This window comes from Salvelinus fontinalis, chromosome 38 (assembly GCF_029448725.1).
Source record: "Salvelinus fontinalis isolate EN_2023a chromosome 38, ASM2944872v1, whole genome shotgun sequence".
NCBI lineage: Eukaryota > Metazoa > Chordata > Actinopteri > Salmoniformes > Salmonidae > Salvelinus > Salvelinus fontinalis.
Window position 1 is genome coordinate 22,424,189 of NC_074702.1, and position 144,179 is coordinate 22,568,367.

The window sequence follows — 144,179 nt, forward strand, 5'->3', positions numbered from 1 at the left end:
GTTGTGGATCGTTTCTCTAAGTCCTGTTGTCTCCTCCCTCTGCCCGGTCTCCCTACGGCCTTACAGACTGCGGAGGCCTTGTTTACACACGTCTTCCGGCACTACGGGGTGCCTGAGGATATAGTGTCTGATCGGGGTCCCCAGTTCACGTCTAGGGTCTGGAAGGCGTTCATGGAACATCTGGGGGTCTCGATCAGCCTTACTTCAGGGTTTCACCCCGAGTGTAAGGGGCAGGTAGAGAGAGTGAACCAGGATGTGGGCAGGTTTCTGCAGTCCTATTGCCAGGACTGACCCGGGGGAGTGGGTGGCGTTCGTGCCCTGGGCCGAGTTGGCACAGAACTCGCTTCACCACTCCTCCACTAACCTCTCTCCCTTCCAGTGCGTACTGGGGTACCAGCCGGTTCTGGCGCCTTGGCATCAGAGTCAGACCGAGGTTCCTGCGGTGGACGACTGGTTCAGGCGCGCGGAGGAGACAAGGGAAGCTGTCCGTATTTACTTTCAGCAGGGAGTGCCGCGCCAAAAGGAGAACGCAGATCGCCACCGCAGTAAGGCCCCGGTGTTCGCACCGGGGGATCGGGTCTGGCTCTCGACCCGAAGCCTGCCCCTCCGCCTGCCATGCCGGAAGCTGGGTCTGCGGTTTGTGGGGTCATTTAAAGTCCTGAGGAGAGTGAACAAGGTTTGTTATAGGTTACACTTTCCACCCGATTACCGTATTAACCCCTCGTTCCATGTGTCTCTCCTCAGGCCGGTGGTGGCTGGCCCGCTCCAGGAGTCTGAGGTGTGGGAGGTTCCTCCGCCCCCTTTAGACATCGGGGGGGCCCCGGCGTACTCCGTTCGCTCCATACTGGATACGAGGCGTCGGGTGAGGGGTCTTCAGTATCTCGTGGAGTGGGAGGGGTATGGTCCGGAGTAGAGGTGCTGGGTTCCGGTCGAGGACATGTTGGACCCTTTAATGCTGCAGGAGTTCCACCGTCTTCGTCCGGATTGCCCTGCGCCTCGCCCTCCATGTCGTCCCCGAGGCCGGTGTCGACGTGCTGCTGGAGCCACGTGTCAAGGGGGGTACTGTCACGACTTCCGCCGAAGTTGGTCCCTCTCCTTGTTCGGGCGGCGTTCGGTGGTCGAAGTCACCGACCTTCTAGCCTCCGCTGATCCACTTTTCATTTTCCATTGGTTTTGTCTTGTCTTCCATCACACCTGGTTCCAATTCCATCAATTTCCAGTTGTGTATTTAACGCTCTGTTCCCCCCCCATGTCCTTGTCCGTAATTGTTTCTTGTAGTGCTTGTGCACGGTATGCTGGTATACCGGGTTTTGTTTGACCCATTTATTGTATTGTTCTGTTGACGGGGGTTTATGGATATTAACTTCTCTAGGATATGTGGGACGCTATCTTCCCACTTGGCCAAAAGCCAGTAAAAATGCAGAGTGCCAAATTCAAATATATTACTATAAAAATCTACTTTTCATGAAATCACACATGAAAGACACCAAATTAAAGCTACACATGTTGTGAATCCAGCCAACATGTCCGATTTCAAAAAGGATTTACGGCGAAAGCACACCAAACGATTATGTTCGGTCAGTACATAGCCACAGAAAAGCACAGCCATTTTTCCAGCCAAAGAGAGGAGTAACAAAAAGCAGAAATAGAGATAAAATTAATCACTAACCTTTGATGATTCTCATCAGATGACACTCATACGACTTCATGTTACACAATACATGTATGTTTTGTTCGGTAAAGTTCATATTTGTATCCAAAAATCAGAGTTTAGGCGGGACGCTACTGTCTCATTTGGCAAAAAGCCAGAGAAAATGCAGAGCGCCAAATTCAAATGAATTACTATGAAAATTACTATAAAAATCTAACTTTCATTAAATCACACATGAAAGTGACCAAATTAAAGCTACACTGGTTGTGAATCCAGCCAACATGTCAGAATTCAAATAGGCTTCTCGGCGAAAGCATACGATGCTATTATCTGAGGATAGCACCATTGTAAACAAAGAGAGATAAGCATATTTCAACCCTGCAGGCGCGACACAAAACACATAAATAAAAATATAATTAATGAGCTTCTGTTGTTGGCACTCCAATATGTCCCATAAACATCACAAATGGTCATTTTGTTCGATTAATTCCGTCGATATATATCCAAAATGTCAATTTATTTGGCACGTTTGATCCAGAAAAACACCGGTTCCAACTCGTGAAATATGACTACAAAATATCTCAAAAGTTACCTGTAAACTTTGCCAAAACATTTCAAACTACTTTTGTAATACAACTTTAGGTATTTTTTAACGTAAACAATCGATAAAATTGAAGACGGGATGATCTGTGTTCAATACAGGATTAAAACAAACTGTAGCATGCTTTCTGTTCATGCGCTTCTAAAAACAGGACACTTCCAGTGACTCTCGTTCAAAATGGCCGTACTTCTTCAATACACAAAGGAATAACCTCAACCAATTTCTCTAGACTGTTGACATCCAGTGGAAGCGGTAGAAACTGCAAGCAAGTCAATTAGAAATCTGGTTTCCCAATGAAACCTCATTGAAAAGAGAGTGACCTCAAAAAATAAAATTCTGAATGGTTTGTTCTCGGGGTTTCGCCTGCTAAATAAGTTATGTTATACTCACAGACATGATTCAAACAGTTTTAGAAACTTCAGAGTGTTTTCTATCCAAATCTACTAACGATATGCATATCTTATCTCCTGGCGATGAGTAACTGGCAGTTGAATTTGGGTATGCTTTTCATCCAAACGTGAAAATGCTGCCTCCTATCCTAGAGAAGTTAAACGACACCGTTGTAAATCAGTTTTCGCTCTCCTGCGCCTGACTTCTCTGCCGGCAGTAAGCACCTCTGTAACGGTCCTGACCTGTTTTATGTTGTTTTTTGTATGTGTTTAGGTCAGGGCATGTGTTTTGGGTGGGCAGTCTATGTTATCTGTTTCTATGTTGGTTTTGGTTGCCTGGTATGGCTCTTAATTAGAGGCAGGTGTTTTGCGTTCTCCTCTAATTAAGAGTCATATTTAGGTAGGGTGTTCTCACTGTTTGTTTGTGGGTGATTGTCTCCTGTGTCGTCGAATGTATGTACCATACGGGACTGTTTGGCTGTTCGTTTATTTTGATGTCGTCTGTTTCCTGTCCGTGAGTTTACGTTTAGTTATGTAAGTTTATGTTCAGGTTTCGTCAACGTCGTTTTCTTGTTTTGTATATTTGAAAGTGTTTTGTTTCGTGTTGCCATCGTCGTTGTAAATAAAAAGATGGCTTATTTCCCAAATGCTGCATTTTGGTCTGATGATCCTTCTCTCCTCTCCTCGTCCGAGGATGAGGAGAGAGACAGCCCTTACAACCTCACTACATTTCCTAATATTTTGGCATCTCAAGAACATGCTTCTTGGTCTTATCCACCAAATCTAGTTACCATTTTTGATAAGACATTATCATTATTTCAACATAAAACACTAGATAATAAAATAAAGATGTTTAGTTCTCTCTGTTTCAAAAGTAGAAGTGTGATGTTCAAGGTCAAGCCATGTGGAGGCTCGAGTATGAGAGTAATTCATGTGCAAGGGAGCTAGCCTGGCACTCGTCAATGACCATTTGTAATCTGTCTGATCTCTGGCATAGACTGGGACATCTGGAGCATTTGCCCTTGGCCCTCCGGAGCTCACTGGCCAGCAGAATGAGACTTAAGCTCCTTTAACCTTTCTAGCGCAGGCGTTCCGCTAGGGGAACCCCTCGACAACATTCCGCTGAAAACGCAGCGCGGGAAATTCAAAAATATATTTTTTTAATATGTAACTTTCACACATGAACAAGTCCAATACAGCAAATGAAAGATAAACATCTTGTTAATCTACCCATTGTGTACGATTTCAAAAAGGCTTTACAGCGAAAGCACAACATATGATTATGTTAGTTCAGAGCCAAGTCTAGAAAACACACAGCCATTTTCCAGCCAAAGATAGGAGTCACAAAAAGCAGAAATATAGATAAAATGAATCACTAACGTTTGATGATCTTCATCAGATGACACTCATAGGACATCATGTTACACAATACATGTATATTTTGTTCGATAATGTGCATATTTATATCCCAAAATCTCAGTTTACATTGGTGCGTTACGTGCAGTAATGTTTTGATTCCAAAACATCCGGTGATCTTGCAGATAGCCACAGAAATCGCAGAAATACTCAAAATAAACATCGATAAAAGATACAAGTGTTATTCACATATTAAAGATAGACTTCTCCTTAATGCAACCGCTGTGTCAGATTTCAAAAAAACTTTACGGAAAAAGCATAATCTGAGTACGGCGCTCAGAGCTCAATCCAGCCAAATCCAGCCAAAGAAATTTCCGCCATGTTGGAGTCAACAGAAGTTAGAAATAACATGATAAATATTCACTTACCTTTGATGATCTTCATCAGAATGCACTCCCAGGAATCCCAGTTCGACAATAAATGACTGATTTGTTCCATAAAGTTCCATAAAGTCCATAATTTATGTCCAAATAGCCACTAGTTGTTAGCGTGTTCAGCCCAGTAATCCATCTTCATGAGCACTAGGTCCAGACAAAAACTCGAAAAGTTCCGTTACAGGTCGTAGACACATATCAAACGATGTATGGGATCAATCTTTAGGATGTTTTTAACATAAATCAACAATAATGTTCCAACCGGAGAATTCCATCGTCTGTAGCAAAGCACTGGAACGAGAGCTGACTCTGTCGGGAGCGCTCGTCACGAGCCTGAGACACTCTGCCAGACCACTGACTCATTCAGCTCCCATTCCCCCCTCCTTTATAGCAGAAGCCCGAAATAAGTTTCTAAAGACGGTTGACATCTAGTGGAAGCCTTAGGAAGTGCAACTTAACCCCATAGACACTGTGTATTCGGTAGGCCAAGCTTTGAAAAACTACAAACCTCAGATTTCCCACTTCCTGGTTGGATTTTTCTCAGGTTTTCGCCTGCCATATGAGTTCTGTTTTACTCACAGACATCATTCAAACAGTTTTAGAAACTTCAGAGTGTTTTTCATCCAATGCTACTAATAATATGCATATATTAGCATCTGGGACAGAGTAGCAGGTAGTTTACTCTGGGCACGCATTTCATGCAAAAATGAAAATGCTGCCCCCTATCCCAAACAGGGATAATGACTCTTTCAGGCACTGTTTGATTGTGCCAGCCACTCTAGATAATGAGACCTGGACTGTCTCCATTGATCAACCAGCAGTTCCCCTCTCAGACCGAGAACATGTCATGGTGATGTGGGGATGATTATGTGTTGGCGTGTGTGTGTGTGTGTACGTGCATGTGCATGTTGGTGTGTTTGTGGAGTGGGGGGCGTTGGTGTTTTACTAGGTCTTTTCTGATTTACCATGTTTATGTGACAGCGTCAATACTTGAATTAACTGGAATTCCAATGGAGTGTTCATTTTCAACGAAGACCTGCCCAGTTTATATCGAAATCGCTAAGCAAACAAATTAGATATGAGAAATATAGTATTCTTTCTAACAAAGATATCTACATATATACACATATACAGTACCAGTCACACCTACTCAGTTTAAACATACCTACTCATTCAAGGGTTTCTCTTTCTTTTTACTATTTTCTACATTGTAGAATAATAGTGAATACATCAAAACTATGAACTAACACACATGGAATCATGTAGTAACCAAAAAGGTGTTAAACAAATCAAAATATATTTTATATTTGAGATTCTTCAAAGTAGCCACCCTTTGTCTTGATGACAGCTTTGCACACTCGTGGCAGCCTCTCCAACATTATCCAGGTAGAATCAGGAATTCCTCAGGGCAGCTGTCTAGGCCACTTACTTTTTTCAACCTTTACTAACGACATGCTACTGGCTTTGAGTAAAGCCAGTGTGTCTATGTATGCAGATTACTCAACACTATACACGTCAGCTACTACAGCGACTGAAATGACTGCATTACTTAACAAAGAGCTGCAGTTAGTTTCAGAAAGGGAGGCAAGGAATAAGTTAGTCCTAAATATTTCTAAAACTAAAAGCATTGTATTTGGGACAAATCATTCACTAAACCCTAAACCTCAACTAAATCTTGCAATGAATAATGTGGAAATTAAGCAATTTGAGGTGACTAAACTTTGTGGAGTAACCATGTCATGGTCATGTCATGGTAAACTGTCATGGTCAAAACATATTGATACAATCAATAATAGCTAAGATGGGGAGAAGTCTGTCCATAATAAAGTGCTGCTCTGCCTTAACAACACTTTCAACAAGGCTGGTCCTACAGGCCATAGTTTTGTCGCACCTGGACTACTGTTCAGTTGTGTGGTCAGGTGCCACAAAGAGGGACTTGGGAAAATTGCAATCGGCTCAGAACAGGGCAGCAAGGCTGGCCCTTAGATGTACACAGACAGCTAACATTAATAACTTGGATGTCAATCTCTCCTGGCTCAAAGTGGAGGAGAGATTGACTTCATCACTACTTGCATATGTGAGAGGTATTGACATGTTGAATGCACCGAGTTGTCTGTTTGAACTGCTGGCACACAGCTCGGACACCCATGCATAGTCCACAAAACACGCCACCAGAGGTCTCTTCACAGTCCACAAGTCCAGAACAGACTATGGGAGGCGCACAGTACCACATAGAGCCATGATACATGGAATTCTATTCCACATCAAGTAATTGATGCAAGCAATAGAATCAGATTTTCAAAACAGATAAAAATACACCTTATGGAACAGCGGGGACTGTGAAGAGACACTAACACAGGCACATACACATGCATACACACACACAATAACATATGCACTATACACACACGTACAGATGGATTTTGGGTTGTAGATATGTGGTAATAGAGTAGTGGCCCGAGGGCACACACTTAATGTGTTGTGAAATCTGTTGTGAATGTATTGTAATGTTTAAATATTTTATATAACAGCCTTAATTTTGCTGGACCCCAGGAAGAGTACCTGCTGTCAAGGCAGCAGGTAATGGGGATCCATAATAAATACAAATACAAACACAACTGAGGAAGGAATTTTTCATAATTTGAACTTGACTATTCACACAAATGCGAGGTGTCTTCAAAAGGGGGCAGGAAATGTCTGGAACAGGGATGTTGTTTCAATGTGGAAATTCGTAGGCAAGTTGTCTGCATCTGAGGCTACTAAGCCCATGAAACTGGTCTGCAAGATTCTTGATTTGTTCAGCAAGCTCAGACTCATGTCAGACAAAACCTTGTGTGCCTCTGCTACTCTATCATAGCCTCTCTTTCGCACAGGTACATGTTCATTTTCTTTTTTGCCTATGTACCTCTTAAGTGTAATTTGGTCCATTTGTTCATCCCTTGCTGCTGCTCGAATGGACTTCTTCCTTTCTCTCACTTCCTTGGCTGCTCTCTCAAGAACTTCAAAGGGCTAGACCCTTGCTTGTTTTACGTTTGTATACATGGGACATGATTTTCTGCTCTGTAACAATACAAATGCATCATAATGCATCACAATACTATGTGTATTATGCATAAAACCAAATGGTGCAATTTACCCCAAAGCGACCATTTTGACTATAGTAGCCCACACAGCTGAGTATGAGCTTTCATGCCATGTTTAGGACCTCATATTGTAGCTTATAGAGACCCCAACTGATGTATAAAAATGTCTTAAAATAATCTACTTCGGTTTAGATACAAGCATCATGAAACCTATAACACAATACATCAATATGACTTTGTAAAAATATTTTTTTTGTTTTTTTTCCATGTGGTTTCTTCCTTCACAGATTCCATGAAAAGATGATCTATTCCCAAATATTTGCTTACATGATTCATTTTGTGTATGGTATCCTAGCAACAAGGTGTGGCTCAGCTAACCCTTTGGCATGACTTACCCCACTCTCACATACAGTTCCTTAAATGGTATGGTCATTGTGTTACTAGAGAGCTTTCTGTTCTGTCCAAAATCCTGGTACCGTTACATTAAACAGATTTTATTTTCTATTTACTTGAATTTACGTGCAATATTCAGTGAGACCTGACAGAGCTGTTGGAGAGGAGGCCACATCTGTTTCCTGTTTCTGGGCATACTATTGAGCCCACCACAAAACTGGAAGCAGATCACCTCCCAGGATCCTCTGCTCTGATCACATGACCAATCCCGTGACTGAGTCATGGGATGTGATCTCCAGCTTGACTAAACTGGTCTGGTACTATAATAATAAGTAATCTGACATCATTGTGTTATTCTGTAAGAGCAACAAAGTAATCATAAACAACTATATATACAGCAAGTTTATTTATACTCACCAAGATCCATAAGACCCCTCCTATACCACGTTTTGTAACAGAATTTACAGCAATTCCACAGTAGAAGCTTTGGAATTTACAACCAATCCATATATTTTGTTAGGAGAATTATACATCTTTTTTGTTTATTCCCTGTCCAGTATCAGTATGTGGAGTAATATTCATTCAGATTTTTTCCAATCTACTGAAAAATGTGTTTGCGTGGGTTTGAATTCAGATGTGAAATGTGTGCACTTGTCACTGACCAATTCAGACAAATGCATTTAAACTGGAGCGTTTCAAAATATGTTTGAGAACAGATTCAAGTATAGTCTATATTTCCTTCAATTCCAGTACATTGCTTTTAAATTGACTGTTTATTATATTCTGTATCGTCTCTTAATGTAATAAATCCATGATAAACCAGGAGGGTAGGCAGGATTGTTTGATTTGAATGTCCCGCAACTCTGGAACATCCAGATGTGTTGAAAATAACCACTTGTCCCATTATAGCTGGGCATTCTTTCACCGTTTGAAAGGGTTAGAGAATCAGACTAGATAATGAATAACTGCAGTTTTGTAGATTGTTAATTCAGGTAGAGCATGGGGTTGTAGGTTCCCACATGGGTTACATGTACCAATAGGTCTACTGTATGTGTTGACTTGAAGTCGCTCTAGATAATGGCATCTGGTGAATGGCTGAGCCTGTCTTGAGTAAGTCAATCAGTGTTCAGAGAATTAGCAACACATTTTATTACAACAATGATTTGAGGCTCTGGATAGGAAATCTATCATTGCTTAGAATGCATCCAACCACATTCTGATCTTTGTGCTGGTAGACCTTAGTATGTACTGAAATACCATCAGTGGCATTGGCACAAAATCCACGTGACAGTTGTTAGTTTTGGGGTAACTAGTTCAACCGTAAGGCTTGGGATGTAATGTCACTTAGGGGCTTCCTCCTTTGGCTTTGCACATGGGGAGGAATGGCGCTGGAATGTATAATTTTGTGTGTTCTTTTGCGCTGATCTGAACTTTTTTTTTTACATGATGTTTGTGATATCATTTCCTATGACCGGAAAGAGCTTCTTGGACATCAGAACAGCGATAACTAACCTTGATTTGGAGGTGGATTTCGGACACGCGAAAAAGAAAGAGACGGTGATAAAGAGGCCGACGTGCAGGCACCCTGATGAAACTACGGCGGAAAGTTAATAAACCTCTTCTACCCTTTGTTCTATTGGCGAATGTACAATCACTGGAGAACAAACTGGACGAGCACCGTTCGAGACTATCCTATCAATGGGACCTGAAGAACTGTAATATTCTATGCTTCTCAGAGTTGTGGCTGAAGAAGGACCTGAATAATATACATCTAGCTGTTTTCTTATGCATCGGCAGGACAAAATTTCAGTGTCAGGTAAGCTCAAGGTGTGTCTCTTTGTTAACAACAACTGGTCCGCAATCTCTAATATTAAGAAAGTCTCAAAGTTTGGCTCACCTGAGTTAGAATACTTCATGATAAGCTGTAGGCCATACTATTTACCAAAATAGTTTTTATCTATATTTTTCGTGGCTATGCTGGCACTAAGAGCACACTCAACGAGCTGTATAGGGCCATAAGCAAACAAGAAAATCAAACAAGAAAATCAAACAGGCAAAGCATCAATACAGGACTCGAATCCTACTACACCGGCTCTGACGCTCAACGGATGTGGCAGGGTTTGCAAACTATCATGGATTACAAAGGGAAAACCAGCCACGAGATGCCCAGTGAGGCGTACCTATCAGACAAGCTAAATGCATTCGAGGCAAGCAACACTGAACCATGCGTGAGAGCTCCAGCTGTTCTGGACGACTGTGTGATCACACTTTCCGTAGCCGATGTGAGTAAGACCTTTAAACAAGTTAACATTCACAAGGCCACAGGAACAGATGGATTACCAGGACACGTACTCAGAGCATGCGCTGACCAGCTGGCAAGTGTCTTCACTGACATTTTTAACCTTTCCCTGATCCACTCTGTAATACCTACAGTAGAAGTCTGAAGTTACATACAGTTAGGTTGGAGTCATTAAAACTTGTTTTTCAACCACTCCACAAATTTCTTGTTAACATTCTATAGTTTTGGCAAGTCGGTTAGGACATCTACTTTGTGCATGACACAAGTAATTTTTCCAACAATTGTTTACAGACAGATTATTTCACTTATAATTCACTGTATTACAATTCCAGTGGGTCAGAAATTTACATACACTAAGTTGACTGTGCCTTTAAACAGCTTCTTTTTTTTTTTAAACAGATTTTTCCAACAATTGTTTACAGACAGATTATTTCTGTCACGGCCGTCGTATTGAGGAGACCAAGGCGCAGCGTGGTATGCATACATTCTTCTTTTAATGAAGAAAGAACACAGAACAAACTAACAAAGTAACAAAACAAACGTGAAGCTATACAAAAACGAGTACTGACAGGCAACTACACATAGCCAAGAACCCACGAAACCAAAATGGAAAATGGCAACCTAAATAGGATCCCCAATCAGAGACAACGAATAAACAGCTGTCTCTGGTTGGGAACCAATTCAGGTCACCATAGACCTACAATTACCTAGACTTAAAAAAAACTAGATCTACAAAAACCCTAGACAAGACAAAAACAAGCATACTCACCCTACTCACACCCTGACCTGACCAAAATATGAAAGAAAACATAGATAACATAGACAGTACCCCCTCCCCCAAAGGTGCGGACTCCAGACCGCAAACCTGAACTTATAGGGGAGGGTCCGGGTGGCCATCTCCCCTTGGTGGCGGCTCTGGTTCTGGACGCCGCCCCCCATCTTTACACTGGTCCCTCCACCTTTGTAGAGCTGAACCGTGGCTCATCGCCGGAGGCTCTGGACTATGGATCATCGCCGGAGACCCCGGGCCGGGGACCGTCGCCGGAGACCCCGGACTGGGGATCGTCACAGGAGGCTCCAGACTGGGGATTGTCGCCGGAGGCTCCGGACTGGGGATCGTCGTTGGAGGTTCCGGACTGTGGCCCGTCGTTGGAGGTTCCGGATTGTGGCCCGTCGTTGGAGGTTCCGTACTGTGAAACGTCGGTGGAAGCTCTGGACTGGGTACTGTTACTGGAAGCTCTGGACTGGGTACTGTCGCCAGAAGCTCTGGACTGGGTACTGTCGCCAGAAGCTCTGGACTGGGTACTGTCGCCAGAAGCTCTGGACTGGGTACTGTCGCCAGAAGCTCTGGACTGGGTACTGTCGCCAGAAGCTCTGGACTGGGTACTGTCGCCAGAAGCTCTGGACTGGGTACTCTCGCCGGAAGCTCTGGACTGGGTACTGTCGCCGGAAGCTCTGGACTGGGTACTGTCGCCGGAAGCTCTGGACTGGGTACTGTCGCTGGAAGCTCTGGACTGGGTACTGTCGCCGGAAGCTCTGGACTGTAGAAGCGCACTGGAAGCCTGATGCATGTTGCCGGAAATGGTGGTACCGGGCTGAGGACACGCACCTCAAGGACCGTCGCCGGAGACCCCGGACTGGGGATCGTCACAGGAGGCTCCAGACTGGGGATTGTCGCCGGAGGCTCCGGACTGGGGATCGTCGTTGGAGGTTCCGGACTGTGGCCCGTCGTTGGAGGTTCCGGACTGTGGCCCGTCGTTGGAGGTTCCGTACTGTGAAACGTCGGTGGAAGCTCTGGACTGGGTACTGTTACTGGAAGCTCTGGACTGGGTACTGTCGCCAGAAGCTCTGGACTGGGTACTGTCGCCAGAAGCTCTGGACTGGGTACTGTCGCCAGAAGCTCTGGACTGGGTACTGTCGCCAGAAGCTTTGGACTGGGTACTGTCGCCAGAAGCTCTGGACTGGGTACTGTCGCCAGAAGCTCTGGACTGGGTACTCTCGCCGGAAGCTCTGGACTGGGTACTGTCGCCGGAAGCTCTGGACTGGGTACTGTCGCCGGAAGCTCTGGACTGGGTACTGTCGCTGGAAGCTCTGGACTGGGTACTGTCGCCGGAAGCTCTGGACTGTAGAAGCGCACTGGAAGCCTGATGCATGTTGCCGGAAATGGTGGTACCGGGCTGAGGACACGCACCTCAAGGCGAGTGCGGGGAGGAGGAACAGGACGTACTGGACTCTGGAGGCGCACTGGAGGCCTGGTGCGTGGTGCTGGAACTGGTGGTACCGGGCTGAGGACACGCACCTCAGGGCGAGTGCGCGGAGGATACACAGGACGTACTGGACTCTGGAGGCGCACTGGAGATCTGCAGTGTAGAGCTAACACAATGCGTCCTGGCTGGATGCTCACTTGAGCCCGGCAAGTGCGAGGCGCTAATACAGGACGCACTGGGCTATGCAGACGAACCTTAGACACAGTACGCAGAGCCGGCGCAGGATATCCTGGTCCAAGAAGGTATACTGGAGACCAGGAGCACTGAGCCGGCACCATCCGTCCTGGCTTGAGGCCCATTCTAGCCCGGCAACTGCGAGGAGCTGGAATAGAGCGCACCGGGCTAAGAATGCGAACTGGAGACACTGTGCGCATCTCTGCATAACACGGTGCCTGACCAGTCACACGCTCCCCACAGTAAGCACGAGGAGTTGGCTCAGGTCTCCAACCTGACTCAGCCAATCTCCTCGTGTGCCCCCTCCCAAAATTATAGGGGCTGCTTCTCGGGCTTCCGTGCTAGCCGTGTCCCCTCATATCTTCGCTGTTCCTCCTGAGCTGTTGCTACCTGCTTCCATGGAAGAGTCCTGTCCCCTTGGTACTTCTCCTCGTAGTATCGCCGTTCCGCCTTTGCTGCCTCTATCTCCTCCTTAGAAAGGCAATACTCCCCCAGCTGCGTCCAGGGTCCTGCTCTATCCAGTATTTCTTCCCAGGTCCTTTTCTCCACAAAGCGCTGTTCCTCCTTTTCACGCTGCTTGGTCTTTTTGTGGTGGGTTCTTCTGTCACGGCCGTCGTATTGAGGAAACCAAGGCGCAGCGTGGTATGCATACATTCTTCTTTTAATGAAGAAAGAACACACAACAAACTAACAAAAAGAACGTGAAGTAATACAAAAACGAGTGCTGACAGGCAACTACACATAGACAAGAACCCACGAAACCAAAAGAGAAATGGCAACCTAAATAGGATCCCCAATCAGAGACAACGATTAAACAGCTGCCTCTGATTGGGAGCCAATTCAGGTCACCATAGACCTACACTTTCAAAAAAAAACTAGATCTACAAAAACCCTAGACAAGACAAAAACAAGTATACCCACCCTCGTCACACCCTGACCTGACCAAAATATTAAAGAAAACATAGATAACTAAGGTCAGGGCGTGACAATTTAACTTATAATTCACTGTATCACAATTCCAGTGGGTCAGAAGTTTACATACACTAAGTTGACTGTGCCTTTAAACAGTTTGGAAAATTCCAGAAAATGATGTCATGGCTTTAGAAGCTTCTGATAGGCTAATTGACATCATTTGAGTCAATTGGAGGTGTATCTGTGGATGTATTTCAAGGCCTACCTTCAAACTCAGGGCCTCTTTGCTTGACATCATGGGAAAATCAAAAGAAATCAGCCAAGACCTCAGAAAAAAAATTGTAGACCTCCACAAGTCTGGTTCATCCTTGGGAGCAATTTCCAAATGCCTGAAGGTACCATGTTGATCTGTACTAACAATAGTACACGAGCATAAACACCATGGGACCACGCAGCCGTCATACCGCTCAGGAGGAGATGTGTTCTGTCTCCTGGAGATGAATGTACTTTGGTGCGAAAAGTGAAAATCAATCCCAGAACAACAGCAAAGGACCTTGTGAAGATGCTGGAGGAAACAGGTACAAAAGTATCTATATCCACAGTAAAACGAGTCCTATATCGACATAACCTGAAAGGTCGTTTTGCAAGGATGAAGCCACTGCTCCAAAACTGCCATAAAAAAACCATACTACGGTTTGCAACTGCACATGGGGACAAAGATCATACTTTTTGGAGAAATTTCCTCTGGTCTGATGAAACAAAAATAGAACTGTTTGGCCACAATGACCATTGTTATGTTTGGAGGAAAAAGGGGGAGGCTTGCAAGCTGAAGAACACCATCCCAACCGTGAAGCACGGGGGTGGCAGCATCATGTTGTGGGGGTGCTTTGCTGCAGGAGGAACTGGTGCACTTCCCAATATAGATGGCATCATGAGGGAGGAACTTTATGTGAATATATTGAAGCAACATCTCAAGACATCCGTCAGGAAGTTAAAGCTTGGTCGTAAATGGATCTTCTAAATGGACAATGACCCCAAGCATACTTCCAAAGTTGTGGCAAAATGGCTTAAGGACAACAAAGTCAAGGTATTGGAGTCACCATCACAAAGCCCTGACCTCAATCCTATAGAAAATTTGTGGGCAGAACTGAAAAACTGTGTGCGAGCAAGGAGGCCTACAAACCTGACTCAGTTACACCAGCTCTGTCAGGAGGAATGGGCCAAAATTCACCCAACTTATTGTGGGAAGCTTGTGGAAGGCTACCCGAAACATTTGACCCAAGTTAAACAATTTAAAGTCAATGCTACCAAATACTAATTGAGTGTATGTACACTTCTGACCTACTGGGAATGTGGTGAAAGAATCAAATCTGAAATTAATCATTCTCTCTACTATTATTCTGACATTTCACATTCTTAAAATGAAGTGGTGATCCTAACTGACCTAAGACAGGGAATTTTTACGAGGACCAATTGTCAGGAATTGTGAAAAACTGAGTTTAAATCTATTTGGCTAAGGTGTATGTAAACTTCCGACTTCAAATGTACATGTTTCAAGCAGACCACTACTGTCCCTGTGCCCAAGAACACCAAGGTAACCTCTCTAAATGACTATCCCCCCGTAGCACTCACATCTGTACCCATGAAATGCTTTAAAAGGCTGGTCATGGATGACATCAACACCATCATCCAAGACCCACTCCAATTCGCATACCACCCCAACAGATCCACAGATGATGCAATCTCTATTGCAATCTCTATCCATACTGTCCTTTCCCACACGGACTAAATGAACACCTATGCAAGATTGCTGTTCATTGACTACAGCTCAGCATTCAACACCATAGTACTCTCCAAGCTCATCACTAAGCTAAAGACCCTGGGACTGAACACCTCTCTCTGCAACTGGATCCTAGACTTCCTGATGGGACGCCCCCAGGTGGGGAGGGTAGGCAACAACACCCCCCTCAGTGCGGCGTGCTTAGTCCCCTCCTGTACTCTCTGTTCACCCATGACTGTATGGCCACGCATGACTCCAATACCATCATTAAGGTTGCCGATGACATGATGGTAGTAATCAAATAAAATTTTATTGGTCACATACACATGGTTAGCAGATGTTAATGCGAGTGTAGCGAAATGCTTGTAGGCCCGATCACTGATGACGTCGAGACAGTCTATAGGGAGGAGGTCAGAGACCTGGCAGTGTGGTGCCAGGACAACAACCTCTACCTCAACGTCAGCAAGACATAGTGGATACTTGTGGACTAGAGGAAACGGAGGGCTGAGCACGCCCCCAATCACATCGACTGGGCTGGGTGGAGCGGGTCGAGAACTTCATGTTCCTCGGTGTCCACATCACTAAGGATCTATCATGGTCCAAACACACCAACACAGTTGGGAAGAGGGCATGACAACGCTTCTTCCCCCTCAGGAGGCTGAAAAGATTTGTCATGGGATCTTAGATCCTCAAAAAGTTATACAGCTACACCATTGAGAGCATCTTGACTGGCTGCATGGTATGGCAACTGCTTGGCTTCCAACCGCAAGGCGCTACAGAGGGTAGTGTGTACGGCCCAACACATTACTGGGGCCGAGCTCCCTGCCATCCAGGACCTCTATACCAGGCAATGTCAGATGAAGGCCCTAAAAATTGTCAAAGACTCCAGCCACCCAAGTCATAGACTGTTCTCTTTGCTACCACACAGCAAGCAGTACCGTTGCACCAAGTCTGGAGCCAACAGGACCCTGAACAGCTTCTACCCACAAGCCATAAGGCTGCCAAATAGTTAGTTAAATAGTTAACCAAATAGCTCCCCGGACTTTGTTCATTGACCCCTTTTTGTACTCATTATATACGCTGCTGCTACTGTTTACTATCTGTCACTTTATTCCTAGTTATATGTACATATTTACCGCAATTACTTGGTACTGGTACCCCTTGCATATAGCAAAGTTATTGTTACTCATTGTGTATACAGTTTATTATTACTTTAATTATTACGTGTTTTACTATTCTATTATTTCTCAATTTTCTTTCTCTTTGCATTGTTGAGAAGGGCCCGTCAGTAAACATTTCACTGTTAGTCCACACCTGTTGTTTACAAAGCATGTGACAAATAACACTTGATTTGATTTGACATGTGCTGACGTGGAAATTATCACGGGATACCATCATATCTGGCAATGAAACAAAGCCATTCATGATTCCTAATAACTAATGATATTAATAGGGATCATTGTGCAGGCATCTGTTATTTTTGTTGACGTGCACATGTTCCCTTTACTGTTTATGGGATTAAAGTTCATGTAGAGCAGAAATGGCTAACCTCCACATCACACAGACAGAATGAAAAGCCAATTACAATGCCACAGACTGCAAGCTCATTCACTATTGTATTTAAAAATTGGTAGATATCATCTGCACCATGCTGCTCCATCTCCAAGTTTGCTCTTTAGGGATTAGTAGTCCGAGACAAAATTTAGTTAAAGTGGTGCGTGCCTCATGCTTCGGTCTCCAAAGCATATTTTTAGACCAGGGTCAAACACTCACCGTGCAGAAGAGAAAATGAAATGAGCTAGGAGACTGTAGCTAAGTGATGTTCACTTTATAGCGGTGCCAATATTTGAAAGAATACTTGAGCACTCTGCATTATGGGCCTGTTCATTAGTAGAGCCAAGCAGAGCCACAAGAGACAGCAGCTGAGGCCTCGCTGTGGGATTAAAAGCTGATAGGTCTATTTGGAGTTCCATACTTTGATCCACAGAATAGTATTAGGATGACCTTTGACATCATATGAAATTCCATACACCACAGTTACTATTGTGTGTGTGTGTGTGTGTGTGTGTGTGTGTGTGTGTATGTGAGTGTTTGTTTACTTGGTTGGTTGGTTGGTTGGTTGGTTGGTTGGTTGGTTGGTTGGTTTGGTCTGTTATAGACTTTAAACTGAAATCTCAAATTTAAATGGTGGTCAAACTATTATAACAGACGAAAGCCATTTTCACAAATTCCCAGTATCCCAGAATCTATTATCTAAATCAACCAAGCAACATAACCAACACATGATTCTGTTTTGCAAAAACATTTAACGAATTCATCACAACAATGTTTTACTAATTACATGTTTGTCTGAGATTAGCATTTACATGTAATTAATTTATTGAGTCTTGCTTTGGAGAAGGGAGTGTGCTTTGTTTTTGTTTTCCTCTTGTTTTCATTATATAAAAACATTTAAGGATGGATCAGAGCCACCCAAAACAAATAATCCCAATGTAATCTTCTTGGTTACAAAACGAAGTGCTGGCCGCTAACCAAGCAGAGCCTGTTAGCAGGCCTTTGACCAGCTGGCTGTGACAGCCGCTACAAAAAGAAAAACCCTCAAGAAAGAGCTCATCCTTAATTTAAGGCTCCTTCCTACGCAGAGAAAAACATAAAGATTATTCATATTATACAGATTATGATCCTTTATGGTATCATTCTGATGAAACACAACATTATCTTTCTGTTATTCTGTACATGTTTTGTTTTTGGCTAGAAATATATATCTACATTAATCAACAATGTTGATATAAAGATTTTGACAATGATGCAAATCATTCCTCGTCATGTTTTCTCAGATTTCGTTCAGGTCTGATATATGTGAAATGGAGTATGTGACACTAATGTAGTCCACTAGATTGTTTTGTTGTACTACTTTAATTCAGATTAAAGTAAGTGAACTCCATTCGGTGGTAAAGGTGAACCTGGTTAATTATAGAGAACCGGCTCCATCTCCCTTTGTTCATTTTAGACATTCTCCCCCCAGTGGCCAAACGTAATTAAAGTCCTTTGGGCTTTGCCAAGAGTGCCACTGTCCTCCCAAATCACTAATGGATGGCGCACCAGTTTCAGATACAGAGAAATAAAAGGCTCCTCGCGATCATTACAGCAAATGTACCATACTGGTCATTAAAATGAATTAAGTGACTATCAGCTACATTATGTCGGCAAAGCAACCAATGCCAACTAATGCAGCTCAGTGAACACCACTGTAGCAGAATGTCATTTGGAGAGCGTGGGACTCCTGTGCAATCAATACATAATGTATCTCTAATGATTATTATTTTTTACATCAATCCAGGCAGGCAGGTCACCCGTGATACAAGTCAGTATTCTGCTGTCCAACCATGTCCGAGGATGTCAGGAGATGACCTGGAAACCGGCCACTAGGGGCAACAGTGAGCAATGTCACCTTCAAGCATCTGCCTCTAATTCCAAAAGTTGCATGTTTGAATCTAGTGATAGAAAGTAGTTTTCTATATTTTTGTTTTAAGCCTATCCCAAACCTTAACCCTTACCTTAACCATTCAGAGTTAATGTCTAACCTTAAACATTACCTTAAAAATGTAGAGTTGATGCATAAACTTAACCTTAAACACTTTGACATTTTCCCTTGTGAGGCAGTTTCTCCAAATTAACATGGCCATGTGTTGAGTGTTGTTAAACGCAATAACCTTCTGCACCTGCCTCAGTTTCAGACACACTTTTCCTCTCGCTCCTCATCAAGAACATACTTGCTGGCAGGTGCTCCATGTTATGCTCCATAGAGAGGAACCGCAAGGCTGCCCTGCTCCAATCAGAGAACACCAGGTAAACTGATGAGGATTAATTAAAATGGAACTGAGGTTGAGCACAAATCTACCATTTACTAGTGGGAGCCAAGGCCCAACATCAAGACCATCTGGCTTCTTTCTGAGAAACAGTCACAGTGTTAGATTAAAACAAAACCCAGAGTAGTTTGCCCGAATTCCATTGATGGGGCGTTGGATTGACTTGTAAAGCTCACAGGCCATTGTCAGGTTGGCCACACTTAAATATGGTGGCAAAATCCCTGTGTTAGACAGAATTCTTCTTGAACATAAATCTCTTGTATAACCTACAATGGGAATGCTCAATTTCAGTTTAGAATCAAACATACCAATATGTTTTTGTACCAATTAAAATATAAAATAATGTTTTGTGAGGATTATTGTGGCATATCCACGAATGATTGCATGCATGTGTATGCACTCTTTGAGGCATGGGTTCTCCAACTGAACCCTGAAGGGGATGAATTTAGTCTGTGATTGCCCTATAGTTTTTTATTTATATATATTTATTTATTTTCTATACAGCTGGTGTCTTGCCTAAGTCAAAATATTTGCCTGACCAGAGTGCATATTTGCCCATCATTCCCAAATATTGGCCTACCCGGCGCGATAGTAATGTACTGTCCTGGATCATTTCCAGAACTCAATCAGTCTAGTGGATAAAATCACAAATCCTGTCAGAATGCTGAGAGCTCGGGGATTTCGCCACCATATTCGCCCATCTATGGTAGCCTACTATGAACTCGTTCTTACACACTTGGTCGTTGCACTATGTCCCTTATGGACAAGTGTTTCATTCATGTAGTTCACTGGTTCGTTGATGTACACCAATAGGCTACTTTCCTCCAGTTCGCTTGAGGTAATTATGATATTTTTCTGTGGGATACGATTGCGACTCGAGCAAGAGCATCACTACCACACAGAAGAGCAGGGGCAAGAAGGCGGGCTTTCGATAGCGTCAGAAGATAATAAAGTAGTCGACCTAAATTATTTTCCGTAGCGTAATTATCCTACTACTCCCAGAGGGTGGTGCAGTAGTCAGAATAAATTAATGAAGGAGGACAATTTAAATTGTGTAAGGTCTCAAGGCATATGTTTTAAAGTCTTGTAAAACATGATAAATCAACCAGCAACCGAACGAAAAGCTTAGGCGAGAAGGAACCCGAACGTTTGGAGTTGTGCGTAAAATATGGAAATGTTTTACTATCAACGTTTCATTGAAGTCATTAGCTGGTGAGTTTTCGTTCATTGTATACAATTTTCAGTGTACATTTTAAATTGTGTAACCCAAACCCTAATTGATTTTGCAATTGTGTTTTCATATCAGACAGTTCATAGGCTACTGATTTACCAATCTGCATTGTAGGCTACTTGTCAATAATATGAACTAAGCACCTGTGGGCAGCAATATTTTGTACATATTGTGAATTACATCATACTTGTTTGTTTCTGGAAACTCAAGCAGGACAGTCGTCCAGGAGCGGACTTGTGTTGTCGCCCTTTGGCGTCGATTGATTTATGGGTCAGCCTAATTCAGACCCCATGTAATAGTTTTTATGGTCAACTTGGGCTTCTGGACAGAGACCAGCTCAAACGAGTTCTTGACATGGCTTTCGACTTTAATCCCACAGTAAGTGCCAAAATGGTGACTGTGATTTCCATTATATTCCTTTGACTCAAAATTTGAACAGGTCCACAACCTAATATGGAAGGAACAAAAACACAAACGTAATATTAATAAATATACAAAAATACAGTACCTGGGTTGGCTAGGCTATATTGTCAAAGAAGCAAAGGCTAGACTACTTGATTTATCTTCCAATGTAAGTATGCAGAATGCTACATTTTTCCGGTCGTGACAATTTTTATTTTATTTTTTTAAATCAAGCCTGATTGAGCCTGGTAAATGTTCTTATCATCTTGAATACGTTGGATGAGCCAATCATATAAATATCCATTAAAACGTATAATTAGATAACTAGACGTTTATGATAGATTTTCAACTTCATAATTGATTTTCATCTGCAGCCTGATAAACTAAAATTAACATTTCAATTATAATTCATCAAGGGAGAGAGGAAGATACAATAATGTTATCCAGCTTGTAGATTTTTTTTGTACGTTTTTTCCCCAGCCAGAGAGAAGGCGCAAATCACAGAAGAAGGAGAATATCACAACAATGAAGTGCGACTGGCAAAGCAGAGTGCCAAAGAGCACCTTTTGGTGACTGGCCAAATAGGCACTTTAATCAGGAGGTGCTTTATGCACAGGAAGTATTTCACTATCCTTGTTAGGGGAATGATTTACCCTGACTTTTAATTATCAACCTGACCTGATCTGGGTCAAGCAAGAAAGTATTTTTCATCCGTGCCTTCTTTGTTTTGCTTGGTCGTCATTACCGGAGTTTAAATGGACTTGTTTTTAATTTAAAAGTTATCTGAGGCAGGGCTGCTTATACAGTCCCAACAATCCAGGAATGAGAATATATTTTGACGGGTTGCTCAGCTGCAGCTTTTAGCTTCATCTGCAGTCCTTAATAGCAGGCTTAGTTAAAAGCATTGGGGCAAGGTCACGCGGTAACGGAGTCACAATCCCACTATAAAAACGTCCATATCTTTTTAATATGTGTCATGGAGCCATATGGGAGTCATTAAATGCATACAATTAAGATGTATTATTTCGTTTCTGGGCAAGTGTGACTCCACACTAATCAATTTTTTTGCATTAAAGATATATTTGAACAATTACTTGTTAATATTGCACTAACTAGTACGGCACTAAATATATATATATATATATATATATAACTAAATTTAATGAATGGGAAACATAGAAATAACACACATAGAACAGATCTACCGCTTCTTAGACTTGCTTTCATTGTGAATGATAGATCTATAACCTGCACTTCTATGTGAATTTGTGTCTTTTACTTTCGGTTTTGTATACCAGCTTCAAACAGCTGAAAATACAATATTTTTGGTTACTGAAAAGGTATCTCACAGAGGTTTAGATGGTACAGTAATTCTCTATACATTGCTTGCTTTCTCACATAAACTAAAATAAGGCAAACTATTAGAATTTTAGCAACCAGGAAATGGCAGAACGATTTCTGCATATTGCACCTTTAAAGATCTGGCCCCAATTCTAAAAAAATATATGCACATTTTTATAGTGGGAGTGTGACCCCTCTACCGCATGGCCTTGCCCTTTGAACCTGGAAGAATGCGCCACAGATCCTTGCACACTTTCATCCATTCTGCTCCAATTTGACTCTTACAGTCCAGGTGATTAACATCAAGGCAATTCCACTGTAAAATAATGGTGGTGAGACGATATTTCACTTTAATAGTATGCCAAACAAAAAACATTGATTTCAAGGTTAAACAAACCATACTACTCGATGCACAAGGACTACTTTTATCAATTTCCACAAAACATTTTACAAAAATACATTTACTCGAAGAACAGTGCAGATGTAAAGTTTGATAACGGAATGACAGTGAAATCTCCATCAGTGTTTTGTGTTACCACGTTGTCCAAAAACGACTCTGAATTAAGATTCAAAGATGTTTGCAGAAATATTGGGGTGTCAACTATGATATACTATATCTACAAAAGTATGTAGATACCCCGCAAAATTTGTGGATTCGGCTATTTCAGCCATACCCGTTGCTGACAGGTGTAAATAATAGAGCACACAGCCATACAATCTCCATATACAAACATTGGCAGTAGAATGGCCTTACTGAAGAGCTCAGTGACTTTCAACACGGCACCGTCATAGGATGTCACCTTCGAAACAAGTCAGTTTGTTAAATTCCTGACCTGCTAGAGCTACTCCGGTCTACTGTAAGTGCATGTTTTGGGAAGTGGAAACGTCTAAGAGCAACAACGGCTCAGCCGCAAAGTGGTAGGCCACACAAGCTCTAGGAATGGGACCGCCGAGTGCTGAAGTGCGTAGCGTGTAAAAATCGCCTGTCCTCGGTTGCAAAACCCACAACCGATTTCATAACTGCCTCTGGAAGCAAAGTTAGCACAATAACTGTTTGTCAGGAGCTTCATGAAATGTGTTTCTATGGGCGAGCAGCCACACACAAGCCTAAGATCACCATGCGCAATGCCAAGCATTGCCTGGAGTGGTGTAAAGCTCGCCGCCATTGGAATCTGGAGCAGTGGAAACGCGTTCTCTGGAGTGATGAATCACGCTTCACCATCTGTCAGTCCGACGGACGAATCTGGGTTTGGCGGATGCCAGGAGAACTCTACCTGTACCAATGCATAGTTCTAACTGGTGGAGTTGAAATAATGGTCTGGGGCTGTTTTTCATGTTTCGGGCTAGGCTCCTTAGTTCTAGTGAAGCTAAATCTTAACGCTACAGCATACAATGACATTCTAGATGATTCTGTGCTTCCAACTTTGTAGCAACAGTTTGGGGAAGGCCCTTTCCTGTTTCAGCATCACAATGCCACCGTGCACAAAGCGTGGTCCGTACAGAAATGGTTTGTCGAGATCGGTGTGGAAGAACTTGACTGGCCTGCACAGAGCCCTGACATCAACCCCGTCGAACACCATTGGGATGAATTGGAACACCGACTGCGAGCCAGGCCTAATCGGCCAACATCAGTGCCCAAACTCATTAATGCTCTTGTGGCTGAATGGAAGCAAGTCCCTGAAGCAGTGTACCAACATCTAGTGGAAAGCCTTCCCAGAAGAGTGGAGGCTGTTATAGCAGCAAAGGGGGGACCAACTCCATATTAATGCCCATGATTTTGGAATGAGATGTTTGACGAGCAGGTGTCCACATACTTTTGGTGATGTAGTGTATGACACCTTGAGTTTGAAAAATAATAATATATATTTTGGATGTTGAAGTACAGTGACGTGGGATTAACATATGGTAACAGAATGATGATAAGAGAATGACAACATGGGTCCTTGATCTGTACTGTAGACAGGTTAGCTGACATCACAAAAACAATGCAAACGCTTTACTGGGGCAGAAGGCAGTGTGTTGTTGTGATTCTGGATGGCCAGATAGCTAGCAGCAATGATAAGAAGCTGCCATGTGGGAAGTCGTTTCAGCTAGTTTTATGTTGTTCTTGATACCATGTCTTGTTTAGAGGTGTTTTGACTAATTTCCTGTCAATGCTAATATGGCAAAAATGTGCTAGCTAGCTAATCAACAACTGTAACGATGTATTTCAAGGACAAGTTCTCATTCTGCAAATGTATTTGTTTTCAATTAACATTGGAGATGAAATATATACTAAACAAAAATATAAACACAACATGCAACAATTTCAAACAATTTAAGGATATCAGTCAATTGAAATAAATATATTAGGCCCTAATCTAACATGACTGGGAATACAGATATGCATCTGTTGGTCACAGATACCTTAAAAAAAGATAGGGGTGTGGATCAGAAAACCAGTCAGTATTTAGTGTGACCACCATTTGCCTCATGCAGAGCGACATCTCCTTCACATAGAGTTGATCAGGCTGTTGATTGTGGCCTGTTGTTCCACTCCTCTTCAATGGCTGTGCGAAGTTGCTGGATATTGGCGCGAACTGGAACACGCTGTTGTACATGTCAATCCAGAGCATCCCACACATGCTCAATGGGTGACATGTCTGCAGAGTATGCAGGCCATGGAAGAACTGGGACATTTTCAGATTCCAGGAATTGTGTAGAGATCCTTGCGACAGGGGACGGTGCATTATCATGCTGAAACATGAGGTGATGGCTGCGGATGAATGATATGACTATTGGCCTCAGGGTTGAAATTGCCATTGATAAAATGCAATCGTTTTTGTTGTCCATAGGTTATGCCTGCCCATATCATAACCCCACTGCCACCATTGGGCACTCTGCTCACAACGTTGACATCAGAAAACTGCTCGCCCACACGACGCCATACACGCTGTCTGCGGTTGTGAGGCTGGTTGGACGTACTGCCAAATTCTCAAAAATGATGTTGGAGGCGGCTTTTGGTAGAGAAATGAACATTAAATTCCCTGGCAACAGCTCTGATGAACATTCCTGCAGTCAGCAAGCCATTTGCATGGTCTCTCAAAACCTGAGACATCTGTGACATTGTGTTGTGTGACAAAACTGCACATTTTAGAGTGACCTTTTATTGACAATGCTGTTTAATTAGCTTCTTGATTTGCCACACCTGTCAGGTGGATGGATTATCTTGGCAAAGGAGAAACTCTCACTAACAGGGATGTAAACAAATTTGTGCACAGCATTTCAGAGAAATAAGCTTTTTGTACGTATGAAACATTTCTGGGATCTTTTATTTCAAATGAAATTTGACTTGTCACATGCGCCCTGAATATAACAGGTGTAGACCTTACAGTGAAATGCTTACTTACAGGCCAACAATGCCATTCAATATATAAACTTAATAAAATATTTACTAAATAAAAAATCTAATCAATCAAAAAGTAACAAGAAATGTACATAACAATAACGAGGCTATATACAGGGAGTACAAAGTCAATGTGCGTGGGATACAGTTTAGTCCAGGTAATTTGTAAAGTGACTGCATAGATAATAAACAGTGAGTAGCAACAGTGTATAAACAATGTCAACTCATGAAACATGGGACCAACACTTTACACGTTGCGTTGATATTTTTCAGTGTAGTTTACATGCTGTCAACAATCTAAGCCAACCCCCGTCTGTTTTGCCCCATAGTTGTGCACGCACCAGTTTTGATGCTAAACAACCAACCATTCTATACAGAATTGCATAATTATGGATGATGTATACAGATTAGGTACACAAAGGTAGAACATTTTTGTTATTCTACACACTGGATATTATTTGAATGAGCTCCGCCGCCAAACATGCTGTTCAATTACTACAGCTCAGCATTCAACACCATAGTGCCCACGAAGCTCATCACTAAGCTAAGGACCCTGGGACTAAACACCTCCCTCAGCAACTGGATCCTAGACTTCCTGACAGGCCACCCCCAGGTGGTAAGGGTAGGCAACAACACGTCTGCCACGCTGATCCTCAACACTGGGGCCCCCCAGGGGTGTGTACTTAGACCCCTCCTGTACTGCCTGTTCACCTACAACTGTGTGGCCAAACACGACTCCAACACCATCATTACATTTGCTGACAACACAACAGTAGTATTCCTGATCAGCGACAACAATGAGACAGCCTATAGGGAGGAGGTCAGAGAACTGGCAGAGTGGTGCCAGGACAACAACCTCTCCCTCAATGTGAGAAAGACAAAAGAGCTGATCGTGGACTACAGGAAAAGGCGGGCCGAACAGGCCCCCATCAACATCGGTGGGGCCGTAGTGGAGCAGTTTGAGAGTTTCAAGTTCCTTGGTGTCCACATCACCAACGAACTATCATGGTTCAAAACACACCAAGACAGTTGTGAAGAGGGCACAACAACACATCTTCCCACTCAGGAGACTGAAAAGATTTGGCATGGGCCCCCACATCCTCAAAAGGTTCTACAGCTGCACCATTGAGAGCATCCTGACCGGTTGCATCACCTCCTGTTATGGCAACTGCTCAGCATCTGACCGTAAAGCACTACAGAGGGTAGTGCATACGGCCCAGTACATCACTGGGGCCAAGCCTCCTGCCATCCAGGACCTATATAATAGGCGGTGTCAGAGGAAAGCCCAAACAATTGTCAGAAACTCCAGTCATCCAAGTCATAAACTATTTTCTCTGCTACGGCAAGCGGTACCGGAGCGCAAAGTCTAGGAACAAAAAGCTCCTTAACAGCTTCTACCCCCAAGCCACAAAACAGCGGAACAATTAATCAAATGGCCACTGGACTATTTACATTGACACCCCCCACCTCCATTTGTTTTGTAGACAGCTGCTACTTGCTGTTTATTATCTATGCATAGTCACTTCACCCCTACCTACATGTACAAATTACCTCGACTAACCTGTACCCCCGCACATTGACTCAGTACCGGTACCCCCTGTAATGTGGCCTTGTTATTGTATTGTTACTTTTTATAATTTTTTTAACTTACGTTTATTTGGTTATTATTTTCTTAACTCTTCTTGAACTGCGCTGTTTGTTAAGAGCTTGTAAGTAAGCATTTCACGGTAAGGTCTACACTTGTTGTATTCGGCGCATGTGACAAATAAAGTTTGATTTGATTCCAAATTTGTGTGTGTGTGTGTGATTTCAGTGCTATCGATAAACAACTCTTGCATTCTCGCCAGTCAATGCATCCATATGACCCATCAAATATTTGGCTTTCCCTGACCTTCCCAGCTAGCACATTTGGTTCCTTGGAAGTTGTGGGAACTACTGTTTTTGGTTTCACATTGGTTGTTGGAATAAAGCCATGCGTTTCCTGGCTGGTAAAACATTTTTTAATTTTTTATGTTCTGCTAACAGAAGTTAACATTTCGGCTGGTCTAAGAACATTTATTTTACAGTAGGTTACAGGTAGGTTCTGAGAATGTTTTACTCTGGTACCTTGAAAGCTTTCCTGGGAGGTTTTACTGAAGCTCTGTGAACGAAGATTATAGTTAATTTGGAGGTTCTTGAATAACTTCTTTAAAACTTTCACTGAATTTTTCAATAAGACTTTTAATAAACTACTATCTTATTTGGGGTTACGTTTTTGAACTCCAAGCACAGATAGAACACATTGAACCTATAATCTTCTCTTATTTTCCATGGAATTAGTTCACTGCGCCACCAGGATGGAGGTAGCAGGACATGTTTTTTTATGCACAAAAAAAATGTTAATTTTAGTCTATTCAAACAGACCCCATTTCAAAGGAAACAAGCACTCCTTAAGATGCACTCATTAAGATCTGGCCAATAAGGTGGCACAGCCAATACACCTGAACACACTTAACAAGATAGAGGATAGAGATCATTTTGTTGATGCTGAGAATGGAATGTATACGTTTTAAAATAACATTCTCTAACGTTACTAATGTTTTCTTGGGGTTTTTATGGAAAGAACAATTTGAGAACATTCACAATGGACAACCACACTCTCATCAAACTCTAAGAAACATATGGTTCTCAGAACATTATGTGCTAGCTAGGTTTGTACCCACAATGCATCACTATTGACCAGACCAAATCTGTACCAATCATAGACGTCTATGTTTCAAGTTTGGACATCAAAGTACTGCACAGTGCAGCACGTATTAGAATAAAGTACAGTATAGGTCAGTACAGTAAATTTCAGTACGATACAATAGAGTAAATTATACTGTACTCTAGTGTGCTCTACTGTACTAAACTCTACTGTACATTACTGTATTGCACTGACCTCTACTTTTCTGTACTGTACTATACTGTGCTGTACTGTGCTGTCCAAAGTTGTGAAACAGACATCTATGATTGGTTCAGATTTGGGCTGACCAAATTTCAACTACTTTTCAACATCCATGGACGTCCGGTGTCGGTCAGTGCTCAGTGGGTGAGAGGGTTGGTTACACTAAATGGAAAGAGGGGGGGCTCATGGGTAGGTGTCAGTAAGAGGTGGGTTATCCAGATTGTTTTCAAACTTTTGCTTTGACCACCACTTGACAGAAAGAAAACAGTTATGAGCTGAACATAACAGTATACCAGTGGAAGGGAGGACAGTAGCAGGTGACCAAACTGTGGTTTGTGACTACTATGAATTCCCATTGTAGCCATTCAGTTGCAGTCAGTCTGTTACAGATTTTTTGGTTATTCTTTTAACGAATTGGTAACAGAATAATGCGTTTTAATCACTTAACAATTTGGTTCATAATTTATTATCAGTAAAAACATAAAACTACTTGGTTGGTCTACCTTTACTTGTTACTTATGTGAACTTTCATAATCCTCCCTCATGAGGGAGAGAAATGAGGACATATCTAAAGATATGTGGGTTTTTGGATGACTGAATGATACTAGGCAATATTTCTTAAACGTACGTTTTTTGAAATGTATTTCTAATACCTTTTAAGACTTTTTCTGCGAGATGTTTTCTAAGACCCCTTTTCCATCTGTTTGACCAGAAATCAAAGCCTTAGTTTATTCCTAATTTCTAGCATGGAAAATAGTGGACAATTCCCCCCCCCCCCAGAAATATTGACTCTTGTAGGTTTCATTTCACACCAAATTTGATGTGCTCCTATGAACTTCACATGTGAATGCTCATAGGGCTTTTAACATGGAACTGCCCATCACTAGTATTGGAGAGTTGGTTTAAAAACCTGTTTATGGAGGATAATGCATTCTGTTCACACCAACTCTTTCCTGGGTTGACAATTTCAAAGGATTGTTTCTTTCATTCTCTTTTTTATGCCATCTCAGTAGCCTCAAACAAGACCCATTTGGAAGGATTGTGCATAAACATTATGCATACATAATTAAAGTCACAATATGAAGATTTAAATGGCAATACCCTTGGGCTCATGTCAAACCAACAAATTACTTATTTTCGCCACTGCAGTGGTTATGAGAGACTCTGCTAAAGGACTAGGACCAATGTTTATGCATGTTTTCATTCTACCTTTAATTTGATTAAGTTTCCGTAGTGTTTCTGCATATCAGAGGACTTATTAAACGAATCAATGATGTAAACACAACATCACAGCACTATAATAAAACCTCATTGTTAATTTTCCAACCAATCTATTTGAGCAAAATGAAGCATGGTTGAAACAACCTGCATACTTACTCTGAGGTCACAAGGAAATGGACTCTGTGTCTCTGTGCCTTTATTTGATGATGTATTCTTTCAGACTCAACCGCGGTTATCACATTTATTGGATGAGATAACAGCCCCAGTATGTGCTGTACCCAGAGAGGACAGTATGTGCATTTCATTAGCGTTCCACATGATTGGACCCACGCTATAGCTTTAGCACCACCATAGCAGTTTACCTTTATTGGAATCAAGTTAGGATTGTGGATGGCTCTGATCAGATTAGCAAGCAGCCCGTAAGTGTGCCAAAGGGGAAAAGCTCCACCTGTCCAGTGGTGTGTGGAGGATTATGTAGTGTAGTTTCTGTGAAAAACGCAACCCGTAACAAACTGTTGTGGCTCTCTTTCAAGAGGTTGATCTCTTTGTCCTCTCAAAGCTGTTTTGGAATAGTGAAAGCAGAGAGGGTATGCTGAAAATGGAAGGACTTTCTAATGAAAGTGTAGCCTAAAGGAGACCTTGTAACAGGCCCAATGTAATCCAAGAATGGTACAATTGGCCGCTGTTATATATTCTTGGTATATTCCCCATAGGCGGAACGTTTCCTGACCGCTGAAGTCCACCTTCAGAAGAATCAAGCACCTTTTTTTAAAGCGTGCTTGCTGGAATCCTTGTTTACCATCCATCTCCTCCTGTCAGACATTGTTCTTTCTCTCATTGTACCTCGATGGATTCAATCCGTCAATGCTATTAACTAAAACGACCTCATTTGGCATGTCACATCTGTGCTACACTGAAACCAATTATCTTTTCTCATTTATTTGTGCTATTATTAATTTTGCAGACAGTGCACTTTGTGCGAGCAATGACTTAACTGACTGCCTTGATAAAGAATTATAATATAGTGCACCCTGCAACACGACAGAACACTGTCTCTGGAACCAGATTGATTTGAGTGGGCTGTCATAGTGACCCACTTCTGCCTCTGCCTGTGAGAAAGAGTGAGAGTGTAAATACAAACATATTCAGAGCACACACATGCGTACACACACACACATAATGCATAACGCCTAACCCTAAGCATCCCGACGCAGACACACATTCCACCATACAAAGACCAGAAACTCTCCAAAACCCACAGACATTGAAGTTGCAAATACACACAAAAAGCATTTGTATAAAACACATTAAATACAGATGAAACAAATGCAATTGCAAATGTGGGCACAGTGTCACACAGTTAATATAATCATATTTGTCACAGTTGCAAGCTTACAGCCAGACAAACATACTCTTCTTCATGGCTTCCCTACATGCTTAGTGTAATGCAATTACACAATCTATCTAACGTAGGTCTACACACACACACACACACACTGCAATATTATTGAGGTATACGTTGTCTTTACAAAATGTTTTAAAGTGATTGAATCAGAAATGGCTTGCTTGACTTGTTGTTTACGAGCCCTTTCTCCTTTCCCTGGCAGACCCAATGGCACAAAAAGAATCTGGCATTCTGAAGAGCACTGCTATTCTCTCCCCCTCAGCCTAGCAGCTGTTCTGCTCACAAACCTTTTAATACACGCTTGTAGAACTCTGGTATATATCACAGAGGCTGGTACACAGGGGCAGGTGCCAGGAGCAATAAACAATGTCTTTCTAGCACATAAAAACATACAGATATACACACTGAGACACCTTCAACAGAGTGGATGCACACACCCAGGCCCCCTGGTCCGTGTGGTTGTTTAATTTCAGCCATCTTAATTGGTCTAAGAATAGCACTTATACAAGTGTCAAAGTGCATTCACTGTGCATTCTATTTCTAACCCCATGGCGATTTAGAGAGTGACCAATGTGGGGAGGGGAGGAAAAGCCAGGGTGTCTGTTTTGAGGACTGACTTCAATACAATGAATGAACACAAGACTGTTCTCGTGGCCCAGCTAGACATCATGCACCGGTTCAATTGGGTCTTCTTGCCTATAATCTCTTAAGTGTCCCTGCCAATACTGATCGGGAAAGATATGTCTTGAGGTAGGAAAGACCAAAGTCTTTGGGAAATACTAGTCAGGTTGCAGAGCAGATACCACTTCAAAACAATGAATCACATAAAAAACAGATCAAACTTAGTTTGGGGTTGTTGTTTTGCTCTGTTTCTACTGTGGGTCATGTCAAAATGAGGAGGAGGCTCATGAGCCACAGTTTTGGTTACCTAAAGTAATTCCATGGAGTCAGTAATGGGGATTCTGTAGCTAGACACGCACTGCAAGGTCACTGTTTTGACACTCAGAATGTTCTGACATCTGTCCACAGTTTGATGTAACACGATGACAGCTGAGCGGACTTGATGAGTTTTGTGTGATGGTGGGGGAGAGCTGAGTGACAAAGTCCAAATGTTTGAAAGAATTAAGCAAAAGTGGGATCCAACCCAAACACCAAACATGGTTTCTGGATCTGCCACGGGATTGTCTGAGTGGATGTTACATCAGGTTGGCTTTGATATTGTTTGCATTTGGCGTTGTGGTTGTCTGTTAGATAAGAGCTGGCCGCTGCACAGGTTTGGACGGGTGGGTTTTGGTGTTATGCAAAAGTTGTACATATCGGCCAATCAGGCATTTTGCAATCAACTGTCCAGCTGAAAACAATAACAAACCCAATACCCTTACCACCCAGGGCAGACTTCATTCAGCAGCTTCCTCAACAACAACTATTTCAATTGGAACAATACTTGAAATAGAATACTATTTTTACCCGTTAGAATGTACTTAGCATAAATACAAAGGAATATGATACCGTGTGACTGTGGAATCCAAAGTGGGTGAAGTCTAGATTCCTGACCCTGTCTAATTTGAAAGACAGGGTCAGGTCACTTTGTGACCCCTAGGTCAGGACCATTGGCTGCAATCTAGCTTCATGGTGTATGCATCGACATAAAGTACCAGTCAAAAGTTCGGACACACCTACTCATTCAAGAGTTTTTCTTTATTTTTTACTATTTTCTACATTGTAGAATAATAGTGAAGACATCAAAACTATGAAATAACACACATGGAATCATGTAGTAACCAAAAACGTGTCACGCCCTGACCTTAGAGATCCTTTTTATGTCTCTATTTTGGTTGGTCTGGGCATGAGTTGGGGTGGGCATTCTATGTTTTGTGTTCTATGTTTTCTATTTCTGTGTGTTTGGCCGGGTGTGGTTCTCAATCAGAGGCAGCTGTCTATCGTTGTCTCTGATTGAGAACCATACTTAGGTAGCCTTTTTCCACCTGTGTTTTGTGGGTAGTTATTTTCTGTTTAGCTGTTTTGTTTGTCTGACAGAACTGTTTGATTTCGGTCTCCTGTTTGTTGTTTTTGTTCGATTGTTTTTTTTTGATTAAATCATGAACACTTTAAACGCTGGACCTTGGTCCACTCTTCCTTCAGCCCACGAGAAGCGTTACAAAAAGTGTTAAACAAATCAATATTTCTTTTAAATATTTGAGATTCTTGATGACATCTTTGCACACTCTTGGCATTCTCTCAACCAGCTTCACCTGGAATGCTTTTCCAACAGACTTGAAGGAATTCCCACATATGCTGAGCACTTGTTGGCTGCTTTTCCTTCACTCTGCGGTTTTTGCGACAGCACTTGAAGAAACTTTAAAAGTTCTCGAAATTTTCTGGATTGACTGACCTTTATGTCTTAAAGTAATGATGAACTGTCATTTCTCTTTACTTATTTGAGCTGTTCTTGCCATAATATGGACTTGGCCTTTTACCAAATAGGACTATCTTCTGTATAGCACCCCTACCTTGTCACAACACAACTGATTGGCTCAAATGCATTAAAAAGGAAAACAATTCCACAAATTAACTTTTTTAACAAGGCACACCTGTTAAATGAAATGTATTCCAGGTGATTACCTCATGAAGCTGGTTAAAATAATGCCAAGAATGTGCAAAGCTGTTATCAAGGCAAAGAGTGGCTACTTTGAAGAATTTCAAATAGAAAATATATTTACATTTTTAGGTTACTGCATGATTCCATATGTGTTATTTCATAGTTTTGAATTCTTCACTATTATTCTACAATGTAGAAAATAGTAAAAATAAAGAAAAACTTGAATGAGTAAGTGTCCAAACTTTTGATTGGTACTGTATAGCAGGAGGAATTCTATAACACTGTGGCTGGAGGCTCAACCTCTGACAGCCCTGCCTCATTCGGACCACCAAGCTTCCCGCCGTGATGTCATGCACCTGCCAGTCTCTGTCTCTCACAAGTCCACACTGAGGGATCAACACGGTTAATTTATGTTAGCTTGCACTATGGTGTTAGAATGGATCAAGCAGTTCCAAGCGTCTGAGCGCAAGTGGATGGGTTATGAGTCAGCCCTTCTAGTCGCTATAAGACCGTTTTCGGGAATAGCAGGGATGAGACAAGCCACTCTGGGACTGATTTCAACTTGGCCGGTCAGTGAGAAGGCTGTGTCGAGAAAGGACAGTGAGAAAGTGTCTCTATGATGTTGGACTGTGAGAGACTGCAGCTCCCGCAGGTTTGACTGAGCTCAGCACTCTATATGAATAATATTGATGTATTTGTCATATCATATGCATATTCATTTGATATATTGGATTGTAGATGTTCAGTATATTTAGAGTAGTATATGATATATTTTAGAAAGGGCATGAACAAAGAAATATGTTAACGGTAAATAATTGCAAGCTATATTGTACCCATATTTACTTGTATTTTGGTTTTAAGCAGTAGTTAAATCACAGCAATGGATCGGTTCATAGTCCTCCTTCATATGTCTTGATGTGCCTGACAACATTTTGTCAGCTAGTGAATGTTTTCTTCAGTGATACGAGTTGGATCTTGGGGCCAATTTTTCAAATGCAATGCCACAATTAGTAAACTGATTGGATTAATTTACAAGATATCAGCAATGACATGATTATGTCATCACATTGTGCCAGTTGGGGGAAATATATGTAGGCTATCACTTTTTACTTTTGTTTATTTAGGTTTTAACTTTTGATCAGTGGTGGAAAAAGTAAAGATACCTTAATAGAAAATGACTCAAGTAAAAGTAAAAGGCACACAGTAAATTTCTACTTGAGTAAAAGTCTAAAAGTATTTGGTTTAAAATATACTTAAGTATCAAAAGTAAAAGTATAAATTCCTTATATTAAGCAAACCAAATGGCACAATTTTCTTGTTTTTTTTATTTACGGATAGGCAGGGGCACACTTCAATATTCATACATAATTTACAAACAAAGCATGTGTCTTTAATGAGTCTGCCAGATCAAAGGCAGGGATGACCAGGGATGTCACTAAAAAACTAATGTTTTTGGCATTTTTTTTTTGGTATAAGTGTTAATGCTTTAGTCAGTGCTTTAGTCGTCATCAGGATTAAAACTTAAAAGCATTCCCAAAATCTGATTTGCACCATAGTTGAATTACAAATGTTGCTGAAATGTATGTCATATTATATTTTATATATTTGTACTTAAAAGGATAGTTTGAGATTTTGGCAATTAAGCCTTTTTTTCTACTTACCCAGAGTCAAATCAAATTGTATCCATGAGTTCAACTGACTCTGGGTAAGTAGAAGAAAGGACTTAATTGTCAAAATGTTGAACTATCCCTTTTAATACAGTGTAGTTGAAAATGTTCCCTAATTTCTTGTCCTCCTTAATTAATTGAAAAGGAGCCTGCACAGTACGACAAAACCTTTTTGTTTCTTGGGGTATGATGTGCCTCCATGGGAATGTTTGACTATTCCCTACTCGACCTTCTCAACTTGGTCCTGTATAGCCTACGTGCGCACATCTGACTTCACATGTCACGTGTCACTGGCCCTGACCACAGATAGCCTGCCTAATCCAGATGTCTGGCCAGGGGGCACAGATCCCATCTGAACTGGCCTTCATCACGGTTTTTAGAATCAGTAAGCATAGGTCTGGATGCACTAATGAGGATTTTTTTTGCAGATCAAGATGGGGCACGGTCAAGGGCGTATGTTTCATTACCGTACCACTACCCTTTAGCCTGCAACTTAGACTGAGGATATGAGGTGCAGAGTAAAAGTGGTAAATAATGTATTATTTGGTAAATCAATTATTAGAGATGTTGTCTGTATTAAACAGAGATGTAGGTCGACAGTAATTAGGACATCTGCTCTAAATAGTACCTTAATTATGCTCTGACGTTGATAATGTGGATTTTTTAAATACATTTTTTATTGTCTTGATTCCACACTCAAATTCACCACTTTTTTAGGTTTATCTCAAAATGTTGGAAACTCATGCTTTGTCCATAAATATAGCATTTGCAATCCATGATTTACAAATGCTACAAAGCTTTTGTTTTTTGGGGGGGGAGATTCATTCCTGTCTCTTGTCTCTCTAGGCCATTTGCAAGGACCTGTTTTTTACAGAACATCATCTCTTATAGAAGACTTAACTCAAGTCTGATCCCAACTTGACCACCGCTGGTTATGAAAACCTGCATCCTCACAGTAAATCGGTAAGTTCCTTAACAAATACTCAAATATATTCAGACCTTTGTTTTCATCTGTTATGGCATTGTGAGTTAGCATGACTGCTCTTTAGCTATCAGTTCATAACCTTTTTGTTCCCATTTTTAGGCAGGAGGCAAGATGTTTGTGGAGTCTGTTGTCCGATGGGGGGCATGGAGCATCTTGCTCCAGTGTGGATTATTGGGCGTGTCAGCAGGGGACTTCCCCTGGCCTTGCCCTGCCAGGTGTGTGTGTCGGCTTGAAACTTTAGAAGTGAACTGCTCTGACAAACAGCTGACTTCTGTGTCTGAGGGCTTCGCTAGTGGCACCCAGCGCATTAACTTATCTCGTAACAAGCTGAAGACGCTGGGTCGTCGCCAGTTCTTTGGCATGACCCAGCTAGAGGATCTGGACATTAGTGACAATGTCATTGCCATGATTGAAGTGGAGGCTTTCCAGGGCCTGCAGAACCTCAAGACCCTGTGCATTAGGAGCAATCACCTCAAGATCATCTCTGTGGGTGTCTTCTCCGGACTGCCCAGCCTGCGCTTCCTGGACCTGAGTGAGAACGAGATCCTAGTCTTTCTGGACTTTACTTTCCGTGAGTTGGTGAGCCTGCACCAGCTGGAGGCTGGGGAGAATGACCTGGTGTTCATCTCCCAGCGGGCCTTTACCGGGCTGCAGAACCTGCAGAAGCTCAATCTGGACCGCAGCAACCTGACCTCCATCCCCACGGAGGCACTGTCCCAGCTCCAGAGCCTGACTCGGCTGCGCATGATCCGCCTCACCATCTCGGCGCTGCCCAACAATGCCTTCCGCCGCCTGCATCGGCTGCGTAGCCTCGTCATCTCCCACTGGCCCTTGCTGGACACCCTGGCCAGCAACAGCCTGATTGGCCTCAACCTCACATCGCTGGTCATCAGCAGCTGCAATCTCAGTGCTGTCCCATACCAGGCGCTGCGCCACCTGGTCTACCTGGGCTACCTGGACCTGTCCTACAACCCCATCACAGCCATCCAGGGTAACCTACTGGGGGACCTGTTGCGGCTGCAGGAACTGCACCTGGCTGGGGGCAACCTGCTCCGCATCGAGCCAGGGGCCTTCAGGGGGCTGGCATACTTCCGTCTGCTCAACGTGACATCCAACCAGCTCAGCACACTGGAGGACAGTGCCTTCCACTCGGTGGGGAATCTGCAGGTTCTGCGGCTGGATGGGAACCCCCTGGCCTGCGACTGCCGACTACTCTGGCTGGTCAGCCGGCGACAGCGCCTGAACTTTGACGGTCGCCAACCCACCTGCTCCACCCCGGACATGGTGCGAGAGCGGGAATTCCGGGACTTCTCGGAGAAAGAGCTCCCGAGACTGTTCACCTGCCGGCAGGCCCGCATTGTAGACCGCAGGTCCCAGGAGGTCAGGGTGGAGGAGGGCACTACGGTGCTCTTCTCCTGCAAGGCAGACGGTGACCCAATGCCCTCCTTTACCTGGTTGTCGGCCCAGCGGATTCCGCTCTCCACTACGGGGCGCATCAGGGTATTGTCCAATGGTACTCTAGAGGTACGCTATGCCCAGGTTCAGGACAGCGGAACATACCAGTGCACGGCGGGCAACGCAGCTGGCAACGACAGCCTGTACGTCAGCCTCTATGTGAAGGGTTTCCCACGTAACCGCACCATGCCCTTTTTCACCGACGACGGCTGGATAGAGTCCTCACACGCCCCTACTGCCAACTCCTCTGCCCAGGTGGCCAACCAGTACCCGTTTGATGCCAAGACACTGATCATCGCCACCACCATGGGCTTCCTGTCCTTCCTCAGCTCAGTGGCTATCTGCTTCGTCTTCATGTTCTTCTGGAGCCAGAGCAAGGGGCAAATCAAACACACAGCAACCATCGACTATGTACCCCGTACCTCAATGGGGGTAGGAGGAGGAGGGGGGGGTGGAGGGGATGCTGGCAAGTTCACCATGAAGCTTATCTAAGGTTATGTGGGAGAGAACTTGGGACACATTGACTGTGTCACCCCATGAGGGTGAAGGCTCTACAAGGACACAGGGCCACGGTCTGCCTTCAGAAAGCTAGATCCTCACTGCACCCTTAACATACGGAAATTATACATATCTGATGACATATCATCCTAAATATCTTGGAGAAGAAAATAATGAACAGTGGTTGTCTAGAAGCCGGTTTATTTAAACTCTGTTGTCAATTTTTTTAAATGGTGTAATTTTCTTTATTCAAGTATTTATTCAACATTACAATTACAGTCCTACAAATCGAATTTGCCGTTGCAACATGATGATATGAAATATTATACATGTTCATGTGTATAAGGAATGCTCTTAAAGTGTCAAGGTTCATTTCACTCATATCAGGTGTGCTTGGTGGATCTGATATACAGATATATAGTAAGTGTGGATATCATGTGTCAACTTGCCAATACAGGTCAAGCAAGAATTGCCCTCTGACCTGAGGATAACTATTTATGCTGATCCACAGAGGATCCATTCAGAGATTGCATACTCACCATTTGCTTTAGGCTCTATGAAACTATAATAATATGCAAACACATGATTGTAGTTATATAGTAATAATAGATGTATAGAATATTGTACTAGGCTATATTCAAATACGGTAGATAAATCAGTTTCACTGTACAGTAACATTTCATGGCTCACTTTTTGACTAGCCTCTATTTTACGAAAATTCATGTTGTTTTGGGGACAGGAGTATTATTTAGTTATCGGAATATGACAGTGTCCAGCGGGTGATGAAATTCTAATCTGTACATGAGAATGTATCCAATTCCATGTCATATTATAAACAATCTTTTAAGCTTTAAATCCTATTTCCATTTTATTTTTTATAACAAGGTAAGATAGTTCGCACACATCAAATACAAAGAATTCAAGATAATTTTTTGCAAGTCATTTCCTTTTTATATCAGTGGAATTTCATACTGTATAATTTGGTAAGATATTGTAATCAGCAACAATGCTTCAATGATAATATAACTGTATAACATTCATGTAACCTTATCTGTTTATTTTTCCTGAATGTTTATCGATCACAGGGTATTGAAAATATGTGCCTGAGTAATCTTACTCGCCATTAAAGAAACAATGATGAACTGTAATGGCGAACAGTACCTTGTGAAATTCAATGTCAAATGTAGGTCGTGGACATTTCCATGCTATAGGTTACTTTATGGCTGTATCTAGTCCTGTGGATTAGTGTCACTCAAATATGCCACTCTTCTTTCATGTACACTTGTTGTGTAGGTACACACAAACCAAAATTCCAAAACAATGTAAATGATGTACACATCTATAGTTAAGTCTGTTGTTTTGCTATCTTATTTGTAAAATATAATCTTTTTGCATTTTGAAATTATTAAAAACCTCTTTAACCTGCCTCATTGCCTTGGATTGATTCAGCAATATCCCATAGCGTATTATGAAATGACAAAAAAACTACTCAGTCTGCCACAACATACAAATCTCAGTGGATCTGAGTTGGGCTCTATTTTAAATGACTATACAGTACATTGTTAAAGAATTGCTATGAGAGAGACATCCTTCACTGCATAAGACACAGTACGTTGATAATCTCAATGTATTGACTCAGTTGTCAGACCCATTTCAATCGATTAGAGCAGAGAAAAACTGATTTGTTTCATTGCCTCAGCGCAAACGCAGATGGTTATTTGATAGAGCTATGCTTGTTTGTTACACTTCCTTGTTAGTCTTAACTTTCTTATGAGAAAGGAGGAAATAGTAAATTAGAGTTTTGCTGTATATTGTCTCATTAGTTCAGTTGAAGGTGACAGCATGAAGGTCAACCTCAGGAGATCCCACGATCCACTGACAATTTCCCGTCCAGACGGATATGAAGCCCACCAGCTCTAAGTGGATTCTGTGGAGAGCAAATCACTTTCTCTCTCTTGCCCTTGCCCAGAATAATCCAGAAAAAATGATAATCACGTGCATGAGCAGAGATTTAAACCCTTTTGGATTACCTCTGCATGTCTCAATCTGTTATATAGGTCTGTCTGGTGGCTGCTAACCCGAGGCCTGGCCTGTCATATTATCTGTTTTAATGCAACTATTTCCTCTCATGGAATGGAATCCAAAGGTTTTACTGTAGCGTCATAAGCCAATGCTCCCTATGGGAAGCAAATCCAAGGGCATTATTTACTTACTTGTGCTGTCAGGTGCAATGTTCACTGATATTAAAGACTGCGAGGACAGAAAATCATATTGTTTTGTAGGTATAAATCTATTTAGGTTTACAACAGCCTGCCAAAGAAATATATACACTCGAGTAGGTCTCATGGTTTACAGTACAGGTCTACAGTATTATTGCACCTCTACACAGATATGTCCACAAGAGAAAGAACTTGTTAGGTGTGTCAGTTTTAACATGGTTAACACATTTAATGAACCCACAGTGCGGTTTTTCTTTACCTTTAATTGATTGAATTGGGGCCCTTGTGTGTGAATTCCAGGTGCTAAAATAACCATGATGCTTTGTGTTCCCCTTATCTGGCCTGATGCTGGCCACTGGGTGGTGCTAAATCCCCACGGTTAAAGATTCTCAAGTCTCATCCATTACACATACCAAACATATTTTAATTTGTATTAATGATACAAAGATGCTGGGTCAACGTTTCTAGGGAAATCATTTTGTGGAACTCCTACTGATTGGATTTTATAAGAAGGGAAATAAAATGTAGTTATAGGTGACAATGACTAACTCATCTAGGCGGATGGGTAGAAAGAAGTATGGCATATGCTGCAGATACAGTAGCCTATATCTAAACAATAGATGCCAAATTATCTCTGTATTATGTAACTATCGTATTTTACTAAAAGTGTCTAAATATCTATTACTCCGAGGTGCTGTGAGCGCTCTTCGTTAGTGTCTCAGATGGTAGCCACCGTGGCAGAAACTGACACTACCATTAAGATGAAACCATCCATTAAGCCATTTTGCCTGCCATGGGCATTGATGAGTCTTCTGACATTCAAGTCAATTAACCCTCCTTGGATGCACACACAGCAGAACTGCTTTACTGATTCATCGCCTTCTGGGCGTACAAGTGACTATTGACAGGTATTTATTGGGCAATATTACAATAACTCATCTCTACCATTATTGGCTTCTTGATGTGGAACTAAAATATGTTAACACTACTGCCCGATTAAAACAAAATGGCTGTGTTTAGCAATAAAAAAAACATATTCAGGCTGAAACATGTTTTCCAGTTGCTCACGTTAGGTCTAAGAACATAAGAAAACACAGCCTGCACATTACAGGGGTATATTGTACATGTACGTGATTTAATAGGATTAGTCCTTCAACACACTGCAGCGAGCATAAAGAGCAACAGGTATCAAATTACGCGTTTATGGTGGATTTACTCTGAAAGTGACCATGGTGCGCTTCCATACATCACGAAAGCCTACATTTCTTTTTCGCGCCCCATTCCTCACACCCACCGTTCTTTTTGTTTTTGAGGTGGAGCCTCATACCCCGATTCTTCAGTGGACTGTCGGCAAGACAGACCTGCACGGGTTGCATGATTGAGGCCAATAGTCAGTCGCATAGATCAATACATTATACCGATACGAAAGCCGATTGATTGTCTATTGTGGAAATAATAAAGTGAGAACTCTTTCGATTATTAAATCCTTGGAAATCGGGCACATTGAGGACGTGGAATGATGAATTATATAATATTGGCGACCGTTTTTTCCATGGTTTTCGCCGAAAAGTCACCTCGGCTGAAATTCATTGTAAAAGGTATGTGCTAATTTAGCTATTTGCGTTTAGGGTGGTTAGATACGCCCTGTCTGTGTATTAGGCTATATGCGAGGACCTTGTTTTTTCCTCCATGGAAATAGTTAGATTAACAATGAACACTAGACTGTAATCTACTTGAAAATAAAAGTAGTGGATCACTCCTCATCGCGCGTTTATACATGCATGACGTCATGTATGATTCAAGGTAGACAATCATGTAAAATGTTCCTCAAAACAAGCTATACCAACAAAATAGAAATGTAGCCTTATAATGATACTAGGCTATATTAAATTGACAGAATGTTTGGCATTGTGCCAATGAGAACGGATCTCAGAGAAACGCAAATAACGTGATGAGAGAGAAAACACTTTGGACTTTGTATAATTGTATAATTTAAATAGCCGCTTTGTCAAATTATTTATGTGTCCCAGTTCTCAACTAAATGAAATGAAATAAGCTATTTGTATTAGATTACATGGAAGAAAGTAAACACTGTGTATTAGATTAAATGGAAGAAATTAAGCACTGTGTATTAGATTATAATAAGCTTCATGTGGGCTAATTTAGGGCCATTGGCCTATTCCATTGTAATGAAATGTAAGGGACAGAAGTGTTGTTTGGAACAGGTTTATGGCAGCGGGAACGGTAGAATTATTCAGAACCAATTGTGTTTTACAAGAAACTAGCTTAATTAAGATAGTCTATTATTACTATTTACGTGTTGATTATTCGGGTAGCCTGTTTTATACAATAGTGACTCACTCCTACGAAGACATCTAATCTTGAATTCAGAGCGCACCTCAGCATGCCAATGCAGAGGCTGTATGTTAAAGGCCCAGTGCAGTCAAACGTGTTTTTCCTGTGTTTTACATATATTTCCACAATATGATGTTGGAATAATACTGTGAAATTGTAAAAAGGTTGATAATACTTCTTTAGTGTAAGACCTGTTTAAAAAGGCCGCCTGAAATTTCTGCCCGTTTTGGTGGGATGGAATTTTAGCCTGCCTGGCTAATTCGGCTGCATTGGACCTTTAAGTGTTTTGAAGGTTTTGTACGTTTTTGCGTTTCGGTCACTGATAACTCATGTGTGAGGTTCAACTTAGGGCTGTGGGTAGACGTTTGTCGGTTGTCATGGAAACGCAGTCCTGGTGTTGTTTACCAGTCAGACAGCTGTTATTTGTGATCAATGTCCGGATATTTCTTCTGCTCTGCACCTTATTCCCTCTTCAAGACAGAATATAAGGCTAAATGATACGTGCTAATTGAAAAGAGTGCTCAGGAGCTCTGGGTGTAATATCATTACGTTTACTCAAAGACACAATGTCAGTGAACGTATTACAAAACCACTACATTACAGTTAAAACCCAGCATTATGGTGAATACTTTGGTCGCGCTGCAGAACTGCAATGCAGGTGCACGAGCTGACGCGTTGATGGTACTGCAGTAGCTAAGGCTTGTTGAGGATAGAACAGTAGCATTAGCTCCAGGACCTCATTAACACACGCGAACACAAGCGCGCGTAAACACGCACACATACACACACTCATCCACACAACCCAATTCATATTTATGGAAATTCCGCGCAGAAAAATAACAATTATATTTTCAAACTCACGCCCTCACACCTTGCACAGTGGTCTAATAAATTCACAATCAATAGAAACAGGACTATCAAGTTAAGATGCACCGACGCTATAGTCATTACAGGTGTAAAGGACTGTATTCCTCTTGGCAGATCAGCAGCCAAATACAGACAACAACATGGCCTATTTGTTTGACATATCAATCAAACGTATGTTATACAATAGGCCTACCAACCCTATAAAGGGATGTCATATTAACTACATTCAGTCCTAGTGTACCCGTTAGAGACAGAGACATGTCAAAACAGAAAGATAAAATCGATGAAGGCATTACGGTCTTCTCACCGTGAAGGTTCAAATGACTGGTGAGACCGAAGCCTAGTTCAGCACCTTTGACAGCACCATTTGCCGCTCTTTTGTCGGCCAATTGAGGAACTGGTGGTCTACTTTCCTGAAGCGTTGAGAACGACAGTCTGCCACTGAATTGGTAGACACACTAGTGTCGGATTTGCATGTGCCTGTAGGAATAGGAGTCCCGAGGGTAAATTGTGCATAACCATGGCAACCAATTCAATTTCAGTACAGACTCTTTCTCTCTCTCTGAACTGTACAGCTTTAGCCTCATATCATGTAAAACTAAAATGACTTGGGTCAAAAGGTAGACTGGTGGCTTTTTTGTTGTTGACCATTACATGACCACACCACAGAGCTCAATTAATACATTCTTGTTAAATCAAATGAATGCACTGAAAATAATGGCCAATTACATGTTTAATTGACTCAACTTGAAACCCCCAAGACACTGATATACTGGTATATCATATAAGGACATTGTAGCAACACCTTCTCCTAATCAACTTTGATATGGCCCACAGAGCCGGCCAGGTATCACTTCTCCAAACCGGAGAACTACATGTCAGTGTACCACCAGGAAGGCACCAACGTCCTGTACGTGGGGGGCCAGACAGTGATCTACGTGCTGACGTTCACTGACAGGGGGGTCCGCGACCTGCAGGTGAGTTGCTGGTAACCAACGAGATGAACAGAGATACTCGGTGGTGGTGACACAGTAACCCAGTAAAGGCACAGGAGACTGGCTTAAAGAGGAGGCAGCTGCTGTCGACCTAGTTCAACAGCCTCCATTTATAGAGCAGATCTCATCTCTGTCCAATCGGAAGGAAGTGATTATATAGCGTGGACTTATGAGGTCAACATACAATAAAGATAATACACTGAGCTAATAATGTCAACGTCAACATTTGTCTTTGTGACTATTCTGATTGTCTGTGCCCTATAGTTACGCTTAGTTGATCAATATTAGAGACAGTAAAGTAATCCTCCCTTTGTTAGTTTATGGCACAGGACCTGACTTTTGTCATTTTCAATCAGCACTGAATTTGATTGCAGTTTGCATATTTGAAAAGGCCTAATATTTGCATACGAGTTATGGATAAATTGTATGACATACTGGAATGTATCTTATATTATTACAGATCCCTGTGGTAACCGATGAAAACGCAAAGGCAGCTTGCATCGCCAAATCAGACCCACCAAAGGTAGGTGGTCACCATCAACATCATCCTCATCATCATCCTCATCATCAATCGTTGTCATCATTATCATCATCATTACAATGAGGTAAGTTTGTTGCTACTGTACAAATATGAATCAAACAGACACATAACATCAACGTGATATCATCCCCAGTAGAAACTGTCCCAACGGTTAAAGGTTGGGACAGGGGAACGGTACAATGCTGTATTTGGTATTCAGGCACAAACTGCATCTGGAAGTTTCTCTTGAGTTAACAGTCCAGCTACTGTACTTTATGAATAAGTGATGCAATGCATATGAAGTTATGCAGACAATGCATTCCCTCAGTACTGCAGAGGTAATTCTTGCGCTATCTGCCAAATTAGGGAAAATGGATCAGTTCCAAAAGTCTCTCTCTCTCTCTCTCTCTCTCTCTCTGTCTCTCTCTGTCTCTCTGTCTCTCTCTCTCTCTCTCTCTCTCTCTCTCTCTTTCTCTCATCCCCCTCTCTGCTACAGTTGGAGTGCGACAATTTCATCACAGTCATCCAGAAAGTCAATGACACTTTTGTAGTATGCGGGACAAATGCAGGAACCCCCAAATGCTGGCTGCTGGTAAGATGACATGATGATGAATAGAATAGCTATTGTCTTCAACATGTGTTTAGTGTTCTCACAACGGTCACACTTTCATCTTTCTTAACTCCTGTATCACTTTTATAAAAGTTGGTAATAGTGTTCAATAAAAAACTTCAACTTATAGCTCTATTTCTACTGTATACAAGGTGGCAAGAGCATTCAGGATATGGCTTGTGAGGTTGTGATGTCATTTCCTCTCCATAGGTAAATGACACTGTGCTGACTGACGCCCCCACCAATGGACAGATGGCACCAGCCTCTGACATCTCCCCTCCCTACCCCTCCCAGAGGTCCGTCAGTCTGTCTGCAGGTACGATGAGAGGACAGACAGACACTCCAATCAAACATCCATAGAAACTCTCCTATTGGCACAATACCAAACCTATACCTCACCCCTATTTGTACATCCTTGTTAACTCCTCCCTGTGGATCTGAAAGTATAGGATAAGTATCAGCATTTTGGTGGAGAGCTCCATCCAGCCATTATGTTCATAAGTATACAGACCAATCAGATCCTCAACATTGGCTTTGGTATGGGATAGGAGATCTGTTTAAAATGGTGCCATAGTACTACAGATGGTTCACGACATGTAGCGAAGCTGTAACTCACAGTATTATCAAAATCATGGAAAGGTTACTTTATATAGCAGGTTCTGTGATATCGCAGACCAGGCTGGACTGGAGTGATGAACCAATGAGCCATTTGCTAGAGTGGTGCAGCATTCTGATAATGTTCAGTTCTCATTGAACCATTAATGTCATGATTCCAAATTACCTCCCTTATTGCTATGGAGACAGTGCCCTAAGTGGGGTAATTGTAATACGGTTATGGGAGGATGTTGGTTGATGCAGTCAGCTGTCTTCTGTTGATTTATTTTTTATCTCTCCCTCTACCTTCTGTTTATCTCTCTCTCCCTCTCTCCTCTTTATCTCTCTCTCTATCTTTACCCCCCTCTCTCACTCTCAGATGGGAATCTATACTCTGCTCTGTCAGCAGTGGGGCGTCACCCTGGCTCTATCCGCCGGACCTACGGCACTCAGAAGCTTCTGAAGACTGAGACCAAGTGGCTGCAGAGTGAGTGGGATGAGAGCAACATGGGACTATATTGGTGTAGGAGAGCTGCATGAGGCACTGGAGTGGATGAGCATGGACATAGCAACTCTATATTATCTTCTATCTTGTAACTGTAACATGCTACATGCAGAAATCTAATCACTATGAATTCTTCAATTTTAAAGATCATAAGTTAAATTCACTCTTGTGATAAAACATTGAATGACTAACTCCCTGTATGATGAACTGGAAGTCTTTATTAGCCTATAAAACTTCCAAGCAAACACTTTTATCAAAAGATATATTTTTAAATACACCTTTATCTCTGTACACACTAGATGGCCCTGCTAGAATGAAATGCATTGGGAGTTTGAAAAGGACCCAAATAGTTACAACCAGTGACTGAGTTGGCTTGGTGCTCACTGGCCTCAAATGTTTTATTGCCTGATTGAGTATTAGCGCTTATAGAATAGTGCCTGTTAAATAGTGATCAGTACCAGCAGCTAAATATAAAGAGTAACGGCACCAGAAATGAGTACCGGCACCTATTTCAGTCCACTTCAAGCACTGGTGGAAGTCCTTTCTCTCTCCTGCTGCAGGCCCCCAGTTTGGTGGAGCAGCAGTAATGCCAGCCTCTCAGAAACACAAGGAGGAGATCTACTTCTTCTTCAGTGAGATCAACAAGACGGCCATGGTGGACGAGGAGCCCTACAGGTCGCGCATCGGCCGAATCTGCATGGTAACCATAACAACATCACCTTATATCAGCTGTATTACAACGTTATTGCATATTAAAGCTGAGCTCCGCGAAAGGAGAAACAGTACCACTGGTCACCCCAGGCACATTAGTTATTGTTATTGTTTAGTTTTTTTAAACAGAAGAGATGAGCATCCAGCCTCGTGGTGAAAAGAAAACGTAGTACATACTCTGATGTTCTATCGCATGTGCAATGATGTCAGAGGGGGAAAAACTGGGTTTGTTGTTTGAAGTAACATCTTTTCTGTTGTAATATTGCGAACGAACCTGGCAGTGTCACCGCTACGGATTCCAGCTTCAATGTTATGGTGTACAGTTGTATACTGTGTGTCCGTCTCCAGGTGGACGAGGGGGGCATAAAGAACCTGCTGGCGGACTCGTGGACTACCTTCCTGAAGGCCAGGGTGATGTGTGGTGCGGGTAGCACCCCCCAGCAGTACAACAACATCAGACAGGCGTTTGTGCTGTCTGAAGTGGCCCAGGAGAAGAGGACCGGGGTCATGTACGGCCTGTTTGCCAACGCCTGGTGAGTAGACACCTTACACCTTCAACACCCTCCAACCCATATGGCTGCTTAAGACTGTGTCATGCTTAGAATGCAGGAGAGGAATGAGCTGCACAAACAACATAATCAGAGGAAAGGAGGAATTATGCACAGCACATCCAAATGGGGTACAGGAGCTGGATAGGCATGTACAGCAATGAAAACTTGAGAGCAGCAACAAGTTTCAGTGAGGAAAATACATGATTGTATTTGAAAGGGAAAGGGAAAGGGGGATGCCTAGTCAGTTGTACAACTGAATGCATTCAACTGAATTGTATCTTCTGCATTTAACCCAACCCCTCTGAATCAGAAGTGGGCTATGCTCTGTGGAGTGCTTTTACTAGCATATTTGAGCAGCCTTAAATCTTTTAAGTCCTTTTAGGGAGTCATAGTAATATGATTCTACTCAGCTATCAGTCTGTGATTGAGTTGCTAAGGACATTCCGATTCACATTAAGTTTGAATAAAGTAGGAAGAATGAAGGAAGGCTTTTAAGTGTTGTATTGTTTGGTTGACCAGGGACACAACAGTGATATGTGCTTACTCCATCGAGGACATTGACCAGGCCTTCGCCACATCCAAACTGAAGGGTTACAGCAGTCCTCTAATTGGACATCGCCCTGGCACAGTAAGACACCCACTGAATCAGTTAAATTAACTTTCTTTTAATTAATGTTTTTTAGTGCCAATCAAAGTCATTTTGCAAAGGCCAATTGCATAAGCTCATGCATGTGAGTCCGTCAATTTTGGGGAAGTGGAAGACTTGTGTTTCTATTTTGGAACAGTTGCAGATGACAGACACTGGTTGTGAAATTATTGTGCAAGGCAAAGCCACAGCCTAAGTCTGTCTCCCTTCCTGATTACATCACTTTCATTACATCACTTCTTGTCCCAGTGTGCCTTCAAGAACTCCACGGCAGCCCACAACCCTAAGACCCTGGGGGTGATCAGGGACCACCCGGAGATCGAGGACGTGATTCGTCCGGTCGGGGGTGCTCCGCTGAACCTGCCCACCGACGATCACTTCACACACACTGTCGCTGCCATGGTGCTGGCAGTCAACGACGAGCACTATACTGTGCTGTACCTGGGAACAGGTGTGTGTGTGTTTTTTGCTGTCAAGCTGTATCTCATGTACATATGTTTGGTGTAACCTATTTAAAAGTTATCTTTTAGAAGACGTAGTCTCCTTGACAAAGTAAATATAAAAGTTGTTTGCTCAACGCAGACATGAGTTGGGGCTTATTATAAGAGTGCATTTTTTGGCATGAATCCCAGATAAATTGACTGAATTTTAAAAAACAAAGTAGCTACAGCCTAATCGACTGATAAAGAAGTCAGTCGCTACACAGGGAAAGTAGTGATAGAGCTGTGAACAGAGCCATGGGTCTCTGAGGTGGCCTAATAAGAAATTAGAGCAGTTAAGTCTTCTGTGGGAAGTAATAGCCTCTCAATGTGGGAAGGAGATAAGAGAGGACAAGCTGTAGGACAGGCCTGCTCCTCTCCGTAAGTCAGCCACTGATGAATTGACCAGTAGAGGAAAAAGGCAGCATGTGCTATTATAAACCTGGGGCCATATTCAATCAAAAATAGTCACTGGGTTTCCGGGATACATAAAAAATAATAGGGCTCGACAATGGTGTCTCTCTCTCTGATAATGTTCTCTCTCTCTTTCTGGTGATAGAACAGGGGAAAGTGCTCAAGGTTCTGCACACTATCGAGGATGCCTTTATCATCTCCCAGTACTCCCTCTTCCACAATGAGGGTCCTGTTCTAAGCATGGCCATCGACTCTAGGAAGGTACTGTGAGACCATCAGCGAACACTCCTTAGCAGCTAGCACTAATATCCGTAGATGAATTTGTTTACAATGTAGCTGCAGTCCAATCCTTTTAAACAATGCACTTCTAGTGATAGCCACTGAATGTCTCTTCCTGTCTCTCATGTATTGCTCCCTGCCTTCTCCCCCAGGGCCACCTTTATGTGGGCACGGCAATGGAGGTCCAGCGCATACCGTTGGCTGACTGCGGTCGCTATGGAGACAGTTGCCGGGAGTGCATTCTGTCTCGGGATCCCTATTGTGGTTGGGACGCAGCCAGGAGGAGGTGCACACCCATCCCAGCTGGATACAACATCAGCACTGGGTATGAGATGTGATGATGTCACTCCTGGAATACAGTTCAGATACCTATGGAAAACATGCAGTGTACCAAAAAATGACAGTCAATACCAGCCATAACTTATCATTTCTCACAGAGTGTCGAGGTTCCAACTACTATTCTAGGTTTTATGATAATTGTTTCATTTACATAAAATGGTTGATCGTTCAAAATGGTACATGCTAATTTGATGTTCCTTCAATCATTTGTTTCATACTGTAGGGCACTCACTCAGAGTCTGGACCATTCCAATGCCTCTATCTGTGGTGAAGCTGCTGGTGAGTGCCACTCCACCTCCTCTCTGACTCTCTGTATCTTTATTAACTGAAATATGGAACTTTTTTCCAGAGCTTAACTCGGAAGATGATATCATATAATTGAGTGGAGGCTCAAACCCATTGGGCGGTTTAATATCAAAGTTTGCCCTCACTTCAAACCCAATAGCTTCAGCCATATTAACCTCTAATAATCCAAACAAATTCTCCCCGCTGATGGGATATGTACTGTCTTTGTTATTAAGCTCTTTTTTCCGTTACTTCTCTTGGTCGCAGTCTCGGTGCAGCTGTCATTCATATCCGTTCACTGTTTCCCTTTCTTCCATTCCTGGAACATTGAGATATAAACCTAGGGAGTAGAGGATGAAAGGTGATGCAATATCATATATAAAGATATTATATTTCAATCTGTTATTTTAGCTGATATTTTCCAGAGAAAGTAAGTATCAGGCCACAGAATAAAATAGAACACTATTTAATGCATCTCTGTGTCAGTTTGTACACGTTAGTCTGGTTTTAGGTTTACTGGGCTTTGAGTCACAATTGTCCTACTAACTGAGAGCAAAGTTATCATTTACAATAACCTGTATATTTTTTCACAAATAAACTCAGCAAAAAAAGAAACGTCATCTCACTGTCAACTGCGTTTATTTTCAGCAAACTTAAGATGTGTAAATATTTGTATGAACATAAAAAGATTCAACAACGGAGACATAAACTGAACAAGTTCCACAGACATGTTGTAACGCTTGTCTGATGAAGAAGGAAAAGCGCAGCGTGGTACGTGTTCATAATATTTTAATAAATTAGAACACTTGAACAAAAATAACAAAGAGACAAACGAACAGTTCTGAAAGGTAACTAAACTAAACAGAAAACAACTACCCACAAACACAGGTGGGAAAAAGCCTACCTAAGTATGATTCTCAATCAGAGACAACGATAGACAGCTGCCTCTGATTGAGAACCACACCCGGCCAAACACAAAGAAATAGAAAACATAAAGAAACTAGAATGCCCACCCTAGTCACACCCTGGCCTAACCAAAATAGAGAATAAAAGCCTCTCTATGGCCAGGATGTGACACATGTGACTAACAGAAATGGAATAATGTGTCCCTGAACAAAGGGGGGTCAAAATCAAAAGTAACAGTCAGTATCTGGTGTGGCCACCAGCTGCATTAAGTACTGCAGTGCATCTCCTCATGGACGGCACCAGATTTGCCAGTTCTTGCTGTGAGATGTTACCCCACTCTTCCACCAAGGCACCTGAAAGTTCCCTGACATTTCTGGGGGGAATGGGAATGGCCCTAGCCCTCACCTTCCGATCCAACAGGTCCCAGACGTGCTCAATGGGATTGAGATCCGGGCTCTTCGCTGGCCATGGCAGGACACTGACATTCCTGTCTTGCAGGAAATCACGCACAGAACGAGCAGTACAGAACAGCAGTATGGCTGGTGACATTGTCATGCTGGAGGGTCATGTCAGGATGAGCCTGCAGGAAGGGTACTACATGAGGGAGGAGGATGTCTTCCCTGTAACGCACAGCGTTGAGGTTGCCTGCAATGACAACAAGCTCAGTCCAATGATGCTATGACACACCGCCCCAGGTCATACCAACCCTCCACCTCCAAATCGATCCCGCTCCAGAGTACAGGCCTCGGTGTAACGCTCATTCCTGTGACGATAAATGCGAATCCGACCATCACCCCTGGTGAGTCAAAACCGCGACTTGTCAGTGAAGAGCACTTTTTGCCAGTCATGTCTGGTCCAGTGACGGTGGGTTTGTGCCCATAGGCGACGTTGTTGCCGGTGATGTCAGGTGAGGACCTGCCTTACAACAGGCCAACAAACCTCAATCCAGCCTCTCTCAGCCTATTGCGAACAGTCTGAGCACTGATGGAGGGATTGTGCATTTCTGGTGTAACTCAGGCAGTTGTTGTTGCCATCCTGTACCTGTCCCAAAGGTGTGATGTTCGGATGTACCAATCCTGTGCAGGTGTTGTTACACGTGGTCTGCCACTGTGAGGACGATCAGCTGTCCGACCTGTCTCCCTCTAGCGCTGTCTTAGGCGTGTCACAATACGGACATTATAATTTATTGCCCTGGCCACATCTGCAGTCCTCATGCCTCCTTGCAGCATGCCTAAGGCATGTTCACGCAGATGAGCAGGGACCCTGGGCATCTTTCTTTTGGTGTTTTTCAGAGTCAGTAGAAAGGCCTCTTTAGTGTCCTAAGTTTTCATAACTGTGGCCTTAATTGCCTACCGTCTGTAAGCTGTTCCACAGGTGCATGTTCATTAATTATTTATGGTTAATTGAACCATCATGGGAAACAGTGTTTAAACCCTTTACAATGAAGATCTGTGAAGTTATTTGGATTTTTACGAATTATCTTTGAAAGACAGGGTCCTGAAAAAGGGACGTTTCTTTTTTTGCTGAGTTTATGAGTGTGGCCTCTCACCCACACATTTCTCACATAATGAAGTAGTCCTACCAATCCTGTCCTGCCATTCCCATTTTGAACTCACCTATGATTGTTACCGTAGATATGTAAACAATCCATAGGTATGAAACCATAGGCTACTCTCTAGTCTAGGCAGCCCATAAGTATTTCATTTGGGTGAGATCAATGTTAACCAGGCTGTGCCCTCTGAACCCCCACAGCACTGAAGACCCATAGGACAAACCCCAAACAGGTGGTGATTGACTCGGACGGCCCCGTTAACCTCCCCTGCCCCGTGCACTCCTTTCACGCCACCTACCGCTGGGAGAAGGACAACTGTATCCAGCACTACCCCTGCTTCATCATTGGAGACTCCTGTGTGCTGGAACCCACCCCTGGCCTGCCCCTTAAGCAGGGGGTGTTCCGCTGCATGGCCACAGAGAACGGCTACAAGGTGGAGGTGGTCTCCTACAGGCTGGTGATCAACAGTGGGCCTCTGCCTGCCTCCCTTTCCTCCACCCTGGGGCCCTCTCTCCTTCTTGCTGCAGCCACCCTCTGGCTCCTGTAACCATTGCAAATGCTAAAGCTAACCCCTTAGCCTCTAAGGCCCTCTCTCTGACAGACAGGAGAGGAGGGGCCACCATACCCAGGTTAGGTTCGCAGAGCATTGATATTAATGGTCGGGTAATGCGATCAGTGTTGCCCACAAAGACAGTTTTCAGAAAAAGTGTTTTTTTATTTAATTTACGTTGTTCAGAAAATGCCTGAAAATAAACCAAGCCATTTATTTTTAAATAATATATGGGCCTACCATATTAACTAATACTGTACTGTTTAAACAAAAAAATACCTAAAACAAACTTAAAATACATAACATTTAAACTTAATTAATACATTAACATCAATATGGGTTTTATGGAAAGACAAACTATATTATCATGTCTTATTGTGAATTTTAAATACAGATTCAAACCACAAGATATGCTTTGCGAACCTTGCCTGTCCACCCAAGAGATGACATCTCATGAGTTGTGTTAAATACAATACCAAGCCAATTTCTCTTTATGGTTTCTCAACTTATTTTGAAACTTGATTGTGCTACTTTGTGAATATTTGAAGCTTGAATACTGCTCTAACATCTAAACATCATGTTGAATGTCATAAGTATAGGCTAGTATTTAGAAAATGTCTGATATTGAGTAAAAAAAAGCCTTAACAATTCTGGGACATACCCCCTAAGCACAATTTGCTGTGAAAGCAAAACTGCTCAATTGTGTTGACTTGAATCTGTGAATGAGGTGGCCAAGCCTTACTTTGATGCTGGAAGGAAGTGTCATCATTTTGACAAGAAGTCATCTTTTTGACAGGAAGTAGGTAGAAGAGCATGAGCTCATCCTCGAACATCACTGTGTCTCGGCAAGTCCTCTGCAGTAAAGGCAGTTTTTGCATCATTTTATTGGATAGTATCAGACATTCATATTATGCTACTTCATTTTCAACAAACATAAGTACGGTAAACATCATTCAGTGGCAGGTGAGGACAAATTAGAATTGAGTAGATGACATGTAGAGCTAGTTGCATTTTGTAGTTTGCTAAATATGAGAAAAAGCTTGTGATTATATGAGTACCGTGTGTTAAGTATTTTATTGCTCCGCATATGCTGATTTCCACCATTGCTGCCTATGAAAGTTATTCTTGACGGTTCAAGGTTTTATACTGTACGGGATCCAGAGAGGACATATGAATAAAATAAAATAAATCCTTGTTATGTCGAGATAACAATTTATTTATCTCATGATCACGACATAACAAACGTTTTGGTCGAGATCACGAGATTTACTCTATAAATAGGAGTAGACGCATTGATGATAGATTGACAGGATGGCTGAGGTGGTAGAGCCCACAGTGGATCAGCGCATATGTTTTGATTGATTGCTACACTAAGGGATGGTACATTTCATGCTAACATATCAGTCATTGTCGGTTTATAAATTAGAATGTTAGCCAGCTAAATGTCCCTTACCTTGAACAAAGAGCTCTTGGGGCATCTAAGCCTTCATGGGGCATTTGAGCCTTGAACGATGCCTGACAGGCTGACCTGTCTCTGAGGCTGTATGCCACCCTCAAGACCACAGGCAATCACATGCAAGCAACAATGCAGCTAACTTGGCTAGTCTTGTGAGTGCGCAAGCTAGCTAGCTAGTTAGCTAGGTAGTCTTACTAGCTAGCTAGCTAGCTTGTTATATATGCTGGATGTTAGCATGCATAAAAGATATGTGTATAATTGTAAGGGGCACTTCATGTTTTATGGATAATTTTACAATTTACAGAGTGGGTGAGCACAATTCCTGACAGGCTAATAAGAGGACATTTTATCCTCAGACCTTGATCAGATTCAATAGCAGTCTCAGAGGCTGATAAGTCAGGATGCTGACTAGTAGGCTGTCGTCAAGGAGCCTTACATATGAAACAGCCTATAAGGCAGCACCCTGATTTATGAGTCTCTACGGCTTCTATTGAATCTGATCAGCTTGCCAGAAATAGAGCTCACTCACTTTGGATTATATGCATCAGCCTATACAGCACTGACAGCTAATCTGCCTGCAAGAAGATTTACCTATGAAATAACCTACAGGGCAGCATCCTGATTTATCAGCCTCTGAGGCTGAAATTTAATTTGACCAGCCTGTCAGAAATGCAGCTCACCCACTGCAAATGTAAATATTATTCACAAAAAAATGAAGTGTCACTTATAATTTATACACATATCAGTTATGCAAGCTAACCGCCAGCATAGATAACAAGCTAGCTAGCTAGCTAGAAAGCTCACAAGGCGAGCCAACAAGTTTGTTGTTCCTTGCATGTGATTTAATATGGTCTTGGGGGCGGTGGACACCCTGGGAGACTGTGTCGCCTGTCAGGCATCGTTCCGTGCTTAAATGCCCCACTTTGCGATCAACACAGCCACAGGGCTCCTTGATGAAGTGGTTATCGTGCATCTGAAGAAATGAATGGGTGATAAGTTGTATTTTTGATTATCTTGGGATCTCGACAAAACAACTTTTGTTATGAGATAAATATGTCTTGATCTCGACATAACGAGATAACCATTTTTTTATTGTTATGTCCTCTCTGGGCTTCCGTAATACTGTGGTTATACAATGATGTTACTCATTGACTGCTTTAACTAACCTATTCTCAATGGGAAAATCCAGTGCACAATACTCAAAGGGGTTATTTTCATACTTGTATCTGTATGCTGTAACAAAAGGCTTGCCATAATTTGATAGGATCATTTTGTGAAGTAGAACACTTTGAGCAGCCACCATACTCTGGGGAGAAAGACAGAAATTGAGTGACATTTTTGGAAGATATGGAACAAAATTCCTCTTTAAGCAATAGATGTTTTTTATTTTAGCACCTGACCTCAAATAAAAATAGCATATGCTTTATTGGAGGCAGAGAATGTTTGCTGGGAGGGAGTGGTTTACTCAAAGCAAATATTGAATGTAACATATTAATATGAACGTAGTTGCAACAAAATGCAAGTCTATTGTTCCCATTTATTGATTGTAGTATCTCAGTACTGAAGCACCATCTTACAACCACTATTGTGTTTTGAACTGTGCCACTGAGCTTTGTGGCGAATTTTGAAATGGCAAAAAAACACTGTCGCCTGAAAATATTGGTAGAAAACAGTCTACATAATGCTGTTCTTAGAACAGTTTTAGCCATAGTTCTGCAGGTTCCATCTTTCTCTCTGGGGGTGGCTGTACGTTTGTTGTCTCGAGGTCTCGGAAGGATCTGCTTGCTGCATTGCACTGATGCGGGCTATTGACCGTGCCAAACATAAGCTGTGTTGAGCCGCCTCATCTGCCGCCTGCCGCTTCTCACTCACTTAGCACTTTGAGTAATTGGTTTCCCAAATCTCTTTCTCAAACTCACACACATTCTTATATATGTCACAAATACACACAGGCATGTAGGTGCGCGCACACACACACACACACCTCTTGTTTACCAATCACCCACTTCAATCTCATTCCCTTTACTCCAGTATTTACTGTTGCTTATCTGTTTCATTGTATTTTGAGCATGAAGCTGGTGTGTCTCTGAAAACAGTGAACAGAAGCCTCTCATACACTAGCCAACACCAATTAGGCAACTGAACCTGTATCGCTCACTGCAGAGACATACAAGCTCTTTTACCAAGACAGATGGTCTAGTGTCAGTGGGTATTGTTAAAAACGGTCAATGAATCGTGGCTGTGCAGAGTTGATTGTATTTGGCCTTTCATGGATTTCCAAGGGGCAGCAGTGATATGGGAGTTTGTTTTCTCTGGAGCACTTTATTTAATGACCACCTTCATAGCCAGGAGTCCCTGCTTTGACGTGGACATAAACAGTGGATATATCGCATGCGATTGATTATCATTATCCTAGAAAGATTTAAACCGGTTTGTTGTGTTCAATTTACCCGTTCGATAAATAATGCCAGCAGAGAAATAGAGTGAAGTGAATCGTATTGTCTTTAAATCCTTTCTCTGGTGCTTTGGACAGTGTTGATTGCATTCTGTGTCTTAGTACATTTTTATTGGGAATCAGCTTACCAAACTCGATTGAAGAGGAGATTGTATTGGTATCATGCTCGTTAATGCCTCACCATAACCATGATTTTTTTTAAAGGACAGATGTCTGTCTATATGAAGTGTTAATACATGTCCATGTAACAAATATGTAACTCCATGTGTTTCCCTTTACTGAACATGTACAGTAAAAATCAATAAAGTAATCAACTACAGTATTTTATTTTTTATTAACTTTTATTTTTTCAGGGTAGCCTAATTATTATATATTTTTTTTCACACACTGGAAGAAAATGGTATATCATTGGTCTTTCTTTCATTTACTTGTGTGTCTGTGAAGAGAGAGCGAGAAGAGGGGCAGAGGGAGGGATGTGGACAAGCATATCAGAGGAGAGGGAGAGAGAGCGATACATTCTTAACTGTATAATACATGGGGCAATGAGCATGGCACCGTTTGCGGCACAGTGGAAAGTTGGATTACTTTAAATTGTAGCAGATTGTGTTAAATTCATGCTGGAGAACGACAAAATGGTTGATTCTACATTGAGTAAATTCTGTTGAAAATGTTGCACCATCTACTGGCGTAGAATTGTATGACAGTTCAGTGTCAATGCAGCACATAGGAGTAAAATAAAATAAAAACATCACTTAAACCATGAAACAGACAGGTGAACCCTATTTATGCTGGTGATGACCCCTATTTATACTGGTGAATGCCTATTCAAGGACATACTCCCTTGTCAGGGAAGTTATATTGCTTAACACAAAAGAGACTATTTATTTTTGCCAACTCACTGTCAGCTCATTTTCTACCTATCACTTCCTGATTTTCCCCCAAAGGAAACTTGGCATGACATGGTGATGAATCACTTATGATTAATAACAAGATCTTAAAAGACAGCTTGTTTTTGTTATGGGTTGTCATTCACTTTTGAACACCCACCAACAAACTGAGGCAACCATAATGAAGAACATATTTATTTCCCCCTCTCTTTTCTATTAAAGTTTCTACCCATTTCCCATTAAGTTAGTTTCCTATTTGTAATGAAGAGAAACAACTAATCTTATTCAATAACAGACAGGCTTACTTATCGACTGCCAGCGATAGCCACACAAAGCAAAATCAAAACCCCTGCTACATACAGTATATTAATCCATTTTATTAGGTTCTAGCTTTCCTCTGTGCAAATACAACCACAATACAATTATATCTAATGACACGACTCACTAAATCAATTTAATTGCCAGAGAGGTTTTAACTATAAATGTTGAAGGTTCTGACCAGGCATTTTCTCTTTATGTGTTAGAATACCCAGGGTGGAATAACAACAGAGACAAAGCTTTTTCAATGTACTATTGCACAAGATAGCCCCATATCTTATTTTCCCCACAGTCACCTCAAAAGACATTGTGTGACATTAAAGGTCACACAATGGCAGTGGCAGTGGTGCTTGACTTAGACTGGCAGTGGTGCTTGACTTGGACTGGCAGTGGTGCTTGACTTGGACTGAAATAGGTACTCATTTTGGGTGCAGGTATCTTTTATATTTAGGTGCAGGAGCGCTACAATACTTGGAGCTAATATTCTATAAGAGGTGCAGGAGCTCAAGCAGTAGAACATTTGAGGTACCGGTACTCAGCTCCTGCCCAAGTCAAGCACTGCCCTGCAGAAAAGGGAATGGCTTCATCCACCACATTCCACATTCCTGAGCGCGTAACAGAGCAACGGAGAAAATAAGACTTAAAGGGCTGGTCTTCTTCCTTCATTTCTCATAAGCGTGATCAGTCACTGACAACATATGCTAGTGTTGAAGGGCTGAATTGGTTCACTAATCTTTCATCTTTAGGTGAGTGCTGAGAGTTTGTCTGACTACTTTATATAAAATGTTGATCATTGTAACAGTATAAAGATATTCACAGTAGGGAGATGGTAAAAGCACCAGTCATTTTCACTCATTTAGATATTTGAGTGTAAAATTACCTCAAAAATGTTAGCAGTAACTATTATTAGGCTACAGGATGAGTTTACAAATACCAAACAGTCGGGCATCAAGGAAAAACTATTTAAAAAAATCTAGATATGCAAATTTGACTTTTTAAGTGACTGAGAAATCAAATGAGTAAAAATAAGTAAGCAGGCCTAGACAGGCTGTATCGGATAAATATAGAACCACACTGTGATTATAGGAGGAGTCACCATCATCAGCTTTACTCTGTTAAACATTTCCCTCAAGTCCAGGAACACAGTGATCTGCCAGGTGGATGATAGTGCGTTTGACTCCATTAATATTGTGCTAACTGAAGGACTCATGTGAGGGCCATGGTTTTGTGCAGTCTGTGCAATTGAGCCATTGCATCACATATGGCTTTAATGTTAATGTGTTAGGGTACAACTTGATATTGAAGACCTTTAACCAGGTCTCTTGAAAAACAGATTCTGTCAGTGAGACTAAGCTGTATAAAAAAAGTTAAATATATCTATGTAAAAATAAAACTGTAGCTCAAGTCAAACTCACAACATTACAGTATGCATGTGTAACAGTATAACTTTAGACCGTCCCCTCGCCCCGACACGGGCGCAAACCAGGGACCCTCTGCACACATCAACAACTGACACCCACGAAGCATCGTTACCCATCGCTCCACAAAGGCCCTTGCAGAGCAAGGGGCAACACTACTTCTAGGTTTCAGAGCAAGTGACGTAACTGATTGAAACGCTAGTAGCACGTACCCGCTAACTAGCTAGCCATTTCACATCCGTTACACATGCCAAGCAAACACACAATGTTTGCTTGGCTACCGTGGTGGTGTGTCCATTAAAACACTGAGATGGTGGAATACTGTTCAAAGGGCTGTTGCCCGGTTTATTATTTCAGTGGAATTGAAGATAATGACAACAAGGTTGAGGATGTAGGGGTTTGGAAGGGAGATACAAAAGGGAAATATTAGTAACTACCGACTAGGTTGGGGTAAGTCATTACCTGGGAGCAGTTTTAAAGCTAATTTCCTGCAATTCTACACATGTTATTGCTCATCTCGTGCCATTTGTCACATTTTGCCATGAGGCTGAGAGAAAACGTTGCAGTTTTAAACTGTCCAGTGAAAATCACTTTTAAAAGTGAATATTGTTAACTCATACTCAAATGTTGTTGCCTCATCCTATACATAGTATTTGTGGCCGAAGTATAAATAAAAATCAACTCAAACTTGTATCTCAAACAAAAATAATGCTTACTATGATATCACCCTCCTGAGGAGGATGAGCTGGCTAATCACCGTTCTACTCGTATTCATATTTTTAATGACCTGCATACGCCCACACCATTCCTACAGAGAAAATGGGCATTACAACATACTTAATTACCATTTTTTAGAAGGAAAACCATTTCACTCATTGTAATTAATGAGTCATATTTCGTAGAAATCTGGAAACACTGGACAGTTATTTTAAAAGGTCACCTTTGGACAAAAACAGCAGCTTTGAACTGATCAATGCACCATCATACCCAGTCATTTAACCCTTAAATGGCTACATTAGTGCCATTTCTTACAGATGTAAAAACTGATCAGAGTTGTGGTTGTAAAAGAACTGCATCTTGCTGTAACTGTTGGTTTGAGTTAGGGCTGTCATGGTGGTGTGTCCATTAAAACACTGAGATGGTGGTTTGAGTTAGGGCTACCGTGGTGGTGTGTCCATTAAAACACTGAGATGGTGGTTTGAGTTAGGGCTGTCATGGTGGTGTGTCCATTAAAACACTGAGATCGTGGTTTGAGTTAGGGCTGTCATGGTGGTGTGTCCATTAAAACACTGAGATGGTGGTTTGAGTTAGGGCTGTCATGGTGGTGTGTCCATTAAAACACTGAGATGGTGGTTTGAGTTAGGGCTGTCATGGTGGTGTGTCCATTAAAACACTGAGATGGTGGTTTGAGTTAGGGCTACCGTGGTGGTGTGTCCATTAAAACACTGAGATGGTGGAATACTGTTAAAAGGGCTGTTGCCCGGTTTATTATTTCAGTGGAATTGAAGATAATGAGAACAAGGTTGAGGATGTAGGGGTTTGGAAGGGAGATACAAAAGGGAAATATTAGTAACTAAACATAAAAAGGTGTAGACATGACAAAATAGGCACTTAATTTGTCATATCACACACACACAAGGAAAGGGATGGGTGCCACCCCATGGCATCACCAAGCATAAACTATGCTAGTGCTCAGGGAGAAGCATGCTGCTTATATGGGGAAACAGAAGAGCGAAAAAGGGAGGAGAGGTGATTACAGAAGTGGGAACTGGTGTGTGTATTTGACCTGTTGGGGAAGCCAACGTGGTGATAGGATAAGGTGGTTAGTGATAGGATTAGGGGGAATGTCAGTCAGGTTATGGACAATTCGACAACATTGATCTTTACAGCAGGGCTGTCAAACTCATTCCATGGAGGGCCTAGTGTCTGCTGGTTTTTGGTTTTTCCAAAGACCTAGGCAATCAGGTGAGGGGAGTTCCTTAATAATGTGTGACCTTAATTCATCAATCAAGTACAAAGGAGGGGAAAAAATCCCGCAGACACTCGGCCCTCTGTGGAATGAATTTGACACGTGCTCTACAGATTCCGTCCAAAAACCAATCCTGTAAAATGACGTCAACACATACTGGAGGAGTTAATGGCTAGCTACAAGTGGCTAGTTTAGCTAACGAACTAGCTACTTTGGTCGCTGCGCGCATGACCAGAATGACACATTGATGAACCACCGAAGGCACACCCCATTTCTGTTAGAACATTTTGGAGGTGGAGGAGTTAATTTCCTGCAATTCTACACATGTTGCCATTGATTACGACATGTTCGTATGCATGAACTTCAGGCTAAGAGCAACATCACATGAGCAAGGTTATATAGCAGCAAAAATATTGTAATCAGATTACAGATAGTTTTGAAAAACGAGATGATTACTTCGAGGATTACTTTAAAAAAAAATCTTTGACACTTCTATGTTTTCTAAATGACATTCAAATCAGCATTGAAAAATGGCGCAAATGTAAGTTTGTTCCACCTGAGCGAGTCTGACCATAAATCAGAGACCACTATGATGACACACCAAATGTATTAGATGGATTGTGGGAAAAGAGCAGGAATAAACATTTGTAGGCTACATTCCAAACTATGTCTTCCAATGGTGCGACTGCTGTCAGCATTCAAAGATTATCCATTTTGAATAAACACTTGGAGGTAAGGATGACAGCAGTGGTGTGTAGTCTACGGCGACACGGATATCACTTATTATTGATATCTACATAGCGCGTTGATGTGAATCACACTGCTGCTCTCTCATTTAGCGGATTGTGGATGGCTGTTTACAAATCTAGATGTGTATTTGAACCCAATAATGGTTGAATTCAATACGTTTAAGCTGCCTATCAATCATTGTTTTTGAAACCAGTGGACAGCCAGTGAAAAATGCGCTCTTGCAACAGCTTCATAGTGCAGATCCAAACCTATGGAATAAAAGTGGGGCTTTTATTGCTCAATTTAATTCATGCTGATAAAAAACAAAAAGAAAAATCCATAGGCCTAATGGACACATGCTCAAATTGTCACACTTTTGATAGACTTAAAGGGGCAATCTGTAGTTGCTACGTCAATTTTTGTACTTATACATTATAATATATATATATATATCCATTGATTCTTGAAGAATATAATTTACAAATGCCTCATGATCTTAGTTCAACTGTCACACTCCATGAGAACCCAAAATATATGCTTGTTTTACTCCAATGTTTGTAAACATTGTAAATGTAAACACACACTGTATAGCCTCATATCATGATTAAAACAATACTTTTTATATCATGGATGGTCAGTCCTTGCATCCATAGCTCTGTCTATTAATCTGAGAGTGGTTACATTTCACCAGGCTCAGCTTTTTATCAAAACAGGCAGGGTGAACCATTTAGTTATGGTTTCTTCTGTGGATTTGCCCTTTAAACAACTGTATATTATCAAGATATCAAAGTGTCACCAACAAAAAGGTAAACAATAGGTCTACAGCAAATGCAGCAAATGGCATTAATTTTTCACATGTAAATAGCACTTTTCAGTAGTCCTCAAAGCATGCCATTCCATGAGCACAGCATTTATTTTAAAACTCGAATCAATGAGCCCAATCAGTCCTACATGACAACAAAATCATAAACAACAGAGTAGTGCTGGCTAATAAGTCCTTAGTTTTGGTGTCATGTTGAGGTAAAACTATTTGGCTAATCTATACTTCCATATTTCCAAGTCCTATTCCTGAAGATCAAAGGGAATAACATTAATTGGAATGACTGGAATTCTGATAGATTTAGTTTTTTAATGTAAAGCTATAATTTAATGGTATTATATGTAGTAGAAAGCGATGGGTTAGAAGAAACCTACATAACCAAACCATAAAGTAAAATGTAACATCCATATATGGCCAGCTATGTAAACTTTAACATTGATTTATCCTGCAATATATGTGGTTCAATTGGGAACATACATTTTTGCCTTCTTCTAATGCCTCTTAAGGGGAAAGTAATCTAAAAGTAACCCAATGTAATCAGATTACATTACCGAGTTTGGGTAATCCAAAAGTTACGTTACTGATTACAATTTTGGACAGGTAACTAGTAACTGTAACGGATTACATTTAGAAAGTCACATACCCAACCCTGGTTATATATTAGAAGTGGAAACTTTAAAACTCTTGTTCACATGCAGTCTTTTGAACATTGAGACTCATAGTGCCCATACAGTAATAGTATTACGAGAAATGCCTTACATTGTGATTCTGTGCCAAGGCATGGCCACTCCTGAACATTGTTACTTAAAAGTGAAGCAATAGCATTGCTACAGAGATGGACTGATGCTTATCAGTGTAATTCCATACAAAGACGTTTTGACGATACGCAGGGTTCAGTAGGCCTATGTCACTAGGAGGATTTTATTATGCCAAGACAGGAGGGTAAACTTCAAGGAATCATTGACAAAATGGAACCAGTCAGACCTGAATTCACTGCATTGTCTCCACTGTCATTCTTTTGACGGTATGTCCCACTGTCATTCATTCCATTTACTGTAGATCCCTGAGATGATATACAGTAGATATGATATAGAAAGCTATTTTTAGCAGATACCGGTAACATGTATTATTTTTCTTCAGGTGTTGAACTTGGGAGTTTCTTTGAAGACAATATAGCTAATTGGCAATAAAGCAAGTATGAGGAAATGTTGACTGAGAAAATATGATCAGTTATTATCAGTATATGATGTCTATCAGAAGTTGTTTTGTCTCAGTTTTATTTGGATGTGTCTCAAAGTGGGTGAGTACTAGGTTTATAATAGGTTTATAGGTTGTATGGGTCAATAGAAGTTGTTTGAACATGCTTTCTGGGAACTAAACTTAGCCTTACATTTCTCCTGGCTTGTCTAAATAAACTGCTTAGCTGGCTATGCGGATGTTAATTTCCCTGAAGCTACAGTATATACTACTTTTAGTAGACTGCTTTGACCCTGGTGGGTCCCATCGTTTTCAAACATAAATGTATAGCTGTAACATGTATTGAATTTCAGTGCCTAAATCTATGAGCCAATAGTCAGCAGTACTTCAGCTTTACAATGTTGTTGATACTGTACATGTACGATGTGTCACAATTTCATTACGTTCTTCTTGTCATCGGTGGTGATATGGATATTTACAAATAATTAATTAGATCCTACCACTTAAATGTCTTCACACGTCTACAGATATTCAAGTAAAAGTCCATCCTCGGGTCACAGCATAGCCCACAAGATTCCATGCATATGTCACTCTTTTGTAGATAATAATTAGCCTATCAAAAGTGAAGTTTTGTGAAGTGATTACACATATTTGGGTGACCAATCTTGATTGGCAAGTCGTCTGATTCCAGTATTAGACATTCAGAAGCACACAACCAGTGAGTTAATGGCTAACCAGGCTAACTAACAGAGTTCATGTAGCCTATTAATACTCTATACATGTAGGTTAGAGGCACACAACTCAGGGTTGACTGCTCTGACCTGGTGGTAAGTAGTAACACTAAGTAAATATAGACCGGCTTTAGAAGGAAGCTCCTACTTTCCTGTAAAAAATCCTCCCCTTCTCATCAGCCACTCATTGTGTCATATTTATGAGTTACCATCTGGTCTGACATTGGTCAGTGGGACATTAATCAACCACTCAGTTATAGTTGGCTGATATTGATTTAATCACTCTGCAAGGTCTAGTGTTAATCTAAGCAGTTTTTAATGGAGGAAGACCATATTGTCCTGGGTTCCTGGTACAATAACAATAAGACTGATAAATACTAATATTGAACCATTTCATGATTGGCCTATGCTTTATGGTGGTCATTATGCTGGGTTATTGTTTTGTGATGGGGTTATATGCATGTGAGGCATTTTACTGATTCAATATTATTGAAACGTTTGTTATCTTTTCTTCATTTGTAGGAATAGCTATCAGTGTTGGCTAGATAACTGATAAGCTTCTCTAAACTACGGGTACAGTAGGTATCATTGTGCAATAAAGCTATGCAGGTTATTCTTTTTTTTTTACATGCAGATGCTACGTAGCATAGCAACAAGGAAGTGCATATTTCCTCTATGTTAAATTACAAAACAACCCCACACAGTAAGGAAATATTTATGGAACCCTGCCAGATATGAATGTCAGTGGAGGCGGTGCACCTCAGATAAGGAGATCAAGATGAAGACAGCAGTCTAACAGACTGTCCAATTAATTATAAACATCATAAATTGACCCTTCCAGCAGAAAGAAGGAATACATTATCTAAATATTAACCTCTATATCAAGAGCAGAACTCTGACCTGAATTTTGAAAGGGTCAGTCTTATTTGCTGGTCTCCAGGAAGTATCCATTGCCTATGTATATGCTACCCAATGTATACAGTACAGTAAACAACGTGGAGGCTCATTGAATACCTCAGACATTTTGGTATCAGAAAATACAATATGCCACAGATAAAAAATATATAATCCAGAATCTTTATTGAGAAAAGCAAGGGCTTCTGAAAATAAAATGTTTTCGTTAAATGTTTCATCCCTTGGTATTACTCAAAATATCATAAAATATTGCTAGAATACCAAACTTACCGTAGGCTATAGCAGGGGTTCCCAAACTTTTTCACTCGGGGCCCCCCTTTCAACATTGGGGAACATTCCACGCCACAAGCACTACACTAGCTGTTCACAGCCCTCTTGTTGGTGGAGAGAATTTTGCAAGTTTAAAGGAAAGGATTATGGGAACTTGGGGGATTGTACCTAACAGCCATGAGCAGAGTACTGTGTCTTATGAGGGTTAGTAGAAGCATTCAGCCATGAGAATTAGTCAGCAAGAGGAATTTAATCTCAGTCAAGGAGGATGAATCAGTTCACACCCTTGTGTAAGTCCTACCAACACATCAGCTGGTCTTGAACATATAACAGCATCACCTCCACTAACAGGTACAGTTACACACTTTTAAAATATGCATCTTTAAATTTACTAGTCACAGGAATACTTTAAAGGTTCTCCATTGAGCATGCATTTTAGCCCAGAAATAGGTTTAATCTGGGTCCTGGTAACAGCCCACTTAGAATGGCATATATCCTTTATTAGTTTTGCTATGGAAATTTGAGCATTTCACTTCCCAACACCACAATAGTAGTCTGAATTAAGTCAATAGATCAGGTGGTGTGCATGCCAGAACTGACCATACGGTCCGTGTTGAGAAATCTCACGTTCAGTTGCCATTTCCTAATTTTATTGCCCACAAAGCGAGATCTATACATTATAGGCAGGACATTATTAGTTGTTGGTATTCTTGATCTGGTTGCTTTTTGCCTTTTTTATCAATACTTTGCTGACTTCTACACTAAAGCCTAACTTGAAAGATGCACACTGTTGGACCATTCTTCACTGCAAGCATGTTAATATTCAACCTGTAATAATCAAGACAGTGATGGTAAACATGGATGTAAACATGTATCCATAGATAAGAGTGTCATGGCAATATTTCACAAATCCCTTCTCTTGGCTTTGAAACAGAAATGTGTGGGTAATGTTGGGCACAGACACATAAATACTGGTAACATCAGAGTGAAATCTATTTCCTCCCTATTTCTTCTAGTTGCAATTGAGGATTGAAGGACGTAAAGAGGAGACTACAGTCAAACTTCAATGATAAAGACCTAGAGAATGTAATAGATGTTTGTTAACAATGTTGTAATTTGTTAAACTTGACAGATTTTTACATTCCTTTACAGATCGAAAATGTGCATGCACACAATGATTCTACTGGGTTTTGTGTGGTTTAGTCCGCCACTTCTTGTGGCCCTTGCCTCACCAACCCCTGCTACGAATGATGAGAGAGGCCCCTGTCAAATCTACAACTCTGGTCGCTCCGCAAACTGCCTTGGTCAGCGACTGGATCATGTTCCATGGAAGCACCTCCCTTCCACGCTTGAAAGTATAGATCTCTCCTACAATGAACTTCATGCCATTCGTGTTAATTACTTTTCTCGCCTACCTCACCTTCGTGTCCTCGAGCTGCAGTTCAACAACATCTCTGTGATTGAGGACCGTGCCTTCTACAACAACCCCCTCCTGGAGCATCTTAACATCTTTAACAACTCCCTAGAGGAAATCCCTGCCAACGCCTTGCAGGACCTCTTTAATCTAAGGGAACTCCTTATGTCGAATAACCTTTACACCCAGGCCACGTTGTCAGCTGACGTTTTCTCCAGATTGACCCACCTCAAGGCCCTGTCCATGGGCGGCCCCTTGGTCAAGGGTCTAAAGAAAGGGGACTTCCAGGCATTGAGGAACATTCAGTTACAGGACTTTGCCATTAAAACTTCATCAAATATCAGTTACTATGAACCGGGTAGTCTGAAAGTAATCCAGACAGGTAGAATGGGTTTTGACATGGCCATAGATCAGAAGCCGAATTTCCTACCTTTGATTCTACGAGACATGGCCAACAAGACTTTCAGTCACATCCAATTCAGGAACCTCTTTGAGTTCATGTATTACATGGGAGATGAGGATATTTTCAGAGGCTTGCAAGACATCAAAGTAGATTCGCTCATCTTTCACCGTGGAAAATTCAATGAGAACCTTATGAGAATGGCTCTGTTTAATCTACAGGTCACCCCCCTTAAACGTCTGACACTTCAATACATTGACTTTGCTCGCTCGCCCAACTTTCTGGATAATGGCTTGGGATCCAGTATCAAAGACCTTGCACTGAGTAGACTAAATCTGTGGTAAGCATATCTTATTCTACTCTGTTAAATTACAAAAGCACTATGCAGATATTTCTATCCAGAAGATACAAAAACAAATACAGGTTCCTAGTCACAAGTGTATTTTCTTCATCAATTGAAATCTTTTGTCATATCTGTGTATTGTGAAAGTACCAATTATGTTATCATCTTGACCACACATGTTTTTTTCATGCTTACATGTTTCGTCTCCATTACTCCTCAGGCACATCAGTAATCCAGACATTTTGCGATTCGACTGGCGCTTCACATGGTTCAACAAAGTCCGACTGCTGTCTATTCAGAATGTCAACTTCAACTCTGTGCCTTGCGATGCCTGGCTTAATATGGAAGACATGGAGGTTTTGGACATCTCAAACAACCGCCTGCAGGACAACATCCTCTTCAACCAGAGATGCGACTACAGGGGCACCATGCCGGCTCTTCGTTCCTTCAATGTCAGCACCAACCAACTGACCAGCCTTCAGGACTTAGCCTCCCTGACCAGGGAGTTCAAACAGTTGAAGGTCATGGATGTCAGCCACAACATGCTGGGCTCTGCTGAGAAGAGTCACAACTGTAACTGGATGCAGAACATCACCCATGTGATCGCTCACCACAACCGATTCGAAAGTGGTGCCCTCCAGTGTCTGCCCACCACAGTACAATTCCTGGACCTCTCGTACTGTGACCTGGACCAGCTGGACATGGCCTACTTCCAACAAACCATCAGCCTCAAGGAGCTCCTGCTCAATGGGAACAAGATCAAGTTCATCCCCTCTGGGTGGAGAAGTTACTCCTTGCAGTCACTGGCTCTGGATGGGAACTCCTTTGGGCTCATCAGCATGGGCTCCTTCCAGGACATGCCCCAGCTGTCTCGACTGACGGCAGGGAACAACCCATTTCACTGCACCTGCGACCTCCATGCCTTCATCCAGGACACAATTTCCAAGGGGAAGGTCAACATCACTGACTGGCCAGAGAACTACAAGTGTTACCATCCAGAGGCCCTGCTCAATATCGCTGTGGCAAATTTCTTCCCGGGTCACGTGGCCTGCGATATCAGACTGGTCATCATCATCTGTGTGGCTACTACTGCAGCTGTGGTTTTAGTGTTGATGCTTATATGCTACATATTCAATGTTCCCTGGTACATCAAAGCCACATATCAGATCCTCAGAGCCAAATACAGGGCTCATCAGGAAGGAGCATCTGGAAAATCACAGATCTATGTTTACCATGCCTTTATCTCCTACAGCCACCCAGATGCAGACTGGGTCAGGGACCAGTTGTTGCCCTGCTTGGAGAACAGCAAGCCCCCCTACCGACTCTGTATCCATGAGAGAGACTTCATGCCAGGAAAGTGGATCATCGACAACATCATTGAAAATATTGAGAGCAGCGAAAAGGTAAGAGTGAGGACCCACCAAGACAAGTTAGAGGTGTTTTAACAAGTGAATAGTACTAGACTTTTGAATATAAAAGGTCAATTGAACAACCCAAAATGTAAGATGTATGTTTTGTTTAGGTTTGTATCCTGATTCCTGCACTGTGAATTTGCCTAAATGAATACACCCTATCCTCTGAATTTTTTGTTTCCTAATCCAGGTCATATTTGTGTTGTCACACCACTTTGTGAACAGCGATTGGTGCAACTACGAGCTCTACTTTGCCCAGCAAAGAGCCATCAGCAAGACCTTCAGCGATGTTATTCTGGTGGTGAAAGAGCCCATCGACCCTGAATCTCTGCCCAGCAAGTATTGTAAGCTCAAGAAGATGCTGAACACCAAAACGTACCTAGAGTGGCCCCAGCAAGCCAAGCAGCAGACCTTCTTCTGGGCTCAACTTAGGAGCTGCCTGGGCAAGCCCATAGTGACTAGAGAGCAGGCTCTTAGTGGTAGGAGCAGCAGTGTATCCTCAGTGGGCGCTGTGCCTGTGATAGAGCTCCCTCTAGAGGATGGGAATCCAGCGATAGCTATGCCAAATTTAGACAGAGAAGCAGAGCTCCACAAAGTAGTTCCTCAGGAGATCGAAAATATTTCAGTGAGAAGTGCAGAGTTTTATGGGCAAAGACCAATCCCTGTAGCCGTGGCATCAGACAAAATAAGCCAAGCATGTAGCTTGTAATGTGTATAGTGTCCCAAGACCAATCTCTCTCTGAAGTGCTGAGCTTGAGTGACTTCTTGGCCATGCTGTGGCAAATAATATGTTTTCCAAGCTGCTGGTAGCATTAGCAAGTGTTTCATAATGATGACAGTGAATAACATCATCCGTCTGCCACCCACCCTTCTGACATATACAGCGCTTACTCCCCCTTGAACTCTTTACATTTTGTTGCGATACAAAGTCGGATTTAAATATATTTAATTGCAATTTTATTGTCATTGATCTACACAAAATACTCCATAATGTCAAAGTGAAAAAAATAAAAAAATAACATGAGTATAAGTATTAATTTAAAATCACAAGTATTCATCCCCTTTAGTTCAGAAGTAAAAATTGGCTTAACAAATGACATAATAAGTTATATGGAGTCACTCTGTATGAAATAATAGGGGTTGATGGGATTTCTGAATGACTACCCTTTCCTCTGTAAGGTCCCTCAGTCAAGTATTGAATTTCAAGCACAGATTCAACTACAAAGACCAATGAGCTTTTTGAAAGAAGGGCAGTGATTGGTAGATGGTAAAAATAACAAATCAGACATTGAATATATCTTTAAGCATGGCCAAGTTAATAAGTATGCTGTGGAGAATGTATCAAACAACCCAGACACATCAAAGAAACAGTCGTCCTTCTGAACTGAGCTGCAGGATAGGAAGGAAACTGCGGCCATTGCATTTTAAAACAACTACAGAGTTCAGTGGCTGTGATGGGAGAAAACTGAGGATGGATCAACAACATTGTAGTGACTGCACAATAATGACCTAAATGACAGAGAAAAATAATAATACAAATATACAGACTAAAAAATATTCCAAAATATGCATATTTATGCAACAAGGCACTAAAGTAATACTGGGGGAAAAAACACGGCAAAGGAATACACTTTTTGGACTAAATACAAAGCCTAATGTTTGGGGCAAGTCCAACACAACAAATCACTGAGTAACTGTCTCCTTATTTGCAAGCACGGTGGTGGCTGCATCATGGTATGCATGGGTATGCTTGACATCAGCAAAGACTGGTGAATTGTTCAGGATGAAAAGAAACGAGATTCAGCTAAGCACAGGCAAAATCGTAGTGGACAACCTGCTTTAGTTTGCTTTACACCAGACACTGGGAGAGGAATTCTCCTTGAAACAGGACAATAACCTACAACACACGGCCAAATCTACACTGGAGTTGTTTACCAAGAAGACAGTGAATGTTCCTAAGTAGCCAAGTTACAGTTGACTTAAATATGCTTGAAAATCTAGGGCAAGACTTGAAAATGACTTTCTAGCCATGATCCCCAACACCTTGCCAGAGCTTCAAGAATTTTGAAAAGAATAATGGGCAAATATTGCACAATACAGGTATACAAAGCTCTTATGAGACTTACCCAAGAAGACTCACAGCTGTAATCGCTGCCAAAGGTGTTACTAACATGTATTGACTTGGGGGTGAATACTTATTTATTCAAGGTATATGAATGTTCTATTTTTCAATTATGTTAAAAAATATATACAATTTTACTTCCACTATGACCGAGTATTTTGTGTAGATTGTTGACAAAAAAAATACAATTAAATTCATTTTAATCCCACTTTGTAACACAATCAAATGTGAAGAAATCCAAGGGGGGTGTTGACTTTCTGTGGCACTGTACGCCTTGTTGCAGAGGAGGTGCTCTCTGCCCCATGTGCTGTCGAAGTGACCCAGGCCAAGGGCCCTGCTGACAGGTGTTGAAAGACCACAAACTCAACAGCTCAAATGGGATTTCCCGTGTCACACTTGAGATAACAAGCGAGGTGCCAGGGAGATGTGGTGACATGTGTCATGCAGCGTGGTTACACTCCCAACACCACTCGGCCACTGATCACAATTACTGCAACACAAAATGTATGCCATATAGCAGACACTTTTTTTTTTAAATTTTTTTTTTTATATATAGCAGATAGCATATATAGCATATAGCAGACACTTTTATCCAAAGCGAATTACATTTTATGTGCACGTGCACATACACATTCCATGTAGAATCGTCTCTGCCAATCGTCTCTGTCAAAAGGCATGCAAGCCACAAATCTCATAAGAAAAGGCAACCAGTGGGGACTGCACGTTAAATGACAGTTGTTTAGAATGAATGTAGCTGATGTATTTTTTGAGAAAAAATGTGAAGGTCCAAATATTCTAAAAAATATAAATGTTTTACTTCTCTATACTCTATAAATGCTTTAATGTACATGTGAATGTTATTGTTAATGTGAATGGTATTTACTAATTAAGTAAATAACAAATGAGTTAATTGCTTATAACATATTGCCTAATGCAAATGAATTTAAGCCAATAACTCTAATAAAACAATGGTGTGTTTTATACTTGACTGTTGAGTGGGTATTTAGAAATAGGGATGTGTTAAAATGCAGTGTAATTCTGTTTTACAATATCAGTGTGAAGGGCTGCTTTGTGAAACCTGCCAATATATACAACTGACCAATAGATGACACCCTTTAACATTTTCTGGAAGTCACTTTAAGTTTGTGTGTGTGTGTCTTGAGGAAGAGATCAGACTTGTATCACAGAAACTGGCAGATGTCAGACATGATATAACAAACAGCATCTGCCTGTAGTTATATGCCCAGCAAGACAACAAACATACTTTTATTGTATAAAATGGTTGTTTTATGCAACAGAATAGAGTATTGTTAACTATTGTGTGTGTGTGTTCTACTGAGGATGGGCCTCTGGGTGATAACACTGACAGGAGATTTACGATGTCTTTTGGGTGATAAAACCTAAAGAGCATTCCAGAGCATGAGTTAATGTTTCTGTTCTATACGGGGCCAGACACTGGTCTCTACACAATGAAAACTGTTGACACAGCAGATAATGTATGCTATGTATTATAGGTATCTTTCATACAGATCTTAACCTTGTGACCCATTCTATATATCTGTTGTTCGTCATGTAGGTTGAAAGGGGTGTATCTTGGCTATAAAATACCTTTGTACTTTTGCCTCGGGGCTCTCAACGAATCATTTGTCCGTGAATCGTCGACCAGCCATGACCAGCCATCATTATCGTAGAGCACTCAATCGATTCACTTATATGTGTGCGTCGTATTGACCTGCTCTCTTATTAATAAGTGATTAAAGATTTAGTTTAAGTATAACACTGACTTGTGTGATAAGTTTGTCTCTCCTCATTTGATTTGAAAGAAATTAACCACCACAGTTCCTATTCTAGTACGTCTCCTTTTGTGTTTTTCCAATTGTTAAATGAGAAAATTGCTACCCAGACTAAATCAAAATGTATTATGTGCTGGCTATTTACAGAAATTGCCATCTGAGCACAGAACCTAAGAAGAAAACATGTTATCACTACTCATTTTTCAATCCCATGTGCATGATCATTGCTACCTGTATTTTCAGTGTGAACTGTACAAGATAATGGAAGGTACAATTAAGTTCATGGTTGCACAGGTTGTAAGAGATTCTAACAGTTGGTTCTGCTTCTCTGCACGGTAATGAGAGATGGTGGCTTTAGTTTCCCACACAAAAGGGAAAGGTGAGTGCTCTTTTTCTGGGTCACTCAGGTTGACATCTACTTCAGTGAGATCACCTCGGAAACGCAGCCCGCTTTTGTGGCCTTGACATGGCCAAGCCTCGATGAACGACTTCCACCAGACTTACAGTATTTGTCCTGGAGCTGTCTAATCTTGGAAGGTTAAGTAAAGTATAGCCTACAAAGTAGTACACAAAGTATATGACATGTAAATACTTATGACAGAGGTCTGTATTCTGACCACATGGACAGTTGGTTCTGCTTCTCTGCACGGTAATGAGAGATGGTGGCTTTAGTTTCCCACACAAAAGGGAAAGGTGAGTGGTCTTTTTCTGGGTCACTCAGGTTGACATCTACTTCAGTGAGATCACCTCGGAAACGCACTCCGCACAGCCCGCTTTTGTGGCCTTGACATGGCCAAGCCTCGATGAACGACTTCCACCAGACTTACAGTATTTGTCCTGGAGCTGTCTAATCTTGGAAGGTTAAGTAAAGTATAGCCTACAAAGTAGTACGCAAAGTATATGACATGTAAATACTTATGACAGAGGTCTGTATTCTGACCACATGGACAGTTACCACATATCAGGCCTAACACTTTTGCCAAGATATCCTAGAAACTACGGCTTCTCAGGCATTATCACTTAATTGATCCCTTGGTTTTGTATTCTGCAAATATACATTTAAATTAGTGTTTGTTTTATTGTGTGTGTTTATCTAATCTACCATAGTCATAGCATAAGAGCATGTAATCTTGAAAAAGGATAGAAGGACAGACGCTGATGTCAACGTGGACATTAGCATATGAATTAACTAGAATCTCATAGAATATAGCATGTGTGATGAAAGATGGCTCATTCATCGGCTACAGCTGATTTGAATTTGGTAGTTAGCGTCTGATATGAGCGCAGAAGCATACAGAGGGAGATTATTTCCATGTGATGTCATTTGAGGTGATAAATGTTGGCAAACCATTTTGGGTGCCCAGCAAGGAACAATGGGAGAGAGAGAGTGAATGTATGGAACATACTGTAGTAGGCCTATACGTATCTGACCTGCTGCTGTCATATCCCATGGCTAATGTACTGTCATATCCCATGGTTAATGTACTGTCATGTACTGCCAGGAATTGTGTATACATCATTGTGACATGGGGCCGTGCATTATCATGCTGAAACATGAGGTGATGGCGGCGGATGAATGGCATGACAATGGGCCTCAGGATCTCGCCACGACATCTCTGTGCATTCAAATTGCCATTAATAAACTGCAATTGTGTTAGTTGTCCAAAGTTTATGCCGGCTCATACCATAACCCAACCGCCACCATGGGGCACTGTTCACAACGTTGACATCAGCAAACCGCTCGCCCACACAAAGCCATACACCCCACCTTCTCGGTACAGTTGAAACCGGGATTCTTCAGTGAAGAACACACTTCTCCAGCGTGCTAGTGCCCATCGAAGGTGAGCATTTGCACACTGAAGTTGGTTACGACTCCAAACTGCAGTCAGGTCAATACCCTGGTGAGCACGACGAGCACGCAAATGAGCTTCCCTGAGATGATTTCTGATGATTTGTGCAGAAATTCATGGGCTTATTTTTCACTGACAGATTTTGGGCAGAGTAAAACCTCTTGCTTCACCTCTTCCTCTCTACTTACAGCTGGTCCCTGTCTTGGGTTCTCAGCAGATGTATATGGAAGACAGCTGGCTCCATGTGAACTACTCCCGACGCTCTGTTTCAACGTTTAGAAACGTTAATAATTATACCTTGTGATATGGTTTAGGAAACATAAAGCCTTCCACTTTCCACATCAAAATAATTTCACAAATGCTAAATAAACACTTAATGTACACTGTTTTAACCGTTTTTAACACAGTTGCAGGCGACAGTATTTTTCAGTTACAACACTATTACACACAATTGTTAGGAGATGCTTCGATAGCTAATTAGTTAAATAAAGGTAAAAACAGAAATAATAATAATTAGAACAGGTGGTCACCTCAGTCGTCTTCTTCAAATTTGTATTGGAGGACCGCAACAAACTGAGAGGTGCATACACTGCCACCTACTGTATTGGAGTGTGGGGCCGGTCACGGACTCCCTATTCATCCATTTCTCTTATCTAGCCCTGTGTTTCCACCTACTGTTTTGGAGTGTGAATTCATTACACTTTGACACAAAAAGGGAAGGGGACAGGGAAAAGGGACCAACTAACCTTACATCCATTAAAAACCTCACAACTTTTCCACTACTTGACTCTATCTGAATCCTACACCAGGGACGACATCCTGGGAGGACGAGACACTATCATTCAACACACATTGTAACTCTTCTGCAGTAAAATCTCATACACCCAAGTACTTGTCTGCAGCTGCCACCACAACATCTATTTTCTGTGATTTACGTTCCATTCCTGAGGTACAGTTGATAACCATGGCTATGCCTCATTCTCTATTGGCCTCAGCCTGCTCAAAGGGATCATCTCAGGATCTCTAGCCCTGTACCCATCTTCCTCTCCTACTCTCCTCACTGTCTCAGCATACCAAACTTTCTGTACTACTCTGATCCAAGCAACTTCAGCCTGCCTTTCTCTCACTGGAAACTTCTGATCCTCAGCACCATGGGTACCCCCACAGTCAACACACAACTGTTTTAACCGATAGTGCATATTCCTTTGTCTCATGCCCTCCTGCACACTTCTCACAGTCGCCTCTGTCTTCCTTATGCCTAAATAAGCACTATAACATGGAAATATGGCAGTCCTGCATGGACCTCTAATCCTAAAAAGGTGTGGTCATTTAGCCTTTTGTTTTTTCATAAATACCTTCTCACTGATGTGAAAGTTATTCCAAATATTTCCAAAACAGTATCTCTTCGTGCGAGGTATAGGCCTATTTGCGTTTAGACAGAGCATTTGGGAAGTGTCACGGCATTTCCCTCAGAAGGCTAAAGGGGACGTCCAATGGCTCATGTAATGCACTAGAATAAATGTTACATACGGTATATTCATTCATTACGCCAATTCTGTTGCAAAACGTTTCGTCTGTTGCAAAACCATTTAGCCTACGCCAAACGGAAAACGTTTTGCAAGAGTTTCTATTGGACAAATTCAGGTAGGTCCCGTCACCGTTTCCTCTGAGTGCATCAGTGTGGTTCTTCAACCGTAAACGGTTTCCGTTGCAACTAAACTCGGAATGGAAGTCCGTAATTTTTGTTGCTTTAAACCAATAGGTCCCATCATTTGAAGACGTCGTTGTTAAATACAGCCTATATGACAGTATACTGATACTGTATTGTTTATGCGATAGGCTAATACATTCTGTATAATACTTATAATTAGTAGTTGCACCGCGAAATGTAACCTTACATGGTCAAAATAATTAGGCCTACCTGTGTCATTTGCATCCGTGACGTTGTAGGTTTCACCGGTGGGAGGCGCCTGATTTTAATTTTGTCTCAGGTGAGATGCATAAAACAGGTAAGATGAGAGTCGATGCCACTTCTGCTTCGTTTGTCATCAGCTTTGAGGTGAGTAGCGAACCTGTTTGTGGTCAATATATATATATATATATATATATATATATATATATATATAACAACCTGTATGCCTATTTCTTGTTGAGCATATGTACATGTTTGTGCCATGCAGCCTATAGGTTACCAGGTGAGAGAAATCAAATGTCCTATTTGGGGGACTCTAGCATTGGGTTTCTATTTTATAGTGGGTCTCTTTTGGTTCTTGCACAATTTGCCATCTTTTATAATTGGCTTAAACTAGGCCTACAAAAAGTTCAGCAAATGAGCTTTGGGCCTATACTGACTGGATAACAACTATACACAGTGTACAAAATATTAGGTAGACCTTCCCCTTTTGCCCTAAGAATAGCCTCAATTCGTCGGGGGCATTGACTCTACAAGGTAAAAAGCGTTCCGCGGGGCTGCTGGCCCATGTTGACGCCGATGCTTCCCACAGTTCTGTAAAGTTGGCTGGATGTCCTTTTTGTGTGGTGGACCATTCTTAATACAAATGGGGAAATTATTGCGTTGCATTTCTTGACATACTCCAACTGGTGCGCCTGGCACCTACTATACCCCGTTCAAAGGCACTTAAATCTTTTGTCATGCCCTTTCACCCTCAATTTCACACATACACAGTCCATGTCTCAAGACTTAAAATCCTTATTTTAACATGTTTCTACCCCTTCAACTACACTGAAGTGGATTTAACAATTGACATCAATAAGGGATAATAGCTTTCACCTCATCAGTCTGTCATTGAAAGAGCAGGTGTTCCTTATGTTTTGTTCACTCGGTGTACTTTCAGTCAAATTGCCTCAACAGCCCTTGGTGTTTTAATGAGGGTGTTTTCACATAGCCGGTCACATTTGGAAGGAACAGAACCACACAATCTAAATGTATCAAATAATGCTTGATTCAGGGGTGTTGTGTGCTTTCGATGCATCAAACATTAGGCCTACCCCCTTCAGAGCTTGAATTACTAGGGTAGCTGCACACATCACAAAAGAATGGGCTACATTTGTGTCTCTGGGGATGACTTTTATAGCTTGTGAAACCATCTATAACCTTACTGAGACAACCAATCGTTTCAGAAGGTTTATCATGGACCCCCTGAGAACTGCAAAGTATGACTGTTTTCTCTGTAGGCCCACCAGGGCTGTATTGTTGAAGTGTGCTCACCAGGATGACCAATAGCAATGTCTCAATCTCCTTTGGATCAATATTTTTCAATCCTAGTTGCTGCTGGAGTTGATGTATTATTTAACGATTTTAATTCATGGGTTGCTAGTTATCGGCTGCCTGTCTAGATCATAATTGAGAATTGACTTTGTTTTTCAAAGACCAAATTTGAAAGGGGGTTAGAATTTAACAACCCACATGATCATTTTGAACTTGATTAAATGCTAAAAAAAAACTGGCCCAGTGGCTGTTGCATACAGCTTACAATATTCTACACACTGACAAATGTTTCATATCAAAACAGGAACCAGTAAGGAGTTCACTTCATGCAAATTGACTTCTACTGTAAATCTATTCATTGTTTATACACTGTCATGGATTGACCTGTCCCTTATATTTCTTCTAGGTATTCACAGCGCTGTAAAATGGGTTCCAAACTCGAGAGTGCAATGGAGGGGCTAATTCAAGTGTTCCACTCATACTCCGCAAAAGAAGGGGACAAGTACAAGCTGAGCAAAGTTGAGCTGAAGAATCTGTTGCAGGGTGAACTGAGTGACTTCCTGGCGGTGAGTTTGATTCCTAATGCTGTCAAGGGGAGGGATATGTGTGGTTTCAATATGACATTCTGATCAATTACATTTTAATCGACAAACTAAATTAAAACTGCCCCAAAACAAGTCATACAGGCAAGCATTGGAGAAGTCATGATTTATTTAAGAGTTGTGGGACCCATAACCTTCACAACATATTGTATTAGAATCATTTCAATAATACCATGGCCTTGCCTAGAAATGACATCACCTAGGCATTTATAGATATGAAATGATTTGATGGGTATAACAATGGCATGAGATTGATCTTTCCATCTGATTGGCTTTGCAATTTCCTGCGCATTGCCTATTCCAATTCTTATCTACAACTGTTCCAAGAGTCATGTGGCTGCTTCTGGTCTGGGCCTACCTTTCAATGCATTAACTGTTTCTACTCTCAGGCATGCAAGGACCCTATGGTAGTAGAGAAGATCATGAGTGATCTGGATGAAAATAAAGATGGCGAAGTGGACTTTCAGGAGTTTGTCGTCTTGGTTGCTGCGCTGACGGTGGCCTGTAACGAGTTCTTTGTAGAGCCTGAATGAGTTTGGAAACCGTCTGTGACCTCACCTTTCTACTCATTATTCCTTGTTAATAAAACAAATGTATGCTTGAATTTGATTGTCAAAAAATATAAAAGATAAGTTATTTCAATATTCTTGTCACACAATGGTCATTTCTAACAAAGGCTCTTTTCACTGTTATAAATGATTGCTTCTGTAGAGAATCCTGCAATGAGGTGGGCAGTTTCAGTGTACTATTGCACTAGTAGTTAACATTCTGCTCGGATCAATAAAGGTGATCATTGCTGTCTTTCTAAATGTTAAACTCAGCTCATTGACTTGAATGCATGTTACTGGTACATGTCTTTTGCATGAACTCTGGGCTGTATGAATCAATTGTCTCAGAGTAGGAGTGCTGATTTAGGATCAGTTTTGCTTTTTGATCCGTGAATAAGATTACATGGACGGTAGGGACTTGATCATAGAATAGCACTTGTACTGAGACTCTTCATATGGCCCCTGCTCTGCACCTATGCTTAAACATGGCAAACTGCACCCACCATTTTAGTGAGGGATTTGTACTGAAATGCACAACTTCTGTTTGCACTTTTAGCCAAACACGGTTCTAAACCAACTTCCAAAATGACTATGCAAATCTCCAGAGATGAGAAGAAAAAAATAAAAAAGTTCCCATAGACTGGCTGCATCCTAATCAGTTTCCCCAATCTTAATGAAATGCAAAGCTTGATTTAAATCCATGTAAAAAAAAAAAAACGCTTTAGAGCCTGTGTGACGATGTGTTGGCAACAGAACACTGCAGTCTCTGTCAACTTAATGCTGGAGTCTGGATGCTTCAGTCATTTGTGTTGAACACTCCCTGTAACAAATGCACATGTGGTGTAGACTGCAAAATTCAAAAAATGTGTGATTCAATTGATTGTCAGAGGTACATCATACTGTCTAGAAAGAACACTTGTGGTCATGGACAAGTAGGATTAGACCAATAGTATGTTGCACCTGTTACAAAATGTGGTTGATCACGATGTACTGGTGTTACTCTAGCTGATTGAATAACACATCCCTGGACCCGCAAACAAGGTCTGTGGATAGGATATATGACGTGTAGAGCTTGCTGGCTTAAAATATGAGTGTGCACTGAGCAACATGTCAGGGTTTCATGTATGACTGCTGCTGTGTAAAATACATTGGCCATGTTAAACTAATCCTTTTAAGCAGCCTTCAAAACTACTGTACAGGTCAATTTGAGTGTCAGTGATGAATGTGTCAATCCCTGAGAAAATTCATGACAGTGACCACTGGAAACAGGCTTTGTAAAATAACTAGGGATTCATCAGGTGAAATCTAAATACTAGTCTTTATTAATTTACACAATTTGCCAGAAAAAGGGGTACATTCTCTTAAAGCAATTTTGGCCAGACAATGTGGAAAAGCAATTGCATTGCATGTATGGTTGCGTGCCCTCCACTTCTTTCCACATTCTGTGATGAAATATTAGTAATTTGACTCTAGCCATGTCCGAATACCCATACTTGCGTTCTAAAAAGTTTTATAGTATGTGACATTTTGAAAATCAAGTATACTTTAAATGCCCAGGTGTCATACTTATTTCAGCTTTGACAACCAGATATGGGGATGTGCTACCAAACTTAACCAATAACAATAAACAATGCAATTGTGCATGATGCATTCTCAGTATGGAAAAACATTTTATAGTATGTCATTTTCAAAAATCAGGTATGGTTTAAATGTTACAAATTTCGCCTCTAGTAGAATTCTATTAACAAATCCACCCGTACTCGGCACCGCAACACCTACTCAGCCAGTCAGGAGCCGTTACTGCGTTGTGGCTGTGGCATACTTGTTACTAAACAATACGTGCAAAATAGTTTGCGACAATGAGTACATAGTATGCAGTTTAAGTATGTAGTACGCTAGTATGGATATTCGGACACACATACTTCTAAACTTCCACTCAAGTCTTTGAGCACCAATGAGTAAGGGAGTAAACTCTGAACACAACACACGGTTTTAGAGGTGTCCTTGGTTACGGAAGAGTACACTCGGCCTCTTTGTCCCTTGTCGGCTGCTTCAAAGCCATCAGTACCAGGTTTCAGGGAGAGAAAGCAGGGTTAAAGAGTGGAACCAGCTGACTCTTTATACCTACACCAACAATCAAGCAATAACAAATAACACCTTTACTGTTAGCACTGGGCCCACAAAAAAGATGTATGGAATCCAGATACAAGATCTGATAACACACAGTCTCTGTACATTTCCTCACCTTTCTCCTGAAGGTATAGCATCCTGTCCAGCAGCACCAGTGTCTACACTACCGGTGCCAGTAGCAGAGCCAGGTTGAAGTATACCACCACACGACCCTCCTGCCTCAGCATGGCCCCCACTCTGCAGGTGTCCAGTGGCAGGCCAACACAGGGCAGACCCAGACAGGCATACCTGTGGGTACATGGTGAGAGGGGGTCAGGGGTACATATAAGATGACCATGTTTGACCTAAAGGCTATATAGAGAGAAATTGAATTCCTAAATGTGATCATCAAAATGATTATCATTATACACAAGGATAATACCAAATAGTAAAGGTTTTTCTGAGACATATGCAAGGATGAATTTCTTAGGTTTTCATCCTAACATACAGTGAAAGCTGCTGCCTAATGATACAGACTGAAGAGGTATGGATACAAACTTGGGTAAACACTCACTCTGTAAAGGGTAGTAGATGTGCTTTCTTTATTGCCTGGACTCCCGGCCTGCGCAGCTCTGGCTTCGCCTCCCTGATAACTGTCTCTAGGGTTGCCCGATAACAGTGCATCCTTAGCAACCCACTCTCCTCCCGCAGCCTGTGCACGTAGTCCTCTATGGAGTGACACGCATCCTCCCGCGCTTTATAGGACAGCTGGTGTCCCGGCAACCCCTGCACCCAGTAGCTCATTGGTTAGCCAAACTCTGAGTGATATGTCTCATTGGTGGGGAAAGGGGACAGGCTATGCGGCCAGGGGGGTTTGGGTTCCAGCTGGTGGTGATCTTCATGTAGCAGCACGCCACTGAGGTGATGCCACGAACGTGAGGGCAGCTGGCAAAGTGGCAAAGGAGGTTGGCACTGAGGTCCCCGCAGGCATGGAGGCCTGTTAGGACGAAATCTGGACATCCCTGCCCCTCTTCCACAGGGCAGACAACAACTTCAGTGGATGAACACTTTTGGCAGAGTGGGTGGACATATGGGCCTTGTCCGGCTTTAGTCTTGCAGAGACGTTTTGGATACGAGAGTGAACTAGACCGGGGTTCATGTTTTACACTAGTAAAAGAGTTTGTACATGCATTGTCATTATTCTTGAGGGGAGATGCAGCCTGGCCATTGTCTCAACAACCCAGGAATTCTGATTCTGCAGTCAACACAGGCTGGTCTCCGTGCCCATGTTGCTGATCAGCTTCTGACATGGACCCCGCTGTCTCTTCTTACTGGGTCCAACCGGAGTGGTCTGATCTTCACAGACACATTTACCATTTCCTACCTGCTTGATACTTTGGGTTTGACCCAGCCAGCCACATGGTAGGGTGAGGGGCCAGATCTAGAGAGGGGAGGTCCATTCTGAAAGAGTAAGACCAGTAAATATTTCATTCTTAATTATATTGCATATTAGCAATATTCACCAAATTGCTTCACTCTGGTTTTACAAAAAAATCCTGGTCAACTGGGCCTTTCTTGCACTTTACTACTGAGCGTTCTGGTGCATTACCTTCCTCTGCCGTTCCTTCTCCAGCGTCCACAGAAGCTGTCCATCATATTTGGATGCCATGTAAACTAGAGTGGGATCAGCCTCAATTCCAGTCATAGACAGACCGAGCCCAAACGACAAGAAACGAGTCAAATGGCCCTACCAGTAGGGATATACAACATCGTGACAAATCATGTACCGTAACAAATCTCATTGTTAGGCAGATTACAAAAAGTAATATTGTGTGACTCCTAGGTCTGATAACAAGACTGAATATTAGGTTACCTGTCCAGAACCCACATCCACCACACTATTGCAGTCTGTCAGGTCACAAAGCTGCTTCACCAACTGTGGAGAGAGAACATCCATATATATGTAAAGTAGTATGCACACCTTCACCTTTACCGTGCCCAGACTCCAGATCTCATGCTGCTTCTTGGGTTTCACATGTTTCCCAGCAGTGAGCTCTGACTCTTGTTCTCCAAGAACTTCTCTGGCTTCAGCATGCCCACTTCATGTCCCCGCTTGCCCTGGGGTGTCCTGGGGAGCGTCAGAGCATGCGCAGTGGCCCGGAAAGCCAATAGTGAAAGAGGCCATTACAAAATAGTAGCTGAAATTTTAAAAAGTAAATTGTATAAGTTATTTCTAACTGTTTTATGATATAGAATCCAATTCAAGTTGAACGAATACACTGGTATGACTGAATACCTTTTTTTATTTCAGCTTTATTTAATCAGGTAGGCAAGTTGAAAACAAGTTCTCATTTACAACTGCGACCTGGCCAAGATAAAGCAAAGCAGTTCGACACATACAACAACACAGAGTTACACATGGAGTACATTTTACATTTTAGTCATTTAGCAGACGCTCTTATCCAGAGCGACTTACATTTTGCATACATTTTTTGCATACATACATTTCGACTTGCATACATTTTATTACATTTTTTACATTTCATTACATTTTACATACTGAGACAAGGATATCCCTACCGGCCAAACCCTCCCTAACCCGGACGACGCTATGCCAATTGTGCGTCGCCCCACGGACCTCCCGGTTGCGGCCGGCTGCGACAGAGCCTGGGCGCGAACCCAGCCCAGCCTGGGCGCGAACCCAGAGACTCTGGTGGCGCAGCTAGCACTGCGATGCAGTGCCCTAGACCACTGCGCCACCCGGGAGTAAACATACATACAGTCAATAATACAGTAGAAAAAGAAGTCTATATACAATGTGTGCAAATGAGATAAGGGAGGTAAGGAAATAAATAGGCCATGGTGGCAAAGTAAATACAATATAGCAATTAAACACTGGAATGGTAGATGTGCAGTAGATAAAAAAAAAACTTAGATTCACATTCAATCTGTCCAATAGGAGGTCAGCTATTTGTGGGGGTGACAGGTCACAGAGGATCTATTGCCATCTGGTAGGCAATGTAGCCCATAGATCCTCACTGAAGAATTCCTATGGCAGGAGAAAAAATAATCAATTACACATTAACTGATGAGTAGCTAGAGAAATCTACCCAGGGGCCCTTTGAGCCAGGGATCAAGCTTCATGGGAGCGTGTAGGGTGAAGTTGCCTCTAGACGCTGACCCTTGGTCAGTTTTGCATATTTCCAAATAATGGTTTAGGTCAGGATTGAGGGTGGGGAAGTTGATCCTAGATCTGTAGGGGAAACTTCAACCTGGAGCGGAGGACTCAAGACTTGATAGCAGTATATCACGTGTTCATCTTATACTCAAATAACCGTATAAATACCTGCAGCAGCTTAACTTAAAAAAAAATTAGAAATAGAAAGCGTTGCTTGCTACGTACAATTATGAAGGAATCGGAGATGTGTTTGTATGTCGACAGAAAATATGTAAGATTTCTTGACAACTCTCTTTGCTGCTCTGCTGAAAGTGTCCGTGAGCACATAATTCGACTGTCGCATCGGCAACTGACTGGCTACAACAACCGGTTATGAATTGTGAACATGAAACATTTCAACAATACTCTATTTCAACAGAGTCCGAGTGAAAGAGTTTTATATAACGACGATAAGAAGTGTTTGTAGCTCTTCCTCACAACGTACGCCCATCATGTGTATCACAACACGACCTCTGAACCGGAAGTAGTCGACTGTTTGGCTGTTAAGGAAGTCGGAGCATGGTGCTATGTTTATAGGTCGGTGTATATGTGTAATTTGTTGTATAACGCTGATTTGTGCACCATCATATTATCAGGATACAATATGAGTGAAGACATACAGTTAAATGAGTCTGTCTGGAGAATAGAGTTTCATTCCTAGCTAGCTAATGTTCGAGTCGCTGTTTCGGGAAGCTTAGCATTAGAGCTAGCTAGTATTACTATCGCTAGTTAGTTAGCTAGCCAATGACCCAATTCTAGGCCTAAACCGTATTTTCGACTGTAATATCATCCTGACAGCTAACGTTTACACTATACGGATTACACATACTTTTCGAAAATACCTAACGTTAATTGTGGCTAGCTACGTGGGCTCAATGTGTTTCATATTAAACTAGTACCAAACTAGCTAGATTATATAAACGGCTAACTAGCTGGCTTCTTTGTTTATCATGGCTAGAATGTTTTCCTACAATTTCAGACATACCAGCTGCTTTGTTAACAGAAATCTATTTTGTTTTTGTCCAGGTATCACAATTGATGTCATGATAATTGGGTCAGAATGACATTTGATTAAAGCAAATATTTGAAGCCAAATTTGCACAGCAGTGAATGCCTTTATGTCCCGTTGAAGGGAGTGGGATGTAAACAGTTTTTGTCCAAGAACAAACCCAGCCCCAGCTGAGGAAGATTCCCCTCCAAGATGTCTGACATTATGTTAAACCTGGACTGTTCGGGCAGCAGTGGACCCTGTAAGGACTCGTTGGGAAGCAACAAACACAAGGCATTCATCAACAGGCGGCGACTCTTGGAGAAAAAGGGTTACCTCAACAAAAAGCAGAACCAGCAAAATCACAGACAGGGGAATAAACATCAGGGCCCACCTCCCTGGCACAGTGGGGCCAATTGGCCATCTCAACCCAATGCTGCACACAACAAAAGCATTTCTCACACGCAGAATACTCACAGTAAAAGTTCATATCGAATACCCAGGTCAGATCATGCTAGAAGTGTTGCTTCCAAGCCTGCATCATCCACAAGCAGCTCAACATCTTTGACCATTACTGTGAAGAATTCCACCAATCCTGAGCAATCCACTTCGGCTATCACCCCGGGGCACCAACCCCCACCCACCAGGACTGTTGCCCACTATGCCCCTGTCCCAAGTGGGTTGGCCCCCCTTTGTAACCCCCTGAAGTACCTTGCCTTGGACTGTGAGATGGTCGGCACGGGCCCCAAGGGTCGCAACAGTGAGCTGGCACGATGCAGTATTGTCTCCTATGATGGAGACGTGGTGTATGACAGGTACATCAAGCCCACCAACCCAGTCACTGACTACCGGACTCGTTGGAGTGGCATCTCCTGGCATCAACTGGTCAAAGCCATGCCATTTCAACATGCCAGGAAGGAGGTAAGAAGGCTCCCGGAAGAGAATGTTCAAAGGAGGATGAAAAATATGTTTTCCGGTTAACCTTTTTCCACCGTAAAGGACCTATGAGCATATCAAATTGGGTGTCAAATGAAAGCAAAGAGTCTATATTTTGGGGAAATGAAGGCATAGATACATTTTTCAAACATTATCCATCTTAAAAATGTGATATTAGCAAAGTCTTTGATTTCTGGATAAACAGATGGAAAAGGGGTCTTAGAAAACATATACCAGAAAAAGTCTTAAAAGGTATCAGAAATACATCAAAATACAGTAATGTTGAAGTAAAGACCCCTGCCATCTAATATTAACACTTGTCATTCATTTTGAACTGGACTGTTTTTACAGCATGAGCGGTCATGAGTAGATGCGCTTGTTTTGAGATCAAAGCAAGAGCTACGTGTAGTGACGTGTGCATATTTGTTCATATACTTTGCTTGTTAGTGAGTTATTAGCCCAATTACAGATCATTTGTAGTCGACAATGGAGGATTGATTGCTTCCTACAAGAGCACAAAACGTGAGCATTTTCTTTGAAAAGCGAGTCAGGTAAATAGCTTTGTAGTGTTGTATTTTGAGACCGGCTTGAATAAGCTAAGTAGCCAATAGGCAGAGGGTAGCATAATTTGTCTGATTCACTGTAGCAATGGTATGGGAATAATTATGCATTTTATTTTGTAAAGTGGTTTCTTGTATCAAACAACACAACATTTGTTGTCGTCTTGTCTGAAGGTCAAGTGGATTAACAGGTTAATGTCAAGCCCTGCATGTTTTTTTCCCCCAAAAGTCTCATGTAATGTAGGCCTATATTGAACACCACACATTGGCTGCTACTGTTGATTTTTCTACTCACAGTAGCCTACTTGACCACTGTTAAAACTAACCTAAAGCGGGAACAGCATCAGTGTTCACAGTAAACGTGCGCCGGAGGTTGCACTGAATTTTCACAACGTTCGAGTTTGCACTCAGCAGACCGGAAATTTGTTCAGTGATTTTAAAAAATTAGAGGGAACATTGGTGGTATGGTTTGTTAAACTTTGAAATCAATGGTTTTAGTTTGGCATACATTTTCAAGTGAAAAAACTGAGTCAAAGCGTAAATCTGTTACAGTGGAATTGCCCCTTAATCTATTCTATTTGGCCCTTTGCTAAACTTGACCATGATATCATTTGATCTCTTATATGTATTCCCCCTCCTATAGATACTGAAGATCCTTGCAGGAAAGGTGGTGATAGGGCATGCTGTCCATAATGACTTCAAGTCCCTGAGTTACAGTCACCCTGCTGTCTTAACGCGGGACACCTCCCGCATTCCTCTCCTCAACCAGAAGGCTGGCTTTCCAGAGAAAGATGTTGCCTCACTGAAAAGACTCACCAAGGCCCTGTTCAACCGCAACATCCAGGTGAGAAGAGACTTCTGATTGAAACGGGATTGATTTGAATATAATCTACAGTGATTCACTCTGGGTTGTTGTTTCTAGTCTCAACAAAAGTAGTAAGCTAATAAACCTCTTATTGTGTAGCTTATGTTATTTTGCAGTAACAAGGAATTCCCCTTGTGTTCTCAGACTGGGAAGAAGGGGCACTCGTCCGTGGAGGACGCCAAAGCCACCATGGAACTGTACAAAGTTGTGGAGGTGGAGTGGGAGAGGACCTTAACCTCCAAATAAAAAAAGCCAGAGAAAGACTGTATGGACTGAACTGGTGAAAGGGTTGAGAGATGGTATGGACGTATCATGTTTAACATAATTTTAACATTCAGAAATCACTATCAGGTCTTCCACTTCTCACCTCAGCCACTTCTGTCTCTTTTTCTACTTCCGTAAAAAAAAAACAGTTGCCTTCAGGGTTGCAGTTGTTTATTTTGTGGTGGATGACCTATGGCACAAGATGGCAGTCTTCTGCCATAAGGGTGCAGTCTATTTTCTTGGTTTTATTAATGAATTCCTAATACAGTACTGTGATGTTTTTTTGCTTTGAATTGTCTAGAGTTATTTGTTCAGACATTTCTATTTTATATATTCAATTGTTAACATACAGTATCTCAGAACATCAAGTACATGTTCTTTTTGACGGGTGAAAACAAAATCGATTTTAATATAACTGCAGTATAATGAAGAAATTGGTTTTAAACAAATATTGTAATGGCAAACATGGCAAAAAAAGAAATAAATGACCATTGCAAACTTTTAAGCCTACATTACTTATTGATATAATGAATGGCGCCCAAGAACATGGCTGACGTTTTACATTCTCCCAATCAATTGTGCTATTTTTTTTATTTTTTTTGCGTTTTGCGTAACTTTAAAAAATACTTATTGTGTACATAATGTTGCTGCTACCGTATCTTATGACCGAAAAGAACTTCTGGACATCAGAAAAGCGATTACTCACAGCGGACTGGAAGAAACTTTTTCCTTTAACGAGTTCGACAAGAAGGATATCCTGCTTTCACTGGAACAGGCCCAGATCCACGCCTTTTGCGTGAAGAAAAGATGCCGGAAAAGGGGCCGCAGATCAAGCATCCTTCTGAGAATCCGGAGACGAGCGAGTTAACTCCCACTGCCTTCCATTCTTCTTGCTAACGTGCAATCATTGGAAAATAAAATTGATGACCTACGATTAAGACTATCCTACAATAGTGGCCACAAAGCTCATCACTAAGCTAAGGACTCTGGGACTAAACACATCCCTCTGCAACTGGATCCTGGACTTCGTGACGGGCTGCCCCCAACTGGTAAGAGTAGACAACAACACGTCTTCCACGCTGATCCTTAACACTGGGGCCCCTCAGGAGTGTGTACTTAGTCCCCTCCTGTATTCCCTGTTCACCCACAACTGTGTGGCCAAACACGGCTCCAACACCATCATTAAGTTTGCTGACGACACAACAGTGTTGGGCCTGATCACCGACAACGATGAGACAGACTATAGGGTGGAGGTCAGAGAACTGTCAGTGTGTTGCCAGGGCAACAACCTCTCCCTCAATGTGAGCAAGACTAAGGAGCTGATCGTTGACTACAAGAGAAGGCGGTCCGAACAGGCCCCCCATTAACATCGATGGGGCCGTAGCGGAGCAGGTTGAGAGTTTCAAGTTCCTTGGTGTCCACATCCCCAACGAAATATCATGGTCCAAACACACCAAGACAGTTGTGAAGAGTGCATGACAAAACCTATTCTTTCTCAGGAAACTGAAAAGATTTGGCATGGGTCCCCAGATCCTCAAAAGGTTCTACAGCTGCACCATCGAGAGCATCCTGACCAGTTGCATTACCGCCTGGTATGGCAACTGCTCGGCATCTGACCGTAAGGTGCTACAGAGGGCCGTGCGAATGGCCTAGTACATCACTGGGGCCAAGCTTCCTGCCATCCAGGACGTCGTGAAGTCGGGAGTTTACATGCACCTAGGTTGGAGTCATTAACTTGTTTTTCAACCACTCCACACATTTCTTGTTAACAAACTATAGTTTTGCCAAGTCAGTTAGAACATCTACTTTGTGAATGACACAAGTAATTTTTCAACAATTGTTTACAAACACAGTGAGTTATAAGTTAAATAATCTATCACAATTCCAGTGGGTCAGAAGTTTACATACACTAAGTTGACTGTGCCTTTAAACAGCTTGGAAAATTCCAGAAAATTATGTCATGGCTTTAGAAGCTTCTGATAGGCTAATTGACATCATTTGAGTCAATTGGAAGCCTACCTTCAAACTCAGTGCCTCTTTGCTTGACATCATGGGAAAATAAAAAAATATCAGCCAAGACCTCAGAAAAAACATTGTAGACCTCCACAAGTCTGGTTCATCATTGGGAGCGATTTCCAAATGCCTGAAGGTACCACGTTTGTCTGTACAAACAGTAGTATGCAGGTATAAACACCATGGGACCACGCAGCCATCATACCGCTTAGGAAGGAGACGCGTTCTGTCTCCTAGAGATGAACATACTTTGGTGCGAAAAGTGCAAATGAATCCCAGAACAACAGCAAAGGATATTGTGAAGATGCTGGAGGAAACAGGTACAAAAGTGTCTATATCCACAGTAAAATGAGTCCTATATCGACATAACCTGAAAGGCCGCTCATTGTCGCACCCCCTATTACCAGCCTGTTCAACCACTCCTTCGTATCATCTGAGATCCCCAAGGATTGGAAAGCTGCCGCTGTCATCCCCCTCTTCAAAGGGGGAGACACCCTGGACCCAAACTGTTACAGACCTATATCCATCCTGCCCTGCCTAGCTAAGGTCTTCGAAAGCCAAGTCAACAAACAGATCACTGACTATCTCGAATCCCACCGTACCTTCTCCGCTGTGCAATCCGGTTTCCGAGCCGGTCACGGGTGCACCTCAGCCACGCTCAAGGTACTAAACGATATCATAACCGCCATCGATAAAAGCCATTACTGTGCAGCCGTCTTCATCGACCTGGCCAAGGCTTTCGACTCTGTCAATCACCATATTCTTATCGGCAGACTCAATAGCCTCTGTTTTTCTAATGACTGCCTTGCCTGGTTCACCAACTACTTTGCAGACAGAGTTCAGTGTGTCAAATCGGAGGGCATGTTGTCCGGTCCTCTGGCAGTCTCTATGGGGGTACCACAGGGTTCAATTCTCGGGCCGACTCTTTTCTCTGTATACATCAATGATGTTGCTCTTGCTGCGGGCGATTCCCTGATCCACCTCTACGCAGACGACACCATTCTGTATACTTCCGGCCCTTCCCTGGACACTGTGCTATCTAACCTCCAAACGAGCTTCAATGCCATACAACACTCCTTCCGTGGCCTCCAACTGCTCTTAAATGCTAGTAAAACCAAATGCATGCTTTTCAACCGTTCGCTGCCTGCACCCGCACGCCCGACTAGCATCACCACCCTGGACGGTTCCGACCTAGAATATGTGGACATCTATAAGTACCTAGGTGTCTGGCTAGACTGCAAACTCTCCTTCCAGACTCATATCAAACATCTCCAATCCAAAATCAAATCTAGAGTCGGCTTTCTATTCCGGAACAAAGTCTCCTTCACTCACGCCGCCAAACTTACCCTAGTAAAACTGACTATCCTACCGATCCTCGACTTCGGCGATGTCATCTACAAAATAACTTCCAATACTCTACTCAGCAAACTGGATGCAGTTTATCACAGTGCCATCCGTTTTGTTACTAAAGCACCTTATACGACCCACCACTGCGACCTGTATGCCCTAGTCGGCTGGCCCTCGCTACATGTTCGTCGTCAGACCCACTGGCTCCAGGTCATCTACAAGGCTATGGTAGGTAAAGTGCCGCCTTATCTCAGTTCACTGGTCATGATGGCTACACCCACCCGTAGGACGCGCTCCAGCAGGTGTATCTCACTGATCATCCCTAAAGCCAAAACCTCATTTGGACGCCTTTCCTTCCAGTTCTCTGCTGCCTGCGACTGGAACGAATTGCAAAAATCTCTGAAATTGGAGACTTTTATCTCCCTCAACAACTTTAAAAATCTGCTATCCGAGCAGCTAACCGATCGCTGCAGCTGTACATAGTCCATCTGTAAACTACCTACCCAATTTACCTACCTCACCCCCATACTGCTTTTATTTATTTACTTTTCTGCTCTTTTGCACACCAGTATCTCTTCTTGCACATGATCATCTGATGATTTATCACTCCAGTGTTAATCTGCTAAATTGTAATTATTCGATTTATTGCCTACCTCATGCCTTTTGCACACATTGTATATAGATTCTCTTTTTCCTACCATGTTATTGACTTGTTTATTGTTTACTCCATGTGTAACTCTGTGTTGTTGTCTGTTCACACTGCTATGCTTTATCTTGGCCAGGTCGCAGTTGCAAATGAGAACTTGTTCTCAACTAGCCTACCTGGTTAAATAAAGGTGAAATAAAAAAATAAAAAAGGAAGAAGCCATTGCTCCAAAACCACCATTAAAAAAGCTAGACTACAGTTTGCAACTGCACATGGGGACAAAGATTGTACTTTTTGGGGAAATGTCTGATGAAACAAAAATAGAACTGTTTGGCCATAATGACCATTGTTATGTTTGGAGGAAAAAGCCGAAGAACACCATCCCAACCGTTAAGCATGGCAGGGGGTGGCAGCATCATGTTGTGGGGGTGATTTTCTGCAGGAGGATCTGCTGGAAATTATGTGGATATATTGAAGCAATATCTCAAGTCATCAGTCAGGAAGTTAAAGCTTGGTCGAAAATGGGTCTTCCAAATGGACAATGACCCCAAGCATACTTCCAAAGTTGTGGCAAAATGGCTTCAGGACAACAAAGTCATGGTATTGGAGTGGCCATCATAAAGCCCTGACCTCAATCCTATAGAAAATTTGTGGGCAGAACTTGAAAAGCGTGTGCGAGCAAGGAGGCCTACACACCTGACTCAGTTACACCAGCTCTGTCAGGAGGAATGGGCCAAAATTCCCCCAACTTATTGTGGGAAGGTTGTGGAAGGCTTCCCGAAACAAACATTTGACTTAAGTTAAACATTTTAAAGGCAATGCTACCAAATACTAAATCAGGTTATGTAAACTTCTGACCCACTGGTAATGTGATGAAAGAAATAAAATCTGAAATAAATCATTCTCTACTATTATTCTGACATTTCACATTCTTAAAATAAAGTGGTGATCCTAACTGACCTAAGACAGGGAATTTTTACTAGGATTAAATGTCATGAATTGTGAAAACTGAGTTTAAATATATTTGGCTAAGGTGAATGTAAACTTCTGACTTCAACTGTATATAATTGGCGGTGTCAGAAGAAAGCCCATAAAATTGTCAGAGACTCCAGTCACCCAAGTTATAGACTGTTTTCTCTGCTACCGCACTGCAAGCAGTACCGGAACACCAAGTCTAGGACCAAAAGGCTCCTCAACAGCTTATACCCCCAAGCCTTAAGACTGCTGAGCAATTCATAAAATCTCCACCGGACAATTTACATTGACCCCCCCCCCCCCCCTCCCTTTTGTACACTGCTGCTACTCGCTGTTTGTTTGTTACCTATGCATAGTCACTTCGCCTCCACCTACATGTACAGATTACCTAAACTAGCCTGTACCCCCGCACACTGACTCGGTCCCGGTGCCCCCTTTTATTTAGCCTCGTTATTCTTATTGTGTTACTTTTTATTTTAGTCTGCTTGGTAAATATTTTCTTCTTGAACTACACTGTTGGTTAAGGGCTTGTAAGTAAGTATTTCATGGTAAAGTCTACACTTGTTGTATTCGGCGCATGTGACAAAGTTTGATTTGATAATAACCATTACACAAAGGCAATTGTATGTCTGTCCAGGGACTTGAGATTGAACAGGGGTTTCCAGAATCTTTCCAAAAGGGTTCTTATGAAAGTAGACTGTGGTCCTATTGACTCACAACTGTTACCAAGACATCGTTCAACACAACAGTGTGCCAGACTGGTGTGATTAGACTACAGCCCCAGTAGTCATTAAACAAACATCATGCATTGTCGTCCAGTTGTTTCTTTTCAGTGGATAATGTAGCGACGCATTAGCTCAATGGCATTACTTAATTAAAAGCTTTTGTGTCAAAAATAAAAACGATTTCAACTAGAAATCACATTTATTCATGTTGCTGTTGTTGACTTATACTTCAAAGCTGCGGGACCCATAAAGAGAGGCCCCTGTTGTACCTTATCAAATTTTATTTGTCACATACACATGGTTAGCAGATGTTAATGTGAGTGTAGCGAAATGCTTGTGCTTCTAGTTCCAACAATGCAGTAATAACCAACGAGTAATCTTACCTAACCATTCCACAACTACTACCTTATACACACAAGTGTAAAGGGATAAAGAATATGTACATAAAGATATATGAATGAGCGATGGTACAGAACAGCATAAGCAAGATGCAGTAGATGGTATCGAGTACAGTATATAGATATGAGATGAGTAATGTAGGGTATGTAAACATAAAAGTGCATAGTTTAAAGTGGCTAGTGATACATGTATTACATAAAGATGGCAAGATGCAGTAGATGATATAGAGTACAATATATACATATACATTATATTAAGTGGCATTGTTTAAAGTGGCTAGTGATACATTTTTGATCTATTTCCATCAATTTCCATTATTAAAGTGAGCTGGAGTTGAGTCAGTATGTTGGCAGCAGCCACTCGATGTTAGTGGTGGCTGTTTAACAGTCTGATGGCCTTGAGATAGAAGCTGTTTTTCAGTCTCTCGGTCCCTGCTTTGATGCACCTGTACTGACCGCGCCTTCTGGATGATAGCGGGGTGAACAGGCAGTGGCTCGGGTGGTTGTTGTCCTTGATGATCTTTATGGCCTTCCTGTGACATCAGGTGGTGTAGGTGTCCTGGAGGGCAGGTAGTTTGCCCCCAGTGATGCGTTCTGCAGACCTCACTACCCTCTGGAGAGCCTTACGGTTGTGGGCGGAGCAGTTGCCGTACCAGGCGGTGATACAGCCCGACAGGATGCTCTCGATTGTGCATCTATAAAGGTTTGTGAGTGCTTTTGGTGACAAGCCAAATTTCTTCAGCCTCCTGAGGTTGAAGAGACGCTGCTGCGCCTTCTTCACAACGCTGTCTGTGTGGGTGGACCAATTCAGTTTGTCCATGATGTGTACGCCGAGGAACTTAATTTACTACCCTCTCCACTACTGTCCCGTCTATGTGGATAGGGGGGTGCTCCCTCTGCTGTTTCCTGATGTCCACAATCATCTCCTTTGTTTTGTTGATGTTGAGTGTGAGGTTATCTCGTCGTTGTTGGTAATCAAGCCTACCACTGTAGTGTCATCCGCAAACTTGATGATTGAGTTGGAGGCGTGCATGGCCATGCAGTCGTGGGTGAACAGGGAGTACAGGAGAGGGCTCAGAACGCACCCTTGTGGGCCCCCAGTGTTGAGGATCAGCGGGGTGGAGATGTTGTTACCTACCCTCACCACCTGGGGGTGGCCCGTCAGGAAGTCCAGGACCTAGTTGCACAGGGTGGGCTCGAGCTTAATGACGAGTTTGGAGGGTACTATGATGTTAAATGCTGAGCTGTAGTCGATGAACAGCATTCTCACATAGATATTCCTCTTGTCCAGATGGGTTAGGGCAGTGTGGTTGAGATTGCGTCGTCTGTGGACCTATTGGGGCGGTAAGCAAATTGGAGTGGGTCTAGGGTGTCAGGTAGGGTGGAGGTGATATGGTCCTTGACTAGTCTCTCAAAGCACTTCATGATGACGGAAGTGAGTGCTACGGGGGGGTAGTCGTTTAGCTCAGTTACCTTAGCTTTCATGGGAACAGGAACAATGGTGGCCCTCTTGAAGCATGTGGGAACAGCAGACTGGGATAAGGATTGATTGAATATGTCCGTAAACACACCAGCCAGCTGGTCTGCGCATGCTCTGAGGACGCGGCTGGGGATGCCGTCTGGGCCTGCAGCCTTGCGAGGGTTAACACGTTTAAATGTTTTACTCACGTCGGCTGCAGTGAAGGAGAGTCCGCAGGTTTTGGTAGCGGGCCGTGTCAGTGGCACTGTATTGTCCTCAAAGCGAGCGAAGAAGTTATTTAGTCTGTCTGGGAGCAAGACATCCTGGTCCGCGACGGGGCTGGTTTTCTTTTTGTAATCCGTGATTGACTGTAGACCCTGCCACATACCTCTTGTGTCTGAGCCGTTGAATTACAACTCTACTTTGTCTCTATACTGACGCTTAGCTTGTTTGATTGCCTTGTGGAGGGAATAGCAACACTGTTTGTATTCGGTCATGTTTCCGGTCACCTTGCCCTGGTTAAAAGCAGTGGTTGGCGCGAATGCTGCCATCAATCCACGGTTTCTGGTTTGGGAATGTTTTAATAATTGCTGTGGGTACGACATTGCCGATGCACTTTCTAATGAACTCGCTCACCGAATCAGCGTATTCGTCAATGTTGTTGTTGGACGCAATGTGGAACATATCCCAATCCACGTGATCGAAGCAGTCTTGAAGCTTGGAATCAGATTGGTTGGACCAGCGTTGAACAGACCTGAGCGCGGGAGCTTCTTGTTTTAGTTTCTGTCTGTAGGCTGGAAGCAACAAAATGGAGTCGTGGTCAGCTTTTCCGAAAGGAGGGCGGGGGAGAGCCTTATATGCGTCGCGGAAGTTAGAATAACAATGATCCAGGGTTTTACCAGCCCTGATTGCGCAATCGATATGCTGATAGAATTTAGGGAGTCTTGTTTTCAGATTAGCCTTGTTAAAATCCCCCGCTACAATGAATGCAGCCTCAGGATATGTGGTTTCCAGTTTACATAGAGTCAAATAAAGTTTGTTCAGGACCATCGATGTGTCTGCTTCGGGGGAAATATATACGGTTGTGATTATAATCGAAGAGAATTCCCTTGGTAGATAATGCGGTCGACATTTGATTGTGAGGAATTCTAAGTCAGGTGAACAGAAGTACTTGAGTTCCTGTATGTTGTTATGATCACACCCCGTCTCGTTAATCATAAGGCATACCCCCCCGCCCCTCTTCTTACCAGAAAGATGCTTGTTTCTGTCGGCGCGATGCGTGAAGAAACCAGCTGGCTGCACCGACTCCGATAGCGTCTCTCGAGTGAGCCATGTTTCCGTGAAGCAAAGAACGTTACAGTCTCTGATGTCTCTCTGGAAGGCAACCCTTGCTCGGATTTCATCAACCCTGTTGTCAAGAGACTGGACATTGGCGAGTAGTATGCTAGGGAGTGGTGCGCGATGTCTCCGGAGCCTGACCAGAAGACCGCTTCGTTTGCCCCTTTTACGGCGACGTTGTTTAGGTTCGCCGGCTGGGATCAGATCCATTGTCCTGGGTGGAAGGCAAAACACAGGATCCGCTTCGGGAAAGTCATATTCCTGGTCGTAATGATGGTGAGTTGACGTTGCTCTTATATTCAGTAGTTCCTCCCGACTGTATGTAATAAAACCTAAGATTACCTGGGGTACCAATGTATGAAATAACACGTAAAAAAACTAAATACTGCATAGTTTCCTAGGAACGCGAAGCGAGGCAGCCATCTCTGTCGGCGCCTGCCCGGGTCAGGGTGTGAACCGTGTGCTACCTCCTTTGGCTGTTCTGTTTTCCCCCCTCCTTCTGTGAAGACCTATGCTAGGTATTCAAAGAGAACCGTTCTGTTCTTCTCATGTCAGCCTTGGCCTACCTCTATTGACCGAGCAGGCAACTGAAAACCACGGTATCGCCACCGCTGGTGCCAGAGCTCCTGATGGCTAAATCTAGGACATTACACCTTCTCGCCAGAATGTACCAGTGATTCTGAGAGGGCACGCCACTCTATGCCAGTCTTCCCGGCTGCCACCCATTCACTGGTTACGTGGATCCTTGTTTTACATTGACGGACATCTTGACTCTTCACTAACTATCCACTGAGGTTTAAAGACAATTCATTTCACAAAAAAACTTTGACTTGTTGGAGCTTTCCATCATTTCCTCCTATCAGATGGTTTTTACCATTTCATGTCAAGGAATAAATTGTCTCTCATGCATATTCACTTGTAACTCCACTCCCACTTGTGTAGGCACCGCAGAGTGGACCTTTACAAATGGCAGAGAAGCCTGAGCTTTAAATTCTGCCACAAAATGCCTGGTAGGTACCATGCAGAGAAGTCATTGCGCAAGGTTGAGAATTGACCTATCAATGCATTCATCAGTGACACAGCTGAAGAAGTATGCAGTCTGTGAGATAAGTTAAACAGGTTCTCATTAATATTGATTTAAAAAGGCAGTAAAGTATTACAGCAGTGGAACAATCAGGTCAGTGATCAGATTTAATCCCAGGTGGAATGTATGTCTTTGTGCCATGAAGGGATATAGCTGAATGAATTGGGAAACGTTGCCTGGAATGAAAGTATTCCCAGAGCAAGTTATTAAAGTTGTAACATACATGTATTTTCTGCAATTATGTTTTGGCCCTCACATCATTATCAATTATACCATTGACAAGGATGGTCGCAATAACCAAGAATGAACTGGACATTGGGTGGGAAGTGCATATCAATTCCTCTGGGCCTGCAGTCCAACAGCGGCGTCCGTCCCACTGGCTTCCCAGCACCCATGTTGACCGTCCCGCACCATGCCTATATGTTAGATTCCTCCACAGCCCGCCACTCGGCCGCGACTGTCAGCTGAGCAAGGCTATGAACAAAGCCGTATTCACCCTCCCCTCTTACCAAGACCTCTTGCTCAGCACTACTACCATGCTATACCCACATTTCTAACTTCTGTCTGTTCATACCGTTGGACCATTAAAACCTCTGTGGGTGGCCAGCATCCACACTCTGTCCACAAGTGGTGAGCATAGCAGACATGAATCACAACTCTGACTTTGCAGCCTGTCTGCGAGAAAGCAAGGTCCTGCTTTGTGTCTAGTCGGAAATCTGTACATAATCGTTTCCCACATCATTTCAACCTGTATCATGTGTTTGACTTTTATAGGAAACTGGGTTAACTCTGATGGCTGTGAAAGGACAAATAGTTCCTCCACATTCTCATATTGTTGTGCAAGTAATCCAATACAGGTCTTGATGAATCCCACAGAGATTTTGTTAAATTGGGAACTGAAATTGCATAAGCATCCAAATGGAACTCAAAGCAATGTGATTGTGACACTTGACCTTTGTTTGGCCTTTCATGTTGTCGATAGGTTGAGCAAAAATATCTGCTATCATCCACATGTTAATCAAGATTATCCCAGATTGATAACCCTTAATTAATCCCTTTGTGCAGGGGCACATACTGAGGATAATTTTAGATTGTTCACCATTAGCTGTTAACCCTCAGTCTTGGATGAATTGCTATTTTCTTGAGAGCCTTGCAATATTTCAGGGGAGCTTATAGGAGGAGTATTTTAATGAAGTTTTCCTCTCCTTTTTATGAGTGATCAGCGATGGTCATAACTGGTCATATTCTTCATGACAGGCAATGAATAGGTCTAATCAAATCACCATGATATGTGCTCTTCTCACTGAATTTGGAGCTTTGAAACAAATTATTAAAGTGGTTTACAAGTTTGGTTGGTCAATTTAAACAGTTAAACGATTGCTCAAAATAGAAAAATTGAAGAACCAACATATTGAAGTGCTGTTTTCTTTTAATTGTATTATAGGTAACTGGAGTATGTGAATGGGTGCTGCTGGTAGCCTATAGGGCTCTATTGTAGTCCCACTGCAGCATCCTCAGTGGTACCCTCTTCTGCGAGATGGTGTGGGATCGCAACTTTGAATTCAGGCTATTGACTTCTGATAGAGTGATTCCTAAAGTGACTAAAGTGATTCCTTCAACCTGCATGCTTGTGGGCGATTGATTTGTTATTTCCGTTATTTACCCCCCCCCCCCCCCCCCCCCCCAATCATCGCGCAAATGGGAAAGCGTTCTTGGTCGGAGGAAGAAAGTGGGCTGTTCAAGATTTTGGTGTGCATAATTCTCTGCCCCCCTATCCCAATCCCTCTTTACTTTGCTTCCTTCGCTGGCGGACGGAGCTCAAGTCGTTCTTTAGCTTTTTCAATTCAACTTGGGGAGCCTGGCAACCCATTGTCTAATTTCATTCAAATTTGGTGGAAAAAATAATTATTAGAAGTTGCACCTGTCGAGTCTGCTTCAAAATACAAAGGTCCACAGAAAGGATACTTTGAGAGGGTCGTTTAAATGAGGTAGGTGATGGATTTGTAAATCATATATTTTTGGCATGTCCTTGATAAATATAAGCATACATTTCTGTCGCAAAATAACACGTTTGGTTCATGAATTAGCCAACAAATGTTTTTCGTTGTGTAAATCAAACTTAAAATGCTCAATACACTGTGACATAATTATAGCTATTTAGAGACATTTTCGAAAAACGTTTTAAACAATATAGCCTATATTTTTCGTCAGAAATATATAATTAAATATTTTCTATCACCTCTTTTAGCCTACTGTTAATGCTATTCTGTAGGTCAAAATGACAATTTTATGGAAGTTTATTTTGATATAAAGTTATTTTGACTTACCACGAGCCCACAATCTCAAGTATTCAATGTAAAATAACATTTTCCTCGTGCATTGTTTGCTGAGCACAGTTAAGCAGGATCCAGACAGATTGTACCTGCTACAGTGCTGTGTAAGGATTCACTCCAAACTGATTTTATTAAGTAAATCGCATGGGGCAATGCACACTGTTGTTGTAGGCCTACTTGTACCTATAGATATACAAGTTGTACTGTACTCCAAACTGACTACATATGGACATTCTGTGACAGTGAATACAGCATATTTTCCCCAACAACTACTGTATTAACATTAATACCAGTGGCTTTGTTTAAACATATTGATTAAGACATACAGATCTCTGAACTGGAAAGGGAAAGGTGGAAACCTAGTCAGTTGCACAACTGAATGCATTCAACTGAAATGTGTCTTCCGCATTTAACCCAACCCCTCTGAATCAGAGAGGTGCAGGGGGCTGCCTTAATCGACATCCAGCCCGGGAACAACTGCCTGTCAAAGGCTTGGACCTTTTGATGCCAGTTGATATTTGAGTGGGCTAACACAGATGTTTTGTGGAATGTCAAGTGATAGTTACGTTGGAACAGGTATCTAGTTGCTCTACACCTCTCACGGTCAGCATACCTATTTGGCTAGTTTTCTTCATAGTAAGGGGCACTTACAATGTATAGGCTATTTCATGACATCTCAGTGTTGATTTATCAACACCTCTGTTTCTAAGCTGATGTTGTCGTTTTAAAAGAACTAACATCGACCCATACAGTATGTTGACCTAGTTTATTTAGTACTATGCTCCAAGCAGGACCTTTCTGATACAGTATGTATGTCAACAAGCCTTGTACTTTTACATGGAAAAGTGGAACTGTAAACGTTTACGTGTGAGAGAGCCCCCCAAGCCCAGCCCCTGGATGTGCTCATCACTCAAGCCCCAGGTAGGGGGAGCCATGAGGAGCTCCCTGAAATATGAAGAGGGGTGTGAGGTGAGCAGAGGAAGTGACACGCATGCCCTAGCCAAGTGGACTCTACTGCATGGAGTGGAGGGAGAGAGAGAGAGCAGGGTGAGTGCATGACCACTCTGCTGTACAAGAAACAGAATAATTAACTTCTGTTTGTCAGCTTGAAACTTTTATAGTTTTTATATTTAAATATTCAGCCAACCAGTCACCGGAGAAACGATAAGCAGGTCTGTATCATAATATATGCTGTTTAGCAGACACTTTCATCCAAAGCGACTTACAGTCATGCAAGCATATACTGTATTTTCGTATGTGTGGCCCTTGTGGGAATTGAACCCACAAACCTTGGCTTAGCAAGCCCCATGCTCTACCAACTGAGCCTCACAGGACCATTATTATTATCTCTTCCATAAAGAAAGTAGAGGCATATAAGAATAAAGGTGCACTTTGATGACACTTAGCTGAGTTTTAACAGGGCCGGATAATGCCCTAGTTGTCAGCCTGACGTTACTGGTATCTTAATCATGTTCCTATGTACGATCAAGTAGCTATATCCTCCTTGCAGCCTGACTGTCAAGACAGACACTTTGATGCTATGGTATCTGGGTTATCCTTCTCAGTTTGACTAACCTTGCAAATATGACTGCCCATTGCAAATATGAGATCACTGGTTTCTAAATAGGTCATTGCACCATCTTCGTGCTGTTGACTGACGAGAGTGGACTGATTTGGTGTACTGCTGTGAGTGTTGCCACAGTTTGCCTTGACAGTCTCCCATAAGCCCTTTAAGCGCTCAGAAGCCCTACATTTCTGCCTAATCAGCCCGTGGCACAGGCTACAAATTGGCCAAGGCTCACTCCCCCCCATCCACCTCCATGAGTCAGTCCCTTTGGCTGGAGTGGCTAACAGCTAAAGCTAATAGCAATATGGCTAATGTCACTCCTCAGCTGGACCTTCTGTTGTGTCCTGCCCTGCCGGAGGGGCACTGCTCAATCACACCAAAGCTTCCTTCCTGTTGACTTTCTCTCTCTCTCTCTCTTTCCTCTCTTAGTGCACTCTGTACAATTTTGCCTCCCCCCCCCCCATCTCTCTCTCTCATAGCCCCTTCCTTTCTCATTCTCACCCCCCCCCCCCACCCCCCACCCTTTTTTTGCTTCCTACCAGCCTGGGCCTGTGAGGGGGTATGAGTTGCCCCTAGAGATGGGCAGATGGAATCATTCAAGATAACGCGAGGCAGGATTGGAGGATGGGCGTGGTGGTGGGGTGGAACGAGGCCGGGTAATGGAGGGTGGCAGACTGGCAACGGTGGTGGTCTGTGCCATTTCCATGAAAGGAGGGGGAGTCACTCAGATTCGGGAACTATACGAAAATAATGACTAGGACAGCTGGTGTCTGATAAGCTACAGAGGAGAGAGGCTGTGTGGGCAAGGTGTCTGTGTTCGTGTATACGATATCTCATTCTATTTGACCATAGAGAGTGATGTATCAAACCATTACTTAAGCCAAAAGAGAAATAATTTGTTACTAACCCTCATTGAATCAGTCCAAGAAAGTATAAGTCCACTTACAGAGGTACTTACACACCCACACACTTCCCCCTTCCCACCACCATCATCCCCATCACCAACACTGTATACTGCAGTCCTTCAGCCTGAAATGACCTTTCTTGGTCAGACCAAGGTGAAGTCATTGGTTATTCCAGCCACTTGTGATGCACATCTAAGCACTTCTGAGGTTGCCTGGGATGCGTCTTCCCCTCTCTCTCTCCCCAGAGGAAGCCCTCTCCCGCTCTCTCCTTGGAGTATGGAAATGTGTCATGGCTAAGGGCCATGTGCCCAACACAGCAGGGAAGAAAACTACTGTGTGTGTGTTAGAGTTTGGCGATATGAACAAAAATCCATATCATGATAAATTTACTGAATTATCATGATAATGATAAGTTGAACGATAAGTTTACAAGTTACTTTTTTATATTACACTTAAAACTACTTCTACCTCTTTGAATTTTGTGGCTACCATTGTCCCGTTTCATTTCAAACTTCACATTCCTCTAGTAAAGGCAACTTATCATTATTATCGATATCAGTAAAATGCCCTCGATAAATGTTTAGTTCGGTCTGTGTCGATCATTTTGGGGTTTATTGTCCCAGCGCTAGTGTGTGTGTGTGGATATTGGGGGGTGGTGATGTTTTGGGTGTTGGGGGAAAGGAATACATATCAATGCTGTCTGCTTATATACTTAATTAACAGTCATAGGATTGAGGAAGATTGAATGGAGGGTAATTGAGGAACCGGACAAAAAATACTTAATTTTCCTAGAAACCGGAGCTGAGACAAGTAGGAGAGGGAAGGCTGCTAATGTGACAGTTAATTTGCTTGTCCACATTCTCTCCATCTACTGTTATGGATACTGCCACAGATCCATCAGCTTCCCAATTTCAATTCAACTGACAGTTATGTGGATGATTTACCAAATGATTTTCTTCACAGGTTCGAGACAGTTTTGTTCATGTGCAATTTACCAACTTCTATCTTCACCACTAATCTCCACTGTATTATCAGTGTCACCACTTCCGCCGAAGTCGGTCCCTCTTCTTGTTCGGGTGGCGTTCGGCGGTTGTTCGGGTGGCGTTCGGCGGTTGACGTCACAGGCCTTCTAGCCATCGCCGATCCACTTTTCATTTTCCATTTGTTTTGTCTTTGTTTTACACACCTGGTTTCAATTCCCCAATTACATGTTCATTATTTAACCCTCTGTTTCCCCATGGTTTTTGTGCGTGATTGTTTTATTTTAAGTTCGGTCCGATGTTTGTGGTCTTGGTGTTACTTCATGTATTTAATATTTGAGTAAAGTTCCTTGTGTTACTCATCTCTGCTGTCCTGCGCCTGACTCCTCTGTACCAGCTACACCCAGATCCTTACACAGAGATCACACTCTAACAACCCCCATGTTTACTAAAGGATTTACAGTTTATGTTATGCAATAGGTCACTTTACTTCAAACTTTGAAAATAAAGTTTTACATGGGAACTTTGGGTAATTGATCATTAAGCAACAATCGGATTACTACAAAACCAACATTAATTTCTGCCTTGATTTCTAGTTAATTTAGTTCTTTAGTTCTTCTTCTTCTAATTCCAGTTCCTGATGTGATTTCCCACAATATCAGGATTCTATATAAAAGTGAAGCAACAATCCAGGCAGGCAGTGTAGTGTATAGGTTGAGATTCTCTTCCTCTAACCTCGTCACTGGTTGCTTGTAAAATAGCTTGTAAAAAAGATTAAAGGGTCTGGATGTGACTTTTACAGTTAGTCGGCTTAATCTACCGTGGGCTGTCAGTAGACATTTCCTCCTGCTTCTCCGTTTAGCGGAATCATCACTTCCTCCTAAGTCAAACTTTAGGACATCAAGACATTTGAATTACAGGGATATATCTGCAGATATAATAATTATAAAGATAATTGGCCTGATGATACATGAATGCCACCTACAGTACTAGATAGTTTAGGTTGAATAAAGAATTCACATTGACTATATTGCCGAAGTTAGACTTGCATTTGAATAAAGGCAATGTACTGTACACTGAGTGTACAAAACATTAATAATGCCTGTTCTGGCCATGACATAGACTGACCAGGTGAATCCAGGTGAAAGCTATGATCCCATATTGATGTGTAGATAATCAGTGTAGATGAAGGGGAGGAGACAAGTTAATTAAAGAAGGATTTTTAGGCCTTGAGAAAATGAAGACACGGATTGTGTATATGTGCCATACAAAGGGCAAGACAAAAGATTTAAGTGCCTTTGAACGGGGTATGGTAGTAGGTGCCAGGCTCACCGGTTTGTATCAAAAACGGCAACGCTGCTGGGTTATTCACGCTCAACAGTTTCCCATGTGTATGAAGAATGGTCCACCACCCAAAGGACATCCAGCCAACTTGGAACGCTTTTGACACCTTGTAGAGTCCATGACCTGGCAAATGGAGGCTGCTCTGAGGGCAAAAGGGGTCTGATCAATAATAGGAAGGTGTTCTTAATGTTTTGTCCACTCAGTGTAGATTCTCTAACTGTTAGAAAGTGATCACTAAAGCAACCAGTGCACTGGGTTTGCAGCATGACTGCGCAGTTCATTCACCAACACATCCAGTGGGGGGACGACGACTCTATTCATGTATACATTTTTGCACCCTCTAAGAAACGCACTGCTTATTTGAATACACCGGCCTGCTCAGAATGGGTAATGTGGCGGTCCTATCGAGTCAGTGGGGAAAATGTGTAGCTGTGTCTGTGTGTCTTTAGTGCGTGGGTAATGTTAATGGGGTGGGGGTGGTTGGGGTTTAACATTTAGGTTGCTAAAAGGGATATAATGATGATAAAGCAGTGGAGTTGAAGAAAGGGCTTTGTGCCATGCCATCCTGGGGGAATTTGGGGGACATCAGAATTCTGCTCACACTCGAGAGCTCCCAAAGTCTGACTCATGCCAACTGGATAACACCAAGGCCACACAGACAGTTACTCTCTAACACACTCTAGTTGACTGTGACTGATGCTAAAAGGCACATGCTGTACACAGCTACTTTATCGACACACACACACACACACACACACACACACACACACACACACACACACACACACACACACACACACACACACACAATCTGACTAATGACACTCCTTGACTTAAATAGATTTATATACACATGTAAAAACACAATTCCCCACAAACACATATCCATAATCTCATCAATTAACTTACTGGAAGCTCAACAAAATTCTGCAGAACTAAAGAACAATCCCTCACACTTGTCATACAAATCAATTTGTCAAAATGAAGAATGAATATTTGTTATTTCAAAAGGACTTCAGCCTGGTCAGGACTGACGTTGCATGTGATGGATTAACACACCCTCCTATCCGTTCTCAAGGTCTCTGCTAAATGACAGCGCTGATGTCTTAGCCACGGCTTTAACTTTACGGTAGTAGAGGCTGAGGTGGTTGGTGAAAGTTGGCCACTTGCCACTATCTAGTAATATACTCTGAGGTTGATGAATGACTGTAAGCATGAATCAATATTTGTATATTTTTTTATCTTGTCTCTAGGTATCCAAAGAGGCCGCATGACCCTCTGAGAGTTATTGAGGGAGTCATCCCTACCTCTGCCTCTTCTTACTTTCTCTACAGCACTTCTCCATTTGTCTATTAAGCTGTCACTATAATGATAATGTCTTTCTCTCTTTGTCTCTCTCTCCCCCTCCACCTCTCTTTTTCTCTCTATTGCAGATTGGAGATGCTCCTGTCTTTGCTGCTGTGTGCCATCTGTCCGCTCGTCCTACCGTCCTCCTCTACCCCCAGCCAAGCCTCAGGTGCGTGACTACCCTGTCAGCTCCGGCTATACTGACATCCATTTAATTATCTATGACCTTTGACTTCTAAGGGTATAGGGGCACTTTTTAATCACTCCCCGATCATTCATAGTTTTTGCTGACACACACACTCTGGAAACAATTTTAGAAGGTGTGACTTTAGAAGCATAAATCAAGGTTAACTGATGTGCCCAGGTGTGTAGAGGACGTGTCTCATCCGGTATTTGTGTCAACAACACCATGACTTCAAGTGACAACTGGCAAGACTTTTGAATGGGTTCCAGACTTTAACAAATAACATTAACTGCAACCTGAGACGCCCCCCAATTGTTTTTAAACTGTGAACTTTTTGACTGTATAAAGTCAGCAATTTAACCCCTTCATTCTGCACTCTCCAGATGACTCCAGACTCCTACAGGTGACCATCCCTACGACCCCTCCCTTATCTGCCGTCTTGGGGGGCTCTCTTACCCTACCTTGCCTGGTGTCTCTGTCCCACCCGCCCCCCAATACAAATGGCCGCCATGCCGTACTCTCCCTACCCAGGGTCAAGTGGAGCGTGCTGTCCCAGGGACACGAGACTGAGATCCTGGTGGCCCGAGGGGACAGGGTGAAGGTCAGCGAGGCCTACAAGGACAGAGCCTCCCTGCTCCATTACGCCTCCTCCCCAGCCGACCTCACCCTGAGGCTGAAGGGCCTGCAGTACAACGACTCTGGCTTCTACCGCTGTGAGGTGCAGCAGGGCCTGGAGGATGCTAACGATGTGGCTCAGGTCAAGGTCAAAGGTGAGGCCAGGGGTTGATGTCATAGATGTAGGGGATAAGCCAGAGTTCCTGACCTATGACAGTAACAACTCAGGAGTGCGTGTGTCAAGGCTTGTGGCTTGTGATTTGAATAATGAATTCACTTGTTAAATCAACTTCAATTAAAGTTAGAGGACTTTAAGCCTTGATACAATTGAGACATGGATTGTTTATGTGTGCCATTCAGAGGGTGAATGGGCAAGACAAAAGACTTAAGTGTCTTTGAACGGTGTATGGTAGTAGGTGCCAGGTGCACCGGTTTGTCTCAAGAACGGCAATGCTGCTGGGTTTTTCACGCTCAACAGTTTCCTGTGTGTACGTGGGCCAGAACCCCTGTGCAACGCTTTCGACACCTTGTAGAGTCCATGGCCCGATGAAATTAGGCTGTTCTGGTGCAACACGATATTAGGAATGTGTTCTTTATGTTCTGTACATTTATTGTACATTTCTGTACCTTTATAATGTCATACAAATTCTGCTGAGATTAATTGGTTGTCCCACCCTATGCACCCAGCAAGTAATAGATTATGGATTGCCTGACCAGAGCAGTTTGTAACCTAATAAAACAGATATAGGCTACCCTTGTGAATGTAGCTGTAGTTCACACAAAATACTGAATCTGAAATAACGCCAAGACTGTGGACCTTCAACAGGGGTGGTGTTCCACTACCGGGATGCTTCCAGTCGCTATGCCTTTACCTTTGCGCAGGCCCGGTATGCCTGTGAGGAGATCGGGGCTCACATCGCCACCCCAGAGCAGCTCTTGGCAGCCTACCACAGTGGCTATGAGCAGTGTGATGCGGGCTGGCTCTCAGACCACTCAGTGAGGTAGGGGCCCGGCAGATAAAAGACCACTGTAAATGTTCTCTCATATCAAGCGGACACAGATAGAGAGATGCTTTCATCCACTTCAATATACTTTCCTCCTGTTATAACAGTTGTTTAACACTATGTAGTATCAACACTCTTCTCCACAGATATCCCATCCAGATGCCACGAGAGGGATGTTTTGGAGACATGGATGGGCATCCTGGAGTGAGGAACTATGGGCTGCTGGAACCTGATGAGCTGTACGATGTATACTGTTATGTGGAGAATATAGAGGGTAAGAAAATCTGTTATTTATTGGAGTATTTCATCAATTTGATCAAGTGCAGATGATCACAATCTGATTTCTCCCTCCATATATACAGGGGAAGTGTTCCATGGATCTGCCCCCCGAAGTTTCACCCTATGGGAAGCTAAGGCCTATTGTCTGGCTCAGGGAGCGGAGCTGGCTACCACAGGTCAGCTGTATGCAGCCTGGAATGATGGACTGAACGCCTGCAGCCCGGGGTGGTTGGCTGATGGGAGTGTACGCTACCCCATTGTCACTCCCAGGGAGCGTTGTGGTGGAGGGGAGCCTGGAGTCAGGACTGTCTATCGCCATTTGAACCAGACAGGCTTTCCAGAGGCACACACTCGCCACGACACTTACTGCTTCCGAGGTAAGAGCTTTTGAAAGCATAGGTATTGATATGATACTGGGCTTCAGTAGTGGCATCCAAACTCAGTTCCTACTGTATTCTAAGTCATCCTCTGGCCTAACTTTTATTCATTGCCCTTGCATCTGACAGGCAACAGCAACACTCACACAGAATCTCCCCATGATTACCTGGCAACAGAGCCAGAGGACATCGGCCAGGACATTGTGACGCTGCCTGAGCCTCTGGAGGAATTCAGCCTGGGTCAGGTGACGGAGCAGGTGGTGAGCGAAGAAGCTCAGGGCTCCCTGACTGCCGTCCCTGTTCCAGAGGAGCAGTACGCATCAGAGCATATAGAGGAGCAAGGGGCTGTCCCTGGAGAACAGTACCCAGAGCAGAGGGCTGTCCCTGGAGAACAGTACCCAGAGCAGAGGGCTGTCCCTGGAGAACAGTACCCAGAGCAGGGGGCTGTCCCTGGAGAACAGTACCCAGAGCAGAGGGCTGTCCCTGGAGAACAGTACCCAGAGCAGGGGGCTGTCCCTGGAGAACAGTACCCAGAGCAGGGGGCTGTCCCTGGAGAACAGTACCCAGAGCAGAGGGCTGTCCCTGGAGAACAGTACCCAGAGCAGAGGGCTGTCCCTGGAGAACAGTACCCAGAGCAGAGGGCTGTCCCTAGAGAACAGTACCCAGAGCAGAGGGCTGTCCCTGGAGAACAGTACCCAGAGCAGGTGGCTGTCCCTAGAGAGCAGTACCCAGTGCAGGTGGCTGTCCCTGGGGAGCACGGAGAAGAACAGGGGTTTGTTCCTGGAGAACACGGAGAGGAGCAGGGGGCTGTTACTGAGGAACAGTACACAGACCAGCCTGGAGAGGAGCAGGGGGCTGTCGATGGCCAGGGCCCTACTGTTGTCTATCACGAGGAGCTACCCTTTCCGGTTGAACCCCAAGACCCATTCACCCCCACATCCTTCCCCCAAGAACTGGAGCCCACAGAGGACACCTGGCAGCCGGTGAAAGAGGTCAGCAACCCAGAATCATATCAGCCTGCCCCTGAGGAGACAAACTTAGACTCAAACTACACAGTCACACCCTTTGATGAGCTGAATGCAAACCCAACACTGTATCCACTTTCTCCCGAGACAAATCATGAGTCAGGTGATCTTACAACTGCTCATGAAGACAACATGAGTAGCCCCGATCCCTACCAGCCCTTGTCAGAGTCAAACGTGGAATCAGGAGAACTCTCTATAGAGGGTGTACCAGGGACTGCTCTGGAGGCCCCCGTGCCCACCACAGGGTATGAGGAGGTGGACGGGTCCAGTGATCCACAGCCCATGCCTGGCACAACCCCTGAGAGTGGTGTGTCTCAGTATGGTATTTCAGAGGAAAGCCATCTGCAAACAGGGATCACCCAGGAGACCGAACACTACACTTTTACCTCTGAGACCGCAGGCTACAATGTATCAGGAGTTGAAGCCACTACTAGTCATGACAGCTCTCCAGAGGAGGAACTGGAAAGTGGGCTGCCCACACCTGAGGAGGACCATTCTGGAGATGAGCATGTCATCCAGGAGCATGTCACAGACACAGACTCGGTCTACCCAAGCACCTCTTACGACCTCTCAGGAGGGTCAATCAGGCCTGAGGGAGCCATCGCTGGGGGTGTTGAGGAGACATCTGTATCTTCCACTTCACCTCACGAGGAAACGGAGCTCTTCCCTGACCAGTCCACCACTCAGCCTCCATACTGGGAGAACACACCTGAATACCGCCGTACCAACTCTGTGGACCACAGTGCCAGTGTCCTTCTCCCTGAGGAGCATACCACATCACTGGACTCATTAGTAATCCAGACAGCGGAGAACAGTGGCTCTGCTACTGCTGAGTCAGGAGACCTGGCTCCCCTAAGCCCAGTGGAGATGGACCCCAATGAACTGATCCCTACCTCTGAATATGGTGAGTCCATAGAGAAGCCTTTCTGTGCATTAGGGGCATTTTTTAAACACTTTTATTTATGTAATGTACTGAAGATTTAGTGTAGTAAATATTCAGATGTGTATTTAATGGTATTGAATGACATAAAAAGCATGAGGTGGCGCACCCCTAAAAAAGGTGGTAGAGGTGCTGACTAATGGCGTGTAAATTGTATTTATTAATTTATCTAACCTTTATTTTACCAGATAAGTTGACTGAGAACACATTCTCATTTACAGCAATGACCTGGGGTATAGTTACACGGGAGAGGAGGGGGATGAATGAGCCAATTGGAAGCTGGGGATGATATGGTGGCCATGATGGTATGAGGGCCAGATTGGGAATTTAACCACTGGGGTTAACACCCCTACTCTTACGATAAGTGCCATGGGATCTTTAGTGACCACAGAGAGTCAAGACAACCGTTTAATGTCCCATCCGAAAGACAGCACCCTACACAGGGCAATGTCCCCAATCACTGCCCTGGGGCATTGGGATATTTTTTTAGACCAGAGGAAAGTGTGCTTTCTACTAGCCCTCCAACACCACTTCCAGCAGCATCTGGTCTCCCATCCAGAGACCGACCAGGACCAACCCTGCTTAGCTTCAGAGCCAAGCCAGCAGTCGGATGCAGGGTGTTATTCTATAAAAAGCTATAAAATTGTAGGCTATTCAAAATTCAAAATTATATAAAAATAGAGTCGCACACTCTATATACAAGCTCCCAGTAATTTATTTGATAAACCACCAACATTTCAGCATCACTGTGCCTTCTTCAGGGTAATGTCATGAATGCTTTAACGTGAATGTCTACATAACCTGGTTCAAGCATTCATGACATTACCTTGAAGAAGGCACAGTGATGCCGAAACGTTGGTGGTTAACCCAATAGATTACTCGAAGCTTGCACAGTATTTATTTTATATTTACGTTGATTTAACTAGGCAAGTCAGTTAAGAACAAATTCGTATTTTCAGTGACGGCCTAGGGACAGTGGGTTAACTACAGATTTTTACCTTGTCAGTTCGGGGAATCGATTTTGCAACCTTTCGGTTACTAGTCCAATGCTCTAACCGCCCCGTATATCTTTATTAAATTACATGAAAACATCTGTGCATATGTAATGTGTGATACATTTTTTTTATTAAGAGCTGAACACTCAAGTGGGGACAGGGTTACACTAACCGTAGGCTTGAATAATGTTTGTGATCTGTTTCCTGGCAGCTTTTGACCCCACTCAGGAGCAGTCTGGTGTCACGTCACCTGACTCCTCTACCCTAGATGACCATGTGGAGCAGAAGGCAGGAGGCACAGTGGACGCATTATCAGAAGTTTCCATGGGCTCCACTGACCTGGGTTCAGTTCCAACTGACGAAGTCCTCACAGTTACTTATGACACTGGCTCTAATGAAGCCTCTGGGGTCCACGAGGGAATGCTTGACGTTACCCTCTTGAAATCCCCCAAACCTATAACCTATTCCCCCCCGACCCAGCGATCCGTGGAAGCAGAGGCCAGCTCCCCAGGTGACTTCAGAACCTTCATCCCAGAATCCAGCGTTCCATCTGGGTTTGATCCCCTGGAGGAAGGGCTGGAGAAGGTGGAGCAAGAGGGGTTGGGTGAAATCTCAGAAGTAGTCGAAACTACTACTCCAGAGACAGCTTCTGGTGAGGAGGGGAGTGGAGATGAGCAGAATGGTCAGGAGGTGAGTGGAGAAGAGGAGAGTGGTCAGGAGGTGAGTGGAGACGAGAAGAGTGGTCAGGAGGTGAGTGGAGACGAGAAGAGTGGTCAGGAGGTGAGTGGAGATGAGAAGAGTGGTCAGGAGGTGAGTGGAGACGAGGAGGGTGGCCAGGAGGCGAGTGGAGACGAGGAGAGTGGTCAAGAGGCAAGTGGAGACAAGGAGAGTGGTCAGGAGGCGAGTGGAGACGAGGAGAGTGGCCAGGAGGCGAGTGGTCAGGAGGCGAGTGGAGATGAGGAGAGTGGTCAGGAGGCGAGTGGAAACGAGGAGAGTGGCCAGGAGGCGAGTGGAGACGAGGAGAGTGGTCAGGAGGCGAGTGGAGACGAGGAGAGTGGTCAGGAGGCGAGTGGAGACGAGGAGAGTGGTCAGGAGGCGAGTGGAGACGAGCAGAGTGGCCAGGAGGCGAGTGGAGACGAGGAGAGTGGTCAGGAGGCGAGTGGAGACGAGGAGAGTGGGCAGGAGGCGAGTGGAGATGAGAAGAGTGGTCAGGAGGCGAGTGGAGATGAGGAGAGTGGTCAGGAGGCGAGTGGAGACAAGGAGAGTGGTCAGGACGCGAGTGGAGATGAGGAGAGTGGTCAGGAGGCGAGTGGACACAAGGAGAGTGGTCAGGAGGTGAGTGGCCAAGAGGGAGTAGAGTCCAGCTCAGGATCAGGATCAGGCGAGGTGCATTCTGCATCTGCTGAATCTGGAGAAAGCTCAGGGATCCTTGAACCAGAAGTCCCATACATCAATGAAACTGTCACTCCCATCAATGGCACAACTGTCAATGGCACAGATGAAAGCGAGCCTGAGTCGAGCACAGATGCGCCCTCTACTGACATGGAGATCACGCTGCTCCCTGACTTGTCCCAGACCCCCGTGCCCTCACCCACCGTACCCCAGGAGTCCCGGGCCGATGTAGATCTGGAGTACAGTGGGGATACCTCAGTCACGGAGGATCCTGACTCCATCACTCCACCCACTGAGGAGCCTGAGGAGACCCCCAGCCCGACGCCCACCACAGAGGACTACGATGACCAGACTACGACGGCAGCACCCCTATATCCAGAGGACGTTGATGAGGAGAAACTGATTACCACTCCTACTACTCCAAGATTTGGGAACATTTCAGGTAACGTTCAATGCAACTCAAACCATGACAATTATTTGAATGCGTGTGTTAATGCAAATCATAATTGCATACTTTCTACCATATACCTCACCTTAAATTACTCACTTGACTCTTGTATTTATTTTATGGTCTCATGCCTCCCCCACTCTGCTTAGTCATTAGAACGTTTTTAAAAATGCATTCACATGGCAGTCAGAGTAAACAACTGACTCAGCAAAAGAAGGGGATTATCGTTGTTTCTGTTGGAGGTAAACACACAGCAGGGGGAGCTGTCTCTGTTCATAGCAGCAAAAGATTGGGAACATAATATGCAGTGACCTCCAAAGGTATTCGTACAGTGACAATTTTTGTTTTTCTTTTGGCTCTACTCCAGGACTTTGGATTTGAAATGATACAATGACTATGAAATTCTAAACGCTTCTACATTAATGTGGATGCTACCATGATTACGGCTAACCGTGAATGATGACGACTGAGAAAGTTACAGAGGCATAGATAACATACCCCTCCAAAAGTGTTTTGAAACATATTCTATTCTTATTTCCAATACAAGTGACTCCAAAATGACACATTACATTATTCACCATTAATTTATATTGGGCACAAAATAATCTGAAACACAACCAAAACAAATGCATCCAACAGGTTTGTAGTCACAAGCTTGATGTACTGTATTTAGTCATTGTGTTCTAGGAATTTTGGACCAAATACTAATCTTTCAACTACTTGAATACACATAAGTGAATTTGTCCAAATACTTTTGGTTGCCTAAAATGGTAGGACTATCTACAAAAAGTGCTGTAAATTCACCCGATAGGTATGAAAATACCCTTACATAAAAGCTGAAAGTCTGCACTTTAAGCTCATAGTCATTGTATCATTTCAAAGCGCTGGAGTACAGAGGCAAAACAACAATAAATAAAGGGGCAGTGCAGTCAAAAAAGGATTTCCTGTTTTTTGTAATGATATTTCCACACTATGAGGTCGAAATAACACTCTGAAATTGTAAAAATTATGATCGTTCCCTTTTAGTACAAGAGCTTTTTTTTTAAGAAAAAAAAAATACCTGGAATTTCAGCCTGTTCAGGTGGGAGGGAGCTTTTGGCCCACAGCATGACATCACAATCCGATCTGATTATTCTGACCAATGACCAGTCATCTTTTATTTGCATATGTATCCTCTTACTTTGAAGGGGCTCTAGAGTCTAGACAATCCTATCTGCCAAGCAGGGCTGTATATGTAAATATATTTTAATTTGTATCAACAAGCTCACACAATCATACTGAGCAATTCAATGGCAAAATGAGACTCAGGAAGTTATTTTCAAGTAGTTATTTTCCTTTAATAGACATATACAGTGATGATCTAAAAATAAAATGTAAAAGACTCCACTTCATATATGCATGTGAAAAGATCACCTATGTATGAAATTTCCTCAGTACAGGGGCTTGAATAGGTAAAATTATATTTTCTATAAGCTGAACACTCAGGCCACTGTAGGCCTATAGTCAGTCAGTCTGGTGATGAGTACTGTTGGTATAATTGCTCCCTCCAGTGGCACTTAAATAAATTCCCATGTAAAACAACAATAAAGTGATCCCGTCGTATCTGTCCTTTACATTGACACTATATAGGGTGGATTCAAAAATGGAACACACACACACACACACACACACACACACACCAAAAATATTTTAGATATGTTGTTACTGCATTTACATTGGTGCCAATGCTTGTCCTCTCCTACCTTTGTCTCAGATGCCTGCCTAGAGAATCCTTGTTCCAACGGGGGAACATGTGTCAACAGTGGGTCTTCAACCAAGTGCCTTTGCTTGCCCACCTATGGAGGAAACATGTGCCAGACAGGTACAGTAACAGATTTCATGTTTTGTTTTCTCAAAGATAATGTTGAAATAATTAACATTATAATGTTATGTGTTATTATAATATAATATTAATTATGTATATTTTTGTCTCCTCTGTGTGCATCTAACCTCTTCTTCTTCATGTTGGTTAGACCTGGAGGTGTGTGAGCCGGGTTGGGAAAAGTTCATGGGCTTCTGTTACCAACATTTCACCAAGCGTCAGGGCTGGGAGGTGGCAGAGCAGCACTGTCGTTTGTGTGGCGGTCACCTGATCTCGGTCATGACCCCTGAGGAGCAGGACTACATTAATGGTACAGCAGGCCTGAAAACATGTCCTTTGATCTTGTAACAGACAGCGCCGAGTGCTCTGCATAACTTGACCTGTGTAACCCTCATTCCCTGGATTGTTAAAAAGGTGTTATTCAATCACTTGAATGGGAAAATTTGTTAATTTAACTATTTATCAGAGCTTCATTCAGTGTGAACAGAACTTAGTCCTAAAATGCATAAACTGAATGTGTAATGACCCCTCTGTAACCCCAGTACCATCTGTGAGGAATATTTTGTAAACAAATGAATTTATTTGTTTAAAGGTTGAATGGTCCAGGGAAGACGCAACATTGTCTTCTTTCATGTCTTACCTGCCATTCACTCATTTTACCCTGGCTTTGATGCCAGTGTTGATATTGTGTCTGGAAATATGTAGCAGATGATTATCCAGCATTCCTTAGTTGTTTCCCATTGCCTGTAGTCTTACAGCGGCCCCTACTTGCTAGTGAGCGAGTGTTTGCAGGCCCAAACTTACAGTGAGCTCTCTCTTTCCCTTTAGATAAGTACAGAGAGTACCAGTGGACGGGACTGAATGACAGGACCATAGAGGGAGACTTCCGCTGGTCTGACGGGAATCCTCTGGTGAGTCTCACATAGTCTGTGTTCCCATCAAATATGTCTAGGTTCTCCATAAACATAATGTTAATTGCATGAACGTGCCTCTGGGATTGTATCCCATTGGTATACAGAACATCCTCATGTTTTGTTAGACCTGGTGCAAAAATAACCTCCTCCTGGTATGTGATCTGCTTCTCATGCTACTTCACAGCTACTGTATACAGTATGTGAACTAACAGTATTACAACTCCTCTACTTCTTCATCATCCTTCCCATCTTTCTCTGCCAGTTGTATGAGAACTGGTACCGGGGCCAGCCGGACAGTTACTTCCTGTCTGGAGAGGACTGTGTGGTGATGGTATGGCATGACGGGGGGCGCTGGAGCGATGTGCCCTGTAACTACCACCTCTCCTACACCTGCAAGAAGGGCACCTGTGAGTACACAACCAAAACCACGACTGTAGTGTAGCATAGAAGTCCTCAATCTCTCAGTATGGTTTTAATGTATTTGCACCCCTAACAGCATTATCTCTGTTCAGCTTTCTGTGGCCAGCCCCCCGTCATTGCCAACGCCAAGGTGTTTGGTAAGTCGCATCTGCGCTACGAGACCAACTCCAAGGTGCGCTACTACTGTGAAGAAGGATTCCTCCAGACACAGAACCCCGTCATTAAGTGCCTATCCAACGGCCAATGGGAGGAGGCTTTGATCAACTGTCACCCTGGTGAGGACAGACATTCATTCTATTGATTGACATGAAACAAAATAAATGTATGATGTGTGTGATAGGTCTCTAATGTTATCATTGTATGACCCGCTTAAGTTATTTTATGCTCACTGTGATAATGACATGATGTACCTGCTATGTTTTTCCAGCCCTGACCAACTTAGCAGAGGTAGAGCAGAAGGTCACAACACCACCCTATCAGAATGAGGGGGTGGAGGTGGTGGACACAGCCACGGAGAAAGCCACTTCAGAGTTCTGGGACATCAAGTGGAACTAATAAGCTCATCAAACTCAATATGCCCCTTCCCTCTGCCCTGGAATCCTATGTTCCACTCAAAGACTGTCCAACCTTGTCCCTCCAACAAGGTGGAGAAATAAATGTTCTCCCTGAGAACGAGTCATCACATTCCTGTCACCAGCTCTTTCCAGAATAAACCCATTTAAAACATCCACAGACTTGATGTTACTCGGACCTAGTGCCGATCGATCACACTTACAATAAGAGTACATCCCAACATATGGCCACGATTAGAGGAAATGGATCAAATTTGCACAGTACAGTTTGTCATTGGAATGAGCTTTAACGAAGATGTCCCATCCATCATTGGGCTTGTTTGTTGTATAATGATATGTGATTGTTGACTAGTGAAATTCTTTGATATTCACCTGTGCTACGACACTGTTGGATTATTGTATTTGACTGCGATTAACATATATTATGACATGTTTATGATGGTATACAGTAAGATTTTGATGGAGAGTTTTAGTAAAGTGCAACCTAAATCTCAACCTCAGCTGGTCTGACATTAACCGAAGCCACTTTCCCCACTCTCTGCCACCAAGACAGAATTAAGATGTCCACTTTCGTATGCTTTTGTATAAGAAAATCTCCTTATCAATCCATATCTTCTCAATTCCCACAACACAAAGCATTTTCTCAACATGTCCTCTTATCTGGTGCTTTGTTTTTCAGGTGTCTTACGAACTTTGGACCCAAAATTAGAAGCCAATATCCACTTTTAATGTACTTGGTTTGAAAATAGCCAGAATCCAAAGTTTTTTTTTTTATACTCTCGTAAAAACGTAATCACTAAGATACTAGGAAGAACATGTGAAAATGTCCACAATGGTATTTCCGTTTTCATGCATCAATGATGTCATTGTCTTAGTTCCAGTGGAAGTAATACTGTACGTTGGTAGTGTTTAACAGTAATCAAATAATGCTAATTGTAAATCCCATTTGTGACTGCACAATTGCATATTGAACTTGTTATGAAAGAAAAAATGTAATTGTTAAACTAATTAAAAAGGAGATGGATTAAATGAAAATAAGAAAAATATCATTTTTGGAGAGTAGAAAATACATATCTAATAAAATGAATTGATTACAATGTATTTATCCATGTGAATATGGTTGCATTTGAATTATATTTTCATGACACATATCAAATACACTGTCAAGATATTTTATTGTATTACAGTTATGCTCAGTGCGTATACTTTCTCCCATTCTGCTATTTACACACTCTTACATCAGCTAAGAAGCTAACAGCAGAATTTTATGAAATTGTCATTGTGTAATAACTATCCTGTTACACTAGAATAATGCTTCTTGGATAACAAAGTTCACAAAACGAATGTTACACAAATGCAGGAAAACATGTACAGCAGTTGTTACCTGTAGCAGGAAAGCTCATAAAAGTGGCAGGCTTTTGTTGATGTGTCCCATGGAAAAAGGCATTAAGTATTTGAGGTTTCCTGTAATAACATATTGTAGTATTGCAGAAAAGCGCAGTGCTACTTGTATCTTTTTGCCATTGTTGTGGAACCAGTTCCTAGCCTTTTGACTACCTGTATCTGCAAGCCCTGCGTACTGAAACCTGTAGGGGTCACTGGTAATCTTCACAATGGTTCTGCGTCTTGGATCTATGAAGTCAGTGGAAGTAGGCTCCACACGCAATGGGTCTCATGAAAGCTACCTGTAGCAGTAGGCACCATAGAGACGCAGGGTCTTGTTGGGGTACCCAACGGTGCGCACCCCAGCCTCGGGAATACCGCCACAGCGCGCTCTAGGGGTGGTGATAGGGAAACGCACACTGCCGTCCTTCAACCAACCTCCATCACAGCGGTCATAGCTCAGGAAACGCCAGGCCGAATAGAGCTGTCCAACCAGAGCTAACTCTGCTTCCTCACCCTTACATGCCTGCATTGCCTCCCCAAATGTGAGTGGCTCTCCAACGAAGAACACAAAGCCTGGAAGAGAGGAAGGAGAATGCAAGTTCTTTAACCTGCTAAAGCAGTGTTCCCCAACTGATGGCCTGTGGTCCGAATTTGGCCTGCGGGTGATTTTATTTGGCCCCCCAAATTTTGAGTATTTTTTATTGTTGGACATAAAAGACTGTAAAAACACCAGCATATCAGCTCCAAGTGATTTCAATTTTGGAAATCTGTTCCAAAGTATATATGTGATCATATACAAATGTAAGCAAGGGTTAAAAAGATTGTTTTAGTCAAACGTTATATCTGTTTGGGCTTCTTGCTGTCATTTTTTGCAATCTACAAATTATTTGTAAATATGTCCCTGCCCCCTGACCATCTGCTCAAGAATAAAAATCATCCCTTTGCTGAATCTAGTTGATTATCCCCTGTGCAAAAGCATAAGAAGTAATTTGTTGTCTCAGTCATTCTGGATCTGAAGTGTTGACATGCACTCACAACAATATCATTACTGTTATTTAAGTTAAGTATGGTGCTGTATCCATCCCTATATGGCAGCGATCATCAACTAGATTCAGCCACAGATTTTTTCATAATTATAATAATTACAAATAGTTTGTAGACTGCAAATTGACTGCAAGAACCCCAAGCAGATATGACATTTGACTGAAACATAATCATTTCAAACCTTGCTTATATTTGTATACGATAACATACAGTTAAAGTCAGAAGTTTACATACACCTTAGCCAAATACATTTAAACTCCGTTTTTCACAATTCTTGACATTTAATCCTTGTAAAAATTCCCAATCATGAACCAGACTTGTGGAGGTCTACAATTTCTTTTCTGATGTCTTGGCTGATTTCTTTTGATTTTCCCATGATGTCAAGCAAAGACGCACTGAGTTTGAAGGTAGGCCTTGAAATACATCCACAGATACACTTCCAATTGACTCAAATGATGTCAATTAGCCTATCAGAAGCTTCTAAAGCCATGAGCTCATTTTCCAGACTGTTCCAAGCTGTTTAAAGGCACAGTCAACTTAGTGTATGTAAACTTCTGACCTATTGGAATTGTGAGACAGTGAATTATAAGTGAAATAATCTGTCTGTAAAGAATTTATAGAAAAATTACTTGTGTCATGCACACAGTAGACGTCCTAACCGACTTGCCAAAACTATAGTTTGTTAACAATAAATTGGTGGAGTGGTTGAAAAATTAGTTTTAATGACTCCAACCTAAGTGTATGTAAACCTCCAACTTCAACTGTACCTGTATATCTCTCTATTATGGGTGGGAATACTTTCAAACATATTTCCTAAATTAAAATGTACAGTCTTATGTCCAACAATACCAAAATGTAAACTTATTGTGGAACCATGCTATATGATAAAACCACCCACTATCTTTATAATTCAACATTTCCACTGAGGTTTTTATTTTCAGATTATTAGTGGATGTTGTAATGTCACTAAAGGGCAACTAGTTTCTCACAGATGGACTTGTTTACAAGTGGGTCTGAACATCAGCCTTTATTGTCTATCCTCATCCACTCAGGACCATTAACGAGCCCACTCCTATATATCGCCAAAGGTCACCCTGTTGCTATGGAAAGTTTACAGTCAGGATAACATAAGACTGTTCTGAACACAGTCTTTTGCCAATACTATAATATAATTGCATCCTTATTAATGTTTGATTATATGTTGGTTCCAGACTATTTTTAAATGTACCACATCGCCCAAATCCAATTGAACTCCTTTTATTCATTTTCAGTAAGCAGCATCCCAAATGAAAAATGATGGAACTAATTTGGCACATGAAGACTATACTGACATTGCTATTTGACAGCTTCACAAAGCACCAAAACCCATTCAGTTGACCTGTGGTTCTAGAGGTGAAACAGAAGGCATCAAAGTGGTCCCGGATCCTGTCCCGGGGGCCATAACTGCGAATGCCAGGTAGCAGCTCCCCCCCACATTCTGCTCGTGGGTGCAGGATGGGGTAGCGGACTGTCCCATCGATGAGCCATCCCGCGTTGCACCAATCCAGACCCTCTGTCCAGGCTACACAATGAGAATGTGTTACTGTTTACTTTGTGAAAGTTAGCTTTACATAAATCTCTATGGCATCAGTAAAGGTACAGAGTAAACTGTCAATGTTTTGCTGATTGAATATTAAATACCTCTGTATAGCTGCTTGAATGTGGCCAATGTGCCATCCTGTTCAGCACAGGCCTCCTTAGCTTCCTTGTAGGTGAATTTGTAACGGCCATTTTTGCTCTGATATGGAAATATCACCCCTAAAAGTAATTAGAAGTTGTCTCTTTTTATGTTGATTTTAAGTCACAACATATCAAAAACTTTGTCTGCTTTGCCTTTTTTTTTCAAATACATTTTCGTCTGAATAGTAAGCAATAAGGTTTCTTTACAACATTTGAAATGTTTAGAAAGGTTACATGAATCATCATAATTTACCTTCTATCCTCAATGTAATGATGACGCTCTCATCCTCAATACCATTGATCAGCTCACAGCGATATCTACCATCATCTTCTAGTTCCAAGTTGCTGAGTTGTAGTGAGGCATCCATGGCATGAGCCTTACGAAGCGAGGCCCGTGGCCCAAGCAGGCCATAGGGTTTGTGGGCTGAACCGTTTGTGATCACGACAATGTTCTCGCTTCCACGACGAAGTGGTTCCAGTTTTGTCCATTTCACCTTGTAATGGCTTGGTTTGAATCGCAGTACACATGGCAAAGTGGCATTTCCTCCCCGAGGGCTGGTTACTTCGGCATAAACAGGAGGCTCAAGCAGATACTTCAGTTTCTTTGTTTCTGAGGGAATTAAAACAGCGTCCTTGTAAGATTATTCCTCCATTATTCAACAATCAAAGTCTCATGGGTTAGAATTATTCTATGGTCATCATTAAGCAATGTCACTGACCTATAGCTAGTGGCCTTCATGAACTAAATTGAACAGATTCAATAGATGGATACAATTCTCCATACTCTCCTGTCATAAGCTAAAATAACTTTTATACTCGGAAAATGATAAAAACATACCTTGTCTTTTTGGGAGATAAATAGCAGACGTCCAACTGAAACAACTTGCGGTTAGTATCAAAATAGCAGCACAGTTCATAATGAAGCAAGTCACCCTCCCTGTCCCTGCAATAAAAAAACAGCATTATCTGATTTATAATGGTTACATAATGTGGTAGAGCATTTTTTATTGTACTAAGAAGAACAGTTTTATACGTAGAACATTTGCCCCTAAGGAGGACCAATACAGCTCAACAGACACTAAAAGAAAATCCCAAAGCTCTAACCTGCAGCAGTTGATGAGATGAGATGATTTATTTTTCTCTTCAAAACAGCGGTGACTGATCACCTTTGAGGGTTGTTCAGCCAAACATGACCGTTTTCCGTTAGTGGGATAGTTCGGAAGCAAAAATATCTTCTTTATTTTTCTCTGAGCCCATTTCTGCCACTGTGATCTCTCCTCCCTTTGACCCCCAAGGTCTCTCTCTCTCTCTCCTTCCCTTGACTCTCTCTCTCTCTCTCTCTCAGACCAGTGCTCATATGTCTCAGGCTGTGGTGGACAGTGTAAACTGGGTTGTTCTCTGTTCTGCTCCAGATGTTCATGAGGATGTGATGTGACAGGCTGCCATTGTGTCTCTCTCTGCCTCCATCCTCTACTTATCAATAAGGGACAAGTGAGAGGAAGTGAGGAAGAGTTGGCCATGTTCAAAGAGTTTGAACCTAGAAAGTGTTTGTCTACTGTATTTATGTAATAGAGAGCCAGTTTGAGAAAGGGATATTTATACATACAGTATTTAGTTTTGAATCTGGTATTGTGTATGGGTAAAACAGCAGTATATCCCCATGGAGGTAACCATGTTGCTGGTCAATGCTGTAACTTTCAGTAGCAAGGTTGTAGCCTACTGCTGGCTCAAACACTGGCTTAACGCAGTTTCTCTGGACCTCAGAAAATCTTATGCGTCAGCCGCTCACGAAGTTTAGACCACTTACTAATCGCTGTCCATGGTTCTTAAATTGCGACGTCTACACGGCTGCCTATCAGATTATGTGGTGCTAGTGCTTGTCGTAGACTATAGCTTTGCTTTAATGGATTCATATTTACTTTTATTTGGTCGTCATTTTCTCATGTTAAGCCTAACCTTTATGTTTCACGAAGCTATAGGCCTACGGTGTCACAATGCTGCTATCTAGAATGATGGCTGGCGGCAATATTGCATGTACTTGTACAGCAATTAAAGTTGGAAATTTAAACATTGCAGATTGTAAAATAAATTTTCCATGAAACAGCCCCAATGTAGATTGCACAACACACACACTTTGCTTGCTACATGTGGACATTAAAAAGGAGGGTTACTGTCAAATTATAAAAAAATATAATACAATTTAGACATACTGTAGGTGTGTGATGATGGTCGCATGGGCACCCAGAGCTCGTGGGACCCCCACCTTGCAGGGGCTACGGGGGTTTCCGCTACACCAGTGAGCTCAATTTATCATCTCAAAACCTTATTGATGGCAAGCCTGCCTGTACGCTGAGGCCCTTGCCATCTTGCAGGGAGGGAGGAAGCTGTGTGAGCCCTGGCTTATTCTGGCCCTGTGGCCCCAGATACAAGGGCTGCATTGTGAGAGCCATGGTCTCCTTTCCCCCCAAAGACAACAGGCGGCGGGCTGGCATCGAAACACGAGGAGAAGGGGAAAATGAAATAATAGAATTCCTCTGCTTCCCCTGTCCCTTCTCCATTGTGCTCAGCCATCAATGGAACTCATTCTGGCTCTTTAGTTCACAGCAATTAGTATTCATCAGGACACGCTTAAGTGACAACTGTCCCGTCTCTGTCCCTCTTTCCATCCAACTATATATCTTTCTCTCACTGTACTTCGACCCCAGCTCTCCATGTAATTTCTATTATACTGTATGTGTTGGTCTTATTGATATATTTTAGTCAAGTTCAGATGTTAGATCCGGGGCGTCAAACTCTTTCCATGGAGGGCAGAGTTGCTGTTTTTGTTTTTTTTCCCTTCAGTAGCGGTGCGTGGGTCAAATCACTGAGGAAGCCAAGCCAGTAAAAAAAAAAAAAAAAACCTATGTTGTGATAATTGTGTTGTTTACTCTATATTGTTCATACGCCACTGTGATATACAATAAAGCCGTGACAACAAAAACACAACAGTCACAGAGCGGCGGAATAAATTTAACTACACATACATTTGTTTCATCACAAAACCGGAGAGCAACATCTGTCCAGTGAAGTCCACAAAGAAAATATTGCATGCAACAAACCGTTATATCACCTGCAGAATGGTCAAGCAAGTTAATGTTTGACAGTTTACTAAACACCTAAGATTTAGAACCACGGAGTTACCGCAAATTTGCACAAAGACAACAGGAGCACTGCCTCAGCTATTTCAGCACTATTTCAACATAAACACTTAAACATCGTCAAATCAACGCTATACATGCTTAGTTTTATACACTGAAAACAAACTTAAAGGTACCAAAAATGATTTAGTCCAATCAATGTTGTGTGTGTAAGTGTGTGAGCGAGCAAGCTAAAACAATTTGGGACTCACCCTAATTGTAGACTAGAACGCCAATGCAATCCTCCTCTCTTTTATGTTGACAAAACGGTCCATGGCTCTGTCATATAGTAAGTACGCTTTAAGTTTTTGTTGTCCTAGGCTACCTAGCTAAAATGCTTGCTAGCCTAACTTCCTTGCATGTGCAAAAATTAACCAACTAAGTTAGCTAGCTAGTTAACTTGAGCCTAAAAGAGCTAGGCTACATCAAGGCTAGATATTGAACTTCATTCATCTCAGGCCAGTGGCACAGCATATTCGTTGATGGTTAGATCAGAATTGCATCATAATCATTGGCCTGTACAGAGAATTAAGTCAAAACCACAAGTCCAAATCCCCATCTCCAAATCCCCATCTCCATCCATGGATTAGGAAAGGGCCGATAGCTACTGCAGGACATCAACACAAGTAGACCAGAAACTAAAATGACATGTTGCTTAGGGTGAGATTTGATTGGTGTGAAGCTAAATCCAAACTGGCCTCCCTTGGTGAAGCACCAGGACAACCCACAGTTGAGCTCAGCTAATTGGCTAATTATCTTATAATTATTTTATTAAGAGAGGCCAAATGATTGCTGGCATCAATCAATCAAATGCTATAGCCATAACATGTCATACTCTTTTAGTCCAGGCAGCATCAGATACATGGGTTACACACACTGAGACAGAGGGGCGCCATTTCCAACGCTTGGAGGATTTCTCCGGTGAGATTCAGTCACTTGCGAATTGACGGAAAATGATGAAAACACAGAGAGACGAAAGATAAATTATTTCATAATTTATATTTTTTCATTGGTCAAATATTTGGTGAGGCCTGGCTTTCCTTTCGATTTGTGAAAAAAAGGTGCTATCTAAAACCTAAAAAGGTTCTTTGGCTGTCCACATAGGAAAACCCTTTGAAGAACCCCTTTTGGACCAAGGTAGAAGAACCCTTTTGGTTTGAGGTAGAACAATTTTTGGTTCCATGTAGAACCCTTTCCACATGGAACCCAAAAGGGTTCTACTTGGAACCCAAAAGGGTTCTACCTGGAGCCAAATAGGGTTTTCATATGGGGACAGCCGAAGAACCCTTTTGGAACCCTTTTTTATAAGAGTGTACAACTAAGATCTACACAACCAGGTGAGGGGTGTTTCTAACTAATCACTGACCTTAATTTATCAATCAAGTACAAGGGAGGAGCGAAAACCTCAGGCACTCGGCCCTCCATTGAATGAATTACAGGTGTTCAGGCGAAGTTTGTAGGCAGGTATATGCAGGTAGGAGAGTTGGACATGGTGGAGTTATGTTTGCTCTTTCTAATTTCCCTGTCTCTTTCCTCTCCTTTTTCTCATTCTCAATCAATTACCTTTTGATTGAGAAAGAGCTTTCTCTGTCCTGATCATATCTGTCTCTACCTCACTTTCTCAGTTGCTTTCCTCTGTCTCATCAGCTCCATAACCCAACGTTCTTTTAAATCATACTCCTCTCTGCTGAGTCAATGAAACGCTGCCCTCTGGTGAATATTTGTATAAGAGACACACAATCAATACCTACTCCTCAGTGCTGAGAGTCAATGAAACACTGCCCTCTGGTACATATTTGTAATGTAGTTAAGAAAGTTCAGGTTACCCCATCAGTATAGCCAGTATTTATAGGGAAACGTTTATAATGTTACCTCATTAGCATAGGGCACCCTGTCATCAGCATCTGGCTCTGAGGAGCGCTCCTCGGAGATGAGGCCTACCCCAAACTATTCAATAAAATTCCATATTGTATTCTGTCTCTGTCATTCAGTTAAGCCTGTACTCGATTGAATGAAAGATGCACTTCAATACCTTCAGAAACTCCTTTAATCACATCAGTTGATGTCGTAGGTCAGGCCTGGTGTCAGAGGTGAGGTTAACGTGTTCTTCTCTAAAGCCTGGTGGACACTACACGATTTTGGCCCCGGTTTAGCTGTCCCAGGCAAGTTTTTGAGATCTGAGACAAAATTCCCATGTCTTGCCTACCTGGAGGCGCGCGGCTGTCACGGACTCTCGTTTAATGTGAGCGGGTCAGAGACACAATCTGAGGGCTACTGATATTGTCTTTAAACAGTACCAGAAGTCCTGATATTTATCGGCACAAAATTCTGCAATGCTTTTGTAGTGTGAGATGTGCAATGACAAGTTTTGTGAACGGTGATCAGCAATAGCCAATGAGAGCTCGCCAGAGAAGAAGCCAGTGAGATAATAAAGTTGTTTCGCATCACCCAGAATGTGTAGGCTCTCGAACAGGAGTGAGGACTATTATTAGTATGCATTTGTACTTTCCTTTAAGCCAGCATTTCCCAAACTCGGTCCTCGCGACCCCAAGGGGTGCACATTTCGGTGTTTTCCCTAACACTACACAGCTGATTTAAATTATCAAAGCTTGAAGATTAGTTGATTATTTGAATCAGAATCAAAGCCAAAGTATCAAATCGTTACAGCTCTGAAGTTCACAAGCAATGTTATTCAATTCAAAATCTTGACTAGATATTTCAACTCTGTATGGCAAGAGTGAATCTCTGATGCTAAACCTTTATGGGGCTGCTATGAGCAACAGCTGGTAGTAGCTACGTTAAATCTAATCACATCACTGTTTTGGCGAGACAGCGTGGTATTGAGAATCCTCACCACCAAGTGAAGAATCTTGTAGTGTGTGACCCCCGTCTGTGCCACATCGTTTAGTGTGCTCACCACAACGTTGGCAAGACAATAAAAACTACAGGGGAAATGGTCATTTAATGTGAGAGGCTCAGCAATGTTAGGGTTCTGAAAGTTGTGTAGTGTACACCCGGCTTAACCTGTCTCTCACACAGTTAAGACCCGTGTTGTGATAATTGCGTTGTTTGCTCTATAACCAGTTAGTTCATATGCCTTGATACCGTGATATGTAGGCCTAAGGCTGAGACAATAAGAAGACACAGTGGCAGAATAAATTCAAACAAACCTTTGTTTCATTACAAAACCTGAAGTCCACAAAACATATTGCATGTAACAAACAGTTGACTTACAGCATGGTCAATCAAGTTTACCAAATATTGATTTAGAACCATTGAGCGCAGAGGAGGCTGGTGGGAGGAGCGATAGGAGGACAGGCTCATTGTAATGGCTGGAATGGAATCAATGGAACGATATCAAACACATCAAACACATGGAAGCTCTGTTCCATTTATTCCATTCCAGCCATTATAATGAGCCCATTCTCTTATAGCTCCTCCTACCAGCCTCCATTGAAAGAGAGTTAAGAGTTTCTGTGTGCATGTGTGTGTTTTTGCGTGCGTGCATGCCAGTAGAAAACACATGTTGACTCACCCTACTTGTAGGGAAACGCCAATGCCTTCCTCCTCTTTCATGTTGCAGAAACGATCTATGACTCTGTCATACAGTACACGATTTTAGTTTTTGTTGTCCTATGCTACCTGGCTAAAATGCTTCATCACTAGCCTAACTTCCTTTCATGGGCAACGATGTGCCAGGCCAGCTAGTTAATAACATTAGCCTACTACATCTACCTACATGTTGAACTTCCATCCTCTCAATGTATGAATTTATGGATGGATCAGAATCGCCGTTATAATCATTGGCCAGTACGGATAATTCAATAAAACCACAAGTCCAAATCCCTATCTCCATCCATGGATAATTTAGGAAAGGGCTGATTTTAGCTGGCTAGATGCAGATGCAACAATTCAAGTTCTTTCTGTCAATGACGTTTAGCTTCTGATGTGATTGGTTTGAAGCCAAATCCGAACTGGCTTCCCTTGATACTTTTTTTTGGTGCGCCAGGACCATTCACAGCTGAACTCACTCAGTTTAGCTCAACGCTGATTGGATATTATTTTATATGTTTTTTATTAAGGGAGGCCAAATGCTTTCTGGCTTCCCTTGCATTCAATGCTACTGGCGGAAACATCATACTCTTTCTGACCAAATAGCATCAGATAGATGGGCTACACATACTGAGACAGAAAGGCACTCTTTCGTTTACTCGGATGCTTTCTCCAGTGAGATACATTCAGCCTCTTGCAAATTGAAGGAAATGTATGAAGCACAGAGAGATGACTGTATGTTTTGTAAGTTTTTTTCTTGGTAAAGTTTTGGGGAAGCCTGGCTTCCCTTGGCATCCATGAATACGCGCAACTGTCCTTAGGGCCACGAGATAGAGTAGAGAGACTAATGCAAGACTAACTGACAGGTTTTCTCTGTGTTTTCTAGTATACTACTGTATGTACTCTGTGTTGGAAGTTATCACAAATGTATCGACCCCTCTCTGTATTGCTTCTCTCCGTTATCGCTCGATCCCATTCTCAATATAATTTTTTTTACTCTTACCCTCAGGTAAACAGTACTAAATAACCGACTCAAGTAAAGACATGTTCATATGTTTCATTTCAATTTGATTTATGGACTTTTTTGTGGCTTCTCGGAAATAATCTTTGTGGTAAACCAACAGGTTTTTCAAGAAGCTAGGGTTATGAGTATCATGGATATTACAGTGGAGCTGCAGTACTTATTTAGTGTACGCTAACTAAACATGGATGAATGGATGTACAGTAACAAGGTAACTTGTTTTCTATACCTAACTAAACATGTTTGTGTAATTTAGCTCATCACTAAGTGTACATAGATTTAAAATATAGTCTGTAAACCTATTGTCCACAACGTTAACATGACATTTCATATTTTTGGGGCTGTCAGTTGAACTAGAGCTTTTGAATGACCTTTTCTTTGCCTATATCATAGATAAGAAAGAATGATAAAAAGCAGGTTTGGCCTACCAGCCCTGAAGCCCTTATGTAGTATCAGTTTACTGGGATCACCAGTGCATGACTGTGTTGATGAAAGCTTGGCGCACACATCGGGGTCATGAAGGCTTTTCAAAGCCAAAGGCATGCATTTCTGACAGGTCGTTATCAACTTGCAAGAGGCCCTTTCCCTCCAGTTAAATACATGCTCCGGAACTTTGGTGATTAGTAAGTTATTTTACAACCTCCCGCTATGGGCTGGATGTGTCAATGTGTAGTTCATAAACTCAGCAAAAAAAGAAACGTCCTCTCACTGTCAACTGCGTTTATTTTTTAGGAAACTTAACATGTGTAAATATTTGTATGAACATAACAAGATTCAACAACTGAGACATAAACTGAACAAGTTCCACAGATGTGACTAACAGAAATTGAATAATATGTCCCTGAACAAAGGGGGGGTCAAAATCAAAAGTAACAGTCAGTATCTGATGTGGCCACCAGCTGCATTAAGTACTGTAGTGCATCTCCTCCTCATGGACTGCACCTGATTTGCCAGTTCTTGCTGTGAGATGTTACCCAACTCTTCCACCAAGGCACCTGCAAGTTCCCTCACATTTCTGGAGGGAATGGCACTAGCCCTCACCCTCCAATCCAACAGGTCCCAGACGTGCTCAATGGGATTGAGATCCGGGCTCTTCGCTGGCCATGGCAGAACACTGACATTGCTGTCTTGCAGGAAATCACGCACAGAACGAGCAGTATGGCTGGTGGCACTGTCATGCTGGAGGGTCATGTCAGGATGAGCCTGCAGGAAGGGTACCACATGAGGGAGGAGGATGTCTTCCGTGTGACGCACAACATTGAGATTGCCTGCAATGACAACAAGCTCAGTCCGATGATGCTGTGACACACCGGCCCAGACCATGACGGACCCTTCACCTCCAAATCGATCCCGCTCCAGAGTACAGGCCTCGGTGTAACACTCATTCCTTCGACGATGGACGCGAATCCAACCATCACCCCTGGTGAGACAAAACCGTGACTCGTCAGTGAAGAGCACTTTTTGCCAGTCCTGTCTAGTCCAGCCACGGTGGGTTTGTGCCCATAGGCGACGTTGTTGCTGGTGATGTCTGGTGAGGACCTGCCTTACAACAGGCCTACAAGCCCTCAATCCAGCATCTCTCAGCCTATTCTGAGCACTGATGGAGGGATTGTGCATTCCTGGTGTAACTCAGGCAGTTGTTGTTGCCATCCTGTACCTGTCCCAAAGGTGTGGTGTTTGGATATACCGATCCTGTGCAGGTGTTGTTACACGTGGTCTGCCACTGCGAGGACGATCAGCTGTCCGACCTGTCTCCCTGTAGCACTGTCTTAGGCGTCTTACAGTATGGACATTGCAATTTATTGCCCTGGCCACATCTGTAATCCTCATGCCTCCTTGCAGCATGCCTAAGGCACGTTCACGCAGATGAACAGGGACCCTGGGCATCTTTCTTTTGGTGTTTTTCAGTCAGTAGAAAGGCCTCTTTAGTGTCCTAAGTTTTCATAACTGTGACCTTAATTGCCTATCGTCTGTAAGCTGTTAGTGTCTTAACGACCGTTCCACAAGTGCATGTTCATTAATTGTTTATGGTTCATTGAACAAGCATGGGAAACAGTGTTTAAACCCTTTACAATGAAGATCTGTGAAATAATTTGGATTTTTACGAATTATCTCTGAAAGACAGGGTCCTGAAAAAGGGACGTTTCTTTTTTTGCTGAGTTTACATGTATAATATATGAGCAGAATTACAGTCTTCCTTAAATTAGCCACGAAATCCCTAGTTTGAAAGCGACTGTTTATTGAAAGCTGTGTGGTGACATTTTCCCAAAATGTTCACCCACTTGGGCCAGCCTCCTACCAATTCGAGATCAAGCCAATGAGCTTCAACCAGTGGAGACTCCTCAGAGGAGGAAGGGGAGGACCATCATTCACAGTGAATTTCATAAAAATAGTAAAACATTGAAAAAGTTAACATTTTTAGATATAACTTTACAAAATATATTTATGTCACCAAATAATTGATTTAAACACTGTTTTGCAATGAAGCTCTACAGTAGCTTCAACAGCACTCTGTAGGGTAGCACCATGGTGTAACCGGAGGACTTCTAGTTTCTGTCCTCTGGGTACGTCAATACAAAACCAAGGAGGCTCATGGTTCTCACTCCCTTCCATTGTATTTTCACTTTCAGTTAGCTAGCGAATGTACAGTAGCTAGCTAGTTTAGCCTACTCAAACACCCACCTCATAAAGAGAGGAATGCTATGTTAGCTAGCTGGCTATGGCTATCACACTGGAACTGTCACACCCTGATCTGTTTCACCTGTCTTTGTGCTTGTCTCCATCCCCCACCAGGTGTCTCCCATCTCACCTCATTATCCCCTGTGCATTTATACCTGTGTTCTCTGTTTGTCTGTTACCAATTTGTTTTGTTCGTCAAGCCTACCAGAGTTTTTCCCCTTGCTCCTGTCTTTTCTAAAGTTCCTGTTTTCTAGTTTTCCCGGTTTTGACCATTCCTGCTTGCTGTCCTGTACCTTGTCCCACCACACTGGATTATTGACATCTGCCTGCCCTGACCCTGAGACTGCCTGCCATTCTGTACCTCTTGGACTCTGATCTGGATTACTGACCTCTGCCTGCACTTGACCTGTCGTTTTGCCTACCCCTGTTCTAGTAATACACTTTTGTTACTTCGACACTGTCTGCATCTAGGTCTTTCCTGAAATGTGATAGTACGAACTGGCCATGACCGACCCAGCAGACTCAGACCAGCTCCCCAATGCTGTCTCCCTGCAAGGAGCCACCATTGGACGACACGAGGAGTTACTGCAAAGTCTTATGGAGAGACTCGATACCCTGGCAGCACGCCATGACCAGGCGTTCAAGACTTTGCTGGAGCAATTCCGCGGATTCCCCACTGGGCAGTGGATCACACCTGTAATCTCCCAGCCTACCCCAGTGTCCCAAGAACCCTGCTTACCTCCTCTAGGGCGCTACGCTGGAGATTCCGGAACCTGCCGGGCTTATCTCTCCCAGTGCTCCCTCCTTTTCAAGCTGCAGCCTTCTTAATTTCCCTCGGACCGCTCGAGGATAGTGTATATCATAACGTTGATGTCTGGGAGGGCACTCACCGGGGCTACGGCAGTGTGGGAGCAACAGTTCACCATCTGCCTCAGTCTAGAGGAGTTTGATGCGGAAGTTCGGAAGGTGTTTGATTCTCCTTTGTCTGGGAGTGAGGCTGGTCGTAAGCTGCTCCAGCTACGTCAAGACTCCCGTAGTGTGGCAGACTGCGCGGTGAATTTTCGCTCGTTGGCGGCTGAGAGTGCCTGGAACCCGGAAGCCTTGTTTGACATGTTCCTTCATGGATTATCGGAGGTGGTCAAAGATGAGCTTGCAGCCCGGGAGCTGCCCATGGACCTTTACTCCCTCATAGCCTTGACCTTGCCCAACCCGGATTAATGGGCGGCTTCGAGAACGTAGGAGGGAGAGGGAATCTGTGCCCTGTCGCCCTCATTCGCCCTCGATTCCCACCTCACCTCTGAAGAATTCCGGAGACCCCCGAAGTCTACATGTTCGAGTGAACCCGATTTCACACGAGTTCTCTCGGGAATCACGAGGGCTGTCGACTCGCCTCCTTCAGAGTCCAAGCACCTGGGCAGGGCTAGATTGACTCTGGCTGAGCGCTTACGCCGACACCCAGAGCTTTCTATATTGTGGACCTACGGGACATTTCGTGGCTACCTGCCATTTAAAAAAATCCAGGTTCATCAATAAGGGGTGAATACTCTGGTGGGCCTTATGGAAAACTTTTCCTCTCCCCTTACTCGCACCCCTTTCCATGCCATCCTGCTGTGGGGGAACCAGTCTAAATCTCTCCGGGACTCTGGTGGCCGATAAGAGTTTTTTTGGACGCTACCCTGGAGTCCGAGCTGGGCATCCCCACTCAGCCCCTCTCCATTCCCATGGATGTTAGAGCACTGGATGGGCACTCTAAAGGCCGGGTCTCTCACAATACCACTCCCATCAACCGACGAGTGTCAGGGAACCACAGCGAGGCAATCCAATTTATGCTGATTAAGTCTCCTCAGGTTCCCATGGTATTGGGATTCTCTTGGCTCCAGCGACACAATCCCATCATAGACTGGACTGCTGGTGCCATTATGGGCTGGAGCTCTGCCACACCCATTGTCTGAAGTCAGTGCAGCCTGCCCGGGACGTCTTCCTGTGGGCATGGAAGTTGCCCATGACCTCTCTGCCATTCCCACGGAGTACCAGGACCTCTGGAAAGTGTTCAGTAAGGCCCGGGCCATTTTGTTTCCTCCGCACCGACCCTATGACTGTGGGACTGACCTTCTCCCAGGCATCACTCCGCCCCGGGGACGACTGTACTCTCTGTCGGGTCCGAAGACCAAGGCTATGGAGACATTGAGGACTCCCTAGCTGCAGGGTTCATCTCTCCTTCTGTCTCCCCTGCCAGCGGAGGGTTCTTCTTTGTGGAGAAGAAGGACAAAACCCTGCGCCCATGCATCGACTACCGGGTTCTCAACGACATCACGGTGAAGAACAGCTACCCCCTACCCCTCATCTCCTCGACCTTCAAGACACTCCAGGGGGCCACCATGTTCTCTAAGCTGGACCTACGGAATGCCTACCACCTGGTGCGGATATAGGAAGGGGACAAGTGGAAGACTGCCTTCAACACGGCCAGCAGTCACTACGAGTATCTGGTCATGCCGTTTGGCCTTACTAACACACCTGCTGTGTTTCAGGCTCTGGTTAATGATGTTCTCCGTGACATGTTGAACCGGTTTGTCTTCGTTTACCTCAATGACATCCTCGTCTTCTCTCGACAGGTTCTCCAACGCCTCCTGGAGAACCAGCTTTTTGTAAAAGCAGAGAAGTGCAAATTCAGATGGATCCCAGGAAAGGTGAGAGCGATGGTAAATTGGCCCCAGCCTATGTCCAGGGTGCAGCTAAAATGTTTCCACCAACTGTTATTGATGCTTTATCCGGGGTTACAGCACCCTGGCTTCTCCCCTGTCTCAAATCACATTACATTTCATTTTATTGGTCACATACACATGGTTAGCAGATGTTAATGCGAGTCTAGCGAAATGCTTGTGCTTCTAGTCCCAACCGTGCAGTAATATCTAACAAGTAATCTAACAATTAAACAACAACTACCTTATACACACAAGTGTAAAGGAATGAATAAGAATATGTACATATAAATCTATGGATGAGCAATGGCCGTGCGGCATAGGCAAGATGCAGTAGATGGTAAAGAGTACAGTATATACAGTTGTGTTCCAGTGTGTCAGAAGTTTACATACACTAAGTTGACTGTGCCTTTAAACAGCTTGGAAAATTCCTGAAAATGATGTCATGGCTTTAGAAGGTTCTGATAGGCTAATTGACATCATTTGAGTCAATTGGAGGTGTACCTGTGGATGTATTTCAAGGCCTACCTTCAAACTCACTTTGCTTGACATCATGGGAAAATCAAAAGAAATCAGCCAAGACCTCAGAAAAAAATTGTAGACCTCCCACTAGTCTGGTTCATCCTTGGGAGAAATTTCCAAACGTGTGAATGTATCACGTTCATCTGTACAAACAATAGTACGCAAGTATAATCACCATGGAACCACGCAGCCGTCATACCGCTCAGGAAGGAAACGCGTTCTGTCTCCTAGAGATGAACGTACTTTGGTGCGAAAAGTGCAAATCAATGAGTGGTTGAAAAACGAGTTTTAATGACTCCAACCTAATTGTATGTAAACTTCCAACTTCAACTGTACGTGCGGAAAACAGTTTTTTTTAGGTTGAGGTCTGAACGTTGTGCTGCATTTCATTTTCGTCTTTCATGCTATCTAAAGAGCAGTATGTTCCTTAGGCTATGATATAAATATAACTTGGCACTGACACTAATAGATGAATGGTAAAGTAATTAAAGCATAATTGGACTGCTGGTTAACTTCCAACTGGGCACACATTGGTTGAATTAACGTTGTTTCCTGTCGTGGCAGAATCAGATTTAGCTAAGTAACAGATAGATAAGATGTTATTTTCATCATATGCTTGTGAGATACTTGTCATTAGAATCTTCTGAGCTGGGGATTGGTAACTTGGGGCCAGAGAGGGGAGAGGTCAGGCTTGTCTTCATAAGTCAATGTATCTGTTAAACCATGTGGTGCTATGTAGAATATCAGAAGGGGAGGAGGACAGAATGGAACATTGTCTTCTTATGGGAACGTTGTTTGTAACTATTCCTAAACCATGGGATGGAGTTATTAATTGGGAAACCAGTTAGTTATCTCATACAATGTCTGTACGCCAGTCACTCCCTACTTTTCTCATAGGGGGAAGGAGTTTGGCAGTGTTTGGAACCATTGTATGTCCCCTCTGAGGTTGCCCTTATCTTGACCTAGTATTTGACCACTGTCTGATTTTGAGTTTGTCCAGGTTTGGGAGTATCTAGAAATGACTATTGATATATGCCATTGGATGAGGTAATGTTTTGGTAGACAGGGAAGTATCAAGCATGAGATTTAAACCTTGTCTTGGGAGATCAAACTGAACGATGATTTATAGCTGATGCTGTCTAGCGATAGGATACTCCTCTTTGGGGTAAAGGATTCTTTGTAAGTTGAGAAGGGTGTATCTTGGCTATAAATGAAACTAAGAATTGTTTTGTAAGGACTCTCAGAGAATTCATTTATAGACACTGAATTGATCTGAGAGTCATTAAAGGGCTTTGGTGAAGCTTGTATATATATTAAAGATGGAATATAAAATTTAACTCTGACTTGTGTGTGGTTGTCTCTCTCTCTCTCTTTATTGAGTAATACAGGAAATTTCCACGACATTCCACATCATATAAATTAAATTACATTGAACCAACGTAGTTTAGATGTTGAATTGACGTCTGTGCCCAGTGGGTTGGTTGTTGTTGTTGGAGGAAGGCTTTACGTTGTTGTTGTGTAATTGACGAAATGCCACAAAAATGTTTGTATGGAATTGCCCCAAATTTAACTTGTAATGTATTCTTTTTTTGACAGGAACCTTTACAGTAGATCAGAAGATACATTTTCCTCCACATTCCCTTGTGAGTCGTTCATATGAATATTAGTCAGGTGAACCTAGAAGGCATGCTGACCTGACAAAAACACTCAACATGTGAGAAACGGTACTCTTTTTTCTACTGTCTGCCTCTCTGCACTTTCAGTTGGGCGTTTGACTGCATTATGCCTTCACAAACTGCCATTGTACAGGGAGAACTGATAAAGGGTCTACACACATACCTGAGTGAATGGTTATGTGTTCAGTTTTTGTGCCATATTTTCATGGTCTACTGATGGTTGGCTAAAATGTGTCATGTGATGTTCTGGTGTACAGATTGCCTAGGTGACAACCAGATGCTCCTCCCATTCACACATAGGTTGTTACGGATTGGCTCATTCAAAACTCTGCTGAACCAGTTCTAGTGAGACTTATCTCTGTGCTCGCTTATAAAAGCTGAAATGTTCATCATTGTCATGAGCCTTCTTCCACAATGAGTTACCCGTGCAATTACATTGTTTCTCCAAAGATATTGCATGCTAATTGTACTCATCACCCTTGGAACCTCCATGAAAAATAAAAAGCCAAGCTTCTATATGTGCTTTGTAGATATGCCAAGGCCTACTGTTCCATGTGTAGCGCACAGTAAGGCATCTCTTACTTAGACATTATTATCAGGGTACCTTATAGTGACAACACTGATTCACTCACTATAGTGAACCTAAGCTCTGGGAGGTTAGGTGAGACGCTATCTCTTCATCTCTGTTATTTCTGTCCTGTCGCCCAGTCACTATCCCCACATGCCACTTTTTTGCAACCCTTGGTGACAACAACATACTGGATAACCCCATAGATTCTCAGTGTAGTTGGTTTTGGGGCATGTGTGCTCCCCATTTGATGGGAAGTCACATAGGCAGAGATCAGAGATAGGGCTCAGGTATAGGACTGTTTACTCATCTCTTTCTCGCTCCGTTTCCCCTGCAGCTACTCCACACCACTCTGTGTTCTAACAACACACTGCATGCCATGGGTGCTGACGGACATCACATGAGGAAATAGGTGTGTGTGAGAGAGAGAGAGAGAGAGAGAGAAGAACTGTCTTTTGGTTAGGAATGTAATCACAAAAATGTCTTCCTAAACACACATACCAGACTTCCACATCACCTGTGGAAGAGGAGTTAATAGGCGCACTCTCACATCTACAGTCTTCGATGGAGTCCGCCACTTCAGAATTTCTCTCCTAGCCTCATTACTAAGCATGCAAGCACAGTAGTACTATAACATTCCGTAACACACACACCTCCACACACACAGGTTTGCAGGCTATGTGTGAAGTACCTGCATGGTGTACTACTGTATGTTATCACAGGCTGCATAACGGACAGGTCCTTTCTTGTACTTATCGCGTCAGATCAGGTGCCAAGGCTCCAGTAGCCAGCTCTGTTACAACGCATGTCCCTTCTTTGACCCCCCCCCCCCCCCCCCCCACCACCACACACACACAAGCAACTCCCCCATCGCCACATGTCCCATCGGCCCTGCCTGATGGCCAGATTGTCTTATCTGAGAGGCCCAGGACCCAGCCTGCAGATGGAGTGTCAATAGAACACTTCATAGGACATCTCTTGCACGCATATTTGTGGTAGTGCAGCTGCTGGAATTCTACAGTTGATGCCTGTGGGGGCAGGGGTTGTTGACACACTGAAGGGTGTGTATGTGTGTATAAAATTTTATTTCTTTGAAATGTGTGTCTATGCAAATGAAATGTAATTATTCAATACATAGGTGTATTGGAACTGCATTATGGCATATGACAATGTCTAGTGTTCATGTTTAATAGATTAAATATGTTACAGAGTTTGAGCCTCTTATCAGAGCAAAGGAAATGACAACAGAGATATTGTTTGTGCCAGCACGGGACAGGCTTGCATCTGGCTTACGAAACTGTTGGGACACAATGTGTGTCTCCCCACTATGCCTGAGTGTGTGTGCTGGAATGACAGGGATTCCTGGCATCTCACTGGCATCCGTCATAGCCAGCCTAATCCTGTATCGCACCTAGATCTATATCGCACATCTCCTGCCGTGGTTACACCTTGCATTAACATGTGGTTCTCGTCATCCGATCAAGACAAATAAATTCAAAGATGGCTTAGCAGTCAGACATGTGTTTGTCTTGTCTCATCTTGTCCCGTGTAAATAGTAGTTTTTCGTAATTTTTTCCGTATATATTTTACTCACTCTTTCCATCTATGGACTGAATATACACTGCTCAAAAAAATAAAGGGAACACTTAAACAACACAATGTAACTCCAAGTCAATCACACTTCTGTGAAATCAAACTGTCCACTTAGGAAGCAACACTGATTGACAATAAATTTCACATGCTGTTGTGCAAATGGAATAGACAACAGGTTGAAATTATAGGCAATTAGCAAGACACCCCCAATAAAGGAGTGGTTCTGCAGGTGGTGACCACAGACCACTTCTCAGTTCCTATGCTTCCTGGCTGATGTTTTGGTCACTTTTGAATGCTGGCGGTGCTTTCACTCTAGTGGTAGCATGAGACGGAGTCTACAACCCACACAAGTGGCTCAGGTAGTGCAGCTCATCCAGGATGGCACATCAATGCGAGCTGTGGCAAGAAGGTTTGCTGTGTCTGTCAGCGTAGTGTCCAGAGCATGGAGGCGCTACCAGGAGACAGGCCAGTACATCAGGAGACGTGGAGGAGGCCGTAGGAGGGCAACAACCCAGCAGCAGGACCGCTACCTCCGCCTTTGTGCAAGGAGGAGCAGGAGGAGCACTGCCAGAGCCCTGCAAAATGACCTCCAGCAGGCCACAAATGTGCATGTGTCTGCTCAAACGGTCAGAAACAGACTCCATGAGGGTGGTATGAGGGCCCGACGTCCACAGGTGGGGGTTGTGCTTACAGCCCAACACCGTGCAGGACGTTTGGCATTTGCCAGAGAACACCAAGATTGGCAAATTCGCCACTGGTGCCCTGTGCTCTTCACAGATGAAAGCAGGTTCACACTGAGCACATGTGACAGACGTGACAGAGTCTGGAGACGCCGTGGAGAACGTTCTGCTGCCTGCAACATCCTCCAGCATGACCGGTTTGGCGGTGGGTCAGTCATGGTGTGGGGTGGCATTTCTTTGGGGGGGGGGGGCCACACAGCCCTCCATGTGCTCGCCAGAGGTAGCCTGACTGCCATTAGGTACCGAGATGAGATCCTCAGACCCCTTGTGAGACCATATGCTGGTGCGGTTGGCCCTGGGTTCCTCCTAATGCAAGACAATGCTAGACCTCATGTGGCTGGAGTGTGTCAGCAGTTCCTGTAAGAGGAAGGCATTGATGCTATGGACTGGCCCGCCCGTTCCCCAGACCTGAATCCAATTGAGCACATCTGGGACATCATGTCTCGCTCCATCCACCAACGCCACGTTGCACCACAGACTGTCCAGGAGTTGGCGGATGCTTTAGTCCAGGTCTGGGAGGAAATCCCTCAGGAGACCATCCGCCACCTCATCAGGAGCATGCCCAGGCGTTGTAGGGAGGTCATACAGGCACGTGGAGGCCATACACACTACTGAGCCTCATTTTGACTTGTTTTAAGGACATTACATCAAAGTTGGATCAGCCTGTAGTGTGATTTTCCACTTTAATTTTGAGTGTGACTCCAAATCCAGACCTCCATGGGTTGATAAATTTGATTTCCATTCATAATTTTTGTGTGATTTTGTTGTCAGCACATTCAACTACACTGCTCAAAAAATAAAGGGAACACTTAAACAACACAATGTAACTCCAAGTCAATCACACTTCTGTGAAATCAAACTGTCCAATTAGGAAGCAACACTGATTGACAATAAATTTCACATGCTGTTGTGCAAATGGAATAGACAAAAGGTGGAAATTATAGGCAATTAGCAAGACACCCCCAAAAAAGGAGTGATTCTGCAGGTGGTGACCACAGACCACTTCTCAGTTCCTATGCTTCCTGGCTGATGTTTTGGTCACTTTTGAATGCTGGCGGTGCTCTCACTCTAGTGGTAGCATGAGACGGAGTCTACTGAGGGACTTCAGCTTCACTGAAGCTGGAGACTCATATCTCCCTCACTAGCTTTAAGCATCAGCTGTCAGAGCAGCTCACAGATCACTGCACCTGCACCTAGCCAATCTGTAAACAGCCCATCCAACTTCCTCATCCCCACACTGTATTAATTTTTTTATCTTGCTCCTTTGCACCCCAGTATCTCTAATTGCACATTCATCTTCGGCACATCTACCATTCCAGTGTTTAATTGATATATTGTAATTACCTCGCCACCATGGCCTATTTATTGCCTTAACTCCCTTATCTTACCTCATTTGCACTCACTGTATATAGACTTTTTGTTTTCTTTTTTCTACTGTATTATTGACTGTATTTTTGTTTATTCCATGTGTAACTCTGTGTTGTTTTATGTGTCGAACTGCTATGCTTTATCTTGGCCAGGTCGCAGTTGCAAATTAGAACTTGTTCTCTACTGGCCTACCTGGTTAAATAAAGGTGAAATATATATTTTTTTTAAATCATCCTCTAACTTGATTGGAGTCCACCTGTGGTGAATTCAATTGATTGTAAATTATTTGGAAAGGCACTCACCTGTCTATATAAGGTTCCACAGTTGATAGTGCATGTCAGAGCAAAAATCAAGCCATGAGGTTGAAGGAATTGTCCATAGAGCTCTGAGACAGGATTGGGTCCTTCTCCCATCTCCACAGAGGAATTCTGGAGCTCTGTCAGAGTGACCATTGGGTTCTTGGTCACCTCCCTGACCAAGGCCCTTCTCCTCCGATTGCTCAGTTTGGCCGGGCGGCCAGCTCTAGGAAGAGTCTTGGTGGTTTCAAACGTTTTCCATTTAAGAATGATGGAGTCCACTGTGTTCTTGGGGACCTTCAATGCTGCAGCAATTTTTTAGCACTCCCCCAATCAGGCCTTTATGAGTGGCCAGACGAGTGAGAGTGGCCAAACGGAAGCAACTCCTCAGTAAAATGCACATGATCAGCCCGCTTGGAGTTTGTCAAAAGGCACCCAAAGACTCTCAGACCATGAGACACAAGATTCTCTGCTTTGATGAAACCAAGATTGAACTCTTTGTTCTGAATGCCAAGCGTCACATCTGGAGGAAACATGGCACCTTCCCTACGGTGAAGCACGTGGGTGGCAGCATCATGCTGTGGGGATGTTTTCAATGGCAGGGACTGGGAGATTAGTCAGGATCGAGGGAAAGTTGAACTGAGCAAAATACAGAGAGATCCTTGATGCAAACCTGCTCCAGAGCGTTCAGGACCTCAGACTGGGGGCGAAGGTTCACCTTCCAACAGTACATCGACCCTAAGCACACAGCCAAGACAACGCAGGAGTGGCTTCGGGAAAAGTATCTGAATGTCCTTGAGTGGCCATTGAGTGGCCATTGCTTAATTATACAACGGGTGGGTCTAATCCTGAATGCTGATTGGTTAAAACCGCATTCCAGCCGGTGTCTATTCCACAAGTTACCACTGGCTAAATCTATGAAGTTAAAATGCCTATTTACTGTGTTCCATTTGACTGCACAATCGATTGTCTTTTCAGCCCAGCCAGGCAATTTATAAACTTGATCTCCACTATAAAAAACATTTAGACATTATCTCAAACATTTTTGGCCTTACATTTAGTTTTCAACAGCGGAGATTTGTATAAATCTTGCAGTCAATCTCTCCGACATTTGCAACATTGTTTTCAATATTAAA

The 144,179-nt window shown here is 42.8% G+C and overlaps 6 protein-coding genes and 1 pseudogene across 8 annotated transcripts; 5 read left to right on the forward strand and 2 right to left on the reverse strand.

Moving 5' to 3' along the window:
* The first annotated feature begins 19,904 nt into the window (after nt 1–19,904).
* On the forward strand, nt 19,905–39,748 carry LOC129837651 (leucine-rich repeat and immunoglobulin-like domain-containing nogo receptor-interacting protein 1). 2 transcript variants are annotated; one of them, XM_055903977.1, is made up of 4 exons: nt 19,905–20,420; nt 35,814–35,912; nt 36,232–36,348; nt 36,470–39,748. In XM_055903977.1, the coding sequence occupies exon 4, from the start codon at nt 36,482–36,484 to the stop codon at nt 38,315–38,317; it is 1,836 nt and encodes a 611-aa protein (XP_055759952.1). In that variant the 5' UTR covers nt 19,905–20,420; nt 35,814–35,912; nt 36,232–36,348; nt 36,470–36,481; the 3' UTR covers nt 38,318–39,748. The 2 variants fall into 2 exon arrangements, with proteins under 2 accessions (XP_055759952.1, XP_055759953.1); XM_055903978.1 differs by lacking the exon at nt 35,814–35,912.
* Nucleotides 39,749–41,735: 1,987 nt separating this feature from the next.
* Nucleotides 41,736–57,930, forward strand: LOC129837650 (semaphorin-7A-like). Its single transcript, XM_055903975.1, has 14 exons — nt 41,736–42,140; nt 44,602–44,741; nt 45,220–45,282; nt 45,776–45,871; nt 46,100–46,205; nt 46,863–46,970; nt 47,549–47,688; nt 48,048–48,232; nt 48,770–48,878; nt 49,146–49,347; nt 49,935–50,050; nt 50,221–50,393; nt 50,631–50,686; nt 53,351–57,930. Exons 1-14 carry the CDS (start codon nt 42,059–42,061, stop codon nt 53,695–53,697), a joined length of 1,923 nt encoding a protein of 640 aa, XP_055759950.1. The 5' UTR covers nt 41,736–42,058; the 3' UTR covers nt 53,698–57,930.
* Nucleotides 57,931–58,034: 104 nt separating this feature from the next.
* Nucleotides 58,035–80,672, forward strand: LOC129837554 (toll-like receptor 2 type-2). The gene is made up of 8 exons (XM_055903840.1): nt 58,035–59,562; nt 68,018–69,019; nt 69,243–70,425; nt 70,625–71,140; nt 77,195–77,354; nt 78,252–78,258; nt 79,835–79,994; nt 80,420–80,672. Exons 2-8 carry the CDS (start codon nt 68,025–68,027, stop codon nt 80,561–80,563), a joined length of 3,165 nt encoding a protein of 1,054 aa, XP_055759815.1. The 5' UTR covers nt 58,035–59,562; nt 68,018–68,024; the 3' UTR covers nt 80,564–80,672.
* A 1,205-nt stretch (nt 80,673–81,877) lies between these two features.
* Nucleotides 81,878–84,868, reverse strand: LOC129837555 (methyltransferase-like protein 25B; annotated as a pseudogene).
* A 1,120-nt stretch (nt 84,869–85,988) lies between these two features.
* Nucleotides 85,989–90,018, forward strand: LOC129837652 (interferon-stimulated 20 kDa exonuclease-like 2). The gene is made up of 4 exons (XM_055903979.1): nt 85,989–86,441; nt 86,931–87,813; nt 89,032–89,232; nt 89,398–90,018. The coding sequence occupies exons 2-4, from the start codon at nt 87,106–87,108 to the stop codon at nt 89,497–89,499; spliced, it is 1,011 nt and encodes a 336-aa protein (XP_055759954.1). The 5' UTR covers nt 85,989–86,441; nt 86,931–87,105; the 3' UTR covers nt 89,500–90,018.
* Nucleotides 90,019–101,245: 11,227 nt separating this feature from the next.
* Nucleotides 101,246–120,105, forward strand: LOC129838182 (aggrecan core protein-like). Of its 2 annotated transcripts, none has more exons than XM_055904978.1 (14): nt 101,246–101,490; nt 108,065–108,147; nt 108,546–108,932; nt 109,604–109,778; nt 109,907–110,055; nt 110,144–110,437; nt 110,567–112,366; nt 113,609–115,231; nt 116,991–117,098; nt 117,250–117,408; nt 117,927–118,009; nt 118,275–118,419; nt 118,525–118,707; nt 118,860–120,105. In XM_055904978.1, the coding sequence occupies exons 1-14, from the start codon at nt 101,486–101,488 to the stop codon at nt 118,985–118,987; spliced, it is 5,322 nt and encodes a 1,773-aa protein (XP_055760953.1). In that variant the 5' UTR covers nt 101,246–101,485; the 3' UTR covers nt 118,988–120,105. The 2 variants fall into 2 exon arrangements, with proteins under 2 accessions (XP_055760953.1, XP_055760954.1); XM_055904979.1 differs by having other exon boundaries at nt 101,247–101,490; nt 109,928–110,055.
* Nucleotides 120,106–120,160: 55 nt separating this feature from the next.
* LOC129838183 (hyaluronan and proteoglycan link protein 2-like) lies at nt 120,161–124,594 on the reverse strand. Its single transcript, XM_055904980.1, has 6 exons — nt 124,258–124,594; nt 123,992–124,096; nt 123,407–123,763; nt 123,115–123,231; nt 122,813–122,995; nt 120,161–120,963 (listed from the first exon to the last, which is right to left on the reverse strand). The coding sequence occupies exons 2-6, from the start codon at nt 124,068–124,070 to the stop codon at nt 120,686–120,688; spliced, it is 1,014 nt and encodes a 337-aa protein (XP_055760955.1). The 5' UTR covers nt 124,071–124,096; nt 124,258–124,594; the 3' UTR covers nt 120,161–120,685.
* Between the last annotated feature and the right edge of the window lie 19,585 nt (nt 124,595–144,179).

Coding starts and splice junctions, on each gene's coding strand:
- LOC129837651 (XM_055903977.1), top strand. CDS start 36,482: ATGTTTGTGGAGTCTGTTGTCCGATGGGGGGCATGGAGCATCTTGCTC.
- LOC129837650 (XM_055903975.1), top strand. CDS start 42,059: ATGATGAATTATATAATATTGGCGACCGTTTTTTCCATGGTTTTCGCC. Junction 44,742..45,219: donor GGGGGGTCCGCGACCTGCAG/GTGAGTTGCTGG, acceptor ATATTATTACAG/ATCCCTGTGGTAACCGATGA. Junction 50,687..53,350: donor TATCTGTGGTGAAGCTGCTG/GTGAGTGCCACT, acceptor GAACCCCCACAG/CACTGAAGACCCATAGGACA.
- LOC129837554 (XM_055903840.1), top strand. CDS start 68,025: ATGTGCATGCACACAATGATTCTACTGGGTTTTGTGTGGTTTAGTCCG. Junction 70,426..70,624: donor ATATTGAGAGCAGCGAAAAG/GTAAGAGTGAGG, acceptor TTCCTAATCCAG/GTCATATTTGTGTTGTCACA. Junction 71,141..77,194: donor TAAGCCAAGCATGTAGCTTG/TAATGTGTATAG, acceptor TATTGGCCTCAG/CCTGCTCAAAGGGATCATCT.
- LOC129837652 (XM_055903979.1), top strand. CDS start 87,106: ATGTCTGACATTATGTTAAACCTGGACTGTTCGGGCAGCAGTGGACCC. Junction 87,814..89,031: donor TTCAACATGCCAGGAAGGAG/GTAAGAAGGCTC, acceptor CCCCTCCTATAG/ATACTGAAGATCCTTGCAGG. Junction 89,233..89,397: donor TGTTCAACCGCAACATCCAG/GTGAGAAGAGAC, acceptor TTGTGTTCTCAG/ACTGGGAAGAAGGGGCACTC.
- LOC129838182 (XM_055904978.1), top strand. Junction 117,409..117,926: donor GGAGCAGGACTACATTAATG/GTACAGCAGGCC, acceptor CTTTCCCTTTAG/ATAAGTACAGAGAGTACCAG. Junction 118,708..118,859: donor TTTGATCAACTGTCACCCTG/GTGAGGACAGAC, acceptor ATGTTTTTCCAG/CCCTGACCAACTTAGCAGAG.
- LOC129838183 (XM_055904980.1), bottom strand. CDS start 124,070: ATGAACTGTGCTGCTATTTTGATACTAACCGCAAGTTGTTTCAGTTGG. Junction 123,764..123,991: donor TTATCTCCCAAAAAGACAAG/GTATGTTTTTAT, acceptor TAATTCCCTCAG/AAACAAAGAAACTGAAGTAT. Junction 123,232..123,406: donor CATTACATTGAGGATAGAAG/GTAAATTATGAT, acceptor AATTACTTTTAG/GGGTGATATTTCCATATCAG.